At 36.3% G+C, this 144179-nt stretch overlaps 2 protein-coding genes across 3 annotated transcripts; one reads left to right on the top strand and one right to left on the bottom strand.

The window, feature by feature from the left end:
* Nucleotides 1-1737: 1737 nt before the first annotated feature.
* Nucleotides 1738-13775, bottom strand: RBM11 (RNA binding motif protein 11; the record flags this gene model as incomplete). 2 transcript variants are annotated; one of them, XM_082840256.1, is made up of 5 exons in its annotated part: nucleotides 1738-2022; nucleotides 4634-4730; nucleotides 8707-8779; nucleotides 10076-10238; nucleotides 13680-13775. In XM_082840256.1, the coding sequence occupies 5 exons, from the start codon at nucleotides 13773-13775 to the stop codon at nucleotides 1738-1740; spliced, it is 714 nt and encodes a 237-aa protein (XP_082696382.1). The 2 variants fall into 2 exon arrangements, with proteins under 2 accessions (XP_082696382.1, XP_082696381.1); XM_082840255.1 differs by having other exon boundaries at nucleotides 1738-2049.
* Nucleotides 13776-18922: 5147 nt separating this feature from the next.
* On the top strand, nucleotides 18923-66913 carry LIPI (lipase I; the record flags this gene model as incomplete). Its single annotated transcript, XM_082840254.1, has 9 exons — nucleotides 18923-18968; nucleotides 32005-32390; nucleotides 34612-34720; nucleotides 36565-36666; nucleotides 47242-47331; nucleotides 48288-48455; nucleotides 50138-50242; nucleotides 56238-56349; nucleotides 66733-66913. 9 exons carry the CDS (start codon nucleotides 18923-18925, stop codon nucleotides 66911-66913), a joined length of 1299 nt encoding a protein of 432 aa, XP_082696380.1.
* Between the last annotated feature and the right edge of the window lie 77266 nt (nucleotides 66914-144179).

Here is a 144179-nt window from a genome sequence, read left to right on the forward strand (position 1 = left end):
ATGCTATCAATTTACTTTTCTTGATGGTAAGTAAATTAATGAGAGACAAACTCAATTCTGATTTAACTAGCTTTACTGGGATGTACAGAAACAGAAAACAGTGGTAGGATATGGACACTCTAAAGCTCCTGAGCTTTCAACACAGACCAGAGTGGCTGCAGTTCATGTGCCATCGGTTCTTTAGGATGATATTATAGGAGCCAACTCTACTCCTCCAGCCTTCCGCCCCTTCCTAGAGAGAGGGAAGGCTGGGAACCAAACAGCCAAGTCATCCTTGGGGAATAGCTACTGAAATCACATCTGCCACAGGCCACATCTACCCTAAGGGGGAATACACCCAGCTCTTAAATATATTTAAATTGAGATGAAGCTGAAAAACCAGTGTCACATCTATCTTTTCATTTTGTTCACTATCCTGATAAATGGGCCTATTTTCATTTCTCTAAGTGCCCGACATCAAGAGTGCTTCCTTACCACTGAAGCATGCAAGTGGGCTAAGACGGACTGAACAGCTCTCTGTTAAGTCATTGAAACGAGGTCAACAATTGTCAAAACTCTCCAGCAACTGGTCCATAGTAGAATATTGGCCCAAGCTGGTCAAAGAAGAAAATATCTGGAGAGAAAAAAATTAGGGTAAAATTGAAAGTGTTGAATTGCAGTGTTAATGAGACACCCAGGTGGGTATGCTCTGTAGGCACAGGAGAAAATGGTCTGGGGATGCCGCTTTGGATGTTCTGGCAAGAGGGAGAGATCTCACTCTCTAATCACCCATCAGTTATTATTTTAGCAATACAAAGGAAGGGGTTGACTACACATCAGTGTACAATGCCCCAGCACGTGGACGGTGCTAAAGGAACAGTAATAATTCTTAACGCCGTTTCTTTCATTAAACTGTTACCAAAAACATTTTTACATCAGAATTTTATAATAATCATGTAACAATAAATTAGTTATTATCTTATTATAGCTGCATTCAATGCTAATATTTCAAAGGTGATATACTTGTTTTAACAGCAATACATTTGAAACCATACCTCAGGACGTGTCATTTCAGCAAAGATTTCAGGGTGTGTTCTGCATTCATCTTTTTGACCAAGTTTAAATGTAATTTCCGTCTTGTTCTTCAACTGCCTTGTTTTTCAGTATTACAGAAACTCATTTACAAAATAAAGTAGTGAATGTGAGAATAAAAAGATGATTGTTCACAAATTCCAAGCTTCTAGCATTTGAAGCAGAATGTGTACACATATACTTAAATAAATAGATTTTGAGAGTGGAGAATTAAAATTGGAAAGATAATTTAAACACTGAAGGAAAATAATTTAAATAATTTTTAACTCAAAGATATAACATTGGGAAAATTGATAATTTAAAATAATATAGGATTGTAGATGATATTAACCTTTTTAAGGAAAGTTTTATATTTTCTAATAACAAAATACAAAAGTGCTCAGTGACTTTTGATTAATATTTTAGTGCAAGTTCATTATAATACTAAAATATAACAACTCAAAGAGCATTTCTTGTTAACAACACCATTACAAATACAAAAAGCACACTATATTATTTTTAAGTTTTTGTCATTCAAGACAAAAATTGAATAGCAAATCAGAGGTCATATTATTATATATTTCAAAGAAGACAAGAAAGCCATGGAATTGGTCATTTAGTGGAATACAGAGTTTTCTTTTAAGAGAATGAAGACCAGTGTAGATACATTTCATTAGAATGTAAATACTAGTGCCTTTTTTTCTTACACTTTCGGAAATTTTGGCTATATTCATTTCCTCTATTGTTTTCTGTGCTACTATCACTATCACTGGTTTGTTTTTGCCTCTTGCGTTTATTCATCTGATAAAGGTCAGAGTCACTTGGTTGTTGGTGTGCCCATTCATAAGAGCTGGGTCCAGCCTCTAGATCTGGAACACAATTCAGTGAGGAAGACACAGAAGTGCTATTAGGAAGTGGTGCTGTCATCTCATAGTAAGGAAGCTGCAGTGCTGGATTATATGCATGCCACTGCTGTGGAAAAAACCCACAAACATTCATCTACCAAAACAAGCCCACAAAGTTAGGAAAAAAAAAAAAGAGTTAACAGTTTACATTCATTACACAAATAACTACAGGCAAACCAAACCATGTGTTGCTATAAGAAGGACAGTGACTTTTCATACTAGGGATATGGTAGTTTCCTTAAATGGTTAACATAAAGATTCAAGGTAGTGTATAGCTTACTACAATACAGATTAGTGCTGTCCTATCGAAATATAATGTAAGCCACGTATGTAGTTTTAAGTCTTCTAGTAGCCACAATATGAAAATAAAAATGAAACAGGGGTTTCCCTGGTGGCACAGTGGTTGACAGTCTGCGTGCCGATGCAGGGGACACGGGTTCGTGCCCCGGTCCGGGAGGATCCCACATGCCGCGGAGCGGCTGGGCCCGTGGGCCATGGCCGCTGAGCCTGCGTGACCGGAGCCTGTGCTCCACAACGGCAGAGGCCACAAAAACAAACAAACAAAAAAAGAAACAGGTGCAATTAAATAATGTAATTTATTTATCCCCAAATATCCAAAATATTATCATTTCAACAAGTAAGCAATATAAAAATTGTTAATGATATATTTTACTTTTTTTATACTAAGTCTTTGAAATTTGGTGTGCCTTTTATAGCGTATTTAATTTGGATGGTAAATTTTCATTGAAAATACTTCATCTGAATTTAGATTACATAAAATTTAGTTGAAAAAGTAGATATACTACCCAAGTTCTTTCAAACATACTTAAAAGTTTTACAATAACTGAATCAAGTCTCTGTTTTTAAATTTAAATTAATTAAAATTAAAAAAAAATTAAAACTCAGCTCCTTATGGATGGCTGATGGCCACCATATTATACAGCAGTTTTCAATTGTTAAGATAGACATTTCCTTGTTTTTAAAATAGTTTTTAACTCAAAGAAGATTAAAGATTAATAGAGATAACATGATCTTGTGTGTGTGTGTGTGTGTGTGTGTGTGTGTGTGTATTTCTCATCTCATCAAAGATTAAAAAAATGCCAGAAAGAAGATATTGACAGTTTTAGACAAGAACTGGCAGTTTATTAATATCTCACTATAACTAAGAAAAGATTTTTCTAAAGGTTAAATTATCAATTTTCCTTATGGTTGCAAAGTGAAAATGGCTATTTGAAAAATCTGAAGCTCACAGGTATGTGGGATGTTTGCAAGAAATCACATCCTGTGAATCAGAATACCTGTGTTATAGTCCCACATCTTTTATTAACAAGTTGTATAATCTTGGGCTTGTTGATTAATACCTCTGAACCTCAATTTTATTATGTATAAAATGAGGAGTCAGAAAAAAAAAATTTCATAAGTTCCCCTTTAACAATATAGACCATCATTATGATTTCTAGGCCAGAACCATATTTTTGAGAGTCTTCGTAAATAATGTAGTTTACTCTATCAGTTGAGAATCTTTGCCTTTAGTTAAAAGAAGAAATTTATTTTTAAAAATATCCATGTCCAAAAGTAATATATTTGTAATTGATGATTACATTTTACCAAAATGTTTCACTAAATGAAATTATTCGATTCTAAAAACATATCTTCTAAAATAGTCATTTTTTTCCACTTTTTTTATTGGAGTATAATTGCTTTACAATGCTGTGTTAGTTTCTGCCGTACAGTGAAGTGAATCAGCTATATGTATACATACACCCCCTACCTCTTGGACCTTCCTTCCCCTCCATCCCACCCATCTAGGTCATCACAGAGCACCAAGCTGAGCTCCCTGTGCTATACAGAAGGTTCCCACTAGCTATCTATTTTACACATGGTACTGTATTTATGTCAAACCTACTCTCCCAGTTGATCCCACCCTCTCCTTCCCGCTCTATGTCCATGTGTCCATTCTCTACGTTTGCATTTCTATTCCTGCCCTGCAAATAGGTTTATCTGTACCATTTTTCTAGATTCCACATATATGCGTTAATATACGACATTTGTTTTTCTCTTTCTGACTTACTTCACTCTGTATGACAGACTCTAGGTCCATCCACATATCTACAAATGACCCAATTTCATTTCCTTTTATGGCTGAGTAATATTCCATTGTATATATGTGCCACATCTTCTTTACCCATTCATCTGTCGATGCACATTTAGGTTGTTTCTATGTCCTGGCTATTGTAAATAGCGCTGCAATGAACACTGGGGTACATGGGTTATGGGTGTATGCCCAGTAGTGGGATTTCTGGGTCATATTCTATTTTTAGTTCTATTTTTAGTTTATTTTAGTTCTATTTTTTAGTTTTTTAAGGAATCTCCATACTGTTTTATACAGTGGCTTTACAATTTAAATGAGAACTCTATAGTCAAATTTTACTTGTACCACAGTGAATCATCACTAGCACCTGCTCCTTTTCTGTTGACACACTGGCTGTTTGCTTACGTACGATGTGTAGGATTTCAGATGATTGCATTAGAGCAGACTGCCATTGGGGCACAGAACTCAGGGCAGCTGCTGCCTTCATTCTAGGTTTAGATTTGAGCAGCTTAAGTTCCAAGTAGTTTTCATGTTCTTTATAGTTTGTATCATGCTATATATTGAACCAAAGGCATATCAAACTTACCATCTTCGGAAAGAAAAGATATTCCTGAGGTAAAGCTGCATTATTAATTGGAGAGAACTGCATGGGAAAGGAAGTTCTGCCCACGACTTCTTCATTTCTTGGGGGACGTAAAAGAAGTAACACAAAGTTACAATTCCTATGCATAAATGTCCTTTATTCTTATAATAAGATAGGTCTTCATAATTTTTTACAAAAAGAGCTTTTCTAAAAGAACTCAATTAAGATAACTTTAAACACACGATCATTATTACACTGATAATGTAGTGACACTGCAGTACCACAAGTCTTACTAATTACTACATATTGAAAGCTCAATATTTAGAGTCACATTTGGCTTTCTGATAGGAAAATGTTAATCAATGTTATAGTTGTATAAAGACAAAGAACACTTAGATATGAAGAAAGCAAAGCAAGTCCTTAATAATCACCAAGGGTACATTCAGTCTTCTACAAAAAAAAAAAGTGAAAGAAAGGTAGAAATTTTCTCAATTTATTTTTGAAGGAATGTTCACTGTATAACTACAAAAATTATGTTCTTTCCTAAATGGTCTGCTGATGTTAACATGAACACATAATATCTGCTGATTTCTTCCACACACTATTAAAACAATACCAATCCCTAATTTAAAAGCAGTAGTGTCCTAAAGTTTTATTTATACATGTAATATTTGCTTCTATGGAGATGTCTAATAAATTCCAATGGTATGCATAGTGACTAGACTCTACAGCTAGTCATTAGCCTACTTGCTCCACAGTATTCCACAATTTTAATGCTAATACTACTAATCTTAGGACAGGAAGTTTACTGTGGGGAAGGGTGAAATTAATACAGGCAGGTGGAGGCAAAGGCAAAGGCAGAACAAAGGGAAGCAGTCAGATTGATAGGCATTGGTAAGTAGTGAGAGTAGTATCACAGAAGCCAGTGGAAGATGCATTTCATTAAGGAAATAGTGTCGGGTGTTACAGAACAGTAAACTGGGTAAGCACCAAAGCTACTCAATTGTTGATCAGAAGGTTCCTGATAACCTTTAAAAGAACAACTTCCACATAACAATGGGGTTAAGAAGTGAATAGGAGGTAAGGATGTGAAAGACAATTTTTCCGTGAGACGAAGGGGAAAAATAAAACAGCATGATTTGGAGGTAGAGTTCAAGGAGTTTGGAACATGTGTGTGGGGTAAGTGATGGAAAAGAAACAAGATAAAAAGTGCAATGAAGTTATAGAGTGGGGAAGATACAACCCAGTAACAGAGGTGGTGAGATTAGCACCGTTATGAAAACAGCTGCCGACTTTCTAAAACCATTACCTTTCCCATGTGAATCTCAGGGCATGCATAGTTGTCTCCACAGAGGAATCACATGTAAATTGGGAAGAGCTGTGAGTTGAACCATGTCAACTCAAAATTTATATGTTGAAGTCCTAACTCCCAATACTTCAGAATGTGACCTTATTTGGAAATAGCATTGTTGCAGATGTAATTAGCTAAGAGGAGGGCATACTGGAGTAGGATGGGTTAAACAGGTACCCTTATTATAATCAAAAGGGGAAATTTGGAGACGGATGCACACAGGGAGAACACCATATGAAGATGAAGATGGAGAGCCGGGTGATGCTTGTACAAGCCAAGGAATATCAAAGATTGCCAACAAACCGGGACAAGCTATGAGGCCCAGAACAGACTCCTTCTCACAGCCCTCACAAAGAAATCTAGCAGACACCTTGATCTTGGACTTTGAGGCTTCAGAACTGTGAGACAATTCATTTCTGTGTTTAAGCACTCTGTTTGCAGTACTTTTTATGGTAGCCTTAGCACGCTAATACAGGAACTATTAAAAACAGAACTATTTATTGCCTAAAAGTCAATAACAAATAAAAACCCATTTCCAAGAAAGACTATAGGGTATAACAAGTGCACCATTTTTCTCTGCACAACACTTCTAGAACATGATAACCTTTTCCCATTCTTCCTTTATAATGTAGCACATACTAGAAGAATAAGGTACAACCAGTGAAGTGGAGTATTATGGAATATACACATATTTCTGATCTTCTACCCTAGAATTTGTGATGATTAAAAGTACATCAATCATAAGTAGAGAATGCGAGTTACTGCCATCTTCTAGCTGTTTATCTAGTCTTTCTTCTTCTGCCCCAAACCTAGCAATAGCTTGTTTTTTCCAAAATCCTGAGAAAAAAGAGGTATCTTTTCCCACTAGAAGAAGAGGGGAAGCTTTTATATTACATAAACGCCTCAATTCATGAGTCCATAGTTCCTCTCATATGAAGGAAGTGAATCACTACCCCTTTTTGCTAACATTTGCTGAAAGTATTTACTGGATGCTTGCTATGTGCTCAGTATTTTAAATACCTTGAATTTATTATAAAATTTGATTCTCACAATAACCTTCTGAAGTACTATCCTCATTTTAGAGATGGGCTACAGGGTGATAATCTGTCCAAGGTTAATAAAGTGGCAGAGGCAGGATCAAATTCAGGCAGTCTGGTTTCAGTACCTATTTTGTCTTTATTTCACTGATACAGAAATGTTGGGGAGAATAAAGACATGGAGAACACCGTGTTATACTTGGAGTGCAGTACTTCTCCTAAAGATAAGACTGGGAAATTGTCAGTTCTAAGAGGCCACTCTTCCATGCCTAGGAGGGCTGATATAATTAGCAGGCATGGGAGGTTCAGCTGTTGTCAGCCTACTGGAGAATACTCAGTTCTGCTACAGAAAACAAGAAAAAAACAGGGATGGATGAAACTCACAAGAAATGCTTAGGGTAGCCTTTAAGTAAGCTACACTGATGCAGCTGATGCAGCAGAGAGAGAAACAGGGTCTACAAATATTAGAGTAGCCAGAACTCAGCTAATACGAGTTTATGAGATAGCAATGAAACCGTGTTAGAAACAGAATAAGCACGTGGCTTGGGAGACACAGGCAGAATTCATAATATATATTAAATACGCATAATAAATAAGTTAGTGTGTTTTAAGAGATGCCACAGATAGATCCCATAGAAAATATGATGGAACAAATAGGAAATACCTAGTACTTATCATGGCACCTATGGGCTAACAGTTTTGCTGCTCTTGTTTTTGTTCTGCCTAAGAAACTCAGATAGAACCTGTGAGCATCTAGCTCCTTCTGTAGCCAGGTGTATTGCCCCTATGTCTTTTTGAGAGAGCAAGTGAGTGAAACTAGCTCCGGGAACTTTCTATCTGAATGGAATTCGTTACTCAAACCTCAACTCTAGGGTTCATGACCACACTATCAGTGGGAAAGGTTGATGCAGCAGAGAGAGAAACAGGGCATATGAATATTAGTGTAATCAGAACTCAGCTAGTATGCTCCTTTTGCCCATTTATGCTAACTATCCACTATCTTTCCTTTTGCTTTTCACTATCCAGTATCTTTCCTTTTGCTTTTGACTGTATCTTTTAAATTGTTTTACTAAATGCTGTTATTTGAGCATCTTATTTGGTTTGGGAGACTTTCTGTTCCACGACCTTTGGGATAGCTGCACTGAGAGTGTCCTTGCAGGCTACCATTGCATCGAGAAATCAGCCTACACAAAACTTGAGAATATTTTGAAAATTACCATAGAGAAGTTTTTAAAAATAGTAACATAAACGGTAGAGTGGCTTAATGTCAGAAGGCTTAATTTTAAGCCTAGCAACTATCACTTTTTCATCTTTGTGCCCTTGGCAATTAGTTAACTTTTGCATCTCTATGTTTATTCAAGTATAAAATATGGATAATAGTGTCTCTGTGATCCATCGCAATGAGACTTTGGATGCTTAAGTGATTTAACAGTTATGAAAAGTACGCAGTAACCTATAAAGAATGCCACAAATATATATCTCTCCCACCTACTGCAGAAAATATTGACTGAACTTTAAATGAAAATATTTTCTGTCGCTTTTCATGTTTTCAGGAAAAATGAATTCCTTAATATTATCCTATGTCTAAACAGTAAGGTTTTACAGTAGTCCAGAATATATAAAAACCTTTCCTGGCGTGAGACCATATTTATTTGCTTTACCTTTATGAAAAAAATATTTTTAATTACCTGTAGCTGTGTGAATTTATCTTAACACAGCTCTCAAAACTTTGGTTAGCTGGATCACAAGAGCGAGAGCTCCCTTTAAAAGAAACAGAATAACAGATTACTTCATGGTACAAGTTTCTGGAGTTCTCACATTAAACCATTTAAAAAAATTCCATATAAGATACATGAATATATCTTTGATCTCCCAATATTCATAGGTTGTTTACATCACTATAAATGACTGAATTATAACCAAGCTTTGTCCAAAGCAATGGGTGTAGAAAAGAATTATGTTGACATGGGGCCATATAAGACAGGTGATGCTATTTGGTTCTACACACCTGGAAACTAAAAATGGCAAATAATCAGTGTTATTTGCCTCCTGTTTTGAAGGCATGAGTTCTCTAAACTGTACTGACAAAAGTGAATGCAACCTGACAGGATAATGAGCAGCTGGCTGGGGATGTGTCAGAACACGATATGGCCTGGCCCGTTTTACCAGTCAGTATGAGTTAACGGGACAGTACGTGAGAGCATGATGCAACCAATTAATTTTCTTTGCAAAGACAAAATAAAACAAAACGAAATGCAAACTTATGCTTTTCCTTTGCAAAAAGGCATTGTTTCCTTATTCTTATTTATTTTTTTTAGTACAGCAAGAAGAATAAAAACCAAACAAACAGGAGATACATCAATAAACCTGAATCATTAGGGGAGGTAGGCAACACAAGCATTGCAAACATTGCAGCAAAAGCATAAGCATTGCTTCTATCAGTACCTCAAACTATGAAAGGGCTAGAGCAATAGTACAATGTTCTCTGGGCATCTAATCAAAGATGATCAGTTCTTGACATGTAGCAGGAGAAGGCGTTTGAGGCTGTTCATGTCAGGAAGCTTTCTTCCATTAAGGGTCAGCCTTTGGCCAGCTGCTTTTACGGGGACTCAGATCCAGGGTGATATGTATGGCATGATAACACCAGGAGAAGAACTAGGCACCCACCTTATCTTCCAAATAGTAGATATTTGACACCATTGACAAGAAGATCAGCAAATAGCATTGCTATATAGAAGCTAGAGTTGTGTGTCCCCAGTTCATTTAGGTTTGTTTAATTCTTAACAGCCAATAGCAACTATCATAGCTATTTGCTGGCTGACATTAAAATAGAACATTTAAAATTTTAATACACAAAAGATGCTATAGAGTTGGCAACCTAATTGGTAATATTAACTAATTGCATAACATTATGAATGTGTTCTGAGAAATTTTAAGAGACTACAGAGGCACTGTTTTGGTCTTAGGCTATAATATAAAAAACAAAAATGTTTACACCTCTGGGAACAGCACCACCAACAAAACACACTTGGAAGATTCATCAGTGACAAAACCTACCAAATCGATACTGCACATTAATTGGTCTTCCATATAAACGAATTCCATTCAGCAAAGCTATGGCATAAGACACTGATTCTGGGTGTTTAAAGCAGACAAACCCAAAAGACTTCGGCTTTCCTTCTCTGTCTTTGCAGATAGTCACTTTGGTTAATGGCCCAGCCTGTAAGAAACTTAAAAATTATTTTCTCATAAATCTAAAGATTTTTTTTACACTGAGAAAATCAAGTATACTCAACTTTAGACTAAAAAAAATCTGTTAGCAATAACAGCTCTGTTAATAATGTATTTTCCTAACAATAAATATCATACTTACACTTTCTTGGCATTTTTCTGGCTCATCAAAAAATATTTATGGTGTTAAGATCAGGAAATTTTAGGTAATAGTTCCAAATCTTAAAAGGAAAGATATGTTACCCTTATGTTAGGCCTAACAAAACAATTTAGAGTGCATTTAAATCTAAGGTTAAAATACTACTTTGTCTCCACACATATTAACAGTGTATAACTCAAAAATAATTGAAATGACAAACCCAATATTCTTTGACTTATCATAAAGAAACTGGTAACATTACATCAAAGCCTAATTTTTTCTGACAAGATTAAACATTTTCACAGAAGAAACTAAATTTTTGATCTATATAGAAACTATTTTGATCTGGTAATCCCATTTGGTAAATATTCCCAAAGGGAAAAATATTTTAATATGTTTAACACTTTTAGGTAGGTGCATTATTTATAAGAATGAAAAATGAGGAAGGCTCTAAGTCCAACAACAGGAGAATATTACTCCATGGTGTATCATTAAAATAGAATAAAATAAAATAAATTGAAAATATTCAGATTTTATTGATAATAAAACCTATAATTAGCAATACAGAGTAAAAAAGCATAGCCAACTATTGTAAAATGTGTTAATTACAACCAAAAGAATGTTACCTCTCCACCATGATAGTGATTTGAGGAAGTGCTCACCAAGACTCACAATAGCTAAGAGTTAATGGTGAACGGCTCATAGTTTTCCATTGTACTTTAATGATTGATTACTGATCTCTGTTGAGTTGGATAAGTGCATTAAGAAATTGTTTCTAGTCTAAAGAAAAATGTTAATTATCGTCTTCAAAATGATGCTGTATTTTAAGATTCAATCTTTCTTTTTTTATTCTCTACTTTCCCAGAGAGTAGCTCATCCTCCCTTCTGTCTTCAAGAGCCACTGCATCAACAAATCTATTTTTCCCACTCATGCCTCATTCATGGAGACAGTCTCCTAGAGACCTCCATGTGATTGTGTTTCAAACTCAACATATTTGAAACTGAATTCATTATCTTTCCCCTTGAAATCTCTACTTCAGTATTTCTTGGTTAAAAGTACAAAGATATTGAAACTGATGTCCACTCTTCCAAGGATAAGCAGAAATTTGAAAGAAACCAGTAAAAAGGATAACTATATATAGTAATAAAATAAATCAATTTTAATCAGTACTTTTCCACTGCTGATATTAAATATATAAAATCGCGAATGGACAGAATGTGCTTACATGCTTTGAGTTTCACAAATTCAAAACTATGCCCGTGCATTTTTAAAGTCCAACAAGAAGGCTTGCCAGTAGCAACAATCACATCAAAACTTTTTAGTCTCTTTAAAACAGAATGAAACACATAAACAGTGTGGCCAGTTGTCAAGATCTGCTAACTTCTGCTGGGTTGAAGCCTTCCTAAAAGATACCTCACTTTAGCAAATTCTTCTAGAATACAGAAGGGCTTAGGCAAAAATACAAACGTATGCTTGGTTGTCTGAACTGTTAAAAGAGATGAATATTTTGTTTAGGGAGAAATTATAAGCAATGAGATCTACCTATCTATCTTGTAGATCCACATACAACTGATATAGATCCAGTCCCTACTGACTAGAAATAATATATGTGCATGGGGGCCTCCATGCCTATCCCATTCCCCTCATCAGTCCCCTCTGCTCCTTTTTTGTTGGCTCAACATGAAAGAAGCCTCCTGGAGAAAAAGAACTAGTTTTCTTTCTCTCTCTCTCCCCCTCCTCCCCTCCCTTCCTCCCTCTCTCCCTCCCTTCCTTCCCCCCCCCCCTTTTTTTAAGTTAAAATGATAAGTTTCAAGTAATACGGGGAGAAAAACATAACCATAGGAAAAGACAAGTATTAGAGTAGATTAAAAAGGGCGAGTTTAAAAAAGACAGCAAGTTAGAAGAATAAAAGCCTTAAAATCAACAATATTTTTCAAATAATAAAAATGTTTTATGTCCAGGAAAGGTAACTGAGTTCCCGGAGGAAATTCTATCAAATTGTGTGTATCTGTAATTAACAGAAGGGTGCTTTAGTTCAGAGAAAGGTAGAGCCTTTCAGAAACTATATAAAGAACGCCTTTCACCTCTGGTACTCATACTTAGCCTTTGATATTTAGTTTTGCTATTGCTCCCTTTGAACTTGCCCTTATTCTGATAGAAGGAAGTCACTCTTGATTTCTCTTGATGTTAGTATCAGTAGTATTATTGATAGTAATAGTAGTGATATGAGTAGTGGCAGCAGCAGCAAACACTTAGTAAGGGCCAGGTTCAGTTTTGTTTTATCTGGATTAGTTTCTTCAATCTTCACACCACATCATATTGTGGATACTATTACTCCCATTGACATTTGAGGAAACTGGGCACTGAGCTATTCATTTAGTTGGCCAAAGTCACATTGTTGACATCAGAATTCACACTCTAAACAACTTTTCTGTACTATGTGTCCCTCTTTTTTGCAGATTATCTTAAATCATGGTAATTAATTTGAAATTTCTCCTTTTAGGAAGACCAAGGGCTGTCTCTTAAATTTGTATGTCCAGCACCTTACTTACTGTTTGTCACATAATTGTGGATCATTAAATGGTTAAATGAATGGCTGAATGAAGACATCTCTTTAGCAAGTGAGACCTATGTGTATACAGTAGGTGAGTGTTTACAGGAGACAGGAGTTTTAATCCTGGAGGTACCAGGTCTGGAAAAGTTTTCATAAGATCCTCTTGGTATGAAATAAAGGGAAACTGGCCAGGGAATCAATTGGTCACAGTCACGATTTGGCTGCCCAAATCATTTCAAATCTCATTTATCATTCTGGAGTAAAAATACTTGCCGTGTAAAAGGGCTTGGGGGGAATAAGTAATGTATATGGAAACATGTTAAAATGTATTCCTCTCATTTCGCGGGATGTAAGACGTGAGGTGCTTATTACCTGAAGCAAGACAGCGACAGGGCTGTTTTGTTTTGCCTAAACACACCCAAGGCCCAGGCAGCGCCTCTGAAAAGCCCTTACTCAGGGCTGGGGGTTGAAGGGGGCCCAGTCACTGCTCACCCCAGGACTCTGCAGTGGGGATGGGATGCGGAAGGGATGGGGAAGGGGCGCACTCTGTCACTTCACTACCCAGTTGCTCACCTGGTGACAGGTGCGCCAAAGCGGAACTAAATTAAAACCAAGGCACAGGATGGGGCGGGAAGTGGGCCGGGCTCCGGATGGTTCAGGTGCGGCCCGCCCCTCTGGCTGCGTTTCCGGCTCGACGCGCCCTGCCCCTCAGCCACCCCTTCCCCGCCGACAGTACCTGAAGGAACAGCTCGTAAAGAATCTCTTCCCGCACTCGGGCCTCTAAATTTCCCACAAACACCGTTCTGTCGGCTTCCTCCTGAGCAGGGAACATGCCTTCGCCTCGGCCCAAGAACGGAGGAGGCCTCGAGACTACGACCCCTCGTCTCGAGACCACGACCCTTCTCCTCAGCCGCCGAGCCGGCTACGAGAATAAGCGCGCAAGGGGCGGAGCGAGGCTGCGGCGCCACGCCCCCAGCACCCCGTGGTAACCGCCCAGCGCGCCTTCGCCACGCCCCGGATCCGGCTGGGACCTTGGGAGAGTGAGTGACAATAAGTAAGATTAGTGTGCAAGGGGCGTTGACCTCTTGCTTATGGAGGTTCCTTCATTTAACAGGGCACGACATTATGAATTGATTTTGGATTTATTCAACAAACATTTTAAATAAAATGAGGTGATGTAAAACATACTAACTTCATTACAGAAGCTCCCAGGCTAAGGGGGAAGACTAATTTCTTTGCTTCCAAAGAGTAAATGAATAAATCATTGGGATTTGAAATTTGTATTCTTCATAAAATACTTTTTGAAAGAGTGAGTACATGCATGCATGCATGGATGTGGATACAGTAGAGTACTAGAATTAGTTTATATACCTAGGAAGCGCTCCCTAGTGAAGTCTTTGAAAATGGACACAGGTTTTAAGTGGACTGCAGAAGGCATTTGAACTTGAGAAAACAGACTATACCAAGGAATACTGGAAAGAATATAGCAAGTTTTGTTACTGAAGCCAGAATTCTTGAGGATGGCTGCTGGGTGATTGTGGTAGGATCCAATGTTTGTATTTTGTATCAGGGCTGTACTTTGTAAGCTGTGGGACCAGGGTGAAGAATTAATTCTTACTTGAAGATTGAAAAAAAAATCCTAAAAACAATAAAGATAATTAAAAGAAAGGAGGAAGAAAACTTACTCAGAATCTCAGTGCTTTGATAAATTAACTGTCAACTGTTAACTTGGCTTCCTTTCTGACATGATATGTCTACATAGGACCCTGAAATCATCCTGTAAATATCATGCAAGTAATCACTATTTGACCTTTACTTAGGTGTGGTGATCATTCATTTTTAATTGAAAAGGTATTCTTTTACATGGTTACTGGACCAAAGAAATCATCTTTTCTAATGAAAAGGGACACATCTTTAAAATCCTGATTTCTAACTGAACTCTGACAATACTTAATTTTATGACTTTAAGCAAGTAATGTCACTTTTTGAAATTCAAGTTCTGTTTCTTAAGGAACAGATTGGACTAATATAATTACCTCATTTAATAGATATTTTCTGAGTGCTTATTATGTGCCAGGCACTGTTTTTAATCCTTGGGAAACAAAGGTGAGTATAAAGATCTGCCCTCCTAAACCGTACAGTGTAATGGGAGAAACAGACTTCTTGAACATATAAATATAAAATCATGTGTCAGTAACTTTCACTAGTTACCTTTGGTTGATATATTATGAATCTATAAGTCCTGTCTTCATTTCTTCTTTCTTTCTTCTATCATCAATATTGTTGTAGTAGGGTAGGAGGGGGTTGAGAAAACTTGCATGTTGTAGGCATGTAACAAATATATGTTGATCAAATGAGTGGATACTTACAGGTCTGTATTATGTGTAGGCCTATTTATTTTTAAAATTCATTTACCCCATAAATTTTATCCAGACCAAGATATTTTCTCTTTAACTTCCCCTCAGACACTACTTATCTGGGAGCTATAACTTCAGGTTTCATTGTAAAATATGTAGTGCATATAAGTCATGATCATATTTTCTTGCTGGATTGAAATTTGCATCATTCTTTGTCTACAGTGTGTATGATTTTGGTGTTCTTATCACATCCTCTTTTCTTTTGGCAGTACATAAGTTTATGGCCCATGTACTTCTAGAGTAATTATTTAATGTTTTAAGCTCTGAAGGTCAGCTCAATGCAGTTAGCTGTTTGCTTAGAATTTGACCTCTCTCTCTCTCTCTCTCTCTCTCTCCCCATATATATATATGTGTATATATATGTATATGTATATATATATATATGTATATATATGTATATGTATATGTATATATATATATATGTATATATATGTATATGTATATATATGTATATGGGGGGGAGAGAGAGAGAGAGAGAGAGAGAGAGAGAGAGAGAGAGAGAGAGTTTTTCTAATGTAAGCTTACTGTATTTCCTAATTGAAATTGAGTGAATGCTAGTGGTAGGTAAAAAAGAATCCACTTTATTCTCAGAATTTCCTGGGCCATTAGTCACATATAAGGTTTAATGGGTTAAATGAATGAATAAAGAATTAGCCTTTCTTCACTCATATCAAGATGTCTTATACCCCTAACTGCATGAAGACATCAAAAATGAAAATGTATGTGTGTGTGTGTATACATAGTTATAGATGATATAGATATAGATATAGAGCTCGAGAGTTCCTTTCTCTCCTTTTTTGCCCAGGTGACTTATTCTCTTTTGTAGTTCAGCTCTTTTGTCTCTTTTGTAGACAGCATTTCCTGCAAGGCTTCCCATTCTGCACTGTAGATTAGCTGGCTGTTCCACCTGTGTGGTTCCATAGTTTCCTAGATATACCTTTTCCCAGCCCTCCTCACTGTGAAGTACTGTAGGATAAATATATTTTGGTACCTAGAACAATCCCTGACACCTCTGTAGATGTATCATAAATAGTTGTTGAAATAATACAGTTTGACTAAATGAATGTCTCTACATTGTACGTCCAGCAACTAAGTTAAGCCTGGAAATTAATAGATACTTAATAAAAGTTGCATAAATGAGTGAACACATGAATGAATGAATGGAGAAACTTGGGAAATTAATGTTAAGTGAGTGTAGTGGATGCCTTTTAAAAATTGACCTCAATTTTGTCTTCATTTTTTTCTTCTTACTGTCTTTTTGTCTTTATTCTGATTTTCTTAACCATATTTGTCCCAAGTAAATATAACTTTGTGTTGCTTTACTTACATAAGATGTTTATTGTAAAGACATGTTCATAATATTTAAAGAGATAACTAAGAGAGTGAAAATCATCGCGTCTACCATGCAGATATAAACATTTTGGAGGAAAATCCTCCTAACTTTGATCTATACATATATACATGAAGCATATTTTAGGAAAATAAACCTTACTATACATACTGTTTTTTAGCTTACCTTTTATAACCCCAAAACCATGTAATGAAGGCTTTCTACACCAATAAATACTGATTTCTCTACATCATTAATTTTAATTCACAGTATGTATATAATTAGACTAATCCCCCACTGTTAGACGTTTATATTGTTTCCATTTTTTGGCTATTATACAAATGTTGAGATGAACTTCCTTGCTCATATAGCTTTGTGCACATATGTTAGTATTTCTGTGGGAAAATATCTTGGATATTTAATTACGGAACCAAATGGTAAGCTCATTAAGCATTTTGACACATGTTGCTAAATTATTCAACTTTTTGTGCCACAATATATTCTGACAAAAAATGACTTCCTCATCTCAATAAATACGAGTCAACTACCTACTGTAATTAGCTATAGAGTGCCTAGAAGCTTGCCTGATGCATAGGGCTCCATCAATTTTATATCTTCATCATCATCATTCTCATTTTCAGTCTTATAGTATGATTTATATTGTATGCATGTCTGCAAGATTCTTAAAATAATTTTTTTATATCCAAGGAGACTAAATAGTACATATATATTGTCTTACTAAACTATAGGCCTTTTATATAATATTGCATCATTCCTCAATATTTTGCTATTTAATGCAATGGCCATGAACAATCCCAACTTTCTCAGTATTGACAGTAAGTGAAAACTATGAAAATGAAATATAATTTTATATTTTGAAACTCTGCCGTGTATTGTCTTAAATGCCAACTTGATATTTTCAATGAGCACTTTAGAATGGCTATGATGAAAATAATTTGCAAGATTCATATTACAGTGTCACATCAAAGGCACAGAGCAAAAGAAAAATGATATGTTAAATAGGAAAGGCTTATCTGTTAATTTGATTATAAACTTATTAAGAATTTCTCTAAAGATGAATGACATATTATCTTTCTTCCCACATTCTGAAAAGATGTAGTTTACTTATATCTTTGTTAGAAAAGTATACTTGTTACAGCTAAATGGTGTGGAAGGACCTAGGTTATTTGTTGGTCTCCAGTCAAATTATCGTGGTGGCACCCTTTTAAAACTGAAGTCTCACATAAAATTCCAAGAGATCAAACAGGCCAAAATAATGATGACATCTCATCAGCGGTTACATTTTTCATGATTTTTAAATGAATACCTCATTTTGTTTGTGGTTCCTCTGAAACACCTCCCCAGACCTCAGCATAGTTTCTACGGATTGATGTAAATTAAACAGGTCTGTTCTTAAAATATCTTTGGAAATTTACAGAGATTTGAATTTCCAAAATGCAAGTTTAATTTTTGAACTTATAAGGCATGTACATAGAGAATAGCAATTCTGTATTTTCCTTGCCTACTAAAGTCCATTTCTAAGAAGGAAAATAAGGGAAAAATTAAGTAAACCTGTGAAAAGAAATCCTGTAATAATTTTTAAATGTTTTTTATATTGAAAACAGAAATTTTTTTAAAAAATTTCAAATAGTAGATCTCAAGAGACAGGCTAGCATTTTGAATTTTAAAATAGCCACTGAGTTTGGGTTGCAAAATGACACAAATATCAAAGGGCCATATTTTATACTTGGCAGCTTGGTGGATATGGATTTTATTATTGATTTTATGGTGGATAAAGACAACTTAGTTTGTAATCAAAATGAACATAAACCACAACTTTTTCTGACTCTTTTCATTTCTAGCATTTTCTAACATTACATTTGCTTTAGGCTTTCAAGAAACATATTCTTCCCAACCACTTCTGAAATCCTGAGGCTTAGAGGAATAAAGAAAGATATTTTTAGCTTTTTCTTTCCCTTAAATTCAACTTGTGTAGCTGAATGTTTGTGACTTATTACAGTCTTTAACTTAAAAATCCTTCTCACAAGTACAAGCTAAATTGGAGAAAACAAACTGCCTCACCTTTTCAACAAACAGGGAGGAGCAAAAGCCAGGGGTATTTTACATTAAAACCTACCAGACTGTGACAGTCCTACCAGAGAAACCTTAATGAATTTCAGAATTTCTTTTTCGGTGAACCTGAGTGCTTCTTTTACTTTTATCAGATTCCAAATGAGAGTATACATTTTTCTCTGTTTGATGTGCTGGGCAAGATCTGGTAAGAACTAATGCTTTGATTTATCTTTAAAAATTATGTATAAAATAATCAGTATGGTCTGTATTCTGGAATAAAGAATGATATGACATTATGGTATAAAAATATACTATGATTATGGGTACTAATTATATCAAACAGATTATTATGAAGAAAGTTCGTGTGTGTGTGTGTGTGTGTGTGTGCGCATGTATGTGTGCTTGGTAAATTGTATGTTCTGTATTTTATTTTACTTTCTAGATAATTAGTAACTAGAAAATCTTTTACAAGGAGCTATAAATAGAGAACAAATACAAGTATTCAAGAGAAATTTAGAATAATTTAGTAATAGAGAAATTAATTCAGTATTTGGAAATCATGACTTAATAAACATCTTGTTTCAATTTCATTTGTTCAAATAACCCTAACTTTGAGGAAAATTTTTACATGGGTAAATTGTCAATTATAAAAGAAACAGTATAAACATACTCTACATCTTTTTTTTTGTCCTATTACACTAAACCAAAACAAGTTTACAGTAATCAAGTAGAACTTTATTGTCCTGGTTTACTGGCTTATGGTAATAAAGGTTACTAATTTTAGTAGTATCATTTACTACTTTATGGTAATAAAGTAGAACTACTTGTTCTACTTTATGATAATAAGAAAAGTAGCAAATTTACAATTCACAATGAATAGTTTTTTCGTAGAGATTTTGCAAAAGCAGGCCATTTCCTTCATTTTAAATTTCTTTTAAAAAAATTCTTGAATGCATACTAGAATAACCTTAAAATGTCAGCTAGAAATTCAAATTATTCCTTATTTCTTTTCAATTAAATTGTAATTTTCAATTGTATATTGAGCTAGAAGTACATTCTGGAAATATTTCAGTTTTACATTCAAATACAGAATCTAAATAGTAATAATATACAGTTTATTATTTATATTTTACTCACTTGGAATTCTCCTGATAGGCATTTTATGTTTTTGTAATGAATAGTAGTGGTGGCTAGTTCTGGTGGCTTGTACTCCTAGGCCAAATCACTTAACCTCCTTGAACATCAGTTCACTCATTTTTAAATGTAAGTAAAATTTATAATACTATCTCAGTGCATTGTAAAGCTCGAAAGAGATAACATAAATGAGTGATTTGGTCAATTGTAAAGCAATATAAATTAGGTTAGAATAATCCACTGTGTTTTCTTCCACATGCATTTTCTCTGTATTTCTCTCAGAGTAATTTCCAGGTGTAGGGCTTCACACTGTATCTACCTGTGTACAGTTATGTTAGACCTGTATGTATATCAGAATTCCCTGAGTTATGCATTTAAAAGTGTAGGTGTACCTACCAGATCAGAATCTCTGGGGATGGCCTGGAAAACTAACAATACATTTGAATAAACTTTCCTGGTCAGTTTTTACACCCATTTTTAAACCCATGCTTGGGAATTTCTGGTCTAAAGACTTATCAGTCACCTACTTTATTTTGCTTGTGTAGTCAGCTGCATTTTCAACAGCTTTCCAAACATTTGCATAGTTGAAAAAGTTACTGATTGAATATCTTGATTTCTTGTGACATGTTAAATAAATGTATGTTTTCAAAATGTGCTTTGATTGCTTCAGAATCAGAAAATTAAACGTACTGTATCACTTTCTGTCACAAGCTTTGAGGGATTTTAAACTTCTACCTACAGTTTTTTGTCTCAACTGGCTCTATGGCCATGCAAACCTCTGTCTTCAATTCAGTTAATTGTCTTATAGTATCAAATCGGTCAGCCGTTTGTTATCTGGAATTCTGCTGGCCCCAGAAGGTCTTCATTCTTCTTATTACACATGAATAAATAATCGAGTTAGTGAACTTCTGATAGAGTCTTATTTATGTTGCTCAACTGTTTGCATAATAACTTGTGCCATAAATAAACTCATGCTTTTCAGATCTCACCCACAAATGTTCTGTTGCTTCTGTGTGACCTTCCACAGGTCATTTAACTTTATCTATTTATTTAATTTATTTATTTTTGGCTGCATTGGGTGTTTGTTACTGCGCGTGGGCTTTCTCTAGCTGTGCTGAGCGGGAGCTACTCTTCATTGTGGTGCGTGGGCTTCTCATTGTGGTGGCTTCTCTTATTGCGGAGCCCGGGCTCTAGGCACGTGGGCTTCAGTAGTTGTGGCTTGTGGGCTCTAGAGCACAGGCTCAGTAGTTGTGGCACACGGGCTTAGTTGCTCCGCGGCATCTGGGATCTTCCCAGAACCAGGGCTTGAACCCGTGTCCCAAGCATTATCAGGCGGATTCTTAACCACTGCGCCACCAGGGAAACCCCATTTAATCTTTTTAAATTTCACTTTCTTCATACATAAAATGAGGGAAAGGATAGCAAATATAAAACAGTACAGTTCCTACATGGAGTGATTCCTAAATAAACATAAGCAATTATTAACATTATTGATGTTATTGTTATTGCTGTTAACAAATACATTTCGTTTTCAGAAATGGAGAAAGAGAAGGAAGGAGGTTTTCATGCAGGCTTTTGGGGATAAATGTGGATTTCAGAGGATTTTCAGAGGAAGGAAGAAGGGTTAAATCTTTCCAGGATGTGTTAGGATTGGTAAATTTTTATGACTGGGTTTTGAGGCCCCTCTGTTATTCATTTGGTCAATGCTGAAAGTTGCAAGACAGACTAACTTGTCTCAGCAGCTAACCGAGTGTACAAATGGGTTTGAAATCAAAGAATATTAGAATAACACAAGTCATAGGGGACCATTTGTTTCAACTCCTTCCATTTAAAGAAACTGAGGCTCAGAAGTGAGAGGAGAAAAAAATTTGCTCAGAGTCACAAGGGAGGTTTGAGAGAAGCTAGAGTCACCTGGGTCTCAGCTGTCCACGTCCAAGGTGCTGTCCACACCTCTGGCCTCTGTCCATTTGATCACCTTGTCTTCCTCTTCACAGCCATTGCAACTATAATGGAAATATATTTCAGAGATAGAGCTGAACAACCTAGAATCATTGTTCCTAACTTCATATGTCTTTGATATTGTAAAAAATTTTACTGCTTCTATAATTTGAAACCTAAGAAGATTTTCAGAATTCTTTCTGTGTACTGCTCTGTTGAGATTACTGCTAGAGTCATCATCTTTCTACATATTTGGCAATGAAATCCAATACTGTGCCCCTGCTACTAAATTTCTAATCACAGTAGCATTACTTAATCTAGTCCCCAGAACCTCAATTTGTTCAAGTTTAAACAAAATCAGTGCTTATTTTTCTGTTCTAAGTACCTTTATCTTTTTGCTGGTAACATTACTTGTTATCAGTTTTTAATTAACTGAAGTCTATTTAAACCATATTTCCTCATAACACTAACAAAGAGTATGTCAGATCTAGAATACTCAGAAAAGATTAAAATACAGGAGAGAGAAAACACACAGAAAAATATAGAAAAACACATAAAAAATTACCATCATCACAAACTACAATTAAGGTATTGGTTTATTTCCTACCAGTTCTATTACAATAAATATGTTTGTACGTGCACAAATGTGCATTTAGAGTGCCCTGTATATACACTATGTATTACAGCTAAAATTAGGACTATATGTGTGTATTTATGGACTATATAGATTTCTTAATTCCTGCATTATCATGGATACATCATAATTTATTTTTATAGACTTGCATTGCCATATATTTAGTTGTTTTCCTAAATAACTACTTTTTTTTTTTTTGGATGTTGGGGGTAGGAGTTTTTATTAATTAATTAATTTATTTTTGCTGTGTTGGGTCTTCGTTTCCGTGCGAGGGCTTTCTCTAGTTGTGGCAAGTGGGGGCCACTCTTCACCGCGGTGCACGGGCTTCTCACTATCGTGGCCTCTCTTGTTGCAGAGCACAGGCTCCAGACACGCGGGCTCAGTAGTTGTGGCTCACGGGCCTAGTTGCCCCGCGGCATGTGGGATCCTCCCAGACCAGGGCTCGAACTCGTGTCCCCTGCCTTAGCAGGCAGATTCTCAGCCACTGCGCCACCAGGGAAGCCCCCTAAATAACTAGTTTTAAAAATTCTGTGATATACATTGGTGTTAATGGTCATGGGTATAATGGTAAAAATGATATGTCATTATTTTAATTAATTTTTATTAGATTTTAAGAAGATTGAACACATTTTGATACATTTATGAGCTGCTTGAATATTTAATTTTGTAAAATGTATGTTTATATTCTTCACTTGGTGTTCAATTGGGGTGTTCTTTTTCTTCATTAATAGCTCTTTATATATATAAATTCCTTTTCTACTTTACACTGAAAATACTTCCCTAAGTTTTTTTTTTTTGTCATTCAGCTAGTTTATAGTGTTTATGTTACAGAAGTTTTAAATTCATGTGCTGTGAAATCTATTGGTCATACTTTATGGTTGGTTTCTTCCTTGGTTTTTATGCTAAAAAGTCATTCCTCAATCTGAGATCATGTACATATTAACTGTATTCTTCTTCTAGTTCACATAATTTTACTTTTACATGGAATGCTTTTTATATAACTAGAATCAAATAATTATCACAGCCATTATTTATTTTAAAATAGGTATCCTTAGGTATCATGGATAATAGAGTGTATTTCTGGGTGTTCCATTCTTTTTCATTAATCTATCTGTCACTTCTTGATTCAGTTTCATAGGCCTCTTTTTACTTGACTTATAATATAAATATAATTTTAATCATGCCATCTTATTATCTGTAAAGTTCATTCATTTTTCTTGTGCAATTTTCCCCTTCCCCAAGACATCTCATCAATCAAGATACAAAACATTTCTTGCGTCCAAAAATGTAGCTTCTAGCAGTTAATCTGCTCCCTACCTCTGGCTCCGTACAACCCTGATCTGCTTTCTGACACTCTAGATTAGATATTATCCCTTTTCTAGAATTTTGTATACATGGAATTAAACAACACGTCCTTTTTCTGTTGTTATTTTATTATTTATTTATTTAATTTCTTTTTTTTATTGGGGTATAGTTGTTTTACAATGTTGTGTTAGTTTCTACTGTACAGTGAAGTGGAGTTCCCTGTGCTATACAGCAGGTTCTTATTATTTATCTATTTTATACATATTAATGTATATATATCAATCCCAATCTCCCAATTCATCCCACCCCCCGCCGCCCGCTTTCCCCCCTTGGTGTCCATTTGTTTGTTCTCTACATCTGTGTCTCTATTTCTGCCCTGCAAACCGGTTCATTTTTCTAGGTTCCACATATATGCGTTAATATACGATATTTGTTTTTCTCTTTCTGACTTATTTCACTCTGTATGACAGTCTCTAGATTCACTTCACTCTGTATGACAGTCTCTAGATTCATCCATGTCTCTACCAATGACCCAATTTCGTTCTTTTTTATGGCTGAGTAATATTCCATTGTATATACGTACCACATCATCTTTATCCATTCATCTGTTGATGGGCATTTAGGTTGCTTCCATGTCCTGGCTATTGTAAATAGTGCTGCAATGAACACTGGGGTGCATGTGTCTTTTTGAATTATGGTTTTCTCTGGGTATATGCCCAGTAGTGGGATTGCTGGGTCATGTGGTAATTCTATTTTTAGTTTTTTAAGGAACCTCCATGCTGTTCTCCATAGTGGCTGTATCAATTTACATTCCCACCAACAGTGCAAGAGGGAATATGTCCTTTTCTGTTTCTGGAGTCTTTTGCTCAGGGTGATGTTTTTGAGATTCATCAAAGTTTTTGCATGTGTAATCAGCTTATTCCTTTTTATTGCTGGGTAGTATTACATCATGTAGATAATCCATAATTTGTTTATCCGGATTCCTCTTGATTGACATAAAGCTTTTTTCCAATTTGGGGTTTTTATGAAAAAAACTGCTATGAACTTGTTATACACGTTGTGGAAAATGTTTTCATTTCTTATGTGTAAACACCTAGAAGTGAATGTTTGGGGTCATGTAAGTGTATATTTAACATTAGAAAAAATCTACCAACTGTTTTCCAAAGTATTGTATCATTTTGTCATTTTCCTCAGCACTGTAGGATGCTTCAAGTTGCTCTGTATCCTTCCAAATAGTTGGTTTTGTCAGTCTTTAAATTGTAGCCATTCTAGTGATTGTGTAGCAGTACATTGTTTTGGTTTAATTTACATTTTCTTGATAACTGATCATGTTGAACATTTTTGAGCCTAGTGGCCATTAGACCATCTCTTGTGAAGTATCTTCAATTCTTTTGTCATTTTTTAAAAATCACGTTTTCCTATTTTACACATATGTGTGTGTATACACACACATACAACATAACACACATATATTCTGGGTACAGGTACTTTTTCAGGTGTATATTTTGCAAGCCTGCATATTCACATTCTTAACAGTGTCCTTTTAGGAGCAGACATCCTTCACTATGACAATTTCCAATTTATCACTTTTATGTTGCGTGCTTACTCTATCGTATCTGAAAAATCTTTGCTTACGTCAAGATTGTTAATATTTTCTGTCAGTATTTCATACACAAGGCCTGTTGCCTGCCAGAGAATGAAGCCAAATCAAAGCAAGCAGAGCTGAGAGATGAGAAGGAGAGAGACTGGGTCTAAGTTCCCTTTTACTCTAGAACTAGTTTAGCTCCATTGTAAATAAGTCTGACCCTTCTGGGGTCCCCACTGAATGTCCCTGATGTTCATTAAGGTTTTTCTACTCTGGCTGGTCAGAACTTCAGTGTCTCCTAGCCTGATGTGACCTTTGGAATTGTTGAGCTTACAGCTCTTTGTGGAGTTTCACCTTATGCAGGCATAGGTTTGTCTCCAGCAACAGATTCAAGAGGACTCCTCTGCAGGGTTTAGAGCTCTGCGTCTGCATGGCTCCCTCCTTTGTGGCACACTGTGATACAAATCCTAGTTGCTTCAACTTCTTCAAACTCCCGTCTTTCTCCTCAACTTGGCAAAACCGCCATGCTTTGTTGGGTTCAACCTTCCTGCACTGACGTCTGGAAACTGCCTCCAGGTAGAAAGGTATTAGGTATATGGTTTAAATCATTTGTTTACCTTTTTTTAGATATTATAGTCCTGTGGTTCTTGTTGTCCAGTGTCTAAACTTTTTTTTTTCATATATTTTATCGAGTGTTCTAGTTGTTTACAGAAGTAAAGCATGTCTGGAATAGTATCTATAATGATAGGAATTGGATTCTGTAAGATTTTTTGTTTGTTTGTTTTGTTTTAATTGTGGTAAAACATATATTAAAAATGACCATTTTCACCGTTTTTAAGTGTACAGTTCAGTGGCATTAAGTACATTCACACTGTTGTGCAACCATCCCCACCCTCCATCTCCAGAACATCCTCAGCTTCCCAAACTGAAAATCTGTACCCCTTGAACTCCCCATTCTCCACTTTTCCCCAGCCCTTGGCAACCGCTGTTCTACATTATGTTTTTATAAATTTGACTTCTTTAGGTACCTCATTTCAGTGGAATCATACAGCATTTGTATTTTTGTGACTGACATTTCGCTTAATATAACATATTCAAAGTTATTCCACGTTGTAACATGTGTAAGAATTTCCTTCCTTTTAAAGGCTGAATAATATTCCATTGGGTGTATATACCAGGTGTTATTTATCCATCCATCCTTTGACGGATATTTGGGTTGCTTCTACCTTTTGGCTATTGTGAATAATGTTGCTATGAACATGCGTGTATAAAAATCTCTTTGAATCTCTACTTTCAATTCTTTTGGATATATACCCAGAAGTTGAGTTTCTGGATTATGTAGTAATTCTATTTTTAATTGTTTGAGGCACCACCATAACATTTCCACAGTAGCTGCAACCTTTCAGCAATGTACAAGGGTTCTATTTCTCCACATTCTTGCCAAGAGTTGTTTCCTGGTTTTTTGTTTGTTTGTTTTTAATAGTAGCCATCCTAATGTGTTTGAAGTGAGTGTTATCTCTTTTCTTCATTGTTTTTAATTGATTTTTTGTTCTGACACATTTTGATCTCCATCTCATTTTCTTTTGTGTATATTCTATAGATTATTTTGTTTGTGTTTATCATGGGGATTACATATAACATCTAAAGTTATGACAATTTATCTTAAATTGATACTAACTTAACTCCAATTAAGACAATACAGACTTCAGTAAAAACTTAACTTTCACATAAAATATTTGTTTTGCCGAAAGCCTGCTTTCGGTTTTAAGGTTCGTTGGATTCACTGGCAAAATAACCACTCGTTTCACACAAATAAACAGCTTTAATCAACGATTTAATGAAAGGTGATTTAACTTAATTTTTTTTTTTTTTTTTTTTTTTGCGGTATGTGGGCCTCTCACTGTTGTGGCCTCTCCTGTTGCAGAGCACAGGCTCCAGACGCGCAGGCTCAGCGGCCATGGCTTACGGGCCCAGCCGCTCCGCGGCATGTGGGATCTTCCCGGACTGGGGCACGAACCCGTGTCCCCTACATCGGCAGGCGGACTCTCAACCACTGCGCCACCAGGGAAGCCCTCTCTCTCATATTTGAAGAACAGTTTTGCTGGATATAGAATTCTAGGTTGAAAGTTCTCCTCTTTAACCACTCTAAATATATTATCTTACTGCTTCTGGCTTGCAAACTTTCTGCTGAGAAATCCACTGATAATCTTATTGGGGATTCCTGTAAGTGTCTGATGCCTAGAACTTTATTTTTCTTTCTGTTCCTATAATCTACCTGAATTGAGTCAGTTCGATGTTCTTTAAGAGTTTTACAGTACACTAGTTTAACTTTTTTGTATCATTGGAAAAGTTTTGTTTTTATTTTCTTTACCTAATATTAATATTGCTGATGAAATTGATTATATGATGTCACAATAAAGCTAAACAAAACAAAACAAAATAAAAACCCAGATCCTCAGTGGCATTTGAGGTAATGCAGTTATTACTCACATTTATCACATTTATGGAGTCAGGTGGGAATTGGGTCGGCACTGCTTTTCTTTGTTGGGTTTGCTGGCAGGTTTGGCTGTTGACTCGCCGTCAATCAGCTGGGGAGACTAACACAACTTAGCTCTTTTACACCTGTCCTTACTTTTCTAGCAGGCCAGACCTGGGGTATTTTCATGGTGATGGCAGAAGTGTGGGAGGCCCAGCCCTAACGTGCAAGCCCAGTTCAGCGTCTGCTTGCATTACGTCTACCAACGTCCTATTTTCCAGGGCAAGCTCTACTATTTGCACCCACATCAGGAAGCGGGGCAAATCACCCCGCTTATCATGGGAATACCTCAAAGTTACAAGACAAATGGCATGGACTCAGGAAAGAGTGATGAATTGGAGCCATCACTGCAATCTAGTATATCAACCTAGTTTCCTTTTATTTTATTTGTGTAGAATATACCTACCTCTCCATTAAAATTTCCCATGTACTTCTTTAAATAATTTATAGATGTTTCTTTTTTTATGAAAGCTGATTTTATTTTGGTTTTTAATAGGAAGGCTTTATTACAGTTACATAACTTTATATATCATATATATCTTTTTCTCTTGTGTAATTTTATCATTTTGTTTTATGCTTTCTACTTTCTATATTTTTCATTTTGTCTCTTGTATATATACACTGTTGCTATACTTATATATTATTTAGTGTGTAGAAATTTATGTGTACTGTTTTATATAGTGTAATGGTTAACAGTTAAGTTTTCAATATGTTTTAAAACCCACACTTATCTATTTATTAAATTTTTTTTAATTGACATATTTTGAATCCCCCAGTTAAGGAATTTTTGTACCACACTTACTTTCCCTATACCCCTTTTAACCTACATTCCCATTTTATTAGCATATTGACTTATACTAAATATTCTTATTAAACATTTGAACAAGAATAACTTCTGATATTGCATATTTTTTTACTCAGTTTTATGCTGTTTACACTTATATTAGTGTCTAACTTGTTTCCATGCTCACTTTCATTCTTTTTATACTGTGAGTTTTTATTGATCTTGTCTTCAATAAATCTATCATTTATTTAACAGTGATGTCAGGAACTGTACTTAGTCAATTATGGGTGGTATACTTTAGGAAGAATATAAAATTATTAGGCCACAAACTTTTGCACTTATAATCTTCATTTATTATACTTTTATCTGTCTGATGTGTTGTTTTGGAAGACAAATCTGAAGTCACCATAACTTCATTCTTCTATTTGTACCTGGATTTTCTGCTTTGATATTTTTAGAATACTTTTTCTTTCACTGAAACCAAAACTGGGTTCTAGGAGGTCTCTTGGTGAGTCTGATGAACTGATTTTCTCTAGGTCATGCTGAGGCTTTTTCAGTTTGCACACCCTGGTATGCGATTATTTCCTTAGTTGTTTTAACCGCTACCCTCTCTCTCCCCAATTCCTCCCCCACCTGCCAGGGGAACATTGATGATTTTTAACTTGATTCATTATTTCCTATCCCATATCTGTGTTTACCTTCATAATTTAAATGTCTTTCTTCCTTCATTTTCTTACTATAAGGTGAGATTTCCAGGTTTTAGCATTTATAAAGTGAATTTTTATTCTGCAGTTGCATTTTTACTTTTCCTGAAGTGGAGTATCTTGTTATCCCATTTTGTCAATTTTTTTTTGGCTGCACCACACACGGGATTTTAGTTCCCTGACCAGGGATCAAACCTGTGACCCCTGCAGCGGAACACAGAGTCCTAACCACTGGACTGCCAGGGAATTTCCTCATTATTCCATTTTAAACTTAACCTATTGTTTTTCGCCTCCGTAAATTTTCTCTTAGTGGCCTCCTGTTTTTGAGATGTGGTTTTTCTTGCATTCTAATGAGGGTGCTAAAGAGTTTTCTGCTATTACTTCTGGATCCTGGTAATAGGCCATAGACGTTTCTGTTGACTGTTCTAAGTGATTTCTTTCCCTTATTTTATCACAGAGATTCCATTGTTTATTCCTCATTACTCATTCCAGGACCAGGTAAAATCTACCTTGGCTTGGAGTGGACCAGCAGTTTGGATGTATCAATTGCATTTAGACTTCTCAGAGTTCCAGCTGGTACAAAGGTGGATAAGCACAATTCCCTACACAATTTGTACTGTGTAGTAAGCACTGATATTGCACTGAGGTTTATTTCTCCTCTCCACTTCCTCATTCCTTTGTATTTAGAACAAATGAAGTATCAAAGTTTTTCACTTGTCCAAGTATCTCTCAGCTGTTAATCTGAGAATTGAATGCAGGTCTTGCTTCTTCTTCACTGTCTTCGTCCTTTATTTTCTTCTAAATGATTGTGACAATGTCACATATATAATTTCCAAACTAGATTGATGGCAACTAGTGCATATTATTATGGATTTACCAAATATATCTACATATAAAATATATATGTGTAGTTTTAAATATATATTTATATATGTTAAAATAAACATTTAAATGTATATATGTAGTGGCTTAAGCACATCATTATTTCTGGGCATTTAAATCACTTCTATTTCTCCAGTATTAAAATAATGTATATTCATTTTTTACATGTGTTCAGACTATTTTCTTGGGATAAATTCTTAGAAGTGTAATTACTGGCATAAACATTACTAATATTTTTGTGCATTTTTTGCATATATTGACAAATTGTTTTCCCAAATCTTCTTACCAAGTTACCAATTTAACTTCTTACCAAGTTAAATTTCCAGAAGCAGTACGAGCATATGTTCTCATTAAAATTTTTTTTGAGATTATATGCTTATTTTGGAAAAAAAAATACAATTCTTAAAAACTATGAAAAGAAAATAAAAAGCAGCCATGTTTCGCTGCCTAGTAATGACTATTGCTGTTGGTTTGGCTTAGTTATTTCATATTCTGCTCTACTTTCTAGGATGGATGGATGGATAGATACGTAGGTATGTAGGTAGATAGACAAATAGGATGCACACATTGATGAAATTCTATATGACGATAATTAAGGCGTTTTAAATTTTTGTGTGATTATGCATAACCCTCTGATTAATGTCTTTATATTTTTTAGAAGTTTTTTTTGTATTGGAGATAGTTGATTTAATGTCTTTATATTTAATACAAATTATTTATTTCATTAATGTGAATCCTAGGAAGAAATCAGGAAGAGTAAATATTTTTAAGATTATGTCTGTGTAGTATACACTTAGACACATATAAAATTTCAAAAGGATGTGTCAACTTATGCTCTCAGCATCCATGTATATGAATATTTGTTACAAATTTACCCTTGTAAGTATTATGTATTTAAAGGATTTTTTCATTTTGTTTAATTTGATAGGAAGAAAATGATACATTTTTTGTTTTGATTTGTGTTTATTTGATTACTAGGCAGGTAAAATATATTTTTTCTAATGGTTATTATCCATACCTAAATATTCTTCTGTAAATTTATTAATTTTTTTAAATTTTTGGCTGCAATGGGTCTTCATTGCTGTGCATGAGCTTTCTCTAGTTGCAGCAAGCAGGGGCTACTCTACGTTGCGGTGCGTGCCTTTCTCATTGCAGTGCCTTCTTTTGCTGTGGAGCACGGGCTCTACACACGTGAGCTTCAGTAGTTGTGGCTCGAGGGCTCTAGAGCGCAGGCTCAGTAATTGTGGTGCATGGGCTCAGCTGCTCCCTGACATGTGGGATCTTCCCAGACCAGGGCTCGAACCCATGTCCCCTGCATTGGCGGGTGGATTCTTAACCACTGCGCCACCAGGGAAGTCCCTGTAAAATTTCTGTTAAAGTTCATAGTCAATTTATGGACTTTTATTGGTGTGTATAACAATTTCCTTATTAATGTTAACGATTTTAATCACACGGTTGCTATTTTGTACAGATAAAAATTAATTCTTAATTTTTAGCCAACCACATTTATTTCTATATTTCGTTGTAAATTTTGAATACATCTAGTTCAAAAAGTCTATTTAAGTAATCAGCGAATTACTTAAAACATTGCAGTTGCTCAGAAAATTATGTTAAAAGGCTAATAAAGTGAAAACCTCCCCACCCTCCAAGTTCAATTTTTTTTCTTTGCAACAGCAACAGGAATCGAATCAAATACTATCCCAATACTCAGCTTGACTGACTTCTTTTTTTTATTTCAGAGAGTAAAGGACCATGCCTTACATTCTCTCACCTAAGTTTAAAGGATTCCTTCAGAGATCTGTTTAATCCCAAAATGGAGATATTTTTGATATTGTATACAAGGAACAACCCGAGCTGTGCTGAGTCACTGTTTGAGCAGGATAACTCACTTAATGTTAATTTCAACACAAGAAAGAAAACAGTCTGGCTTATTCATGGATACAGACCAACGGGCTCCACTCCACCATGGCTTCAGAACTTTGTGAGAATTTTGTTGGACCAAGACGATATAAATATAATTGTAGTAGACTGGAACCGAGGTGCTACAACTTTTCTTTACAGTAGAGCGGTTAAAAATACCAGAAAAGTTGCTGTGAGTCTGAGTAGGTACATTCAGAATCTTTTGGTAAGTCTGGAATTTTATGTGTTATATATGTTATACAATATACAGTATGTTATGTAATACTGCAAAGTGGTAATAAAATACCATTTTCCTGTAGCATTTAGAATTACTGCATTGATATGCTAATGTATGCAGCCATCTTTTCTTTGTGTAAGGATAATTCTATACCTAGACGTGACCTTAGTATTTAAAAATTATCTTAAAGACTCAATTATTGTGTTTTATCTTAAAATCTTTTAAGATTTTTGTTTTTTTAACTCTACCTATACTTCAGGATAATGTAGTGATTCTATGTATACAGAGGGGATAAACTATACAATCATTAGATTTTTTAGATATATTTTCTAAGGTACGTCTAAAATGTTTCAAATTAATCAAGTGTGCGTTGGTAAAAGTGAGGGGAAAACAGCTTGAAAAGTAGCATACTTTTGCCAACTGTGGAGGCAGGTCTCAGTTCCATTTACGTTTCTCCAGCGTTTAGGTCCAGGGTTGGGATGAGTCAAATAAATTCAGGCCAGTTCTAGATCATCTATAGTTTGATTGATCTTTGACTGCTAAGTCAATACATATGAAGATCCATGTCTGTTCTAGAGGGAGGTGGTAGTGATGGCACTCGAGAGAAGGAAGGGTGATATATGATTTGGGGACATTCTTGAGCTTGAAATCGCCTTTGAGTTGTGTTGTGCTGAACTTCCAAGCCTCTGCTGAAATCGAGCAAGCGCCATAGATCCAAGAAGCAGTTGCACACAGTGGTTAGGAGTCAGACTGGAGGGGTTCAAAGACCACCAACTCCATATCATCTGTGTGAGTTGGAGCAATTGCTTAACTATTCTGCCTCATTTCCTTGTCTATACATTTGGGATAACAAAACTTTCTAACAATATTTTATTTAAGTATTAAATGAAATTAATTCTTAACCAGCACTTGGCATATAATAACCATTGAATAAAATCAGCTATCATTATTATTTTTACATCCTCAAATTTGGACAAAACCAAACTATGCCTCTGGAGACAGAAGAAGTAATTGATTCACCTGTTCTTACTGATAGTCTATAAATTGCATAATTGATTTTTCCTTTTAGCGGTGGTCTTTGCTCTAATTCATAAATATGTACCTCAAAGTGTGGAACATGTGAATGTTAAGTAGAGAAATTTAGGAAAATTGTAGTATTAGATTTCTAACAGTGCTTCTGCTTGCAAAGTCTCCGTATTAAGGAGAAGGAATGAAAAGTTCAGTAGCACTGAAGTTGAGAGTGATACTCCCTGGAGGTTCCAGTCATTGGTCTGAGAAATTTGTTGAAGAAAATTATCATTCTGTGCCTGGAAAACCTGAATCTAGTTTCTCATTAGAGTAAATTTTCCACATCTTTCTGTAAGCCATTGGATGTGTCACTGTGTAGAATGGACCATGACCTGCTTCCTGAGAGTGTGGTAGAAGAAATTCTTCCTCATTTAAGTTCCTAATGCCCCCCTCCCCCTCCCCTGGGCTGAGACTCTAGAAGGTGTTCAAAACTTGGGCTTGGAAGATCAGACTCCATTACTCTCCAGATTGTGCTGGGGGAAATCACTTAAAATCTCTGAGTCTCATTTTATCATCTCCAAAGTAAGGATGATTTTTCACACGATTCGGTCTTCCTAAAGTTTTTGACACAATCTACAGATAAAAAAGGGAGGTAGATTAGTTTATATTTTGGAGTTGAACAGACCTGGATTTCAAGTCTTTTTCCCTTATAGTAATAAGTATATGAGACTTTGGGCAACTCATTATCAAACGGTATTTATTCAGCATTTAATAGATGCTGGGGAAAGTTTTAGGCAATAGGATAAAAATATGTAACTCATAGGACTATTGTGAATATTACATATGAGATTTAAAAAACACATACCAAGGTAGCTAGCACAAAGTTAGTTTTGTTATTATTTTTACAAAATGCTTTATTAATTAAATGTATTATTTTGCATATGCTATTCTAGATAAAAATGACAACGTTTTCTAAATTTTTAAATAAAAATTTAATGGTATTAAAACTGTACAGAAAAATCAGATATTTTATGGAAAAAGTTGAACAAAGATATAGTTATTTGAAATTATAAAATCCCATTCCCTGTCTCCCAGAAATGGATTAAACCAGAAAAAATAATGAATTTTAGAATATTGATGCAACAGGCATAATTTGTGATTTTCTGAAATGAAAATTGTAACATTGTATTTTGAATTGCAGGGGCATGGAGCATCTCTTGATAATTTTCATTTCATAGGTGTGAGCTTAGGGGCTCATATTAGTGGATTTGTTGGAAAGATATTTCATGGTCAAGTTGGAAGAATAACAGGTAAAATATTTTTGACAAAATTAATATTTAATATACTTTTAGCATCAGAAGTTATTACTTTATTTAACATTTAACAGGGGCAATATTTAAGGAAAGGAAATGATGCACAAACTTTTTTTTTCTATATCATATTCAGATGCTGGTCTTTGTTTGGTTAGACTCTTAAGTCTTACTTATTTCTTCACCAAACTTAAATTACCCATATAGAAATGAGAGGAAAATGATTAATTTCTGCAGTCCCATATGAATTTTAAGGACACATTATTGTATCAATCCTAAGGAAAGTTTGGCCCATTAAATGTAAAACTTTTTTCATGTATTGACTAAGAAGATAACCTATTACCATGTACTTAAATTTTAGAAACTTTAATTTATTTTAATTCTTTTAACAATTTTACTTGAACACTAGAAGGGAGGATCAGGAGTTGATATCCATGCCTGAGGGATTCTGGACCCCAGTTCTCCTTGTATTTCCTTAACAAGGTTACTGCATCCACAAAGCTTAGTAACCAAATAATGCTGACATGGACGTTCAGGCTTCCCTTTAGGAATGGTGGTGATTTAAAAACTATCCTTCCCCAGTTAATTTAGCTTCTTAGAATTATTGAGATCTATTCCCATAGATGATTTGTAATAATTTCAAATGTTAATACTAGAGTCTTAAGTTAACAAAGAGGGAGGGTAGAGGTGAATAACTTGTTTAGATATTTAGGATCTTTACAAACCTTAAGTATACCTTACTTACTTTGATCAGTTTTAACTTGATTCTCATTATATGGATGTGAAAGTTGAGGTTAACTGAATGAATGCAGGAGCGTCAAAAAGTTAGTAACAGCTAAGCCAGGATTTATACAAAGGCCTCTAGCATCCAAAGTCCATTCTCTTTCAACCACCATACTAGCTCAATTTGATCTGCTGGTAATCCTACTTTATTTTAAGGTGTGTTGATTCACATATTAGTCTAGTTTGAATGGTTCCACATGCCAAGCAATCATCAGGGTTTAAAAAGCCAGCAAATGCAGTGATTCTACATCAGAATAATTTATAGGAAGAGAGAAGTTTCTGTCTCATTCAGTCATGTGGGCCAAATAAACTAGGGCTAACAGAAGGTACTGAGATAAAGCAATATTATATTTTACTTTTTAAGATGATTGTTGCCCTATTGCATAGATGTTCTCAAGGCATTGCATTTCATGTCCTCCCCACCTTTTTTGACACACTGCAGTAGGTCATGAGCTTCAAATTTTTATTGAGAATTTCAAGTATACCAGAAATAATATCTGTATTTTATGAAACTTTTAATATATTTTTCTTATGTGTATGCAGGAAACTTTTGTGAGAAATGAATGATAAGCTAATAATAAATATGTTTTATTCCAAGCTCAAATTGCACTTAACATTTTAGACCTATAGAGAGATCCAGGATGAGCTGGTGCAGAATGAGGCTCAAGACAGGACCAGGATAGTATTTATTATTTCCCCTCCTCAGCAGTAGTAGTAGTTACTTTCTATTACATAGAGATTTACTATCAGTGTATTCCTAATTACTTCTTAAGTAAAAATGCTAAAAAAAACCCCACAATATTTTGTCTAGGCATCTGTAGTGTGGCTTAACACTACATCATTGATGAACTCTGAACACTGGAAAAAAGATTATTCAAATAAAGAAGATACTTGCTATTCATCTAATTTCATTTATTGTTAGATTTGTTTTTGGACAGGTTTAAGCTAAAACTATATAGGCTCATTATGTTTATAATGTAATAATAATGCAAGCATATGACCTACTGAACTCTGTAGTATGACTTGATTAATAGATGAATAGCTTCTTTCTTGAATTTCAGGTCTTGACCCTGCTGGACCACAATTCTCTGGAAAACCATCAAATGGCAAATTAGATTACACTGATGCACATATTGTGGACGTCATACACACTGATACCAATGGTAACAATGTAGGATTTATTGCTTAATTATTTGAAAATAGAAAAGGAGATGTAGACACTGGGGAACAGGAAAACTTAATAAGAGAGAGTAGTGGATGAAGTGATAAGACTGTAATTATATAGTGATTATATTTCCCACAAGCAACATTTCTTGGAGTTAGCGAAAACCTGTGGTGTCCAATGGAACTCTTTGCCTTCAGCTTTCCTCCTTCAGGTTTCAAGAAATGTCATGTCATCCTAAAAAAACTGAAATTTGATAAAAAAATATATACTTCATCCTTTTCATGTTATTAACATTTTATTGATTTGATTACAACTTCCCTCATGCTTTATGTTCCTGATGCATTTAGATTACCATTCTCTCTTATCATTTTATCACTTTGTTGTATGTCAACTCAAACTCAGCACAGATCTTCAGGCACAGAGACAGTACTTTTCCCTAAAGATTTTTAATTATTTTCCTCAAAATGTCTAACTGACTATTGATCGTTTTAACCAGAGTGCGTTGGACAGACACTTTCAGGTAATATTTTAGATGGCCCAGATCCCCTTCCTGAGTTGAAACTGATGGTACTAATATTTATTGAGTACTTCCTATATACGAGGCACTTCAAGTTCTTTATGTGAATTAATTATGGAATTCTCCTAAGTCCCCATGAGTAAGTAAACGTTATCATCCCCCTTTTACAAATGGAGAAGAGGCTCAGGTCAAGGTGACAAGGCCAGTAGGAGGCAGAGTCAGAATTTGAAATAGAATTTTCTGATTCCAAAATCTGCACTTCACCAGTATGCTGCTCAAATTAACTGGAAATTTACATGTGTTTGGTTGGGGTGCATGGGGAGGATATAGTGCTAAGGCAGAGACAGGAGGAAGTGACCCAAAGACTGCTCCCAACTCCCTGTTTCCTCAGGTTTATTTTCTCTTTGGTCCAGGTAATTTATTTTCTCCCATATTATTCTGAATTTACCCTGTGGTGATCCATACCAATGATTCTGTGAGATATATAAATACCATTAATGCCACAGATGACAATTTTTCAAATTCTATGTCTATATGCCTATGGGCTGAGTCTATAATCAGAACAATTATGCTATTTGGAATCTAAGTTCATCTACATCATACAGAGAGTCAGTGCCTAAAGTCTCATAGTTCTGATACCCTCAACCTTTCACATTTTCTTTCTCTAGCCCTGTATATCAGCTTAACATTCCCACACACAGCACACCTAGTGCCAATTACTCTGCAATTTTGAACTCTTCTTTTTGAAATTCCAACTTCAATTCTGCTTATGGCCTTTTGAATTGGCTCTTCATACTTTTTATTGTTTTTGTTTGCATTTTTGACTTTTCCTAATAAACTGTTTGGATTGTCTTATATTCTTAATATCTTTTGATGACTCAGCTTATCAAATCTAACTTTCCACTAGATGCCACATAGTTGGCACCTTTAACTGATCTTTTTATGACTATCACAAATGAGGAACACAGATTTTTGATACTGCATATTCACCTGTCTCAAGGAATCTCTGAATGAGATACTGCCCTTTCCTTAAATACTAACCTATGAGTGCATTTTCTACTTGCCAGTAATTCTTGTCCTTTTTCAGTTGTATATGTTAAGGAACCTATGTTGCCTTTCATAATTGTTGATTAGGTAATTTGAACAAACATTCCTGCTGGGATATCAGGAAAAAATTACCAGTCTAATATCCAGAAGACAGAAAAATTCCAGGGAGGTGAACTGGTAATTTGGAGTCACTTTTCTCTGGTGTAGAGAATATGGGAAGTGTTTTTGAAACCCTCATATGAAGCTTGTAAAACATCTTATACTACTTTTTGGGACCCCAAAGGGTAGCGCTATAGGAATAAAGGTAAACTTGAAATAAACCAGCCTTTTTATAATCTCTAGAAAAGCTTTTAATAATCTGAAGTTGCCAGAAAAATCTCATTTATTGTGTTTTGTTTAAGGAGCTCTTGGATTGTTGGACCTGCTAGGTACCTGATAGAAGCCAATAATAGTCCTTTTTTGTAGGAAGATCACATCATCCTTGGTTTCAAATTATTTTTATAAATATATATATACATATATATATATATTTATTATTTTTTTTTTTTTGCGGTACGCGGGCCTCTCACTGTTGTGGCCCCTCCCATTGCGGAGCACAGCCTCCGGACGCGCAGGCTCAGCGGCCACGGCTCATGGGCCCAGCCGCTCTGCGGCATGTAGGATCTTCCTGTACCGGGGCATGAACCCGTGTCCCCTGCATTGGCAGGCAGACTCTCAACCACTGCGCCACCAGGGAAGCCCTATAAATATATTTTTAAATGTCCAGCATCCAAATAAAGATAGCCAGGTACACGTGAAGCAAGAAACGTGCATGAGAACCAACAGAAACAATAATCAGCAGAAACAGACCCATAGGCCTGCAACTATTGGAATTATTATACACTAGCTAAAACGTGCTTAATATTTTCAAAGAGATAAGACCACAAATATCAGCAGAGAATGACATTTAAATATAAATATGACCTATTATATTTGATAAAAAGAATAAAAAGTTTTTAACTTAAAAAATAAAATCATTGACAATTATTGAATGGGTTGAACAGAAATTTTGAATCAGGTAAAAAGAGAAAGCGAGTGACTTGGAAAATAGGTGAGAAGTCTGTTTCTAGAATAAAGTAAAAGGGTACAATACGGAGCAAAAATCAGAGAGCAGACAATACAGAGAGGTAAGAGGTACATAGGATAAATAGTGAGAAGGTCAATCATGTTTCATTCAAATTCAAAATCAAAGGAGAGAAAAATGGGACAGAAATGATATCTAAAGATAATATCTCAGAATTTCTAAAAACTGAGGAATTATAATCAATAAAAAAATTGGAATGCAGTTAATTCCAATGTGAATAAATAGATGTCCTCATTGAGACACATGATAGTAAAGTTACAGAAAAGACCACAACAAAGCATACAGCATAAAATTAAATGAATAAAAAATGACCCAAATTATAACTAGTTTCTCAACAGAAACAGTGGAAGCTAGGAAAGAATAGAGTTATATTTCTAATATGGTGAAAGAAAAATAGCTGCCTAGTATCCCAATCTGTTTCAGGAAAAAAAAAAAGGAAACTATATAGTTTCAGACAAGTATACACTGAGAGCAACTGTCATCAAAAGAAGGAAAATTATCCTTTGATGGCTATTCAGGAAGGAAGAGTATTGAAAATGGTAAAATACAGTTCAATCTAAATGGATGTTGATGGCATAAAACACATTGTTTTATGGAATTTGGAATATATAGAGAGAATTAAAATATATTACAAAAATAGCATATTTTGGGGGCTGTTAACTGAAGTTCAAGCATTTTTTGTTCCTTTAATTGTATGGAAGAAAGGTTAAAAGTAATTGTCAACAGTTGGTATTTATAAATCAAGGCTTTCTGTTAAATCTCTAGGTATCCAAAAAGAAAAGAGTAAAAGAGTATATAACTTCCAAAACAACGGAGGACAAAAGGGAATAATTTTTTTTAAGTCCAAAAGAAGGCAGGAAAGGAGAGAAAGAATCATAAAGATCAGACAAAGTAAATAGAAGTAAATAATATGATGGTAAAATTAAACCCAGCTATACCATTAAATGTAAATAGCCTAAATGAAATTTAGCCTATTAGATTCAATTAAAATATGGTGTCACACTTAGCTAAAAAGACAAAAATTCAATTATGTGTTATTTATTAAAGACATATATAACAGGAAGGAAGCAGAATATGTAAAAGTAGAACACTGATATGCAAATATTATCCACCAAAAGGTGGTGAATCTACATACATTAACTTAGACTAAAATAATTTTATCTCAAAATTAGTAGAAACATAGAAAGGCTTAAAATTATAAAACTTTCAACTCATCAGGAAGATAGTTTGTATATACCTAATAACATGGCTTAAAATTACATAAAGCAAACTTTACACTATCCCATTGCAGAAAGAAAAGCAACTGCGCAATCATAGTGGGAGATTTTAATTAGAAAAATTGATCTAATGGACATTTATAAAATATTATCCCCAACAACTGGAGAATATACATTCTTCTAAAGCACCATGGATATTTTAGAGAAACATTATACACTGGGCCTTAAAAATATTCTCAAAATTTTCATAGAGGGGGAAGCATAAAAGGTAGTATTCTCTATATTCAAAACAATTAAACTATAAATAAATAAGAAAAATATAAGTAGAAAATCCATATATTTTTAGAAGAAACATATTTTTAGATAACTAATGAGGGAAGAATAAATAATAATGGAAATATAAAATATTTTGATTCAATAGTATTAAAGTTACTACATATTAAAATTTGTTGGAGTCAGCAAAAGCCATGACTAGAAATAAATGTCCACTTACAGATATCTTAAAAGGCTGAAAATCAATAATCTAAGCATCTATCTTGGGAAATTAAGAATTAAACATAAAACATACCCATAGATATTAAGAAGTTGATGATAAACATACAAAAATGGAATAAAAATATCAATTAGAAGTGATATAAAAAGCCAAAAATTTGCACTTTAAAAAGACAACATTAATTATTTAAAACTATGTCATTTTTACCTTCTTTCAATAAAATGAAAGGAACATAGAATGCTTGAACTTTATATATCACCCTCCAGAGTAATGAGTCCTTGGACAGAAGAAAACAGAAAGGACAAGGAGAGAAAACAAAACTAATATCAATAATAATAAAGGAGATAGTGTTACAGATACTACAGGTATTAAAATCATCACAAAGCAATGTAATGAACAATATTTTGCAAATAAATATGAAAATATATGACCATATGGTATGATATATGAAATATAAAAATTCTTATGAAAAGCAAAAGCATTTACCAAACTGACAAATGAAAAGGGAAAGTTTGAAGAGTTTTTTAACTATTGATAAAATAGAAACTGTAATTTAAAGCCTTCCATCAGAGTAAATTCCCAGGCAAGTTTTTGTTCTCTACCAAACAATTAAGTGATAAATAAGACCACTGTTTCACAAACACCTTCAGATAATAACAAATAAATAGGAAATGGTTTGCAACCTTTTTAGAAAGCCATCACAAACTTAACGTCAAAAGTTGAGAAAGACATTGCAGAAAAAACAGTTTGCTGGACATTCTCTGTAATAAACATAGATGCAAAAATTCTGCATAAAATACAAAATTAGTAAGCCAGCAGCATATAAAATTGGTACTGAATCACATCCATTTGGATTTATTATCAAAAAGCAAATTTAGTTTAACATTCAAAAATCAGTTTCTAAATTCATCTTAGCAAAAGAATAAGGGAGAAAATTCATTTAATAATCTCAATCAAATGAAGAAAAAGCTTTAGGGAGAATTTATGTATGGCAAAAACTGGAAAATTGGGAAAAGAAGTAAAATTCCACAATCTGTTAAAATATATCTATTCAAAAATCTGTAGAAAATGTCACGTTGATGATGGAATTTGGAAGACTTTCTTTTTGAGACTGGGAACTGGAAAAGGATGCCTAGTCTAGTCATTCTGAAGCAACATTTTACTGGATGTCTTAAGTGCAGTAAGGGGAGAAAAGTATTAAAAGATATAAAAATATAAAATCATTTTCAGATGATATGTTTGCATACGTAGATAACCCCAAAGAATCTCCAGGTAATTAGAATTCACAGGAAAATTTAGCAAGGTTGTTGAATATAAGCTATATATACAAAATTCAATTCTTTCTAGAAACCAGCAATAAGAGTTAGCAAATAAAACTTTAGAATTATACCATTTTAATAAGATAAAATCTAGAAATAACTCTTAAGAAAATTGTGCAAGTGCTCTATGCAGAAAACCACAAAACATTGCAGACCAAAATAAAAAGGAACTAAACGACACATATGAATGTGAGTGTTGTATACATGTCAATTTTTGCAAGTTGACCTACAGATTCAATGCAATCTTTGTCAAAAGCCAATATTTTTTAAATAACCTCACAAGCTAATTATAAAATTAATATGTAAATGCAAAGGGTCAAGTATTGTTATTCTTTTTTTTTAAATTAATTTATTTGTTCATTTTTGGCTGTGTTGGGTCTTTGTTGCTGCGTGCGGGCTTCCTCTACTTGTGGCAACTGGGGGCTTCTCTTGTTGCGGAGCACGGGCTCTAGGCACACAGGCTTCAGTCGTTGTGGCTAGCGGGCTCTAGAGCACAGGCTCAGTAGTTCTGGTGCACGGGCTTAGCTGCTCTGCAGCATGTGGGATCTTCGCGGACCAGGGTTCGAACCCATGTCCCCTGCATTGGCAGGTGTATTCTTAACCACCACTGCGCCACCAGGGAAGCCCCTGTTAAAGTGTTCTTGAAGAAGAAAAAAGTGCAAAGACATGTGCTTCCGGATATCAAGTCTTATGAAATGGTAATAGTGAAGACAGTGTGATTAGTGTAAGGGTGACAAAAAAGTCAGTAAAAAAAAACAAACCCAAAAACAGGGCTTCCCTGGTGGCGCAGTGGTTGAGAGTCCGCCTGCCGATGCAGGGGATGCGGGTTTGTGCCCCGGTCTGGGAGGATCCCACATGCCGCGGAGCGGCTGGGCCCGTGAGCTATGGCCGCCGGGCCTGTGTGTCCGGAGCCTGTGCTCCGCAATGGGAGAGGCCACAGCAGTGAGAGGCCAGCGTACCACACACAAAAAAACAAAAAAACAGAGTTATGGAACTTATTACATTTATTATGAGTTTGGTACTGCTGGACGGTGTGAAAATGATTCTTTTTTTTTCTGGGTTTCATTTTTTTAATTGAAGAATAGTTGATTTACAATACTGTGTTAGTTTCAGGTATACAGGATAGTGTTTCTTTTTTTTTTTTTTTTTTTTTTTTACAGATTATATTCCACTATAAGTTATTACAAGATATTGGGTATAATTCCCTGTGCTGTACAGTAAACCCTGTTGCTTATCTGTTTGATGTATTAATCCCATACTCCTAATTTGTCCCTCCTCCTGCTCTCTCCCCTTTGGTAACCATAAATTTGTTTTCTATGTCTGTTTCTGTTTTGTATATACATTTATTTGTATTATATTTTAGATTCCACTTATAAGTAATATCGTATTTGTTTTTCTTTGTCTGACTTATTTCACTATGCATAATATTCTTTAGATCAATCCATGTTGCTGCAAATGTCAATATTTCATTTTTTATGGCTAAATAATATTCCATTCACATCTTCTTAATCCAGTTGTTGATGGGCACTTGGGTTGCTTCCATGTCATGGCTGTTGTACATAGTGCTGTTTTGAACATTGGGGAGCATGTAACTTTTCAAATTGGTGTTTTCATTTATTCCAGATATACACCCAGGAGTGGAATTGCTGGATCATATGGTAGTTCTATTTTTAGTTTTTTAAGGAACCTCCATACTGTTTTCCATAGTGTCTGCACAAATTTACATTCCCGCCAACAGTGTACGAGGGTTCCCTTTTCTTAACATTTGTTATTTGTAGACTTTCTGATAAGTGGTTCTGTGTCAGTCAACTGAAAACTCAAAACGAAATAAAAAGGTGTCTAACTCCCATAAAACACAAAAATTCTTTTCCTATGGTGTGTATAAATGTGAAAGGAAAAGCAATAAACATATTACAAGATATTATTTAAAAAATCTTCAAAACATAACATTTTTCTTCAGTGTGCATGAAAAAGCATAAGCCAAATTCAAACATTAAGATGTCTGATTATATTAAAATTGAGAACTTCATTAAAGAACACTTTATGAAAGCTAACAGCAAGGCAAAACAGGAAAAGAGATAAGTAAGCACTATACATCAGTAATAAAGAAAAATACAACTTAATTAAAAAAAATCAAGACTTGAACAGACATTTTACAAAAGAGAAATTCCAACTAGGCAATGGAAAGTTCTTAAAACCTTCAGTGAGCAGAAACATGTAAATTAAAACCCCAGTGAAACAGCACATGCCTACCAGAATGACTAAAATTAGAAAGCCTTACAAGACCATTTATTGGAGAGGATGTAGAATAACAGAAATGTTCACATGTTGGTGGTAGGGCGTAAATTGGTACAACCTCTTTGGCAAATTATTTAGGATTATTTATTAAAATTGAAGATATTCATATTCTATAACACAGCAATTCTACTCCTAGGTATAAAACCAACAGATATTCCTTCACATATGCATTGATGTGTGTGTTCAAGAATGTTCATAGTATTAACACATATTAACCCCAAATTTGAAACAACATATGTCCACCAACAGGAGAATGGATAAATAAGTTGTATTATGTTCATTCAATAAAATACTATATAGCAATGAATGATTACAAATGAATGACTAAATTTACACCTGACAATGTGGTTTAATATCACAAATATACTGATAATTGAAAGAAGCCAGATACAAATATGAATACAATTATATTTCCAAAATGAGCTAATCTAAAATATATTGTTTTAGAGGCATCCGTGGAAGGTAAATAATAGCAATAGCAAAAAAGAAAAAAAAATTAAAAGTAAACATGGTTCTTAGTTTTATAGAAAAGTAAGAAGCTAGTTACTGGGTTAAGGTCATACTGGGAGTTTCTAGGTTCTATTTCCTGACATGGGTGTGGTAGCTAAGTGGCTATTTGCTTTATATTCATTAATTAGTCTTTAGTTTTATGTTCTTTTCTGCATGTAGGTTTTATATTTTACAATAAAAAGAAAATTAGAAAGCCATATCTGCTCTCCCCACCCTTCTTGAAATCAAAAGAATGAATGGCCTAAGCAGACCAAGCTGCCCTGCCCCTTCCATCTGATAAAAGGGAAATGACATGAATGAATGAATGAATGAATGAATGAATCAAGGGCTGCTTGTAATAATAAATATCTTTTGCTTCTTCCTGATTCCTGAGCAGTCTTGGTTTGATTTTACTTCAGAAGCAGATTGGAGAAAATGATGGATCTAAACCTGAAACACCCTAGTCTTAGAACTCTATGTTGAGTTCAGATAGGAGGAAATTGTAAAGATCTCCAAAATTATTGGACTTTTTTTGGGTTATATTTAGAAGACTGTCCTTCCTTACTAAAATTCCACAAGCTAAGTGGATAATGGAATGTAGAGGAATTGGTTAGCATACCCTCACCACTGTCACAATCAAATCATACATATGCTTCCCTGGATTCCAGGGAGTTCTAAGGAAGTCATGTAAGGTGTCCTTTGTCTTTCCTTATATGCTGTATCCCCTCCCCCATAATGTACCTGCCCAGTGTCCTCATGCCCTGCTAACACCTCACTAGCTGTTGTCGTGTTCCGATACATACTAGAACTAAATCAACTAACTGCAACTTAATCCATACCGTCAGACCCAAGTATTTATCTTCATTGTACTGAATCTATTGCTGATCTCTCTCAAGAGTTCATTATGTTGTAGGAAATTTCTTGTACCCCAACCCAAAGCATTGCAATCTTACTTGGCAGCAAGATTTTATATCTAACCGCAGTCCTGAATATTCTGAGCTTGCTAACCTCTTTCCTTCCTATGGCTCCCCTGGGTTATAGACCCCATAGTGGTAATGCACCCAGAACTTGCATCTTCCCTGGTGCCCCAAGGCTCTACAGATACAGTTGGCTGTCCGTATCTGCGGATGTGGAACTCTTGGGCACAGAGGGACGACTGTGCTGCGCCATTTTATATATGGGACTTGAGCATCCTCAGATTTTGGTGTCCGTGTGGGAGGGCGGGAGATTGGTGGGGGGGGAGTCTTGGAACCAATATCCCATGGATATCAATGGACAAGTGTAGACAGAAACTCTTAAATCATAGCTACATGTTTCGTGTCACTCTGACACAACTTGTTCCAGCAGAAGCAGCGTTCGATTTTTCCAGTTAGTGAGTCTAGCACCAAATCCTACACATTATTATCCAGAATGAGAGCGAATGATCACACTCACCTAAAAGATCCTAAATGACTTGGCTTCATTTCCTCCAATGCTCTTTCTCACGCAATACACCAGCTAACCTGGATTCTTTGAATACTCCATGTGCACACAGATACCTTCTTGACTCACTGCGTTGCTCACATCCTTCACATCTCTGCTCAATTCTCACCTCCTCAGTGGGAAATTCCCCAACCAAACTAATTAAAAGTGCAACCTGACACACTCACTAGGCATTCACTGTTCCTTATTCTACTTAATTTTTCTCTACAGCACTTATTAGTATCTGACATACTGTATTTTTACTTGTTTATTATGTCTTTCTCCCATTAGGATGTAATTTCCACTATGATAAGGATTTTTGCTCTATTTTCTTTTTTCACTTATATATTCATAGCACAAAGAACTGTGATGGACCCATAATAAACTGATCACATGTAAATGTGTTAAGTTAATGAAACATAATTTGCATGAGGAATTAATTGAGGAATTAATACCAGAAAAACTCATCTTTTAAAAAATAGCATTTATCTTATTTTCAATTCAAATTTTGAGTCACTTTCAAAGGATTTTATAGGAGATTTTGTTTTACATAAGTGTTGCTGACCTGATTATATTTACTTTGTGATTCTTGGGTGCTTTTCTTCTCAGGTTTAGGCATTAAAGAACCCTTGGGACATATAGATTTCTATCCAAATGGAGGGAAAAAGCAACCTGGCTGTCCTAAATCAATTTTTTCAGGTATACCAATAGTATTTTAGAATAAATTGTGCATGAGTCAAAATAATGAAAGAAAATCAGTTTACTTTTTTCCCTTATTAATCTGGGGGCAAGATTTTTTTTTATCACCATTGCTCATGATTCAGGAGTTATTGGTGGAAAATGGTTTAATGTGATCCTTCTCGGTTCATAAATGTTACCAGTAGACATCCCATTTGGTTATGGGTGAAACCTATTACATTATAGTCTCAACAGTTTTAGTTTATCATTTTAAACATTAGGAGAAGTTATAAGTCAATGAAGAAGCATGCATAGCAAAGTTATATAACACAAGTTTGGCTTCAGGATTTAATTTTTACCATTACCATAGTATTGTACAAACACAGATTTATGAACTTCTGCACTTGGTTATTCTGTACATAAATAGCTGAGCAACATCTCCAGGTGTGGAATTTGGCTCACTTCAGAGCTATGGCAAAAAAATGTTCTGAGGTCTACAGTGGCAACCAGTCACGTACCACATCATTAAAGGCCACTGCAACTAGAGAAGTTTGGTTAAAGGGATAGGGATGTGAGAAGTTAGGAAAGGAAAGAGACATGATAAAGTTTTAATGTCACCTTGTTTCACATTCATCTCCGACACTGAATAGAAATGTTAAGCGTGAGAGTTTAGAAGGGAGATATGTGTACACTAGTTATTAAATATGGTAGCACTGTGTGTAGAGTTTGTTGAATAATTGAAATTAAACATTTTTGCTGTGTTACTTTAGAAAAATTTCTAATAAATCTCATGTAAAAGGCATATTACATTTAAGTTTAAATGGTAACATTTGTTTAGGTGCCTGAGATAAAACTGCATTGTAGTCAGCCCTTTGATATTCATACAGTGCACAGCATTAGGTAGAACTTAATATTTTTTTTTAAACTTACTTGAACTTGGCTTAATACATCTAACTGCTTGACTTTGAACACTTAAGGACTTGAATTTATTAAATGCGACCATCAGAGAGCAGTTTACTTATTCATGGCAGCTTTGGAAACAAGCTGCAATTTTATTTCATTTCCTTGTCATTCATACAAAGATTACAAGACTGGTTCATGTGTGGATTGTGCCGACTTTAAGGAAAAATCGTGTCCTAAACTAGGTAAGAGAGATTATCATACTTACTATACTTCTTTGTGGAAAATGAACAATGTAATTTTGTTAGTATTTTCTGCTGGAAGCTTTCATACTTACTTGTGAATATGCTATTAACATTTTATGGAAAAATTTTCTGTGGAACAGAGAAAATAGTTATTTCCTACTAAATATTTTTCAGATTCTTAGTGAGAGGAACTTGGTCAACCTCCTTTCTGTGTTACATGTTGTGGGCGCATTTGGTCGTCTCATGATGATACTTGATCTTGATTCACAAAAGGATCTCACTATTTAGCATCCATCTATATTTCCACTAAAGAAAGAAACTTGTGCATTCTTAGTGGTACTGAGGGTTTTGTTTGTTTGTTTGTATTTTTAAGGGAATTCTTAACAAGTGAAGAGGTGTGAACCATGGTTAGCTTTTCATTTGCTATTAGCAAGTAGATATGAATCACGCATGGTTCACACCATCTAAATCAATAAACTTAAGAGCAGTTAAGTGTTGCAACTTTTGATAACTAAAGCCTGCCAGTGGGAAATTATAGAGAAAAAAAGAATCCATATAAAAAATAGAATGTTAGAGCTGGAAAGAATCTCAGAGGCTGTTTGTTCAGGGTTTGCCAAAGACAATACCAGACCCCAAGCGTGTCATGGGCATGTAGACATCTGATCAGTATCATGATAGGCTCCACCAGAAATGTTTCCAAAGCCAAGTAACCTCAATGAAATGGGTAGCAATTACAAAGGCTGAATTAAACAGCCTCCTGTGGTTTTCTTTCACAGGAGGTTTATACTAATATACTAGAGAATTGCTAGAAGAGGCAGGCAATATGCAGGCTTTGCATGACTTATTTCCTCATAGACCCCTTCTGTCCACAAAATATCTTGTGGGATTAGTTTTCTTCAGTCCTCATGTTGGGGGTTGCTTTTCTGGTCCCGTTGCTTTTCCATATAAATGAGGAAATTGTGACCCAGTGTGAACATATGGATTGCTGAAGGGCACAAGTGAAAACGGAAGTTAAATCTCTGAATTTTCAATTCAGTATTCTTTCTACTGCATTCAAATTTCAAATTCGGAGGTAGCAGTGTGGAAACAGACACATACATGAAGTAGGAAGCATATTAAATATGTGTGTATGTATATGTTATATATTCTGTATGTACAAATATTGTTTGTATCTGAAATATATATTATACATACAATATATAGTGTACATAGATGCTATCTATAATATATACATTGTATATATAATGTATACATATGCGTACTGTATCTGTATGAATGTGTATATAGGATAATTGAAGGCTGTGCTCATGGAGCTAAATTCTGTGTTCAAGTTTTATCTAATCAATTTATTCTGCTGAATTAACTGAAAAGAGTTTCAAGTAAAATTCTGCATTTGTAATAGTAAAAACTTATACAAATGGACTTTAACTATATGGCATGTGCAAAGCTCTGATAAGGTTTCCAGGGAGTAGATTTATTTGTGAATCTTGAATTTAAGAGTTGTTATTGTAGTTGAAATAAATAGAATGTGAAATTATTTGAAAAATGATTTTTTAATTATAAAAATTCATAAATTATAATTATCATAATACATTGATCCTTTAGTTCTTTTAGTGATTTGATATTTTTGTATGCTATTTGATAAAAGTCCAATTACTAATATTCTATTTCTCAAATCTCAGGTTATCAAACTGAGCTATGGAAAGATGTTTTAAAAGAAAGAATAGAGAACAGAACTCTCAGGACCACTGTGTTTTTGGATACTGTTGGCACAAATCCATTCTGTAGTAAGTTAACATTTTTAACAAATGAACAATTGATTAGTTTTATATAGTAATTCATATTTTTATTCAAAATTCAAATCTCAAAATGTACTTTCAAGGAACTTTAAATTTTGTTAGAGCCAGTTATACAAATTCAAATAAGGACTTAATTTTTGAATAAAATGAGCATATGCTTTGGGTAATAGTCTTCCAAAAAAATCAAGGTATTTTTTTTTTATCCCCAATTTCCATGATTCTTCTTCCCACGTTTAGAGTTATAGCAGCATATAACAGCTTACAGAGTTTAAGACATCTGTCTACACTATTACCACCCTTTCAGAAACTGAAACTAAATTATATAAATACAAAAATACGCAAGTAAATAATAATCTTCCCAATATATTTAGACAAGAGGAAAAAATTTGAAGAACAGAAGAGAATCTCAGAAATGTAATAACTAATTAGATTTATGAGGAGCTATTTAAAAAAGTAAAATTATTCTGTTTGGAGAGCAAGATCTTAAAGTGCTTTATAAATAAAAGCAAATCCTATGATATGAAGAATCTTATGAAATAAGTTTCCAGTCACTGCCATTGATCTTGGTTACTGGGGAATAAATATTTAAAATAGACTCTTATTATTTTAAAATATTTTAGGTCAGTTATTGCAGATGTTTTGCAGTCAAAGTTATTATCAATTTTTAAGATACTCTTTAAACATTTGTGATGTGCCCTGTCATTCAGAATTGGGCTCATCCATTTTTTAATTTAAAAGTTTTATTGAATTAAAATTTAGATTCACATGCAGATTATAAGAAATAATGCAGAGGGATCCTGTGTAAAATGTATTCAGTTTTCTTCAGTGGTAAAATTTTGTAACACTATAGAATAAATGTAATATCATTACCACATGATACTGATATTGCTAGAATCCATCCATTTTATTTATATTTCCTCACTGGTGTGTGTGTGTGTGTGTGTGTGTGTGTGTGTGTGTGTGTGTGTGTGTGTGTGTGTGTGTGTTTAGCTCTGTACAACTTAATCATCATATAGGGCTCTGTATCTATCACCACAGTGAAGATATTGGACAGTTCCATCACTACCAGACCCGTTGGGTGGCACTTTTATAGGCATATATACCAGCTTCTTGTCCTGCTGTTTCTAATCCCTGACATCCATTAATACACTCCTAAAATTTTGTCATTTTGAAAATGTTATATAAAGGGAATTGTTCACTATGTGACCTTTTAATTGGCCTTTTTAAAGTCAGCATGATTCTCTGGAGGTTCATCCAGCATGTATCAATAATTCATTCCGTTTTATTGCTGAGTAGTATTCCACAGTACGTACGTACTGAAGTTTGTTTAATCACTCATCTCTTGTAGGACATTAGGCATGTGTTTAGATTTGGCTATTATGATTAAAGTTGCTGTGGATATTTGTATAAAAGTTTTTGTGTGAATTTAGGTTATCATTTCTCTGTTAGAAAGGCCCAGGAATACAAATGCTGGGTCAGAAGTTAATTGTACATTTAACCTTATAAGAAATTGAGAAAGTGTTTTTCAGTGTGGCTGAGCATTTTACATTACCTGCAGCAAAGTATGAGTGATATAATGAGTGACTTCTTACTAGCATTTGGTGTTGTCATTATTTAACAAAATTATCCTTCCTGATAGGTATATAGTGATGCCTTGTTGAGGTATTAATCTTTGTTGCCTTAATGGTTTATGAGATTGTGTATCTTCTCACTATATCCTCTTTGGTGAAGTGTGTCTTTTGCTCATTTTCCAACTGGAGTTTTTTTAACTATTGAGTTTTGAGGATTCTTTATATATTTTTGATAGTAGTCCTTGTTTCCTTGTTGAAGATTTGGTTTGCAATTATTTTTTCCCAGTCTGAAACTTGACTGTCTTTTCATCTTCTTCACAAGGGCTTTCACAAGGGCAAAAGTGTTTACTTTTGATGAGGTCTAATTTATCATGTTTTCCTCTCATGGACTATGCTTTCGGTATCTAAGAATTCTTTGCTGAGCCCTAGGTCCAGAAGATTTTCACCCCCAATTTTTTTCTAACAGTTTTATAGTTCTGTTTGTTCCTTTAAACATAGACAACCTTGTTTTAAATTTATATTGAAAAGTACATACCCTAGAATATCTAAAATAATCATTGCCAAGAAGAATAAAGAAGAAATAATCAATTTGACCTTTCTTCTGTATCACATCTCTTTTTCTGATTCTCTTCTTCTGTCTTCCTCTTCTACCTTTAAGGGTTTGTGATTACAATCTTTGGGACTGCATTGGGCCCACTTGGATAATTCAAGATAATCTCTCTATTTTAAGGGCAGCTGATTAGCAATCTTAATTCCATTTGAGATCTTAATTATCCTTTGCCATTTCAGGTAACATATTCACAGGTTCCAGAGATTAGGGCACGGACATATTTGGGGAGGTCTACCACAATTATAATATGCATATGTGATTTTTCACAGTTTACTGGTATCAACATTTACCACGTCAAGTGAAATGTGGGAACTTCACTTCCATTTAGGTTATTTTACATTCTCCGCTTTTATATATCATTGTCTTGAGTATCGGATCATGTGATAATTTTTACTTCAAGTATCAAATATGATGTATAAATTCACAAGGATAAGGATAATTTATTGTACGTACCCATATTTCTTCTCTTCCCATTATTACCTTTTTGTTTCTGATACTCCAAGATTATTTATTTCATCAATTCCTCTGTGTTCCTTCTTACAATATTTAAGAATGGGTCTGTTAAAGAGAAATCCTTTAAGTTTTTCTTTGTCTGAGAATGTCTTTATTTCTCCTTTATTCTCAAAGGATAGTTTTCCTGGGTATAAGATTTAGAGTTGAGTTCCTTCTTTTAGCACTTGAAAAATGCCGTGTCTCTTCCTTTTGGCTTCTGTGGTTTCACATGAGAAATCCATTGTAACTCAATTTGGTGTTCTCCTGTAGATAACACATCATTTCTCTTTGGCTGCTTTCAAGAGATTTTTCTTTGTTTCTAGTTTTCTGAAGCTTAATTATAATTCTTTTGTTATACTCCCACAGGTCCCTGAGATTCTGTCCATTTTTTTTCTCAGTCTGTTTTCAGGTGGAGTTTCAGGCAGATCGATCTGTTCTCCAGTTCACTGATTTCTATCCTCTTTCATTTCCACTCTGCTATTGAGGCTGTCCAGTGAGTTCTGTATCCATTATGGTATTTGTCATTTATGTAATGTCTACTTTTATTTTCTTTTATAGCTTCTATTTCTTGGCTGAGATTTTGCTATTCCTTCATTTTTTTTCAAGAGACTCTGACTTGGAAGGATTTTTATGACAGTTCCTTTAAAATCCTTGTCAGATAATCCCAGCCTCTGATTCATTTCAGTGCTGGCATTAGTCGATTGTCTTTTCTCACCAGAGTTGTGATTTTCTTTGTTCTTGGTATAATGGGTAATTTTCAGTCACATCTTGGACATTTTCTCTATGTGACAATTTGAGTCCTGTTTAAATCTTCCATTTTAGCAGGAGTTATATTGTTTAGGTTTTGGCTTTATGTACTCTGAGACTGTGAGTTTTAGCTACATAAAGCTTCAGGATTATCATATTCTCCTGGTGATTTGCTTTACTTTGCTCTTTTTTTGTGCTTCATAAATAAAAATGCATTTTTTTTTGCCTCACAGACTATTTTATCAGATTTTATCACAACAACAATTTGTCTCATAGAGCCTTTGAACCTTGTGTCTTCTTTTCTATCCTCAGTATTATATTCAGTAGTATTTTATTTCACTTATTTAACAATAAATAATTATTATGAATATTATCATTAATCAAATGCTCACTTATATTTACCAATTTCAGTTTTCTACATTTTATCTTGTCCTTTCCTCCCTTCCCAACTCCTTCCTTTGGGACTTAATTTCTATCTTGCTAAAATAGATCCTTAATGACTTTTCACTAAGTAATGTTTCTCAGTTTGTTTGTTTCCTTGAAAATGTCCTTATCTTTTTCTTACTCTGGAATGTAAATTTAGTCCGGAATAGAATTCTACATTGAGAGTTTTTTCATTGAGTACTTTGAAGATATTAATTCTCTCATTTTAAGATAATTTTCTTATCATTTATTAGCAGTCTAATTGTCCCCTGCAGATAATCTATATTTTTCTTCTGGTTAAACTTATGTATGTATATATGTATTTATTTATCCATCTATTAATTTATGCATGATTTGTTGTTATTTTCTAGTCTCAGTGGTCAGTTCAAATCTCTATTAAAGAAAAAAATATTTGTGTTATTTCAAAATAAAGATTCATGTCACATTTTAACAGAAAACTCTCATCAGTCTGCTCTTCTTCAAAATTCTCCCTTCAGGAACAAGTTGGATTTTGTTTTTTCCAGAATTTAGTTACCATAATACTAGAGGATTTTTCATGTAAATTTTTGGAGGTCCTTAACCAATGGGGACTTGTAAATTTAAATTCTGTGTTACCTGGAGTTTTATTTAGTCTTAAGGAATTTATTTTTCCACTTAAGACCCATACACAACCAGTAGGAAGAATTTTTCAAGTTTCTCTTTCAATGACAAAGCAGAGAGCTAAGGTCCCTGACTGTGCAATGTTTTTCACTGTAGCTCCATCACTTAGTGTTGTCTCCTGCTGTACCATGGAAATTGACACTTCATCCTTTGTCTCCATGCTACACCCAGTTCTCAAGTCCCATGCAGATCCAGGGCTTCAGTTCTTCTTAAGCCTTGCCTTTAATTTCTCTTCATTGCTGTCTCCTGATATTTTCTCTTCCTTCATCTGAGCTTTGTCGTGTTTTCAATTTACACCCAGAATGTCTATACACTTGTAGCAGGAGGCAGGCTTATTATGTAACATCTCAATATATCATACTGCCAGGAATCATCTGAGCAAGTATGAGCACCCACTTTTTTGGGTGAGGGAACCAAAGTATTTTATCTAAAGCTGGGCAGTCACTTCAAAGTAAGAAGTGTTCCTTTATGTCTTTTGTGTTAGCAATTGATGAGGGTCAATTATAAATCCATTACCTTCTTTGAGGTAGTACTAAGCATCTGGCATAGGCAAGAAGTTACTCTGGGCTGTTGAGTAGCAACATTTAATGGCTAGCATGCACAATTTTAGTACATATGTATTTCACAAGAAAAGTTCATCTATCCCATGTTCTGTATATATACATTGTCTTCCAAGAGTTTTGCACAATACTGGGAAAATTCACGGAGAGTAAGAAATTTCTGTGTACACCAGACAATATCAGGTATAGGGATGAGTTCAGCATCTTTGCCTCTGAAAGATATATCAATTTTTTTGTACGAGAATTTTGAAAATGAACTACTATGAGCTCACTCTGTATAGGACTGTCTAATTTTACAGTCATTCCAAAACAACCAGTGAAATTGGGAATTACATTTGTCAAGCAAATTTAGCTAGGACTATTAATCAGATAATTAAGGAACCTTATCATATTTACCTTAGATGTGCTATTGATAGAGAAAAATTGTTTAATTGACCTAAATTCTGATATTTTTCGATTTGCAGACAAGTTAGTATTTACTAATTATTTGACCAACTTTTCACCATACCCATGACTGTCTGGCAAGCTTTTATTCCTCATTTTTAAGACCAGTTAAAAATTAACAAGAGGGAATTTCCCTGGTAGTCCAGTGGCTAAGACTACGTGCTCCCAATGCAGGGGGCCTGGTTTGATCCCTGGTCAAGGAACTAAGAGTTCTCAACTAAGAGTTCGCATACCACAACTAAAGATCCTGCAGGCCACATGCCACAACCAAGACCCAGCACTGCCGAATAAATAAATGTTAAAAAAAGATTAACAATAGGTAAAATATATTACATATGTACCAAATAAGTGCCTCTCAATATTATTTGCAGATATTATATATGCCTAGATTACATAAATATATATTTACATGCATATCTCCACCAAACCAAAGTTAAAAAGTAATATGAATTGCATTCCATATTTTTGTTTTGTAGCCTATTATTTTGTTCTCAGTATAATTGTTCTGGATAAAACAATGAAGGATGGCTGTATTACATTTAAATTATTAAACCAACTTGGAATGGTTGAAGAGCCAAGGCTCTATGAGTAAGTAGAATTTAGTATCTTTCTGTTTTGTAAAATATGTTTTCTTGAGCTTTTGGAGGATAATCTAAATAGTATAAATTTTCTATGCAGTGAGTCTTAAACTGTTAAATATTAAATGGATCTCTGGTGTCATATTCTAATTCATTCATTCTATGGAAGGAGATGCCAAATATGAAAGAAACTAAATAACTTGTTCATGTGATACATCTAGCTACTACAAGAGTTAGAAGAAGAGAAGAAACTTTCCACCTAATTTTGAACACTGATAGAATGCCTTGTAATAACTAATAATATCACCCCATAATATTTTATTACTTTAAATTGCTTAGAATTGTGTATATATGTATATACCCATGCACACATATACGTTTGATTCATCACTTATTCTTATCAGACACATGGTGATCAGACACATGGTGATCCAAACTGAAATAGCAATGTTACCGTGCTCAAGGAGGTCACAGAATCCTGGAGGAGACTAATGCATAATTACAGCTCTGAGTAATAAGTTTTATAGTAGCAGAACACTTATGTGCTATGGGAGTACAGAGGAAGAAGCAAGGAAGCATTTGAAAGGGTGGTATTGCAGTCAGGGAATGGGAGATGGTGCTTTCAAAGGTATGGATAGGTAAGTACGTGAGTTCATTAATAGCACAGATTGCAGTCCTAGAGCAGTTGTTTCAAACTTGTTCAGAAGGCAAACTGTGAGTCTTGCTTTCCTTTACAAGAATCATGTTCTATGCAGAACACCATGAAATACTGATGCATTTTTATTCAAACACTTGATTAGTGCATTTTTCATGAACAATGTAAAATATAAAACCCATACGCATGGTAAATCTACCCATCTAAGCCTGGCCAATGGCTTCTTGTTTTTCTATTAATAATTCTTTGCTAATAAATTTATACATGCTTTAGGATTTTAACCCTTTTAGATGCCAGGGAAGTCAGAGACTTTTTTTTTTTTCTGGTATGCGGGCCTCTCACCACCGCGGCCTCTCCTGTTGCGGAGCACAGGCTCCGGACCCACAGACTCAGCAGCCATGGCTCACGGGCCCAGCTGCTCCACGGCATGTGGGATCCTCCCGACTGGGGCATGAACCCGTGTCCCCTGCATCGGCAGGCGGACTCCCAACCACTGTGCCACCAGGGAAGCCCAATCAGAGACTTTTAAATGATCTTTTACTTCCCTTTTCAAAATTAGAAAAGGAATTTTTTTTTTGCTGTAGAAAATGTGTTATACAGTAGAAAGTGAGAATAATCTATAATTACATTGTCCAGGGATATTCATATTTACTATTTGGTTTATAAACATTCCTCTTTTTCTTCCTCCCCCTCCTCTTCCTTCTCCTTCTCCTCCACCTTCATCTCTTCCTTTTCCTCCTCTTTCTTCTTCTTCTACATGCCCCTGAACATGCATACGTTATTTTTTTACTTAGCAAAATTAGGATCATTTTGCAAATGTGTTCTGCATTCTGATTTTTATACTGACTGCTATAGTGTGATCATTTTTTCTGTGTCACTAAAAATCACTTACACATCATAATAGGATGCCAAATATATTAATATGCCAATATAGGATTTTAAACAGAGAGTGTCAATATTGTGTATTCAGGGTAGAATGACTCCCCAGATGGATGAGTAATGGGGAGATTAGTGTGGAACAAGTGCAGAGTGGTTGCTATTGTAATAATTTATAGGAAAGATAATGGAGGCTTGGATAGAGTCAGTGGAAGTGGGTTTTTAGGATTTAGAGTGATTTGTTTTTGTGATTAATTAAACATGTGAAAGTGAAGGGGAAAAACCCAATCTGGAGTGACTTTGAGTTTTAAGCTTGGTGACTATTTGAATTATGGTGCCATTTACTGAGCTAGGAGATACATGGAGAGGAGCCAATTTAATCATTCAATAAAATTTCTTGAACTGTACTAGAAATTAAGGACAAAATTTAGGGAAAATTATAGATTTCTGTCCTTTCATAATTTTTGTCTAGTAAGCAGTTTGCAAATACATAATACAAATAAAATGATGATGTTCATCATTCCTGTTTTCAAACAATTTTTTTTTTTTTTTTTTTTTTTGCAGTACATGGGCCTCCCACTGCTGTGGCCTCTCCCACTGTGGAGCACAGGCTCCGGAGGCGCAGGCTCAGTGGCTCACGGGCCTAGCTGCTCCGCGGCATGTGAGATCTTCCCGGACCGGGGCACGAACCCATGTCCCCTGCATCGGCAGGTGGACTCTCAACCACTGTGCCACGAGGGAAACCCTCAAACAATTTTTAATGAATATCTATACTGAGCTAGGCACTGTACTAGGTGCTGAATATACTATGATGAGAAAAACAGACATGATCCTACCCTCATTAAATTTACAGTCTAATGAGGGATATAAAATAAATAATTATAAAAATATGTAAATAAAAATCTGTCTGTGAAAAATGTCTTGAGGCAAATTATAGTATGTACAGGAACACAGAATAGGGAATGTGAAATAGTTAGTGGGGTCACTAAAACTTTCTCTAACGCCTTTTTATATCAGTTGAGACCAAAAGGAGGAGCAGGAGTTAGTCGCTCTGCTGCATTCTGGGCAGAGGGGCCAACAAAGGCAAAACTCCTGAAGCAGGAGAAAGTAGAGTCCATTTTGGGAGCTGAAGGAAGTTTATTATGTCTGAGAACAGAGGCAGGGAAAGGAAGAGAATGATGAGAGAGGTAGAAAACACTTATATTTTGTAGGAATTAGAACCTGTAGGACATGTTCAAGGATTTCTATTTTATTCACTTGGCAAGTGAAAACCAATGAAGTGTTTGCGCTGGGGCAGTCTGGTTGGAGCCAGGACTGGATTATTATTTTGGAAAAACATTTAACCACAGTGGATTGGAGAGGGAAAAGACAGGATGCTGTTGCAAGAATAAAGACCAGGAACAATGGTGCCCTGAGATAAAGTGTTTACAGTGGAAATGGAAAAATGAGAATGAGGATGGATTCAAAGCAGATTCAGGATATTTCATAGACAGTCAGCAGGCACATGGGATAGATTAGATGTAGGAGTTAAAGAGAGGATGGGGGAACCTTCAAGATGGCAGAGGAGTAAGACGTGGAGATCACCTTCCTCCCCACAAATACATCTACATGTGGAACAACTCCTACAGAACACCTACTGAACACTGGCAGAAGACCTCAGACTTCCCCAAAGGCAAGAAAATCCCCACGTACCTGACCATGTGGCTGACAGGGTCCACGTGCCTGGCCATGTGGCTGACAGGGTCTTGGTGCTCCAGCCTGGTGTCAGACCTGAGCCTCTGAGGTGGGAGAGCCGAGTTCAGGACATTGGGCCACCAGAGACCTCCTGGCCCCACGTAATATCAACTGGTGAGAACTCTCCCAGAGATCTCCGACTCAATGCTAAGATCCAGCTCCACCCAACGACCAGCAAGCTGCAGTGCTGAAGGCCCCATGCCAAACAACTAGCAAGGCAAGAACACAACCCCACCCATTAGCAGAGAGCCTGCATAAAATCATAATAAGTTCACAGACACCCCAAAACACACTAACAGACATGGCCCTGCTCACTAGAAAGACAAGATCCAGCCTCACCCACCAGAACACAAGCTGTCCCCTCTACCAGGAAGCCTACAAAAGCCACTGAACCAACCTCACCCACTGGGGGCAAACACCAAAAACAACGGGAACTACAAACATGCAGCCTGCAAAAAGGAGACCTCGAAAACAGTAAGTTAAACAAAATGGGAAGACAGAGAAATATGCAGCAGATGAAGGAGCAAGGTAAAAACCCATGAGACCAAACAAATGAAGAGGAAAGAGGCAGTCTACCTGAAAAAGAATTCAGAGTAATGATAGGAAACATGATCCAAAATCTTGGAAACAGAATGGAGAAAATACAAAAAACGTTTAACAAGGACCTAGAAGAACGAAAGAGCAAACAAACAATGATAAACAGCACAATAAATGAAATTAAAAATTCTCTAGAAGGAATCAATAGCAGAATAACTGAGGCAGAAGAACGGATAAGTGACCTAGAAGATAAAATAGTCGAAATAACTACTGCAGAGCAGAATAAAGAAAAAAAGAATGAAAAGAATTGAGGACAGTCTCAGAGACCTCTGGGACAACATTAAACTCACCAACATTCTAATTGCAGGGGTCCCAGAAAAGAAGAGAAAAAGAAAGGGTCTGAGAAAATATTTGAAGGATTATAGTTAAAAATTTCCCTAACATGGGAAAGGAAATAGTCAATCAAGTCCAGGAAGTGCAGAGAGTCCCATACAGGATAAATCCAAGGAGAAACACGCCAAGGCACATATTAATCAAACTATGAAAATTTAAATACAAAGAAAATATTTAAAATCAGCAAGGGGAAAGCAACAAATAACGTACTAGGGAATCCCCATAAGGTTAACACCTGATCTTTCAGCAGACAGAAGGGAGTGGCAGGACATATTTAAAGTGATGAAAGGGAAAACCCTATAACCAAGATTACTCTACCCAACAAGGATCTCATTCAGATTCGATGGAGAAATTAAAACCTTTACAGACAAGCAAAAGCTAAGAGAATTCAAACCAGCTTTACAACAAATGCTAAAGGAACTTCTCTAGGCAGGAAACACAAGAGAAGGAAAAGACCTACAATAACAAACCCAAAACAATTAAGAAAATGGTAATAGGAACATACATATCGATAATTACCTTAAATGGAAATGGATTAAATGCTCCAACCAAAAGACATACACTGGCTGAATAGATACAAAAACAAGACCCATATATATGCTGTGTACAAGAGACCCACTTCAGACCTAGGGACACATACAGACAGAAAGTGAGGGGATGTAAAAAGATATTCCATGCAAATGGAAATCAGAAGAAAGGTGGAGTAGCAATTCTCATATCAGACAAAACAGACTTTAAAATAAACACTGTTACAAGAGACAAAGAAGGACACTACATAACGATCAAGGGATCAATCCAAGAAGAAGATATAACAATTGTAAATATTTATGCACCCAACATAGGAGGACCTCAATACATAAGGCAAATGCTAACAGCCATAAAAGGAGAAATGGATGGTAACACAATAATAGTATGGGACTTTAACACCCCACTTTCATCAATGGACAGATCATGCAAGATGAAAATAAATAAGGAAACACAAGCTTTAAATGACACATTAGACAAGATGCACTTAATTGATATTTATAGGATATTCCATCCAAAAACAACAGAATACACATTCTTCTCAAGTGCTCATGGAACATTCTCCAGAATAGATCATATCTTGGATCACAAATCAAGCCTTGGCAAATTTAAGAAAATTGAAACCGTATCAAGTATCTTTTCCAACCACAATGCTATGAGACTAGATATCAATTACAGGGAAAAAAATGTAAAAAATTGAAACACATGGAGGTTAAACAATATGCTATACTAAACAACCAAGAGATCACGGAAGAAATCAAAGAGGAAATCAAAATATACCTAGAAACAAATAACAAAACATGACGACCCAAAACCTATGGGATGCAGCAAAAGCAGTTGTAAGAGGGAAGTTTATAGCAATGTAATCCTACCTCAAGAAACAAAAAACATCTCAAATAAACAACCTAAACTTACACCTAAAGCAATTAGAGAAGCAAGAACCAAAACCCCCAAAGTTAGCACAAGGAAAGAAATCATAAAGATCAGATCAGAAATAAATGAAAAAGAAATGAAGGAAAGAATACCAAAGATAAATAAACCTAAAAGCTGGTTCTTTGAGAAGATAAACAAAATTGATCAACCATTAGCCAGACTCATCAAGAAAAAAAGGGAGAAGACTCAAATCCACACAATTAGAAATGAAAAAGGAGAAGTAACAACTGACACTGCAAAAATACAAAGGATCATGAGAGATTACTACAAGCAACTGTATGCCAATAAAATGGACAACCTGGAAGAAATGGACAAATTCTTAGAAAAGCACAACCTTCCGAGACTGAACCAGGAAGAAATAGAAAATATAAACAGACCAATCACAAGCACTGAAATAGAAACTGTGATTAAAAACCTTCCAAAAAACAAAAGCCCAGGACCAGCTGGCTTCACAGGCGAATTCTATCAAACATTTAGATACGAGCTAACACCTATCCTTCTCAAACTCTTCTAAAGTAGAGCAGAGGGAGGAACACTCCCAAACTCGTTCTACGAGGCCACCATCACCCTGATACCAAAACCAGACAAAGATGTCATTAAAAAAGAAAAGCACAGGCCAATATCACTGATGAACATAGATGCAAAAATCCTCAACAAAATACTAGCAAACAGAATCCAACAGCACATTAAAAGGATCATACACCATGATAAAGTAGGATTTACACCAGGAATGCAAGGATTCTTCAATATACGCAAATCAATCATTTTGATATACCATATTAATGAATTGAAGGATAAAAACCATATGATCATCTCAATAGACGCAGAAAAAGCTGACAAAAGTTAACACTCATTTATGATAAAAACTCTCCAGAAAGTAGACAGAGAGGGAACCGACTTCAACATAAGAAAGGCCATATATGACAAACTCACAGTCAACATCATTCTCGATGAAAAACTGAAACCATTTCCACTAAGATCAGGAACAAGATACGTTGCCCATTCTCACCACTGTTATTCAACATAGTTTTGGAAGTTTTAGCTACAGCAATCAGAGAAGAAAAAGAAATAAAAGGTATCCAAATCAGAAAAGAAGAAGTAAAACTGTCACTGTTTGCAAATTACATGATACTATACATAGAGAATCGTAAAGATGCTACCAGAAAACTACTAGAGCTAATCAATAAATTTGGTAAAGTAGCATGATACAAAATTAATGCACAGAAATCACATTCCTTACACTAATGACAAAAAATCTGAAAGAGAAGTTAAGGAAACACTCCCATTTACCACTGCAACAAAAAGAATAAAATACCTAGAGATAAACCTATCTAAGGTGACAAAAGACCTGTATGCAGAAAACTATAAGACACTGATGAAATAAATTAAAGACGATACAAATAGATGGAGAGATATACCACGTTCTTGGATTAGAAGAATCAACATTGTGAAAATGACTATACTACCCATAGCAATCTACAGATTCAATGCAATCCCTATCAAACTACCAATGGCATTTTTCACAGAACTAGAAAAAAAAATCTTAAAATCTGTATGGAGACACAAAAGACCCCGAATAGCCAAAGCAATCTTGAGAAAGAAAAATGGAGCTGGAGCAAGCAGGCTCCCTGACTTCAGGCTAAACTACAAAGCTACAGTAAACAAGTCAGTATGGTACTGACACAGAAACAGAAATATAGATCAATGGAACAGGATAGAAAGCTCAGAGATAAGCCCACACACTTATGGTCACCTTATCTTTGATGAAGGAGGAAAGAATATACAATGGAGAAAAGACAGCCTCTTCAATGGGTGGTGCTGGGAAAACTGGACAGCTTAAAAGGGTGAAATTAGAACACTCCCTAACACCATACACAAAAATAAACTCAGAATGGATTAAAGACCTAAATGTAAGGCCAGACACTATAAAACTCTTAGAGGAAATCATAGGCAGAACACTCTATGACATAAATCACAGCAAGATCCTTTTTGACCCACCTCCTAGAGAAATGGGAAATAAAAATAAACAAATGGGACCTAATGAAACTTCAAAGCTTTTGCACAGCAAAGGAAACCATAAACAGGATGAAAATAGTACCCTCAGAATGGGAGAAAATATTTGCAAATGAAGCAACTGACAAAAAATTCATGTCCAAAATATACAAGCAGCTCATTCAGCTCAGTATCAAAAAACCAAATAACCCAATCCAAAAATGGGCAGGAGACCTAAATGGGCATTTCTCCAAAGAAGATATACAGATTGCCAAAAAACACATGAAAGGATGCTCATAATCATTAGAGAAATGCAAATCAAAACTCCAATGAGGTATCACCTCACACCAGTCAGAATAGCCATTATAAAAAACTCTACAAATAAGAAATGCTGGAGAGGGTGTGAGAAAAGGGAACCCTCTTGCATTGTTGGTGGGAATGTAAATTGATACAGCCACTATGGAAAACAGTATGGAGGTTCCTTTAAAAACTATAAATAGAACCACCATATGACCCAGCAATCCCACTACTGGGCATATACCCTGAATAAACCATAAGTCAAAAAGAGTCATGTACCACAATATTCGTTGCAGCACTATTTACAACAGCCAGGACATGGAAGCAACCTAAATGTCCATTGACAGATGAATGGGTAAAGAAGATGTGGCACATATATACAATGGAATATTACTCAGCCATAATAAGAAACAAAATTGAGTTATTTGTAGTGAGGTGGATGGACCTAGAGTCTGTCATACAGAGTGAAGTAAGTCAGAAAGAGAGAAACAAATACCGTATGCTAACACATATATATGGAATCTAAAAAAAGAAGGTTCTGATGAACCTAGGAGCAGGACAGGAATAAATACACAGACATAGAGAATGGACTTGAGGACACGGGGTGGGGGAAGGGTAAGCTGGGATGAAGTGAGAGAGTAGCATTGACAATATATACACTACCAAATGTAAAATAGATAGCTAGTGGGAAGCACCCGCATAGCACAGGAAGATCAGCTCGGTGCTTTGTGACGACCTAGAGGGGTGGGATAGGGAGGGTGGGAGGGAGACGCAAGAGGGAGGGGATATGGAGATATATGTATGCATATGGCTGATTCACTTAGTTACACAGCAGAAACTAACACAACATTGTAAAGCAATTATACTACAATAAAGATGCTAAAAAAATTTTTTTAATTAAAAAATAAAAAATAAAGAGAGGATGATCTCAAGGGCAAAGCCTAGTTGTCCGGCTTGGGCAATAGATAGTGGTGCCATTTAAAATTATAAGAAAATTTCTAAGTTTTAGGGCAGCAGTGTCCAACCTTTTGGGCACCAGGGACCGGTTTTGTGGAAAACACATTTTCCAAGGACTGCGGGGGCACGGGGGGAGTTCAGCTGGTAATGCTAGCGATGGTTCAGGTGGTAATGCGAGCGATGGGGAGCGGCAGATGAAGCTTCACTCGCTCGGCTGCCACTCATCTTCTGCAGTGTGGCCCAGTTCCTAACAGGTCATGGACCAGTACTGGTCGGCAGCCCGGCGGTTGGGGACCCCTGTTTTAGTGTTTTTGTTTTTCTTTTTTGGTGAGAGTTGAGTGTTGGGGAAGATGTCATTAAATTTGAACTTAGTGAGCTTTAGGCATCCTTGAGATATCCAAGTAGACGTGGTGAATAACAGCGGGTATATGTGTCTGGGTCTCATCAGACAGGGCTCAGCTGGGGGCAGAGGCTTGGTGGAGCACACAGTTGGTATTTGGAACTGGTGGAGCAGATGTGAGTTTTGGGGGGAAGACAACATGTTTCCATCTGGATATGTTGACTCTGAAGTATCTCTGAGAAATCTAGATAAGCTCTTGGACAGAAATTAGAGATATGACCAATGACATTATATTCTGTGAAAGAGGAGGTAGTCACTCTGCCACAGGGTGCAGGGATGGGTTTTGAGGGGAGTGATAACAACCTTTTCTGGATCTAGAGGTGTGGGAGAATCAAAAGTAGAAGAGAGCAGGGACAAATATAAGATGGCAGAAGTGCTGGGTGTCCCGCTGGTTGCTTTTCAGCTATTCTATGTGTGATAGTTGCCTTTGCTCAAGTCAGTCATTGTTGCCTCAAAGGAAGAAATTATTTCAACAGATTTTTTTTTCAGTTTCCTTTCCTCTTCTTTTTCTTTCCCTTTCCTTCTCTTCTCTCCTTCCTTCATCCCCTTCCTTCCTTCTTTCCTTTGTATCTTCCACCCATCCTCCATCCCTTCCCCCTTCCCTTTCTTTCCTCCTCCTCCTCTTTCTTACCTTTCTCCTCCTCATACTCCTTTTCTGTTTCCTTTGGAGTCAGGCAGACCCATGAAGTGAAAGTGGCACAGAACAACAAAGCAACACTATCTGAGGGCTCCGTCTATTCAAAGAACGGCGATAGTTGTTCAGGGGCCTATAAAAAGAAGTAAAATGTGACTTCTCTAATCTTAGTAATATGTACAATCTAGATACCAAGTCGGAAAGACAAGATGTCCCACTTTTTCTCAGAAAAGTTTTCCCAAATTATTTGAGTGTGGGGATATATATATTATTATTATTTTATTTTGTTTTTAATTACTGTTTAAATTATTTTAATTAATACTTTACCACATATTTTATTGTTTGGCCTTTTCCCTATAATATCGGTATTTCTATCTAATGTTTATAAGATTGTATTGATTTTGAAGTTGTATTACATTTTGAATTACTAATATGATGAGATATGAAATTTTCTGTTTAGGAAGAACAGATTATTTTATAAACTTCAAGAATTCAAGATTCTTGCTCAGTTTTTAAATGATGTTGTAAATATTTCAGCCATTAGTTTGGCATATTTTCAGAGCTCAAATCAGCAATGTTCCACATGCAGATACACTATTCAGCGTCTCAAGTTAAAATCACTTACATATCCAGAAAGGTAAGAAAACTAAATTTTGATTTCAATGTTCTTTTAAACTTGAAAATATTGCTTTGCTAAGGAGTGGTTTAAAAATTCATGTATTTGAATATCTGTTTATTGTATTTTAGATTGTATTTTATATAAATGTTGGAATATCTAAAAGATACAAAAAATTTTTTTGGCTCAGATGAGATTTATTTTGGAATCACATTACCCAAGCAAAGAAAAAACACAATAATTTCACGAGACATAATAAACATGAAAAAAGTGAGACAAGTGTCTGCCTTAGAACTTTATCAGTCATTTCAATGGGTTTCTGGATTGCTAGAAATCTCTCTTCTTTGGTTGACTGCAACACTTTATCTCTGTTTATGTTCCTGTATTTATATACTTGATTTCCCAATTACCTTTTTGTGAATGTCGAACACAGTAAATAAGAATTTCTGGAGAATAAAAATAATAAGTGGTAAGCATTTGCATTTAGATGAGGTCTACTTCAACAAAGGAGAACTGGGAAAATTTTTTGAAGTATGTTATTTTGTAAACTTTTGGTATGAGAATATTTAGTCATTCAAAAGTCAATGAGTGGGGACTTCCCTGGTGGCACAGTGGTTAAGAGTCTGCCTGCCAATGCAGGGGACACAGGGTTCGAGCCCAGTCCGGGAGGATCCCACATACCACGGAGCAACTAAGCCCATGCACCACAGCTACTGAGCCCGAGCACCGCAGCTACCGAAGCCCGTGGGCCTAGAGCCCGTGCTCCGTAACAAGAGAAGCCACCACAATGAGAAGCCTGCACACCACAACGAAGAGTAGACCCAGCTCGCCACAACCTAGAGAAAGCTCGCACACAGCAACGAAGATCCAGCACAGCCAAAAAATAAAAAAATAAATTTATTTAAGAAAAACAGTCAATGAGTGAAATGTCATTGTAACGGAGAGATAACTTGCACTATCATATTCCCCTAGTCTCCTCCATTAATACCTGTCTGAGCCTCAGGATGCTGAGTATGAATAAAGAAGTGTAGTTGTTATAGTTTTACATGCTCTGTTTCTGGCACTTAAATGTAAAGAATTTATATTGTTCTGGAATATAGTCTTCTCCCTGTATATCATAACTGGAAAGAGAAACAAAAGAGTTTCTTCCTCAGTCTAGAAGAAGCATATGCTGTAAGTCTTGGCCAGGCATTAGCTAGAATCTTTGTATATAAAACAGCACATGAGCTCACTATGAGAAAGAGAAATTTAGTTCCATACATCTGTACAGTAAAAGGAACCAAGGATAATATATATATGGGCAAGTGCCAGAGCTGGATACTCATCTCTCATTGTTCAAGCAGGGGTGAACAGGAAAAACACAACAACAAAATGGTGCCTAATTCAGCATCAGCAACATGAGAAAGATCCAGCCATCAAGATTTAGAAATAAGGTTGACTTTTTAAAAGATTTATTACAGGAAATTTCACAAAGAATTGCTTGGTGTTCTCAATAATATTTAAGGAAACAGTAATCCGTGAAGGAACAAGTGAAGAGCAAGATGATCAAGCAACTGACCGTGATTAAATGGAACTGAGACTTAAGAAACTAAGGTCAACATCAAATTTAGTGTCAACATTAAAAACAAGAAAGAGTAGAATTATAATGTAGAAAACTCATTTTTAATAACCTACAGAATAAGGTAATATAATAGAGAAGACTGAGGAATAATTTTTTGGGAAAATAATTAAAATGAAAAAATGTAGATACCTAGTATTGCTGAAGAGGAGACACAACAGAAGAAGTAACTACAGATCTGATGAAAGGAATCTCTCCTCAACTGAAGAAGATACAGATCTCTAATTGATAGAATGAACTAAGAACCAGGAAACTAAAAGAGAGCAACATTTAGAGCCACTCATATATTTTATTTTTAAGATTGAGTGATAAGTATAGAATTCTGCAAGTATTCAAAGACTTCTTCATGGAATGGAAGATTTAATGCTGTAGCAATGGCAATTCTTATTAAACTCACCTGTATTAACAGGACTCCCATCAAAATCTCCAGAAGAGATGGCTTAGCTCTTCCTATTTAACTTGGAATAACAAATTACTGAGATGAGCCAAGAAAATTTGAATAATGAGAGTCGTGTTTATAACTTTAACTATGAAACAGAAAAGCAAATTCCAAAACAGCAATAATTTAAAAAATTTGATACTGGCAGAAGAATATATATGCATTTAAGGGAGTAAAAGGAAAACTCCAAAACGTAATTTTGTAGATGATGTGAATAACCTTTCAAGTAATGACACAACAATAAATGACAACTGAAAAAGAGTTTAATGTCTTGATTATAACATATTCAAAATTAGTTATATAGTAACATATTAAATATAAAACAGTAAGGAGAAAACATAGGCAAATGTTTATGTATGCAGAATAATGACAGCCAAGACAGAGAAACTAAATGGAAAATATTAATCAATTTGCCTCCATACAAATTAAAAAAATAAAATCTGTACGTCACAAACATTAACAAAAACAAAATAAGAAAACTTATAATGTGTGGGATACAGAATGGCTTTAAATTATCTATATATTAATACATTTTATAAAAACACAGAAAGACACATCTCAGTTAAAACATAGAGAAACATCCTTTTAGTTGCCTTAGTCAAAAAACCTGGGTTCAGCATAGACGTCTTTTTCTGTCACACTCCACATCCAATCATAAAATCTTTTGCTCCTACCTTCTAAACATATCCAGTATTCAACCACAGTCTCAATAAAAGCCAAAGCCCTCACGATGGTTTACAAATCCCACCTGACTTGGGGGCTACACATCCACTATCCCATACCTCTTTGACCTCAGCTCTTCCTTCACTGAACTGGCTCTTTAGATCCAGCATTGCAGGCCTCCTTGCTGTTCCTTGAACAGACCAGGCAGGATCTTTCTTAGAACCTTTGCACTGGCTGTTTCCTCTGCCTGAAAATTTCCTTCCCTAGAAGCCTAACTTTCTCTTCAAGATTTTGCTCAGATGTCATTTTTTCAATATAGCAATCCTACCACTCCTGATCTCCCTGACCTTGCTCAAGTTCTGTTTGTTTTGTTTTTCCTCATGGGACTTATAGGTAGTATACTACATACTTATTTATTATGTTTGTTGTTTATTGGTTGTCTCTCCCCATGTAGAATTTAAGTTCCTTGAGGACACTGATTTTATCCATTTTGTTCACACAAGTACTTCAACTGTGTCTGGTACAAAATAGACACTAAGTGAATAGTTGAATGAAGAACCACAGAAATAAATTGACAAAGAGCAGTTTAAAAAATTAAAGGAATAAATGGCTAACAGTCATATTTTAAAATTTGTAACCCCAATAGTATTCAAATAAATTAAAATTAAGGCAATGAGATATATCTCTTCCCAAGTTGGAAAAAGAAAAATATCTGTTGTTGCTGAAGTTATACAGAAATTTCCACTGTGTTTCACTGCCGGTAGGTGTGTAAGCTTATAAGCACATTCTGGAAAGAATTTAGCAAAATATGTCAAGAATCCTCAAATGTTAATACTTCTAGCCTGTTATTTCTTCTTCTAGAACTTATACTTCAGAGACCAGGTAGCATAGGGTAATGTTCAGAGTGCCTGAGTTTTCACTTTAGTTCAGTTCCTTGCTAGTTCTGTGACCTTGTCAAATTGATTCATCTTTCTGTGTCTCAGTTTTTTAATCTGTAAAATGAGCGTAGTGATAATCAACTTCACTACTAAGGTTAAATACTGTAACATTTATAAAGGATATAAAATATTGTCTGACATAGAATAAGGGTTACACAAATGTTTGTGAAATAGATACAATATCAGAAATACACATAAATATTTGTATAGAAGAGAACTCTTTTCACAGTCTGATTTATAATGCTGAAAATTAGAAATAAATTAACTGCTCAACAATGAGGCACTTGATAAATTTATTATGGAGTATCCACAATATGAAATGTTAGGCAATCATTAAAATGGCAAAATTACCATAACATAATGGTTAATGACTCATTTTAATATAATAAAAATATATGTATGCCATAATTAGAATAAACTTAATGAAATTATTTCCTCTTATAAAGAGACCTTGATAAATTAAATTTATACTGATACTAAATGAAGGACTTTCTTAAGAAGTTGTAATTTGCTGTATACTTTAACAATTATTGCTCTTCTTGGTTACTATGTAGAAAAATTAGCATATACTAAAAACTGTAGTGTTTACAAAAAGTGAAATTGTTGAATATTTTAATATTTAAATAAGAAATTGTTTTTGGATTTTGAAGCTGATGATGTGATTTTAAAATTATTTCCATATCTACCTCTTGAATTTTTAAAACTTATAGACTCCTTAAAAACAAAGAGGCAAATAATAGTTTGTGGTAATTATTAGAATTGAGATCTTTGGTTCCTCCAAAAAATCACTGAGGATTTTATATTTTATCTTCAATAAGTAGTTATCTGATTTATAGCTCAAAAAAGAATAGATAGTGACTTCCCTGGTGGCACAGTAGTTAAGAATCCGCCTGCCAATGCAGGGGACATAGGTTCAATCCTTGGTCCAGGAAGATCCCACATGACATGGAGCAACTAAGCCCGTGTACCACAACTACTGAGCCTGTGCTCTACAGCCCAAAAACCGCAACTACTGAGCCCATGTGCCACAACTACTGAAGCCTGCATGCCTAGATCCCATGCTCCGCAACAAGAGAAGCCAGCACAATGAGAAGCCCGCACACTGCAATGAAAGCATTGCTGCAACTAGAGAAAGCCTGCGTGCAGCAACGAAGATGCAACACAGCCAAAAAAATAAATAAAAATAAATTAATAAAACAGTAGATAGATTAAATATTGCCATTTGGGTTTTCTTCATTGTATGCCAGTTTAGGAATAAAATAGATATCAGTAATCACTAGAGGAATGTAAGTCAAAACCACTTCACACCTATTAGAATGGCTATCATCAAAGAGACAAGAGATAAGTGTTGGCTAGGAAGTGGAGGAAAGGAAACACTTGTGAACCGTTGGTAGGAATGTAAATTGTTGCAGCCACTATGGAAAACAGTATGGAGGTTCCTCAAAAAATTAAAAATAGAACTACCATATGATTCAGCAATTCTACCTTCTGGGTATATATCCAAAGGAAATGAGAACAGGATATTGAAGATTGAAGAGATATCTGTACTCCCATGTTTATTGCAGCATTATTCACAATAGCCAGGATATGGAAACCACCTAAGTATCCATCAAAGGATGAATGGATCAAGAAGATGTGGAGGAGCTTCAAGATGGCGGAAGAGTAAGACGCGGAGATCACCTTCCTCCCCACAAATACATCAGAAATACATCTACACGTGGAACAACTCCTACAGAACACCTACTGAATGCTGGTAGAAGACCTCAGACCTCCCAAAAGGCAAGAAAGGCCCCAAGTACCTGGGTAGGGCAAAAGAAAAAAGAAAAAACAGAGACAAAAGAACAGGGACGGGTCCTGCACCAGTGGGAGGGAGCTGTGAAGGAGGAAAGGTTTCCACACACTAGGAAGCCCCTTCGCGGGTGGAGACTGCGGGTGGCGGAGAGGGGAAGATTCGGAGCCGCGGAGGAGAGCACAGCAACAGGGGTGCGGAGGGCAAAGCAGAGAGATTCCCACATGGAGGATCAGGGCCGACTGGCACACACCAGCCCGAGAGGCTTGTCTGCTCACCCGCCGGGGCGCGCGGGGCTGGGAGCTTAGGCTTGGGCTTCAGTCAGAGGCAGAGAGAGGACTGGGGTTGGCCGCGTGAACATAGCCTGAAGGGGCTAGTGCGCCACAGCTAGCCGGGAGGGAGCCCTGAAGAAAGTCTGGACCTGCCTAAGAGGCAAGAGACCATTGCTTTGGGGTGCGCCAGGAGAGGGGATTCAGAGCATCACATAAACGAGCTCCAGAGACGGGCGCAAGCTGCAGCTATCACCGCGGACCCCAAAGACAGGCATGAGACACTAAGGCTGCTGCTGCTGCCACCAAGAAGCCTGTGTGCAAGCACAGGTCACTCTCCACACCTCCCCTCCCAGGAGCCTGTGCAGACCGCCACTGCCAGGTTCCCATGATCCAGGGACAACTTCTCCGGGAGAACACACAGTGCGCCTCAGACTGTTTTAATGTCAAGTTGGCCTCTGCCGCCGCAGGCTCGCCCCGCACTCCGTACCCCTCACTCCCCCTGGCCTGAGTGAGCCAAAGACCCTAATCAGCTGCTCCTTCAATCCCATCCTGTCTGGGTAGGGAACAGACGCCTTCAGGCAACCTACACACAAAGGCGGGGCCAAATCCAAACCTGAACCCCAGGATCTGTGCGAACAAAGAAGAGAAAGGGAAATCTCTCCCATCAGCCTCAGAAGCAGCGGATTAAATCTCCACTATCAACATACATAACCCTGCATCTGTGGAATACCTGAATAGACAACGAATCATCCCAAATTGAGGCAGTGGACTTTGGGAGCAACGATATATATATATATATATTTCCATTTCCTCTTTTTGTGAGTGTGTATGTGTATGCTTCTGTGTGTGCTTTTGTCGTTATAGCTTTGCTTTTACCATTTGTCCTAGGGTTCTGTCTGTCCGTTTTTTTTTTTTTTAGAATAGTTTTTAGTGCTTGTTATCATTGGTGGATTTGTTTTTTGGTTTGGTTGCTCTCTTCCTTCTTTCCGTTTTTTATTTTTAATAATTATATTTTATTATAATAACTTTATTTTATTTTTAAATTTTTTTCTTATTTTCTTTTTTCTCCCTTTTATTCTGAGCCATGGGGATGACAGGGTCTTGGTGCTCTGGCCGGGCTAGAGGCCTGTGCCTCTGAGGTGGGAGAGCTGAGTTCAGGACAATGGTCCACAAGAGACCTCCCAGCTCCACATAATATCAAATGGTGAAAAATCTCCCAGAGATCTCCATCTCAACACCAAGACCCAGCTCCACTCAATGACCAGCAAGCTACAATGCTGGACACCCTATGCCAAACAACTAGCAAGACAGAAACACAACCCCATCCATTAGCAGAGAGGCTGCCGAAAATCATAATAAGGTCACAGACACCCCAAAACACACCACCAGATGCGGACCTGCCCACCAGAAAGACAAGATCCAGCCTCATCCACCAGAACACAGGCACTAGTCCTCTCCACCAGGAAGCCTACACAACCCGCTGAACAAACCTTAGCCACTGGGGGCAGACACCAAAAACAACAGGAACTAGTAACTAGCAGCCTGCGAAAAGGAGACCCTAAACACAGTAAGTTAAGCAAAATGAGAAGACAGAGAAACACACAGCAGATGAAGGAGCAAGGTAAAAACCCAAAAGACCAAACAAATGAAGAGGAAACACGCAGTCTACCTGAAAAAGAATTCAGAATAATGATAGTAAACGTGATCCAAAATCTTGGAAATAAAATGGAGAAAATACAAGAAACGTTTAACAAGGACGCAGAAGTAATAAAGAGCAAACAAACAGTGATGAACAACACAATAAATGAAATTTAAAATTCTCTAGAAGAAATCAGTAGCAGAATAACTGAGGCAGAAGAACGGATAAGTGACCTGGAAGATAACATAGTGGAAATAACTACTGCAGAGCAGAATAAAGAAAAAAGAATGAAAAGAATTGAGGACAGTCTCAGAGACCTCTGGGACAACATTAAACTCACCAACATTCGAACTATACGGGTCCCAGAAGAAGAAGAGAAAAAGAAAGGGTCTGAGAAAATATTTGAGAGATTATAGTTGAAAACTTACCTCATATGGGAAAGGAAATAGTCAATCAAGTCCAGGAAGCGCAGAGTCCCATACAGGATAAATCTAAAGAGAAACACACCAAGACACATATTAATCAAACTACCAAAAATTAAACACAAAGAACAAACATTAAAAGCAGCAAGGGAAAAGCAACAAATAACATACAAGGAAATCCCCATAAGGTTAACAGCTGATCTTTCAGCAGAAACTTTGAAAGCCAGAAGGGAGTGGCAGGACATATTTAAAGTGATGAAAGGGAGAAACCTACAACCAAGATTACTCTACCCAGCAAGGATCTCATTCAGATTCGACGGAGCAATTAAAACCTTTACAGATAAGCAAAAGCTAAGAGAATTCAGCACAACCAAACCAGCTTTACAACAAATGCTAAAGGAACTTCTCTAGGCAGGAAACACAAGAGAAGGAAAAGACCTACAATAACAAACCCCAAACAATTAAGAAAATGGTAATAGGAACATACATATCGATAATTACCTTAAATGCAAATGGATTAAATGCTCCAACCAAAAGACATACACGGGCTGAATGGATACAAAAACAAGACCCGTATATATGCTGTGTACAAGAGACCCACTTCAGACCTAGGGACACATACAGACTGAAAGTGAGGGTATGGAAAAAGATATTCCATGCAAATGGAAATCAGAAGAAAGGTGGAGTAGCAATTCTCATATCAGACAAAACAGACTTTAAAATAAAGACTATTACAAGAGACAAAGAAGGACACTACATAACGATCAAGGGATCAATCCAAGAAGAAGATATAATAATTGTAAATATTTATGCACCCAACATAGGAGGACCTCAATACATAAGGCAAATGCTAACAGCCATAAAAGGAGAAATGGATGGTAACACAATAATAGTATGGGACTTTAACACCCCACTTTCATCAATGGACAGATCATGCAAGATGAAAATAAATAAGGAAACACAAGCTTTAAATGACACATTAGACAAGATGCACTTAATTGATATTTATAGGACATTCCATCCAAAAACAACAGAATACACATTTTTCTCAAGTGCTCATGGAACATTCTCCAGAATAGATCATATCTTGGATCACAAATTAAGCCTTGGCAAATTTAAGAAAACTGAAATCGTATCAAGTATCTTTTCCAACCACAATGCTATGAGACTAGATATCAATTACAGGAACAATCTGTTAAACATACAAACACATGGAGGCTAAACAATACACGACTTAATAACCAAGAGGTCACTGAAGAAATCAAAGAGGAAATCAAAGTATACCTAGAAACAAATACCAATGAAAACACGACGACCCAAAACCTATGGGATGCAGCAAAAGCAGTTGTAAGAGGGAAGTTTATAGCAATACAATCCTACCTTAAGAAACAAGAAACATCTCAAATAAACAACCTAACCTTACACCTAAAGGAATTAGAGAAACAAGAACCAAAAAACCCCAAAGTTAGCAGAAGGAAAGAAATCATAAAGATCAGATCAGAAATAAATGAAAAAGAAATGAAGGAAAAAATATCAAAGCTCAATTAAAATAAAAGCTGTTTTTTTTGAGAAGATAAACAAAATTGATAAAACATTAGCGAGACTCATCAAGAAAAAAAGGGAGAAGACACAAATCCACAGAATTAGAAATGAAAAAGAAGTAACAACTGACACTGCAAAAATACAAAGGATCATGAGAGATTACTACAAGCAAAGATATGCCAATAAAATGGACAACCTGGAAGAAATGGACAAATTCTTAGAAAAGCACAACCTTCCGAGACTGAACCAGGAAGAAATAGAAAATATAAACCGACCAATTACAAGCACTGAAATGGAAACTGTGATTAAAAATCTTCCAACAAACAAAAGCCCAGGACCAGATGGCTTCACAGGCGAATTCTTTCAAACATTTAGATACGAGCTAACACCTATCCTTCTCAAACTCTTCCAGAATATAGCAGAGGGAGGAACACTCCCAAACGCATTGTACGAGGCCACCATCACCCTGATACCAAAACCATACAAAGATGTCACAAAGAACGAAAACTACAGGCCAATATCACTGATGAACATAGATGCAAAAATCCTCAACAAAATACTAGCAAACAGATTCTAACAGCACATTAAAAGGATCATACACCATGATCAAGTAGGATTTACCCCAGGAATGCAAGGATTCTTCAGTATATGCAAATCAATCACTGTGATATACCACATTAATGAACTGAAGGATAAAAACCATATGATATTCTCAATGGACGCAGAAAAAGCTAACAAAATTCAACACCCATTTATGATAAAAACTCTCCAGAAAGTAGGCATAGAGGGAACCAACCTCAACATAAGAAAAGCCATATATGACAAACCCACAGCCAACATCGTCCTCAATGGTGAAAAACTGAAACCATTTCCACTGAGATCAGGAACAAGACAAGGTTGCCCACTCTCACCACTATTATTCAGCTTTGTTTTGGAAGTTTTAGCCACAGCAATCAGAGAAGAAAAGGAAATAAAAGGAATTCAATCGGAAAAGAGGAAGTAAAGCCGTCATTCTTTGCAGATGACATGATACTATATGTAGAGAATCGTAAAAATGCTACCAGAAAACTACTAGAGCTAATCAATGAATTTGGTAAAGTAGCAGGATACAAAATTAATGCACAGAAATCTCTTGCATTCCTATACACTAATGATGAAAAATCTGAAAGTGAAATTAAGGAAACACTCCCATTTACCACTGCAACAAAAAGAATAAAATACCTAGGAATAAACCTACCTAAGGAGACAAAAGACCTGTATGCAGAAAACTATAAGACACTGATGAAAGTAATTAAAGACGATACAAATAGATGGAGAGATATGCCATGTTCTTGGATTGGAAGAATCAACATTGTGAAAATGACTATACTACCCAAAGCAATCTACAGATTCAATGCAATCCCTATCAAACTACCACTGGCATTTTTCACAGAACTAGTACAAAAAATTTCTCAATTTGTATGGAAACAGAAGAGACCCCGAATAGCCAAAGCAATCTTGAGAAAGAGAAATGGAGCTAGAGGAATCAGGCTCCCTGACTTCAGACAATACTACACAGTTATAGTAATCAAGACAGTATGGTACTGGCACAGAAACAGAAAGATAGATCAATGGAACAGGATAGAAAGCCCAGAGATAAACCCACGCACAGATGGTCACCTTGTTTTTGATAAAGAAGGCAAGATTATACAATGGAGAAAAGACAGCGTCTTCAATAAGGTGTGCTGAGAAAACTGGAGAGCTATATATAAAAGAATGAAATTAGAACACTCCCTAACACCATATACAAAAATAAACTCCAAATGGATTAAAGACCTAAATGTAAGGCCAGACACTATAAAACTCCTAGAGGAAAACATAGGCAGAACACTGTATAACATAAATCACAGCAAGATCCTTTTTGACCCATCTCCTAGAGAAATGAAATCAAAACAGAAATAAACAAATGGGACCTAATGAAACTTAAAAGCTTTTGCACAGCAAAGGAAACCACAAACAAGACGAAAAGACAACCCTCAGAATGGGAGAAAACATTTGCAAATGAAGCAACTGACAAAGGATTCATGTCCAAAATTTACAAGCAGCTCATGCAGCTCAATATGAAAAAAACAACCCAATCCCCAAATGCGCAGAAGACCTAAATTTCTCCAAAGACATTTCTCCAAAGAAGGTATACAGATTGCCAGCAAACACATGAAAGAATGCTCAACATCACTAATCATTAGAGAAATGCAAATCAAAACTACAATGAGATATCATCTCACACCAGTCAGAATGGCCATCATCAAAAAAATCTACAAGCAATAAATGCTGGAGAGGGTGTGGAGAAAAGGGAACCCTCTTGCACTGTTGGTGGGAATGTAAATTGATACAGCCACTATGGAGAACACTATGGAGGTTCCTTAAAAAACTAAAAATAGAACTACCATACAACCCAGCAATTCCACTACTGGGCATATACCCTGAGAAAACCATAATTCAAAGAGTCATGTACCACATCGTGCATTGCAGCTCCATTTACATTAGCCAGGACATGGAGGCAACCTAAGTGTCCATTGACAGATGAATGGATAAAGAAGATGTGGCACATATATATATATAATGGAATACTCAGCCATAAAACGAAACAAAATTGAGTTATTTGTAGTGACGTGGATGGACCTAGAGTCTGTCATACTGAGTGAAGTAAGTCAGAAAGAGAACAAATACCGTAGGCTAACACATATATATGGAATCTAAAAGAAAAAAAATGGTCATGAAGAACCTAGGGGCATGACGGGAATAAAGACGCAGACCTACTAGAGAATGGACTTGAGGAGGGGGGGGACCTACTAGAGAATGGACTTGAGGAGGGAGGGGGAAGGGTAAGCTAGGATGAAGTGAGAGAGTGGCATGGACATATATACACTACCAAATGTAAAACCAATAACTAGTGGGAAGCAGCCACATAGCATAGGGAGATCAGCTCGGTGCTTTGTGACCACCTAGATTGGTGGGATAGGGAGGGTTGGAGGGAGGGAGATGCAAGAGGGAAGAGATATGGGGATATATGTATATGTATAGCTGATTCACTTTGTTATAAAGCAGAAACTAACAACACCATTGTAAAGCAATTATACGCCAGTAAAGATGTTAAAAAAAAAAAAGATGTGGAAGGGGTGTGTGTGTGTGTGTGTGTGTGTGTGTGTGTGTGTGTTTGTGTGATGGAATATTATTCAGCCACAGGGAAGAAGACATCCAGCAGTTTGTGACAACATGGATGAATCTTGGGCACACTATGCTAAGTGATATGTCAGACAGAGAAAGAGAAATACTGTATGATATCACATGTGGAAGCTAAAAAAGCTGAAATTATAGACACAGAAACTAGAATGGTGGTTAACTAGAGCCTGGGAGGTGGAGGAAAAGAGATGTTGGTCAAAGAGTACAAGCTTCCAGTTATAAGATGAATAAGTTCTGGGGAACTAATGTACAGCTGAGTGATTATAGTTAACAGATATTGTATTATATACTTGAAAGTTGCTAATACAGTAGATCTTAAATGCTCTCACCACAAACTAAATGGTAATTATGTGATGTGATGTGATGTGATGCATGTGTTGGCTAACACTATGATGGTAATAGGTACTATGATAGGTAACTATCATACCTACCTGATTCCAAGTTCACACCCCTCAGGGGGGAAAAAAAAAGTTTTAAGGTCCCTCTGCATCTCACCGATTTTGATTGGGCAAGTACATATCTTTGAACCTCACACTGTGCTTGGGGAATTATATTCTTCTCCTTGGCCAGGGAAATAAGTTCTTTCAGTATTTTATGCTTAACTCTGAGACAAGATGGGATCAAGTTCATCCAAAGTTTATAGATTGAGAGTGGGGTAAAGAATGATGAGGGTAATATTACCCGAAAGGGATAGATGCTTGGTGGCAAAAATAACAGACCACTACAGAGAGACTGAAAATATTTTGATAAGTCAGCAAAACATTAATTAAACATTGATTGTCTGGCTTGTAATATATCTTACTAAAGTTAAATATTGATTTAACTAAAAAATATAATTCTGACTGGCCGACACAATTAACTTGTGAATGAAAGCAATAAATGAATAGCTAAGCTAGAGCACTCAAATTCAGATCTTTCAGGGTCTGGATACTTCAAACAATTTGGGGGTAAGTTAGGTTTTTTAAACAGCTATGTTTATAGTTCTGCATGACTATAATGTAATATTTTGACTGACAAGACAATGTGAGATTAAACATTGAAGTAACTCCTCAAATAATTTACTCAGTATCATGAGGGTTTATGTATAAATTTAGACGTTTGTCCTTTTTCAAATTAATTAAACATTTAAATCTATGATTTTGTAGCTTTGGCCTCTATGCTTTACTTACTTCATGGTAACTTCTTTTGTTAATTTAGTATTTCATTTCATTAAATAGTTTCAATATTCTTTTGAAAATATTATACATGAAGCTTAGATTTAATGAGGGTAAGTATTTGGTTAAGAACAGCCAAAGAACTGTCTTTAGAGAGTAACCTCAGAGAACCAATTTACAGTTATACTATTTGTGCTGAAGTCATTAACACTTCATTTTTTGTCTTTTAAACTGCCTGCTTAAAAGGCCAAGGGTACTTTGGGAGAATGTGGGATTGGAACGCTAGAATTGTGAAGGGCGTTTAAAGGTAACAATTTTGGCAAAACTGTTTTACATTTTTACAAAGTTTGTTCACTCATTCTGAAGCCTGTCCCCCATCTTCACTCTCCACAGCCCATTTTCTCGAGGGTCCTCAAATGGTGCTCTAGGTCTGTGTAATGTTGAGAGGTGACACAGATAAAGAATTCCAAAAAATGTCAACAGTGTGAATAGCCACTGTGTGTTTCTATATGTAATGTAAACTATGCCTCATATAAGAATAAGGTTTTAGGATGACTGGAAATGAGCTTCTTTTGTATACCATTAGAGTATTGAACAAAGAGGTTACTATACCTAAATATTTTTAGAAATTCAATATTTTATTTACCATATATAGGGACAAGATACTTTATTCATATTCTACTTCTAAAATTATTTATCTTAGATTAAAATTTTGTTGCAGTTATATAAATTTTTAAAAAATATTTGATAATTAAGATAAGTGATTATCTTTTTTTTTTTTTTTTTTGCGGTACGCGGACCTCTCACTGTTGTGACCTCTCCCGTTGCGGAGCACAGGCTCCAGATGCGCAGGCTCAGCGGCCATGGCTCACGGGCCCAGCCGCTCTGCGGCATGTGGGATCTTCCCCGACCGGGGCACGAACCCGTGTCCCCTGCATCGTCAGGCGGACTCTCAACCATTGCGCCACCAGGGAAGCCCAGTGATTATCTTTTTAATTTGCCTAAAGTTATGACATAATTTTAAATGGTAATTGTATAACTGGACATTGTAAGCAAGAAATTTCAGGTTATAATCCTAAAAACTACAGCACATATATTTTCACTAACTATGCTGTAAGATACAATTATAGTTATTATATAAATACCCAATAATTGATACAAATCTTAATAAAATTTGATTAAAAGTACATTACATAAATAAATATATAAATATAAATGCATTTTACAATCAACCTGCGTTCACAAAATAGTTGCTTTTCTTTCTATATTTGCCTTGCAATATGTTCCATATGTTTTCAGTGACATTATATATGTGAAGTATACATTCGGCTCAAAGCAGATACTCAGTTAGACTTCTTTTTTTTTTTTTTTTTTTTGCGGTACGTGGGCCTCTCACTGTTGTGGCCTCTCGCGTTGCGGAGCGCAGGCTCCGGATGCGCAGGCTCAGCGGCCATGGCTCACAGGCCCAGCCGCTCTGCGGCATGTGGGATCTTCCCGGACCGGAGCACAAACCCGTGTCCCCTGCATCGGCAGGAGGACTCTCAACCACTGCACCACCAGGGAAGCCCCCAGATGCTCAGCCAGTAGCAATCCTTTCGTTTCATTTTTATTCCCTTCTTTTGTTTGTCCCCAATTTAACTCTTATTATACCTCCTTTTATCTATAAATACACAGCTCAAGCAATAGACTGGCCCAGCCCATAATTATGTGAAAAATATCGGCCTGTTTTGCTGAGGTAATTCATCAATAAAAAGCTTTATTCCCAATAAGTCTGTGAAACTGTGTCACATTCTCCAACCATAAAAACACTTCTACCTTTTTGTAAAAGTTCCATTCATTAATACTTTGTAAACTTCTTATCCAAACTCTCTATTCACTTCTACCACACTTCCCACTCTTATCATGTAGTGATCAGAATCCTCACCCATCAGAGTTTTGGGGGTATAGGAAGACTCTCAGCAGAGTTAAGAACTTCAGAAAAAGAAATCTGCATTGATTGCAAATTTATCTCATAAAATGGAATTTATCTTGTGAGATATTTGCCCTAAACTCAATTTAACCTTCTCCTTTAGGGAACTAATATATAAGTAGGAGGATTTTTAGTTTTTTTCCAAGATGCATGTTTTGGATGATGCATGTGTGATTTAAGGAAACATTATTGTGTACAAAGGATTGATTACTTCTTTGAAAGGATATCCCAGAGAAGTTTGTTTTAATATTAGTGAACTTCTTTCAAGATGAATTATAGTGGTTAAATTTATTTAGCATCTACTACATCCCAAATGCTATTTTTACAATTTTTGCAACAACTCCATGAGTTAAGTATTTTCTTTGTTTTACTAGTAAGGGAACAGAAACTCAGAGGCTTTATAACATGTCTAAGGTTTCTCAGCTGAGAAGTGCCTTTGCAATGACTCGAAGCCAAACTTTTCTTGGCTTTTTTCGTTTGTTGTTTTCTTTGCTTTTAGTTGCTGCTCTTTTTATAGGAATAACGGTTTTTCACTAATTAATATAGTCAATTATTCCCACTGTGGAACATTTGGGAAATGTAATTCATATATAATCCTACAACTAAGAGATAACACTTAATATTTTGTCATACTTACTTATAGTCACACATGCTACAGTTGAATCATGACTTTAACTATTTACATTGAATTATAAGCAGGCTTTTTGTGTAGAATCATGCAGCTTATTCACTACAATAATCGCTTCAAGGGTCACTGTTCACACAGATAATAATGTGACCACATTGGACTTGGAGCTGTGCAACATCATGTACCTGGTTATAAGCAATTTTTCTCTTTTTAACTGTAAGTTAATGACTCAATATGTTTCATCGTTTGTAGAATATTCAACTTAGATTTTCCTTTATGTTGAACACTTTTTCCCCAATTTTTGTTTTTCATAAACACTATCCATGTATAGACAACTATCTGCACTTCAAACAAGTGCCTTTTTTATATTCATAGAAAAAACATTTTCAAATCTTTTACGTCACCACATGATGTTCACACCTTGACACAGAATGTCGGTGACCCAACAGTCATAGGTTGCTCCATTTATTTCTCTTTTTCAAGTCACTTGTAAGAGCAAAAGAAAGTGTAAAGGCAGACAGGTATGTCCACTATTATATTTGATTCACTGTCTCCTTAATCGTCTTTTACACAGACAAATGTTATATACAACTCCTTCATTGGTTAAGTAAGAAACGCGGTAAAGTCATTGGGATAGGCCACAGAGAAAAAAAAATAAGCATGCATGTCATTTTAATTTTTATGTAAAATCTAAACAGTGGATAGACTATGAAAATTTACTAAATTTACAAAATTTAGATGCAATTACTTCTACTCAGGGGAAAAAAACCCTAAAATACATTCTGTGGGTGGTTAACAAAACTCTTAACATTCCCTGTTGGCTGTGGGTGCTAACAGATGCTTGGATGAAATATGTGCTTTAAAGTTTAATTACCTAGATAATTGCAGTAACCATTTAGTTGCTTTTCCCATTTAGATCTGTCCATACAGATAATGTGCAATTAATGAGAATTAGCACTGCCAAATCATTGGGAATGTGAGTTATAAAAATATGATGCCTTATGGTCCAGACTAAACTGTATATCTACTCAATCAGTAATTAGCTATCTGTAACAAACTATGATAGAGACTACACAAACAACATAGTTCTTCTGAGCTTTTCCAGTGGACTAGGCTTTCAAACTTAGGGACTGAGAGGAATATTCAAGTGGAGGTACCTGGATGACTTCCTGAGAAAAGGTGAACTAAATCTACTTTTTAAAACTTTACTTAATAAGTAAAATGTACTCTTTTTGGTATACAGTTCTGAGTTTTAATAAGCGTATAGAGTCATATAACCACCACCACAATTAAGATACAGAACATTTCCATCAATCATAAAAACTGCCTTGTGCTGCCCCTTTATTTTCAACTCCCCATGCCCACTCTCTGACAACCTCTGCACCTAGATTTGCCCTTTCCAGAACATTATATAAATGGAATCATATAGTATGTTGCCCTATAAGTATGGCTTCTTTCACTTAGCTTTAGACATTTAAAATTCATCCATGTTGTTGCCTATATCAGTGGAATGTTATTGATGAATAGTATTTTATTGTATGGATATACCACAGTTCCTTTATCCATTTACCAGTTGGAGGAAATATAATTTGTTCATAATTTTTGGTATCTGTCCATGACCAAAGCCAACATAAATATTTGCCTGCAGGTTTTTATGTGAACATACGTTTTCGTTTCTCTTAGATAAACACCTAGAAGAGAGATTGTGGGGTCATATTGTGAGTGTATGTTTAACTTTATAAGAAACTGACAGACTTTTCCAAGGTGACTGTACATTTTGTATTCCCACTGGCACTTATCAGAGTTCTACTGCTCTCTTACACCAAAAACTGCACCTTCAACAGTTTTTTTGTTGTTTTTTATTTTTGCTCTTCTAATACTTGTGTAGAGGTAGCTCACTGTGTTTTTAATTTGCATTTCTCAAATGACAAATGATGTTGATGACCTCTGCCATTTAATTGAGGGTATCTGCATCTTTAAATTTAATGTAATTGTAGATATATTTGGGTTTAAATCTATCATCTTGTTATTTTGTTTTCTGTTTGTCCCATCTGTTCTTGTTCCTAATTTCTCATTGTCTGCTTTCTTTTGGTAAATTGAGGAGTCTTATGATTACATTTGATCTTCTTTGTGGGTTTATTATCTATAACTGTTTGATTACTTTAGTGGTTTCTTTGGGGTTTATATTATAATCTTTATTTTATCATAGTGTACCTTCAAGTGAATTTTACTACTTTACATATAACATGAGCACCTTACAGTAGTATACTTCCATTTCTCTCTTGTGCTGTTATTGGCATACATTTTAATTATACATATGCTAAGATTTCTATAATACAGTGCATCACTTTTCTTCAAAGAGTTATGTCCATTAAAGATACATAAATCATTAGGAAAAGTCTTATATATTTTTTCCATATTGTTACCATTCCTGGTGCACTTCTAACCCTTATGTAGATGCGTATTTCCATCTGGTATAATTTATCTTATAACAAAAGGAGTTCCTTTAAGATTTTTTTGTAGGATCTGATAGTTGTGAATTCTTTCAACTTTTGTGTGTCTGAAAAAGTCTTTATGACATCTTTATTTTGAAAGATAATTTCTGTGTATAGAATTCTAGTTTCATGGTTGTTGTTGTTGTTTTACTTTCAGTACGTTAAGAATGTTGCTGTACACTCTTAGACCATGCATTGATCTTAATGAGAAATATATTACTATCCTTCCTTTGTTCCTATGAGGAAAATAAGCCTCTTTTCCCTGGCTGGTTTTAAGATTTTCTCCTTATCACTGATTTTAAGCAGTTTGATTCGATGTGGCTTTTTGAAATTTTTTTTCATATCTCTTGTGTTTACTGTTTGACCTTATTGGATCCATGGGTTTACAGATTTCATCAGATTTTATGTAAATTTTTAACTCTTTTTGAAATATCTTTTTCTATGCCCCTACTCTCTCCTCTCCCCCTTTGGGGACTCTAATTTCAAGTTTATTAGGCTGCTTGAAGTTGTCCCACAGTTCACTGATACTCTGTGAAGTTCTAAATTTCATTTACTCCCTACATTTCATTTTGAATAGTTTCTGTTGTTGTGTCTTCAAGTTCACTATTCTTTTCTTCTGCAATGTCTAAGTTGATATTTATCCTATCCGGGGTATTTTTCAACTCAGATATAGTTTTCACCTATGGAAGTTTGATTTGACTCTCTTAATATCTCTTATGTCTCTACCTAGCTATTTGAACATATGAAATACAGTTATAATAACTCTTTGAATACCTTTGTCTGCTGATTCTCACATCTATGCTAGTTCTCGGGTGGTTTCAATTGGTTGACCCTCATATGGTTCCATTTTCCTGCTTCTTTGCATGTTTGGTAATTCTTGATGAGACACCAGACATTGTGTATTTCATCATGTTAGGTGCTCCATATTTTTGTATTCTTATAAATATTCTTCAGGTTAATTCTCAAGATGCTGTTAAGTTACTTTTAAACAGGTTGATTCTTTCAGGTCCTGCCTTCAAGGTGTTTTAGGCAGGACTGGAGTAGTGCTAAGTTTAGGGTTAATTACCCCCACTACTGAGGCAAGACCATTCTATTCTTTTTACCTGATCATCTGGCAGGTAGGAACAGACACCTTTGTTAATTATGGGAACCTTATCCTAAGTAAGTTTTAAAAATACTGGATGCATAGATGTGGTGATATGTTGTACAAAAGCCCTAGGGAGCTTTTTTAAATAAAGAAGCATGTCTATTCCCTGTAATTTGGTAGAATATATATGGATTAAAATTAAAAGCTAATTGTATTTGAATTTTAGAGAGATTTTTTAACACTTGGATTTCTTCTATTATTTTTTATTAAAGTTTATACTTTATCAATGTACTGTGCTCATTTCTGCTAATTTGTGGTAAACAAAGCATTAGAAATGCAATATTCAGTGCTCTTTTTTTAAATTAAAAAAATCCACTAAATAGTCTTCTTCCTATGATAGTTCAACATATATCACATAGTTTTTTCTAAATTATAGAGATTAAAAATTTTGATTCGGGGAGAAGGAACTATTAATAACATAGGATAAATGATCTCAAAATCAGAGTCCTGGCAGTAGAACCAGATAGGCTTTTCACAATGTAAAAACAAAGAAAATTAATTTTTCTCATATGTTTTGGTAAAATTTCACTTTGGTAGGCATAATGAACCTAACTAAACTGTTTTGTAATGCTTGCAGAAGCTTTGTAAAATGTGGAATATTTAATAAAAATATACATTTACTATATTGAACATATTTCAATGGTAACAGGGTTATGAGCTTTTATTTTTCTGTAGAAAATAAGAGCACACTTGCCATAATATTGTATTATGAATATGTGAATAGAACAATTACTTAATGACGGAGGTAATTTATTAATCAGTCTAATAACACCCTTGTCCTATGATGACAACTTAAAAATTAGGTGGATCAGGGATATCCATAACATTGAAGGCTCACTCACTGAATAAAGGCTGTAGCAGGCTAGATTAAAAATTGACATAAGTATATATGTATTTGTTAGGGGAAGTGGTAAAGTCATTCTTCCACTTATTTCTTAATAATGGAGAAAGGATTATATCTGATTTTTCGATTATGTTCTGAACTCCCGACAGTTTAACAAAAAGCTACTTTTGCTAATATCTAAGAATCAGAATCTTATCAAATTGAGGTACTGTCATTTCATATTTACTTCTATACTATTAAAATTAAAATTCCTAGATGCATTTATTATTTCAAGTGGAAAATATTGTAGTGTTCTATATCAGCTTTTAGAATTAAAGATGAATATGTTCATATTTTACTACTTTTCAAATATTAGCAGATATAGGAAATTGATTTAAAATGGAAGAATTTAACCTAACAACACTGTTGATATTTTTAAAACATGTTCAACGATGTCTTAATCAAGCTAGAAGGAGACAGACAGCAATATATCTCTTGAACTAGAGCAGTGCATATGTCAAATAAAGGCGAACTACCAGCACCTGTGCAGTTGAATTGCTCCCGTTTCCTTGACTAAGTTAGTATGGCTGATACAGGAAATTTCCATTTATTACACCACTTTTTCCTTTAGCTCCTTTCCTGAATTTTGACCAATCTTTGCTTATTCTAGTTGATTGCTTTTTTGAAGTTTTCAAGACATTAAAAGTAAGATAAATCACGAGACAAGATGCCTGATTCACCACAGTGACGTGACTTCTCAGAAACCTTCAAATACTAAATACACAATTTCTCCAAGATATAGAATACTTTAAATGTTATTATTTCCATTTTAGCAGGTGGCAGAGGATTGATTAAAATATTTGGCAAAATTGTCTGTGCAATTCAGCCCAACTCTTCCATGGTGGCTTTCATGGTAGAAGAAGTGGCCCAGCCACTAAGAGTTGAGTTCAGTTTTCAGCTATTTCAGTATCCAAAAATATTTCCCATTCAATGTAAGTTTTCCATCAAAGAGAGAAGATGTTGAAGCACAGAGAATTTTTTCTTTCTCACAAATACTGTGTCTATTCATCCCTATGTAGACAAATTAGATGGAGTAGAAATGATCCCAGAGGTTTATCTCAACTCCCTGCATTTAGAGAACTAGTTAGTCACAGGCATAGGGTATTCCAATATTTATGAGAAGAAAATAAATTTGCTGTTTTACTAACAGTTATTTTTTCTCTCTGTTTTTCTCTTTCACAGACCACCACTATGCACTTATAATTTTGTACTTACAGAAAGTGAGGAAATATTTCTCAGTCCAAATACATGCACACCAGATGAAATATAAAATGCCTTCTTCTATCAAATGTAACAACTTGTTTGTGAATTAAAGAACTTGTAAATGGAAACAACACAATTAGTTTTTCTTTCAGAATGCATTGTTCAATCTGAAATTCAGATATTTCTACTTCTTGAATAAATTTTTAAGAATCAAAAATATAGAATATTTTTAAATGCATATGCTAAAGCATTCTGAATATATTTTAAAAGCTATTTATTTCTGTTTACCTTAATCAAATGTTTCTCATTGAATGTTTCCCTTAATTACTTAGTATTAATAGATAATATGTCTTTAGAAAAAGAGAGAAGCTTATTGCTTCAACACACTGTCTAAATAGTATCATTCTCTGCTCAGAATGCAGTAATAAATGAATTTTTAAAAAATTTGTAAATTTATCATTTTGAGAAGTCACTTGGATTAATGTAAATCTTGTAAACATAAATACACCTTCTGTTTAGTGAGCTATTTGGCATTTTGTAATGCTTTGTAAATAAAGGCTTTGTTTCTGTGGAGCACAATAATCTATGGGCCTGAAATCCTTAATGTCAGATCTGGGGTCTACCATTTACTAATGGTGTGATCTTGAGTAACAAAGTTTACCTCACCATGTTGCAGTTACCTAAGAATCTTTGCGAAGATTGAGTCAACACTTTGACTAGTGTCTGCCCATAGTGATAATAATAATAAAAATAATAACAGCTAACGCTTACATACATCACTGTATTCTTGGCATAATTTGATACTTTATATACATCAATTCATTTAATCCCTACAAAAGCCCTATGAGATTGGCCTTGTTATCTCCACTGATGAAGAAATAGAGGCACAGAAATGTTAACTAATTTACCCAGGATTGGGTAGTTGTGTCCTTATAGGATTATGGCCCACTCTAACGGACTCATTTTAATTTAATCACCTCTTTAAAGACCCTGTCTCTAAATATATTCACATTCTGAGGTACTGGGAGTTAGGGATTTAACATATGAATTTTGGGGGTAAAAAGTTCATCTCATAATACCTTCTATCACTCATTAGCTCCACAATGATGACCTTTGTGTAATGACATTTGAAGGTGAATTGGGACCATTATTGGTGCCTACCTGGAAAACACTGATGTGTAAGACCCTTGATGTATTATATGTGTGTTCCAGGCAGAAACAAGTAGAAGGCTCTTCACATTTTGCTTAGGGATTTAAGCAGTGCTGCCTGCACCTCTACTGTCTGTCAGTCCTTCTTGAAAATAGCTCCTTCAGGTTCTGCCTCAGCCCTTCACTCTACAGGCCTCTGACTCCAAGCAATAGATACCTTCTCTCTCCTCTCTGTCACTTGGGCATTTGCTCACAAACTTCCCACATTCTTAAACAAAACGATGGACGCTTATGTAATTTCACTTTTCTAATCCCCCTCAAATAGTTTGTCAGATATCCCCAGAAATTTTGAATCTCAGTTTGTGACATTTAAAATTAAATAAAATGCATTAGAGATACGTTCCTAGGGGCAGAAATCCTGCTCCAGTATTTGTGACTGCTTAGGACCTCTGGGTAGCAGAGAAACAGTACCCGACTTGTCCCACAGCACATTAAATTAGGGCCCTGTAATCATCGTAAGAAAACTTCCTTGTCATAAGTGATGGAATCTTTCACGGATAAGTTGAAGATATAAACTTATGAAATGTTTATAGGTTTTCCTATTGCATTACCTTCACCAGTGTCCTAATACCCTTTACTTTTTTTAAGATGAACAATGAAAGGAAACCTTTGGAGCCTGTCTTCAGGGTGAGGGAAGTAAACTCCTCTGATCCACAAGTCTTCAAGCAATACTTTTAATCATCTTTGTTTTTTTCCAAATTTGTAGAAATCATAGATCAAAAATAGTAGTAAGAGGAAAAAAATTAACTGTTTGAACGACTGTGATGAAGCACAGGTATTTTTATAGCAATTATCTAGGACAACAGAAGGAACAGATAGCCATTACGCACAAAATGCGTTACACCAGGCTGCTTTGAAGACATGCTGCTCTGGGTCAGATACAGAAAGCTACAGAGAGAGGAGTTGTTTAAGTTCTTTATCCTTCAGGATGCCTACTTGGCATGCGTCATAGTCTCGAACTCAACATTGTTGTTCAAAGTCCTCTCAACAACATATAGTGTATTTTTAAGTTAATTTGAGGATTTATCTAATTAAATAACATGTTCCATATTTTACTGATGTGCCCTCTTTGTGTTTCCATTGAATAATAAACATTTTATTAAAAAAATAAATCCCCAACAAAGCAACAAATCATACTTTGCTACACACAATAGTTGACTGAAATTTTAAGTGGACATAATCAAAGGGCAACTAGATTTTGTTTGTTTTAACAAACTACAATTTAAAACAATTGCACCATTCAGATAAGTTGCAATACCAATCTAATTTGCTGGATAATTGTTTAATTGTGTGTGTGTGCCCATTATTGACAAGGCACAATTATGTAAGCTTACAATCAGCCGTAATCATAAAAGTGTTGTCGCGAGTCATAACATTTATGGTCTAGGCATTAATCCTGTTTTTTCTAATGATAATAATAGCAAGTACATAATGAGTAATTACTATATGCCAGTCTGTGTTTTAAGTCTTTCATTTGCAATATTTCATTTAGTCCTTACAAATGCCCTATCAGGTATGTTATTTTATCACCTTCAGTGACTAAGGGGAGAAATAGAAAAAAAAAAAATCCTTCAGACTATTACTTTCAATACTTGAAAGATACATTTGTTGTGTTTTGATAGTTATCTATTGGGTATTTATTAGGCATCCTGTAAATGTTTGTGAATGGGTGAACAGGAAGTCAAATGCTCTCAATAAAAAGCACAGGACAAAGGGGGAAGCCCGGCCCTGAGAAACTGTGATGTGGCCAGTGAGTACCTGCCAACAGCCATGAAGCTTGCTGCACGGGAACATCCCAGCAAGTCATAAGACACATGTGCTGGTTTTCTGGTCTGTGCTTTCAGGATCTTAGGATGAAGACGCTGCTAAAAGTTACCAAATACCTGAATCCTTCCCCAAGATAGTATAACCTGCCTCTCCAAGTGGCATAAACAGAATTGTCAGAGGACATTAGGGGATGACACTGGAGTTATGAAATGTAGGACTTCAGTGCACAGAGAGCATTTTCATTCATAATTTCTTTTATCCTATGAACATGTGGTACATGAAAAAAGAAGGATATATGGGAGGTTGAACAGCTGGTTATGCAGATGGTGTTGATGAGTTGAATTTGGATTTCTGTACCATGGCTTGAGTTTCTGGAATGTGAGGCTCTTGGCTGGGGGTAGGATTACATATCTCACAGGGACATGGAAGAATGTGTTTGCATGTAGGCTAGCAGTCATGATTAAAGTGCTTTAAATGGAACATAATATTGCAGAAAGTGTTTGAAGATTCAAAGCAACAGATCATTCACCCAGATTCACTAGGACCCTTTGAAAACTCTTCCAGATTTCCTATTGATCCCCATCAGCACCTTCCAGCTCTTTAACTCAGGTTTACCCTCGCACCTTCCTTCACGCTTGGGCCCTTTCTTGGCCTTTTCCAGGTTAACTTGTTAGCTCTCCCAAACTCACTCCTTCCTTTGCTTTTGCCTCCTCCTCTGTTCCCCAAAGATGCTATTTCATGTCTCTGTTACAGCATAGGGTATTATAACTCTTTGCTTACTTGTTCATATCCATCACTAGAATGTGATCTTCCTGAGAGTAAGGAATTTTGTGTTATATATACATTTTTGTATTTTCAGGGTCTAGGTGAATGCCTGGTTTGTTTCAGGGGCTCCATAAACATCTGTTGGATGATAAATGCAAAATTAAATATATGAAGCAGTAAGTTTCTTTTTGGCTTAGCTGGGTAGGAGTGGGCAGACACCAATGATTGCTGGCTACTTAGAAGAACAAAATGTTTCAAGTGGTTCTGGTTAGAGATCAGAGAGCCCTCACGAAGATAATTTAAGATTATTTTTGTCTTACATTCTTTTCTAAGAATGTAGTAAAACCAGATTTGATTTTAATATTAGACAATGTTAGTCAAGACAATTATAGTATTTAAGAATAATTTGCATTTAGAATTAAAAAGTTCTTTTATATATATTGTTAAAGTATTAAAATATTAACATTCTAAACACAGATGAATTATAAATTTTAGGTTTTTCCTTAATAACTCTCTGGGAAAAGAAACAATTTGAAGGTTAGAAAAAAAAGTCTACTGCAGGCATAGATCCTGAAATCATTGGAACTTTGTCAGTGGAAGCTGTCCTAAGTTTTCAAAGGAGTTTTTACTCTCTAATATTTATTAGTATTGTGTTTCTTCTTAACACTTGGTAGGAGAGATGTTTAATTAGGAAAATGTCTATGGAAAAAGCTTTTTCAAGATAAGAGTTGTCAAAATTAATGAAGAGTGAAGAACTAGAAAGTGGGTTTACTCCTAGCAGAATACTCTTTAAATGGGGGATATGGGATGAGAAAGAGAGAGAGTGACAAAGAGAATCAGAATTTATTAAGAGTACATATTATTTTAATGTTTAAAGTAAATGTATTCTCAGAACCATGTGACCTGGGTCACTTCCCACAAGAAACTTTCCATCTAAATGCCAAGATACGGTTTCTGTTAAATAATGAGTTACTGAACATAGGGACTATCTTATTTCAACCTTATTTTCCCATAGCCTGTACCAAAAAACACTTGATCAATATTTATAGATTTGAATATAGGCACAGTCTTTCACATATGGTAAATGAAAATTATTTGAAAGACACCCCAGTGTTAGGGTGCTGGCAACCAACAGTGCTGGATTCACCCTTATCTCCCTTCCCATTGAACGAGTCAAGGAAATACACAGAATCTAGGTTTGAAAATCTCTGCAATCTAGGAAAACTGTTCACAATCTTCCAAACTTCAGGAGGAAACTATAATAATCAAAGTCAAATAGGACACTGAGGCAGCCAGTTGAGCTGAGAATAAGGAGGAAGAGGTTGACCCACTGCTCTGTGATTCCATTTCACTTTCCAACTAGAGGTATATGGTCATTTATCTACTGGGAAGTAATTACTTTCTGAGAGCAAGAAAATTTTCACACTCTCCTCCATTATTTCACTTTCCAGTCATCAGGAGTCCCCAAGTCCAGGAAAATTATGCTGTTGGAAACAAATACAGACAGGCAATGATGGTCTGCCACCTGTGGTAAATTTTTTTTTTCAGTAATGGCCCGCAATTTGTTCAAATCTCCCTGTAACCATTCCTGTAGATAAGCCCCTCAAACCCTTCCTGTAGGCTTGAACATATGTCTTAATTTGGACACTGGTACAATAACGAAATGTGATGCAAGCTGAGTCCTGGAAAGTACCTGATACCATTGGATCCCAGAGACCTCAGTGGAAATGCCCAAGCTCATCTCCTGGAAGGATGAGACACCAAATGGAGGAGAACTGAAACACCCCAGCCAACAAATGCCATCGAAAGGACTGACCACAGACACAGAGACTGGCAGAGCTGGCCCAGACCTGAAGAAACACACAACCAACCCATGAAGTCATGAACTCTAAATAAAGCGGTGGTTGTTTTAAGACACTGTTTTGGGACAGTTTGTTATACAGCAAAAGTTAAGCAATATACTTTCTGAAACTTGAAATAGGCAGAGCATGGATGACAGCAAGAAAAACTGTGTATTTTATATATATAATTGTTAGACAACAAACAAAATATAATATGTATCTTATAGAAGAATGTTATATAGGATACTTTAGTATAACATATTACAATAAAATATATTACCACCATCTGCAAACAATGTCGTGAGTTCTCCTTTCCAAAGTTATTAGATGATAATGCTGTCTACAAACAAAACACAATAGAGTAAACTACCCTCATAACGTAAGAATGTACTAGAGTGGTAGAATATAAAAGAATACACAGAAATTAATAACTTCCCTATATTATTAGCTAGAAAACATTGAAAATACAATTATAAAAGAGATCTACTTCACATTTGCAATGAAGTATAGTATACCTAGTTTGTTATTTTTTATAAAACATTAATTTTTATGTTTATAAACCTATCAATTATAGAAAAATGGAAAAATAAGTAAAATTTACAATCATAAAATCTTATCCCTGTGAGCATTTTTCTTAATTTCTCTCTCCCCACTTCACTGATTCACTCCAAACATGTATCTCTGTATAAAAAGGTACATTGAAAGATTTTTTAGATCATATTTGCCAGTAACTTAGAAATTCCTGAGACATTTCCTTACTTGCAAGCTAACAAATTTCTCTGCTATAGTTTCATGGATGCTGGCTGAAGATATATGATTTCTGACTCAGAGAAAAAAATAACCTCACAATAGCATAGGCAGAGAATCCAACTCTGACAGCTCCAGCTCTCACAGGGCAACACAAAGTGGGCCAAGTGATGCGTGAACACTGCAGTGCAGGAGAGCAACCCAAGCTTAGGGACGCTGATGCACTTCACTCGCAGAACTTTTCCCCAGAGGGAGGCATTATCTGTATTATACTGTATAGTAAACAAATCTTTTCTTTGCTCCAGAAGGAGACATGGTTTATATTCTACGGCTGTTTTCTTTATAGACATTCTCAAAGACAGTCAAGAACTAGGAGGTCAGTGCCTGCAACCTGTGCAGAAATGAAAGAGACCCCAAAATTGTATCTACATTCCTCCCACCACCGCCTACAAAATCCTGTTTTTCAAAAAAAGAAAAACAACAAGTTTTTAAAATACATAACACTATGCCTTTAATGTGCTATCATATTCTGAAATGGTATTAAAAATTAATTTCTGAGTCTAGAAGCTTAATATAAATTTGATTTTATTTAGTACCACTCTAAATAGTAACAATTATAATAACTATGAGATATGAACTTTATCGTATTAAGAAAAAAATAACAATATATTGTGAGGTGACGTACAAATAACGCCAGTCATTTCTAGTTGTAATAGTGTAGCGATTATTTTCTGCTGTAAAATTGATAGACGAAAATGAAAAAGAGATTAGAATAAATGAACTCAATGGTAAATTTTCAAATGTAGGTGGGGCAAGAGGAATTGGTTTCTGACTGAAAAAAAAGAGAATCTCAACAGAAATGCCCATGAAGCACCATCCCTTCATGGTGAGAACTGCCGGAATATCAGAACATCTAAATCAGTGAGAACTCTGTAGAGTCCTGTATGTACCAACTGTTATGGTTTAGGAGCAATCAAAGTTAAACTCAACATGGAACACCCACATTCAAGGCTACCAAGCTAAAGCTAAGGAATCCAGTCCATGGGTGGCTGTGCACCTGATCCTAAAGAACCTGGGAATGGGGTTATTTTTGAAACATTTTATCAAGATTGTAAATATACTCTGCCCACTTTCTCTGGGTTTTACCAGATTGAGTGCATCTATTTTTAAGTGTGGAATGAACATGCAAACTACCTGTTTAGGCATAAAACATTGTGATGAATACATGTATAGGGGAAAACAATACAATGTCGCTATCACTGTCACTATATTTTCTCCCTGAAATCTCATCTTGCAAAATAAGCTACAGAAGGAAATTGGTCATCCCACAGGACTTCATGTCTTAAGCATTTCTGAATGCATTTCACAGAATCAGAGTGTCTGGGGTTCTGACTCTGCTGGAGGATGTGGTGCTGGAGAGTGGTTTCCAATCCAAGCCTGGGTGATAGCTTCCTGAGTTCAAATCCTGGATCTGCCACTTCGCATCTGGGTGCTTTTCACCTAACTACTTAAGCACCCTGTGTCTCCATTTCCTTAGCTGAGAAGTGGTAGTATTAATTATACTTTCTTCACAGGGTTGGTGTGTGGATTAAATAATTACAATGTCTAGAACATAATGACAGAATTCACAGAGACATAGTAATTATTATAACTGTTATCTTTATGTATGGTAGAGACCAGAAGCAGGACATTGGTCATTGGTGTCAGCTACTTCAGAAGTTACAGAGCGGCCATGCTGCATGGGCAATATATGTCAGGGTAAGATTGTGCTCTGACATCACTGGAAGCTGCTCATTTGGCTTGCTTGTGAGCCAGAGGGTCTCAATTTGAATATTGCTGGAAAATTTTATTTTACTAAGACTTTTTAAAAGAGCAGTTTAAGCTTCACAGCAAAGTTGAGAGGAAGGTACAGAGATTTCCCATATGCCCCCTGCTCACATACTAACAGAGCCGCCCACATTATCAACATTCCCCACAGAGTGGAAAATGTGCTGAATCTACATTGTAGTTGATGAATCTACATTGACACATCATAATCACCCAAAGCCTGTAGCTTACATTATGGTTCATTCTTAGCGTTGTATATTCTATGGGTTTGGATAAATTCCATAGCTGTACTTTTACAGAATGCCATATAGTTGGAATCATACAGTATGTAGCCTTTTCAGATTGGCTTTTTCACTTAGTAATATGCATTTAAGTTTCCTCCATGTGTTTTCATAGCTTGGTAATTCATTTCTTTTTAGTGCTGAAAAAATATTCCATTGTCTGGATAGATCACAGTTTATTTATCCATTCACCTACTGAAGGACATCTTGGTTGCTTCCAAGTTTTGTCGATTATGAATAAAACTGTTATAAACATCCACGTGTAGGTTTTTGTGTAGACATAAGTTTTCAGTTCCTTTGAGTAAATATCAAGGAGCACAATTGTCAGATCATATGGTAAGAGTGTGTTTAGCTTTATAAGAAACCATCAAACTGTCTTCCAAAGTGCTGTACCAATTTGCATTGCTACCAGCAATGAATGAGAGTTCCTGGTGCTACACATCCTCACCAGCATTTGGTGCTATCAGTGTCCTGGATGTGGGCCATTCTAATAGATGTATAGTAGAATCTAACTTTTGTTTTGATTTACATTTCCCTGATGACATATGAGGTTGAGCATTTTTTAACATGCTTATTCATCATCCTTATATCTTCTTTGGTGAGGTGTCTGTTAAGGTTTGTGTTTTTTTCCCATTTTTTAATAGGGTTATTTTCTTATTGTTGAGTTTTAAGAGTTCTTTGTATATTTTGTATAAGACCTTTATCAGATGTGTTTCTCCCAGTCTGTGGTTTATTTTCTCATTCTCTTGGCATTGTCTGTTGAAGGGCAGAGTTTTTAATTTTAATGAGGTCCAGCTTATCAATTACTCTTTTCATGGATCATTCCTTTGGAGTTGTCTTATCTAAAAAGCAATGGCCATGATAAAGGTCATCTAGGTTTTCTTCTATATTATCTTCTAGGAGTTTAATAGCTTTGCATTTTATATTTAGGTCCACGATCCATTTTGAGTTAATTTTTGTGAAGGGTAGGGCCTTTGTCTAAATTCATTCTTTTGTATATTGATGTCCAATTGTTCCAGCACTGTTGTTGAAAAGTGACCTTTGCTCCCTGTACTGCCTTTGCTCCTTTGTCCTATATTTATGTGGGTCTGTTTCTGGGCTGTCTGTTCTGTTCCATCAATCTAGTTGGCTATCCTTTTGCTGCACCATCTTGATTACTGTAGCTTTATAGTAAGTCTTACAGTTGGGTAATGTCAGTCCTCCAACTTTGTTCATCTCCTTCAATTTTGTGCTAGCTATCTCCTGAAACATTTTTTAGAGAGTGTACCTCTGAAGACTTACTTTTGCAGCTTTAAAATATTTGTAAACATTCAAGAGTTCCTCATGCATCTCCTTGAAAGGAGTGAGGTTACTGTGTATTTAACAACGAGCCTTGCTCAAGTATGCTAGGTATTTGGAATATAAAAACGGAGAAATTTGAATTCCTAGACTCAAGGAAGTTATATTCTATTAGAAAAGCGACCTGGTTAAACATATGTTGTCATACCCTGTGATTATTGCAGAAATAATGATTACTCCGAGGGCTGGTGTGGAGCAGAGGCTGAGTATCAGCTGCAGTGGAGGTTAGGGAAAGCTTGACTGATAATAGAGATGATTAAATTGGTTCCTGGTGGATGTTCAGCGATTAGCTCATGCAAAGAGAGGCCTATAGAGGAGAATGTAGCTTGGTACAGTTGTAGAGTATGAGGCAAGAAGAGAGAACAGATGTTATACAGCTGGGTCAGATTATATGAAGTTTTGTATGTCATAGAAAAGGAGTTATTCTACTCAGGAGTTATGTCAGATTATCAGGTAACAATAAGGCATGAGCATACTTGTGTTATTAAGAAGACATATCTCTCATATGCCTTATTGGAGAGGACATTACCAACCCCTCTGCTGGAGCCCTGAACATATTGAGGTAGGATAATAAAAGGAGATGTTAGGTAAGCAAGGGAAATAAAAGATGGAGGGATTCAGCACAGTGACACATTGGAGTTTTGTCACAACAGCCTGGAAAGAGCAAAGGAAAAGTTCATGTGTTGTGTAGATGTGGCCCTCTAACATGACATAAGTTTCTTCATCCCTTCTCTAATACATGCTGCGACCCCTTTTGAGTTCCAAAGGGAAAACCCAGTGGGAGTTCTGTTAAATGTCCTCAAATGGGCTTCCCTGGTGGCGCAGTGGTTGAGAGTCCGCCTGCCGATGCAGGGGACACGGGTTCGTGCCCCGATCCGGGAAGATCCCACATGCCGCAGAGCTGCTGGGCCCGTGAGCCGTGGCCGCTGAGCCTGTGTGTCCGGAGCCCGTGCTCCGCAACGGGAGAGGCCACAACAGTGAGAGGCCTGCGTACCGCAAAAAAAAAAAAAAAAAAAAAAAAAAAGTCCTCAAATGGAGTGAGTAAAAACATAAGAGAAACCATTAAGGATTGCTATATACCATCCACCTGAAAACTGTATGCGTTTTATTTTGAAAGACCGTATCATAGTCTTTCTTTCTGGCAATAGCAGGGACTTGAAGAACACGGCAGATTTAGTTGATCTACATAATAGAGATAAAATCTGAATGGGACCTGCTATTTGAAGTACTACTAGTAGTGATGGTTTGAAAATCCATGCCTGCCAAACACAGAGGTCCCAAATGAGTTAGATCAATACTGTCTAGGCCCAAATTGCATCACATCTCGGCAATTCCTTCTCCAGAATAAGGGTATTTTTTGTTTGTTCAGTTTTTTGTTTTTTAAGAGATCATGATAAGCGTCTTACATGTTATTTTTATTTTCTCTTTCTTCCTAGGGAAAAAATCACTGACTAATAACTATATATATCTACTTATGTCCCTGGGTGGGGAAAGGGAGGGTATTAGAGATCTCCCAAATTTTCCCATTGAGAAGATCCAGTTTTTCATGTGAGCAAACTCGAATGTATAAATTGAATACAGAAGTTATGCTGTGGATAAAAGTCAAACATCTACTTATAAAATGTATTAATTATACATATTATATAAGATGATATGCCGATATAGAAATTCTCACTTTTCATGAAACAATTTACCCAAACTCTTCACGTGCATTTTTTTTACATAAATATGTTTTTTTTTAATCAATTAAGCCCTCTTTAAAGTTATCTTACAGGGTTTTGTAGGCCATAGTTTTCCTGTCTAAGTTGTCTGAGTTACAGAACTCTTGGAATCTGTATATAGTGTTACAGGGAATTTCCTATTGCTTGTGTAGGGGTTTCTCTCTCAATATGATACAGAATAAAAATGCACTAAAAGGACATAGATCCAGAGTTCCCTGCTCTAGAGACAAAACTATTACCAATTTCTTGTATAACCCAGATATCTCGTACCTGGAGTTAAACTATTCATTTTAAGTCATCATGAAGTACCGTGTTTAACTGCAATTTTGATGTTACACTCTTGGGATTGCTTATTAAGTCTTTGATAAAATTATTTTACTCCTCTTTTGACTCTGAGAGGGTCTAAAAATTCTTCTAAATCAGGGTAAGGAAGCCACACCTTTTATGTCCACACGACCAGTCTTTGGATAGGGACTGTCCCTGAAAAGGGGCTGTGAACTTGGATGAGATCATTTTATTCATCTGCATATTCATCTGCATTATTGCAAGGAGTCAGCTGTCAACACTCCCAGGAGCTAGAAGAATGATGCCATAGTCCTGAAGATGGCATCGGGGTGTCAGAGCATAGCCTTGGTGAGCAGAGCCAGAGCATGGGGGATGGAGGTGGGGTTAGGCATTTAGTGTTTGGCCATCTGTCCACACAGTCTGCTGCTGGCCTCTCCTTCGTCCATTCCTGCATGACACATTGAGGACAGCAAGCTCACTGCTGCTGCTTTATCGTACTTGGAGTGCACAATTCCTCCATGGGTCTCCCCTTGGCCCCTTCCGCCTAGACACCCTTGTTGCTGTTTTTTTTTCTGGGACCTTTACATCTCCTGGGATATTTCTAGAGAACTGCTCCTAGATCTCTACTGTTCATCAAGGGGCCCCTCCTTCCCCCTCATCTCAACCACGGGGAGAGAGTGTAGAGGTATCGATAGTGGATTTTTTCCTAATCTGGGGACAAGCTTTCTCCTTTCACATGTGTACAAGTCTTTCTCACTCAGCAAAATACTGCTCTCCACCAGTTCCATGATGCTTCTAAACTGTCCCTAAGGCTCAGGCTTCTAGAAGTCAAAAGACAGAAAGAATTGCAGGTTTTTATGCCTTTCCATGAAATTCTTCCTTCTTCTTTGCCATTTCTCTAAATCAGTGAGACCAGAATAGCTTTGCTCCTAGAACTGGGGAAGAAGACCTCAGAAAATACTGGAAATAAAAAAGAACCCCCAAAATTGATATCACAAAACATTACAGTCTTTCTTTGCAATTGTTTATTTATATCATCTCTCTCCTACATTAGGCCAAGAGCATTTGAAAGCCAGAAGATATGTACTAGTCATCATTCCATTACTGATGTTTACTGATTAACTGATTCTTCAATCTGGAGGTGATAGTCATAGTTACAGGAACATAGATGACAACTTAAGCTGTTAAGTTCTATGATATGTGTCACTGACACCTTGATCTATAGTGAAATTTAACTAATTTTTTTAAAAGAAACAGAAAAGTGGTTTATAAATCTTAGAAACATATCCATTAAGTAAATTAAATAATGAGAGAAGTTTAAACCTTCATCTCCCTGGAACATCTATCTAATCAGAACTATCCATTATCCAAAATTTCCATATATGCAAAGTATTATTAAAATATCTCAAAATATGTTCAGGTTTTATTTCTTGTTAATACTATTATGAGTTGGATTCTAAAGGGTATAAGGTCGTTTTACCAGTAAAACACACAACACATTGTCACAAGAGGGCAGCCTTTTAACATGAATTGTTCCTCAATCTATAGTCAATCCTTGAAATTTTAAGGTGACTTTGATCCACATAACTAAATAATGATAAAACAATACAAAGCATTCAAGCAGCTTTCTGCGTTATACGTGTTGTTTTGCATTACTACTATGAAAAATATTTAAATCCACAAGGAAAACAAGAGCTGAATTGTCTCATGTAGAAAGATGGGTTTATATAGGTGTATCTTTTAAATGTCAACAGTAGGTCAGTGGCTGAGTTGAATCCATTAAAATTTCATGTGATCAAATGTGAAATTCTCCTCTGAGCTACCCAAAATTCTAACCAAGCAAGGGCAAGCTGGAAGCATCCAGACTGATATATTACCCAAGGGCAAATGAATGTCATTGGATGTATGTTTCTAATTTTTAACCTCTTAAAGCATCTAAAGACACAATGCCATTTGGATGTATTGATAAAGAGTAAATTGTAAGATGTCTTGGTGTATGGCTCAGATCATCACTGTCAGCACCTCTCCCTGTCCGTCTTCCCCTGTCCTAAGCTGAACAGTTACCTCTCTCAAAGTCAATGTTCTTTCCAGGAGCAGCCCACAGTGTCATAAATGTCCAGCTTACCCCCATCTGGCTCCAATTTGGGTTTCTTACAGAACTGGAAACTCTCCCAGCCAACTGTGGTTTCACAAGCCCTCCAGGAGATTATGATTGAGAACTACTGGGAGCTGCTGGCAGGGAACAACAAAGGTCAAATCCCTCCATGTAGTTTAAAGACTGCATCCAGTTTTCAGCCTTAACATTGGGTTGGCCAAAAAGTTCATTTGGTGTGAAGTAAAGATAAAAGACACATTTTTCATTTTCACCAAGAACTTTATTGAACAGCATATTCGTTAACCAAACGAACGTTTTGGTCAACCCAATACCTCTCTCCCATCCACAGTCTCATCCCCTGCTACTAACACACACTTATCTGTAGGCTATATCCCTCTCCCTGTCTCTAGAACCAATCCTGGGGATTAAAAGAGCTCACAGTTAAAGTTTTATTTCTGCAACACCTCTGACAGTTATGGAGTTTTCCAATTAAGATCTTAGGTTACCTCATTTATTTCCAGACTCATGCTCTTTCTCTCTACCACTGTCTACCTCATAATTACCTCAATAATCTGGCAAGTAAGTTTCTGTCCCCTAAGAATCCATATTCCTGAGCTCCAGTTTTGGTAATTGGCTTAGTGGTCCAATCATTCTCACTGCCTGAAAGCCCCGGCAGACAGCCTTCTGCTTTGGCTTCTTCTAAATTTTTCAATTATAAACCTTCCTAGGGCCTAATTTTATTCTAAAACTGGATCTCCGCTTTTCTTGCAAGTTTCACTCAATCTAAAGGCCTAATCTCTTTCTGAATTTCAAGTACTAACTATTCGAAATGTCCTTTTGTGGGTAATATACTCTTTCATCTTAGACACCATTGCCAATCCATTTACCTTGAATGTAACTGAAATAGTTGAATCTGTATTATCTCCCAGTAGCAAGGACCTTCTTTACCAAAGCCTGAAGGGGGCTGGGGGTGTCTGTCTAATAGCATGTGACCCACTCCTTGTGTGGACTTTATGTCAGAGCTAGGCCTTTCCCTCTTTACCTAGCTTGGTTCCCAGTAACTAGATTTGCCTCACAAATTTCCAAGATAACACTCATGAGTCAGCACAGTTCCTGGGATTAATACAAACTGTGAAATAAGCCTGGCTTACATATAGAATTAAAGTGTAAAGGGGCAGGAAAGAATTGTTTTTTCTCTCCTGATAGATCTTTAATTGTTCAACTATACTCACTGGTTTGTGAGTTTTGAAAGTTTCTTTTGTTTTTCTAATTAATTTTTATTGGAGTATAGTTGTTTTACAGTGTTGTGTTAGTTTGTACTGTACAGCAAAGTGAATCAGATTTATGCATACATATATGAAAATTTCTTTTTTAATTAGTGAAGAACTATTCTTCCCCTTAATTTGCCTTTTTTTGGGTTGCAAGTGGACACTGTAGATGGTCTTAAGAATTTAATACCAGGGGCTTTCCTGGTGGCACAGTGGTTAGGAATCTGCCTGCCAATGCAGGGGACATGGGTTCGAGCCCTGGTCCGGGAAGATCCCACATGCTGCGGAGCAACTAAGCCCGTGTGCCACAACTACTGAGCCCGTGCGCTTCAACTACTGAAGCCCATGCTCTCTAGGGCCTGCGCGCCACAACTACTGAAGCCTGTGTGCCTAGATACTGTGCTCTACAACAAGAGAAGTCACCACAATGAGAAGCCTGCGCACCGCAATGAAGAGTAGCCCCCACTCGCCACAACTAGAGAAACCCAGCACGTAGCAATAAAGACCCAACACAAGCCAAAAACAAAATAGATTAAAAAATTAATTAATGAATTAATTAAAAAATTTTGATACCAACTAAGCACTCTTGAAACAGTCTGGGTATTGCTCTAGGACTCCAGATAAAACATCCATTCAGGGCTTCCCTGGTGACACAGTGGTTGAGGGTCCGCCTGCCGATGCAGGGGACATGGGTTCGTGCCCCGGTCCAGGAAGATCCCACATGCCGCACAGCGGCTGGGCCTGTGAGCCATGGCCGCTGAGCCTGCGCGTCCGGCGCCTGTGCTCCGCAACAGGAGAGGCCACAACAGTGAGAGGCCCGCGTATGGCAAAAAAAAAAAAAAAAAAAAAAAATCCATTCGTTGAGAGGAAACTAAATTATGTCACTGTTTATACCCTTTTAAAATTTGTTTATGTATTTTAAAAAAATCATAAGAGACAGAATAAACTACAAAGACCAGTTGTCGGGTGATGTGGTATAATTATAAATTTATATGTTTTTTATTTGAATATGGATGACACTGCATAGGGCAAAAAACCAAACCAGTCAACTTTTTGTCAGGCTCTTGGGTTTTAAAGCCTAGGTCAGGACCCAAACATTTTGGGATCACAGATGTAGAGAAGTTGTCTTCCCCTTGATCCCCTAGGTTAGGCTGTGGGTAGGGAAGAGAAAAGACAGAGGAGAAGCAGCGCAGATAGCAATTTCTAAGATAGCTTAGAAATTGATGGTGAGAACCTCTCCTCACTTCAGATTGAAACTGGTATTGGGGAGTGACTGTTGGAAATGGATTTGGAGAATCCAAGAAGAGTGGTTAAAAACAAGATCCTAAAGTTCCCCTGTACCAGCTCCTGTAGGAGCAGGAGAAATGTCTGCAATGTGGTGGAATCAGATCGGCCTGAGAAGCCTCTCTGTGACCCTATCCTGGACATTGCTCTCAAGAAAAAAGTGAGATGCTTAGTCAAATTAGTGCACTTTGTGCAGCAGGTAGAATGACAAGGGAGCTTCATCATGAGCCTGTGGACCTGATATCAGAAATATGTGTTCCACAGACCTGGCAGATCTGAAGAGGTCTTATGGTTGTCCTTAGAACAAAGTGGACACAGCAGTGATCTTCATGGACTAATGACTAAAGACCCAATATGAGTAAGTCTATCTTGATGGTTAACTTTGGTGCTACTTCCCACCCACTGCAAAATCTCAACAATACAGAAAACCCTGCCGTGGTCCTTGGAATCTAGATGCAATTCTGGGGAGATGAAGGGGAATGTGAACTGACAATTAAATTTTGCTGTCCAGTGGCTGTGCACGTGACGTGCACGTGACGTGTACATGCATCAGCCACTGTCATCCATTTGGTGGCAATTTACAGCAATTCTCAGCCTTGTCACCAGCAGAAAATAACTTTCTAGTATAAAGTGACACTTGCCTTCATAAATTTAAAAAATGATGGGAAACATTACACACCTGTCAAGCCAGATGTAAACACAGAGCAACTATGTTCTTTACCCCTAAATATTGATATCATATACACAGCTAATCTTTATGTGAGATAGAGTGGAATTTATTTAAACTAGTAAGATTTTAAAATTTACCTTTTACCTCCTGATGATAAAAATCATAGTAACTCATCAATTTTCAATCTAAAATATAAATATTTCAATGCATTTTGAGCTTCATTAAACTTACTTTATATCAGGGAAGAAACTCATTAAATTCTTTGGAAAAACTAAAAGCGAAACCTTAAACTATAAATTATGTGGGAACTTGGATATTATATCAGCAAAATATCATGTAAAATTGCATTGAAACATTTTCATCTGTACGTAATAAAGCATTTAATCTAATCACTACCGTCCACTTTAGTCTCAAACTATTAGAACAAATCTGATTAAAGATGAAGAGAATTATTAATGACAATAATTTAAAATATATATATTATGTATGTTATGAACTTGGTTAGCTTTTAAAAATTTACCTCTATTTTATAATTCAAAGCCTTGTGCCCCATTAATCAGCATTTTATGAATTGAATGTAATTAGATAAACTTATTTATCAATTTATGACTGAAGGATTTTTAGACAAGCAAATTCCAAGAGAAGTACTTATAAATTAAATATTTTAAAAAGGCATTGATAGTACATTTTTAACAGTTGAAGATTATTAACCTAAAAATTAAACCATTTCTATATGACATGGTATAGTAATTTCCTGTGTATTAGCAGAATTTCAACCTAAATTATAAAAGCAGTTGGGAATTTCATAGAATAATGTAGTTCTGTTGTTGGAACTTTACATTCTTTTTTTTTTTTTTTTTTTGCAGTACGTGGGCCTCACTGTTGTGGCCTCTCCCGTGGCGGAGCACAAGCTCCAGATGCGCAGGCTCAGCAGCCATGGCTCATGGGCCCAGCCGCTCCGTGGCATGTGGGATCTTGCCGGGCCGGGGCACGAACCCGCGTCCCCTGCATCGGCAGGCGGACTCTCAACCATTGCGCCACCAGGGAAGCCCCCACATTCATTTTTGATTCTAGACTGAGTGTACTTCTCTGTCTTCAAACAAACAGCAAAATTACCTGGGTAATTTTCAGCTACATTCCTGAGTCTAGCATGCAACTGAAAATATAGTCAGTTGTCAATAAATATTGGTTAAATAAATGGATATACTGTAGTTGCAAAGAAACTAAGTGGTCATGTTTATAGTTAAAACTGGCTTTCACATACAAAAGAAAATTGAGTTTGGAGAAAATTAATGAAGTACACGTGGTTGAATAAGGCAGAGCCAGACTGCACAGTGGAATCACTGGGGAGTTGACAACAAAAAAAATTAGAAGCCTGGGTGTTACTCCTTAAGACACTAATTCAGCTCTTAAAGATATTTTTTAAATTTTAAGCAAATCTACTGTGGTCTGAAAATCACTGGATTAAAGTGATGAAAAAGGCATATGATGTGACAATGAACATTCCAGTCAATTTAGAGAAATTACATTCCATTGCAGAATTTAATTGGTATTTTTTCCTCTGTATTCTTCATATTGGAAAATTTCTCTTGACCTGTCTTCAAGTTTACTCATATTTTCTTCTGCCATTCTGGTAAGCCTATCAAGTAAAATTTTCATATCAGATATTGTATTTCTCAGTTTTAGAATTTCTATTTCCTCATTTCTCCATTTTTATTTCTCACCTGAAATTCCCCATATATTCATATGTATGACCACCTGTTCCTTTAATCTTGAACATACTTATGTCCTTGTCTTCAAATTCCAACATGTACTCCATCTCAACGTCTCTTTCCATTGCCTGCTTTTTTTAATGTGACATATTTTCCTGTTTCTTTTTATGTCTAGCTATTTTTAATTATATACTAGATTTTGTGGTTGATACATTGTAGAGACTCTGGGTTCTGTTATTTTCCTTTGAAGAGTGACCTTCTTCTAGTATTATGCATCTATCTGTACTCAAACATCAAATTTTCATTCCTTTGTGGTGGGTAGTAATTGAAATCTCTGCTCTAATTCCCCAGCTATTGCTTTCTGCTGGGGTCTAATGGAGTTTCCCCTATGGGTGTGTAATTTAGGGGTCACCCATAATCTGAATGGTGTTTATATGCATAGTTCAGATCTTTACTATCTGTGACATTCCCCTCTGTGGCTTTCAATTGTATGGGATTCTCTCCCACCCCACTCAATTTCCCAGACCTCCTTTTCTTTTAGCCTGGAACTCGGTACTTATTACTTATTCCTCAAGTTAGAAAAACTTTACTGCTTCATATAGTCATCCAGTTCTTCAGAGACTGCAGAGTGTCATCAGATATAAAACTGAATTAATGCGAACTTAACTAATGCTGTCATCTTCTTTCATACTCTGATATCTCTACCTATTTACTTTTTCATTCTATGATATCAAATGTCTTTCAAATGTTTTGATCTGAGTTTATATTTCTTCCTCTGCATTTGAGTTAGTCAGATATGAGCTACTACCACATCATTGTAATTTAAACTTTTGTACATCATATTTTGAAAAGACCTCTCTGTATTTAAAGAAATTTCCAAGTTGTAAATCCCTCTGTAAACAGAATCAAGGCTTGAAGTTCCAATATCCCATGTAGGCAGATGTGCATATAAAATTTAGCCTCAGCTAATCAGATATACCCATACATTTGAAAGTAAGAACAGTGATAAAAGGTATTATTTGCAGGTATCATTTTAGCTGATGCAGGCAAGGACAACAATAATCAACTTTCACCAAAAAAATCTGCCTTCAGTGATTGTTTTTCTGTGGATAAGTGGTTAACTTCATGGTATAGAAGTGGAACTGGTGTTGTGGTAATGATTGATTCTGATAATATTCTGGTTTTGTCTTTGTTTCTGGCCCTGCTACTTATTATACAATCAATCCCTCATATACGATTTGATTCTAGCCTTCTGTTTTCCAGTTTAAACTGGATTTTTTCGGTACGCGGGCCTCTCACTGCTGTGGCCTCTCCCATTGCGGAGCACAGGCTCTGGACGCATAGGCCCAGTGGCCATGGCCCACGGGCCCAGCCGATCCGCGGCACACGGGATCCTCCCAGACCGGGGCACGAACCCGCGTCCCCTGCATCGGCAGGCGGACTGTCAACAACTGCGCCACCAGGGAAGCCCTAAACTGGATTTTTATGGGTAAAATTCTCATCTTTGAATGAAAGGAATAGTTTTGGTCAACATTAGAAATGACAAAGGAAAGTAAGGAAATATCGCATCTTATAACATTATGTTAATGAAACGTTGAAAATTCAACAATTCTTTTTTCTAAAAAATAGGAAGTTTCTACTGTTTCTCAACATCTTCAAATCCATATCATTAAATGAAATTTGTACTTCATGAAGAATTGCCAGAAATGTGTGATACTTAATTGCATCCAGATAATTGTGGGGGGGGGGGTGGGGAATGGAATGAATAGAAGTTTGAAAGAGGTAGCACTGTGCAGTAATCTAGTTGGGACACAGGTGTGTGCATGGAGCTCTAATACTTTCTATTATGGCATTTATAAAATAAAAGTTAGGTTCTTGTGAACTTGCTAATTAGTAGACATTTCATTAACCTAAACAGTTTAGGTTTCCTATAGATAGACTGCATGTATTCTCATCTTTAACCTTTCCTTAATGTTCCCTAATTATAGATTTCACTGATTCTTAATAGCAAAGGAACAGTAGTGGTGTTTTTTGTCTTTCATTCTACCTCTAGAGCTAATTATGCATTTTAGGTTAACGAAAATTCCTGATCACGCTATCACTGATTTAAACTTTACAATGACCTCATTATTTCCGTGTATTACTAGCCTGTATTATGGTGATATGTGGCTAATGAGTTCTCAAAATGTTGTCTGAAAGGTTAAAGAGTACCTCAAGTAAATGCCAGCATTAGTTTGTGTGAATTTTCAAAGAAAGATTTCTTTTTAAAGCCAAAGGACACTAATGAAGTTAGGATATAAGCACTCTCTGGTTAATATAATTTAAAAAGTTAAAGTAGATTATTTCATTTTTTCCCTCATACTCTGATGGTTATATAACTTTTTAAAACAGTGAAAATGTTTAATTTGTAAAGGCTGTCTAGTGTCTGTTTAATTCAAAGGGTTAACCTACTTAGTTTGGCTGGTTGTTGAAATTTGAGCAATATTTCTTTCTTTTGTTTAATATAATTATTGACCAGTCCAGGTCTCCAGTTACTGGTATATACAAAATCATATAAACAGTCATTAGACACATATATAAGGCAGACAGCTTTCTGTAGCAACCTTTGTTCTTGTATTATAAATCCTATGCACCTGGACATTGATTCCTTCAATTTCTAAATTTTGAAATACAAGTGGAAGCACTGTATAGTTACAATAGCACATAATTTTAATTATGTAAAACTTTTGATTTTGAAGAAAATTCTTCTAAACTGCATATAAATAGCATATGGAACCTATAAATAGTTATCTATAGCTGAGTAGGTAAAGATATCCATGAATAAAACAAAGTTTGGTAAAGTACTTTTCTTTCTATATCTAATAACTTCATGTTGAAGCATTTCCAGAAATATTTAATGCTACAGGGCACTGATCATGAGGTACAGGCAGGAGATAAAAGATGGGCTGGAGGTGAAAATGAGAAAAAATAGAAATAGGCCTTTAAGTGGACCTATTTTTATAAGAAAAATATCACATGGAAGGTAACTTCCAAACTTGACTTTACCAGGTAGAACTTTCTGAATGTACCACAGAATATGGATCCTCTGTTTATGTATATCATGCCAGTGCAATGAGCAATAAAGACTACTTACTGGACTGTTGAAAGTGGTTGATAGTGGATAAATTATTTATATTTATGTTAAAAGCAATAACCTTGATGTTTAGGGGGTGTGATGACTTCCTGAAAACTCCCCCCCCCAGATTTTCTAGGGGTGTCTAGTTGGCAAAAGCTCAACTCCAAACAGCTACCTCCGTCAAAGTGTATAGGACGTTTATAGTTGGATTTTTAGCAAGTTTCAAGTTCTACTATTCTTACATGTTTATAAGAGGAATGCCTGCTAGGTTAAAATATTAAATGGTAAAATTAATTGGATTTTACAAGTGAAAAGCTAGGCTACCACAGTTCTTCCTTTGTAATGACTGATTTTCATTAAGTCTCTTCATTCATGCCCTTGTAGGTGAAATAACACTCTTAGGACCTTCTTGTGAGACCCATGGCCACCAATATAATTGTGATGTATAACTAATTAGCCCACCCGCAGGGGCTGGTTAAATTAAATTGAAAGTAATCTCCTAATTGGCATATCCTAATATGCCATAAAAATCTAATAACAGCATTTGTAAGAGTATAAGCTTAAAAATATTTTTATCAAATTTTACAGAACACAAAATATACAATTTGGTCTCTTGTTTTGAAGTTTGATAGTGTGAATGTGCTGACGTACAACAGTTGCTTAATAAGAAAATTTATGCAAAAGCTCTGGGACAGGTCCAGCTCTATGTAAATTTGATGCTTGTGTTCAGTTTTTCTCCCTTAGAGGTAACCCACATATCAAAAGATATATGGGCTGTGGGTAAAGCTTCCCAAAACTGCTGATGGGAAATATGCCTTACATAAGTAAACCTCAGTAGCCTGCCTTTCCCATTGGTTTCACAGGCAACAAATGCAGCATTGCAGGTCATCTATCTCCACACACTTTTGTACATAGCACGACCAAGGAACATGCCTGGTTAAGATGCGTCCAGGTTACAGAATGTATTTATTTGTTATTCTCACTGTTGAATTCAGTAAATCAAGTGTTGATATAATAAGAATCAAGAAATAAGCAGAATCTTAACAACTTTACCTTATCAAGGCAAGTAAAGTTTAGGGTCTAAACCCAAGTTAGATCACTGAAACACACAACTATAGATAAGGGCGCTCAAAGGGCACAAAACAAGGTTCTCAATATTCAGTAGTATTTTCTATACATTTAGTAATTTTAGCAGTGGAAGGTGTAGCCCAGAAAAATCAATAGATTTGGAACTGTTGAAGAGGCATGAATAGCACCAGCATTTTGAATCTATTCAGATTTGGATTAAGCAGGAGTCTAGGTAGCCTTTTTATCCTGCACTAACCCTTTATTATTGCCTTTTGATCTATGGACTCTCCCATTTCAGTGTTCTCTAGATGGTTGTAGGTATGGCTGCCCTTGGTGTTGGTAGAAAAGGGTGCCATATATAAGCAAGACCGCACAGGCCAGAGTCTACGTCACCTCATTGAGTGAGCCCTATATTTTGTTGCTCAAGATGGCAAGGCAACATTATACGAAACAGTAGTTGGGAAGTTAATGTAAGTTGCTTCTGTAACAACTGATAGAATGATGGAATCAAATGTGAACAAGTGAAGATACAGGAAAGCTGATCAGACAATTCATGATCTGTAGAGGTAATAAGTAAATTATCTAGGAGTTGTGATCTTGCAACTGTGCTTTTATGGGGATGCTTCTCATAAAAAAGACCTTGTTTCGATTTGTGATGGAGCTATAGTGCCTATTTCCCGTGAAGTTCCATAGTATTATCTAATAATGAAAGAATTAATGATAGCATTGAAGTGCCCATTGCGACTTCAACAAAGGAAGGATATTTGCTAAATTCTGATTACCTGAAATGAGGGTTGACTTTCTTCCTTCCCTTATGCTTCCTCTTGAAATGTCAGCTTCCTGAGAAACTGGAATCTCATAAATTCTAGAATTCTCTATTGCTGCAAAATGAAGATCACCTGTTATCAAATGAGATAAAATTTTACATTATAACATGTAATTTCTTGTTAATCTCTCAACACAGGAGGCATTGGTATGCCTTGAATGCTTCTGCAGTTATTATGGACTAAGCTTGGGTCATGATTTTCTGGCTAATTTTCATGAAAGACAATATTTAGTTTGGGAAATATTATTTTAATATGTGATGTGAATAATAAGAACCATTTATGAGTCATTTTAATGATCAAATCTGGTGTAACCATGAGGCATTGTTAGAAGCCTTTACTGACAACACTATAACATAGAGATATCTATCTATGATTGGGCAGGATTTTAGCCTTTCTCCTACATTTCTGGGTTGGGGAGTTGTGGATGTGTATTACTTTTGCATGTCCTTCCAAATAACCCTAACGTATGCTTTCCATGGGCTGCATTTGGAAACAGTTGATGAAGGAAATTATTAGAATTTCTACACTCGGGAAGATTTCTCCATTTTTTCATATATGCAATGGTAATTTTCCTAGACCAATGCCTTATTTTTGAAATTATAAATTTTGGATATTGACTAAAAAGTGTAATTCCCTAAAGCAATAATGTTTGACTCAGGTGAACTGTGTTTTATGCTAAAGTTGTACAGACTCTGGATCACCATTCATTCCTCTGATGGTCCTTTGTTTTCTAAGTTTCAGGGCAATATTAAAGTCTCTCCCCTATAGACAATCATGAATCAGATAGTTTGTTTAATTATTCTGTTTATTAGAAACACATACTGCAAACTCAGCATCTAAGATGTGACAGCCATTGAAGAAGCATCCATTTAATCTTCACAGTATTTATAACTAAATTTATATTGTTATTGATGCTCATAATATTTAAATAATCTTGTACATACAATGATAAAATACGGTATATATGGTAGAGAACAGGTTAGGCACCCTTGGTAAACCTATACCTCAGCTAGTGTTAGCAAAAATACCTGGGTATAATAGATAACCTTCCAGCCAAAAGTGCTGAGCAGTTTTTCAGACTGAAATGTATGTTAATTCAGGAGCAATATAAGTAGAGATCAGTTAAAAGATCAAGTATTTGATTATACGTTTTACTTAGGTTTCTACCAAGAAGGAAATATAACACTCCAATAATTTTCTCCTTACTTCTCTGGTTATTACTTCTCAATCTTTTGTGAAAGCCGCCACCAGCCACTGGGTCATCTACCTCTAGCCATGGGTCATACTCAGCATCTTTTCCTCTACTCCAATGCACACTTGTCCCCCATAGCCAATCTATTCCAACTCTTTAACCTCTATAACCCTTTCCTTCTATCTCCACTGATGGTACCTGATTTCACAATCTCATGTCGTTGGAAGTTTTGTCTCCTCTCTAAGTCTTCCACGCTGCTGTATGAGTGCTCTAAGACACACATCTAAGCATGCCATTCTTTTCCATCAAGTTCTTCTAGGTCTTCCTGTAGCCATAAGGAAGAAGTCCAAATAGCTTAGCATTTTATATAGACCCTATTGTGATAAAATTCTCTTTATAGCTTTCTCTCCTGCTTTTCCTTTCATACTGTTTTCTCCAACCATATTGAGCTAATGAACTTTCCTATATGTTCTCATGCCTCCTCTCATCTCCAAGCTTCCTTGGCCTACAGGGATGTCCTTTCTCTACACTCATATCCATATAATCCTCTATTTCTTTCTAAATTTTTTGTTTGTTCTTCTGGTCACAGCACGTTATCAGCACTTTCGAGAAGTCTTCCTTGATCTTCCCAATCTGAATTGGGTACGTGCTCATCAGCTTCTGGAGACCTATCATTCTGCATTTTACTTTCTTGTCAGTATTTTAGGCTGGAAACTAGCTTCTTATAGGCAGAGGCCAGGATTTATTATTTTTATAGTACCTAACATAGGGTCTACTGTCATAAATACACCATGGGGCCATAATTCCTGAGGAAATATACAGATTGCAGGGACACATAAGGGCTTGGAATAAGCAAAAAATGTGATAAATTGCAGGGATCAATGAATTTGGCATCTGTGTAGATGAAAAGCAAGAGTAGAAGAGGTCATAGGGGATACTTGGAGCACTGGGAAAGTATAGTTGGAAAGCAAGAAATTGATCCTAGGTGCTTAGAGGTGAAGTTCAGAGAGAAATACTGGAAGATGTAGCTCGGGGAATGGAGTAGGTTACAGAGCCAAGTAACCACAGTCAGTGCTAAGAATACAGTCAAGAAACTGCACTGGGGGAGAGGGCATGTGACGTAGGATAAACAGAATTCAGGATTAAATGGAAGACTAAGCAAGAGGCTGACAGTCTATGGATGACAGACATAAAAGGCGTAGAGATGCCACAGTCTTCAAAGAAGATGTTTTCAGGAGGAAGAAGGAATGTCTGGATTGTGATAAAAGAGAGTTACATTGTAATATGATCTGAGAACCCACTAGAGGTAAAGGTGTTGATGGTAATCCCCACTTTACTCATTGACAATAGATTTTTAAATCTTAAAAGTTGCATTTAAAGACAATCAATTTCACCCAAGCTGTAAGGGTCTGCTCAGCTGTGGACAGACATTACTGATACCTGATAACATTATTACTTATTAAATAACGTTATGTTGTTTCCCTGTACTGCATTTGTCTTTCTTGTTATTGAACTGTCATATCTGCTGGCTTCAGAAATGTCTTTTCCCAACACTATTCAATCATCTCTTCTCCTTTATCAAAACTTTTAAGTCTCAGGGTCTCCAAGAGAATGATCTAGACAAGCCTCATCAGTTTCCAGTCACTGATTCCCCATTATGAGCTCATCCTTAGAGGCCTTCCCTTCCCCTTCTCAATTTAACATAGATTTCAAATATGCTTTCCAGTAAAATGGAGTTGTTTATATGGTTTTATATTTCTTCCTGTTGCCTGTATAAGCATTTATCCATATTGACATTGATTTCTATGAGGCCATGAACTATTCAAGGTAAAGAAAATGGTACAAGATGGCTAATCTTTATCAAGAGCCAGGCACTAAGTGTTCTATAAGCATCAATTAGCATAATACTCACCAGCTCACAAAAGAGGCACAAATTGATGCATAGGTAAAACTAATAAGACGCAGAGAGGTAAGGGAACTTTCTCCCAAATCACACAGCTGCTAAGGGGGATGAGCTAGAATTTGAATCCAGAGCCCATGCTTTTAACCATCATTTGTACTTCTTTCATAAATTAAACTCTACTAGTTGATGACTTCAGGTCTCAACTATGCCACTGATTATAAGGATGTCATTACAACTTACTCTGTACAATTCAATTCCCTTCTCTGTAAAATGATAAAGTCAGTGTATACCTCATAGATTTATTGTAATTATTGCATGAAATAACACATAAAGGCTTTAGTAGGAACTGGAAGATGGTAAGCTTTTATTTTCTCAATAGTATATCAATGCTGTGTGTGGTTGATGTTAAGCATGTTTTGGCTCAAAGAATGAAATGCTAATGCTTAATAATGTTCAACATATTATTAATACAAAGGTAATAAATGTAATTTGTTGTTTGACTAATAATCATTTTGCTTTTTATTTATTTATTTATTGGCCATTGTATGCACTTCTTAATTTGGTAGACAAATTCTTTTTTTTTTCCACATTTTTATAGGAGTATAATTGCTTTACAATGGTGTGTTAGTTTCTGCTCTATAACAGAATGAATCAGCTATACATATATCCCCATATCCCCTCCCTCTTGTGTCTCCCTCCCACCCTCCCTATCCCACCCCTCTAGGGGGTCACAAAGTACAGAGCTGATCTCCCTGTGCTATGCAGCTGCTTCCCACTAGCTACCTATTTTACATTTGATAGTGTATATATGTCCATGCCACTCTCTCACTTCATTCCAGCTTACCCTTCCCCCTCCCCGCGTCCTCAAGTCCATTCTCTACGTCTGAGTCTTTATTCCTGTCCTGCCCCTAGGTTCTTCAGAACCATTTCTTTTTTTTTTTTTAATAGATTCCATATATATGTGTTAGCATACAATATTTGTTTTTCTCTTTCCGACTTACTTCACTCTGTATGACAGACTCTAGGTCCATCCACCTCACTACAAATAACTCAATTTCGTTTCTTTTTATGGCTAAGTAATATTCCATTGTATATATGTGCCACATCTTCTTTATCCATTCATCTGTTGATGGACACTTAGGTTGCTTTCATATCCTGGCTATTGTCAATAGAGCTGCAGTGAACATTGTGGTACATGACTCTTTTTTGAATTATGATTTTCTCAGGGTATAAGCCCAGTAGTGGGATTGCTGGGTCATATGGTAGTTCTAGTTTTAGTTTTTTAAGGAACCTCCATACTGTTCTCCATAGTAGCTGTATCAATTTACATTCCCACCAACAGTGCAAGAGGGTTCCCTTTTCTCCACACTGTCTCTGGTAGACGAATTCTTAAAGGCATCTTATTTTATACTTTCCTCAGTAAATACTAAATTCCATCATGCAAGAGAAAGTTTTGTTATTGTTGGTACAATCATTTAATATTCACTTTTATTCCCTGTGTGGCGGTTCTGACTTAACTGGTGTTTAAAATAAAGCTTGCTACTCATTATATGCTTTCATAATTGCAAATTTGTGTTTTAATACCATCTATACATATATTGTTCTTTCTTTTATTTCCTGAAATCTTTTCCTGCTTCATAATCTTAGCATTTGAAATCTCATAAAATGTTATTTGGAGGCTTGCTGGAAATGTCATCTACATAGTAATGGTTCAAGTTTGTAGCATCCTTTTTTGTTTTTTGCGGTACGTGGGCCTCTCACTGCTGTGGCCTCCCCCGCCGCGGAGCACAGGCTCCGGACGCGCAGGCTCAGCGGCCATGGCTCACAGGCCCAGCCACTCCACGGCATGTGGGATCCTCCCGGACCGGGGCGCGAACCCGCGTCCCCTGCATCGGCAGGCAGACTCTCAACCACTGCGACACCAGGGAAGCCCTGTAGCATCCTTAAAGCATAATAGGAGATGGAATTCATAGCAGAGTAATAGACATCTCTCTTTAAGGTATGTATTTCTGGTTGGTATGACTTTGCTTCCAGAGGGCAGTCAGCAAGACAGCATTATGACTGTGTGCAGAAGGATAAAACAAATAAGAAAAAAATCCTTTGAACTGCACGGTTATTAATTTTTGTCAGAGTCTGAAGTCTGTGAATGCTACACTTGTGACCTCTTAGTTTAGCTTTATAAATGGCATAAACAGATAGGATTTTCAGGGCATACTTGGGTGAATAATATGAATCCAGAAGAACACTGTTTAGACACACCTTTAGAAGCTGCTCTAGCTTGGCTGTATCAAGCAAAGAATCCCTGTTGGGTGTGGTGCTCTCCATCCTTTCCTATGGAAGTAGCTCTTGTACTGCTAGAAAGTTTATTACATATGACCAGCAAAAGGGGAGAGTTTAAAAAGAAAGTGCTAAATTTAATCCAGAGGAATGCCAAATCAAAAAACAATTAGTTTTCCATATGTTCTTTTCCCCATGGGTGCTACTCTGGAGATGGCTTAAATGTATTAGAATTCTATGAATAGCAATAAAAGTTTTCATTTGTGACATCCAAGCAAGCTAAACTTCTTGCTCTGTGAGCCCAAACACATGGATACATAGTTTCCTTTGAATAGCACGGAGTTTACATAGTAATAGTTGATTTTCCCCTTCATGTTTACATGCCCATGTTATAATTTAGAAATTAGAACTACCCACAGCAAACTTGTGTCAAGTTTCTTAGAATCTCAGAGCCTGAATGCTTGAGTTTGCCTATATTTTGGCATGAAAAATCAGGATCTTTGCCTAGTTAGGAGAAAAAAAAAAACCCTTCCTATTCCCATCAGAAAATTGGGCAGGTTTTAGTCTTCAATATATTATGTAATTCTCTTAATAGCAGAATACAAGTAAAGAATGTTGGTTAAATTTATAGAGAAGTTAGAAATTATTTCCAAGACTAAAATTTATAAAAGAAGAGATCTCTGGTATTAAGGATAAGGTCCTCAACGATGATACAAGACGTGTAATTGTGAGTTTAGGTTCGGGAAAGATAATGTTATATTCTCCTTGCTATAAAATAATTTACGTGTCAGAAAAATACACTATTAAGAAGTCTTCTAGGAATCCTAGTGGAAAAAAATGTTGGTGATTTTGAGAAACTCGAGGAGAGTGTTTGGGATATTAGAACCCTGAAGATAGGTAAGTATTCCAGGTTTAATAAAGAAGCAAATGGTGAATTCCAAAAATACTATATCAGTGAGCTTCATATTGATTGTGAGCACAATTTCAGGAAGGTCCATTAAATAGGTGTTTTGAGAGCACTTAGGATAAAAAGCTGGTGGCAGAGATTCACTAAGAGCGAGTCATGCCAAGCTTACCTCAATTACATCGTTACCTGACTGATAGAAAAAAGTAGGCTTTAGACACTGACAGCCTGGAGATTTCCAGAGTAAAGTTATTGTGGGGCTACAATTGCCCTTTGCCTTTGCCCACAGCTTCTCCTAGGGCTGATTCCTGAGGAAAGGATGGCTGATTTTTGATCTAGAAAGTTGTTGGTTGGCAAATAAATAAAATGATAAACTATCCTTTAGGGTGCTCTATGCTCAGTTATTAAATCATGAATGTGCCCTTAACAGGAAGCAAAAAAAAGCTCACACTGCAGACACATAGAGATGTTCTTACATTCTCTTCCATTTAATGTTCTTCAAAAGACCTGTTATTTTGCTTCAGCAATCAGACTACTTGAAAACAGGGACCATATTTTTGTTTCAAAGTACTTATCAAATGTCTTTCACATTATGAGGCTTTAACTTTTAATTATTTGATTATTAGACAGTGCATAGGTTATAAGCCATAGAGGATATACTTTTTACTTTCATAAGAAACATTCTTTATTCCTCTGGTTAATAGAACCCCTATTTTATGTAGGAATTGGACACTATGAGCTTCAGTGGGCCCTCCTTGGCCCTAGAATGAATACTGATAAATCTAAGTCAAGGGTTCTCAGCTCTATCTGATCCAATATCTCCACTTCATAACAAGTTCTTAAATGGCCTCTTCACTACTCTAAAATGTTACTGAAGACATAACATATGTATTCAAGTCATTAAAAAATGTGATGTCCCAATTAATATAAAGAAGTAATTTGAAATCAATTTATAATAAAACATTTTATATGATAAATTGTATGTAGTTGTGCCAAAGCCTTTGCATACTTAATTAAGCACAATGAAGGTAATAAAAGTTTCATGTCTGCACCCATATCTGGAATCACCGTAAATGCAAAATAATACAGCGATGCATGTAAGTTTCATTGGAGAACTCAAATACTGAAAATCCCCATTGTTGACATGATTGATCTAGACTGGCACATGTGAAATATTCTGTTTGCTCCTTATTCCGAGTTGTACTCCACACTTTACCCCGCTTCTATCCAAGAAGAATGACCTGTATTGAATATAACAGTGGGCTCCCTTACTCTTTGGCTTCTGTCTGTGTTCAAGAGATTAGTGGGGAGGAAGAGAGGGGTCAGGGGTTATTCCACAAGGTCCCTCCCTACTAGGTCTCCTTGGCCAATCTGTGTCTCTTAAGAAGGTCATGTTCCTTTCTTGTCTCAAGGTGGCTTCTTCCCCAGGATTCTCTGCCACTACTAAGACAGAGTTTCTGTACTACTTACTGTGGTGCCTCTACTCCTATCACCCCACACCTTTGTAAGTAGCCTCTTTTTAAATCAAGATTTAAGTTATCTTAATTTGAGAATGCTCTTTTTTTTGTACTCATGGGATATAGATATTTCTTTGAGGTAATTATTTTGTTAAGAATCATGTAGTTCAGACTTTCCTGGGGGTCCCGTGGTTAAGACTGCGTTTCCACTGCAGGGGGCGAGGGTTCGATCCCTGATTGGGGATCCCACATACTGCATGGCCAAAAAAATAAAGAATCATGTAATTTGAACAGAGACATTTTGCCATAACCCACAATGCCATTTACCTCCAAAATTACCACGATAATCGCTTTAACGATCAATTTCCATGGTTAAAAAGCATTTTGAACAATGTTACATTACACATCCAATATTAGACTATATTATTTTAACCATGTATATATTGTTTAAATCTGTAATGTTCTTAAGTATTGATTGTGAAGCAAAGCACATTTATCTGTAATAGGCTCCTACTGATTTTTAATTTTACAAAGATTATATATATATTCACCTCCTCTGAATTTTCAGCTTTTGATACTAAGATTATGGAATCTCAAGAGAAAAATTAATCAGTGTCTGATTCTATTCTGGGAATCACGATTTGATCACCCACCCAGCAATGTGTGTGAACTCTTCTCCACATTGCACACATATATAACACCATGCTGACAAATGCTGGAAAAGGGACACCTTCTGTAACATCTTCATGAAACTGTCAATCTCAATACACCTTGGTATTTTCTTTTTAAACCCTTCTTTCTTATCTGCTATCAATATTGTCTTCTAAGAGAGGAACAAACAATAAAAACTAGAACAGAACCTTAATCTAAGTAACTAGCTCCCTTATCTCAAGAACTTTTGTTTCAAATAACTAATTTTCCTTCCTTTTCAAGCTTTATTCTTCTTTATCCTTTCCAACACCAGACTTTCTCGTTTGTTTTGTACACCTTTTGAAAAAGACACCTAAAGAAAAAAATAAATTGACATTTCTAAGGCAGCTGCAAATTTTACATTGCTATGGAAAAGTATTATCTGCTTATAAAGGAAAAAAAACCCCAAACAATAAAAACATGAACCAAGAAAGCACAGAAGGTAGTGATCACATTTAGTTGTTTACTATGGAATCCTCTTTCTAATCCATCTGTTTTGATTCCACAGAGCAAAGTGTGAGTAATTAGGAAGTTACTCCTCATTTTATAGATTTGGGCTCAGAAGCCAGTAAGGCCAGGAAAACACAAATTTTATTTACCTTTTTTGGTATTTGAATTTCGACTTGTGTAAACGGCCACCAGGTGGATGATGGGGACTTATGGAATATATACACAGCCTTCCTACAGCTTTGATAATGTAAACATTATAGTATATTTTCCACTCCCTTTTTATTTAAAAAAGGACACCTCATTAAAAAAGATAGCATCATATTAGCAACTCACAAAATTTAAGACACAAGTGTTACCTGAACCAGGGTTCCTTCTGCCTGACTCACAGGAACACAAGATGTTGAGCCGCCGAAGTCTGCAGCAAAGATAGTGATTATTCGCAAAGCAGCCAAGCGAGGAACCAGGAAAACAAATTTCAAATCTGCCTCTCTGAAGGTAAGAGGTTCTAAGTATTCAGGGTATAACACTAACGAAGCAGGGCACCCTGACCCTTCAGAAGCGCAGAAAACGTGAATGGAATAAGGTGCGGTAATCGCTCTCTGCGCATGCGTAACCACGCTACAGGCCTCCGCACTTTCCAATCATCAAGTTTTCGGCCCTCTGACGTCAAAAGGTCAATGAGCGGACAGCCGCGCATGCTCAGTAGAAGGGTTGGTGGTCCTATCTGGTTTTAACCAGCTCCGCTGGAACTAGACGCAGCTGACTCCAAGTTCCTGAAAAGTAACTCGGGCGAGCATCTTATTGTTTAAGCTATCTGCGTGCAGCTCGGAGTACTTGCAAGTCGTAAAATGACCTTGATTAGTGAAGGCAGGTGAAATGGTTTTAACCCACGGTTTCACAAGGAGAGCAGCGTGTTAAAAAGAAAGTGCCTGTGTAAAATTAGTTACCATTGTCGTCAAAAAATTTTAGCCTCTTTAAATGTAAGCCTGGTTTTATCCCAGGTGTGTGGACCTGATGATATTATACATTTGAAACTTAAAAAGGAATGGTCTCCATTGGGCTTTGCCTACATATCAGCTTTTCTCGATGCCAAATTCTTATTTTTAGCCCTCCTGATGGCAGCAAATCAGGTAGTCAGGAACTCCAGCTTCTGGTACAGTCTTGATTGGTCATAATTAAAGTTGGCTGTTCATCTGGGCTTTAAACTGACCGGCTGAGGGGTTGCCTGGAGGTGTAACTGGACAAGGTGAGAAGGTTCGGCAAAATTACCAACGCTTTTGAGCTACGGGTTGTTATCAGTCAAGTTTCCGACACCAGGAGGCACCGCCATGCGATGGAGAAAAAAGGACGTGAGTTGAGCATTTACTTTTTTCATCTTGGTAGTTAGGTTAGGGAAGTTTGGGTAAATAATTTCCCAGTCTTTATTCCTCTGTGTAACTCGGGGCCAATTTGGGATTGGGCTCCATGGAAAACAGCATTGAGATCCAGTAGAAATATTTGTTGGAGCTTAGGAGACAGTCATGGTGGCCCAAATGATGCTTCTCTTCCCTTTGACATCTAGAGGGTGATTTCTTCTTGCTCCCCGCACCCCACTCCCCCAGTGAATGTTGGGTAGAAGCGAAGGTGGCTACATTGGAGAATGGAAGGAGGTTCTAGCAGAAGTGCAAATGAACTGAGATCCACAAAACTGCCCCTTCGTGGACCAGGGGAGAGGGCTGTGGAACGCAGAGGAAGAGGGCCAAGAGAACCTCACTGCTTTCTCTACCATGTGAGAGTGAAATGGTCAGTAATATATATCAATAATTAATTAGAGTCTTTTTAGAAAGTAAGACTTCTAATAGATCCTTTAATAGCTGAAGTCTTTCCTCAGAACTACACATGACCTGTGGACAGATTTTAGTTATCATTAATCATTCACTTATTCAACAAATAGATATTAAGTTCACAGTCCTAAACCATGCAGGGAATTAAATTTTTAAACAAGGAAGGGCACACTGTCTGCCTCATAGGGTAATAAAATCCTAGCTGCTGAGAGAAATAGGGATCCCATGTCATATACCTGGGTTCTAATTATAACTGGGACTCTGCTGCTCATCTCTCCCCTTGTTCTTGTAACCTACTATCATTTGGCTCACTCCCTACCCCTGGCATGGCCAGCCCACTTGTAGATGGACCTCCCTCACCATAACTATCTATCTAAATATTTGTTCATTTTAAAATGTCTGGTTAACTTAAAGTTGCAATGGTATGTAGTTTGGAACGTGACACTTGAGGATAAGTAATGGCTAAAGTTGTCTTGATTCAAAGACCTTTGGGAGGAGGAAGTTAGTAGCCAAACTCCTTTGAAAATTGTCTCTGTCTTTCACACATCTGGAGCTGAAAAATTATTTAATTTCTACATCAGTGATATTTTAATAGGCATTCATGTAAGTCAGTTCTGGTGGGAGTTTATTCTCCTCCTCCAGTAACAAGTGGTACATTTCTTACTTAAATTCAGTGTAAGGATAAATTCCAGATGGTATATAAAGCTATCTTTTTAAATTACAGCTATAGAATATACCAGGCTGTGTAGGTTTTAGGATATACCAGCTAATTTTCATGCATTTTAACATTTTCAGGAAAATGTTCCTTTTATTTCAGTTTATATGACTTTAAAACATGTAAGTTACCATCTACCAGTTGGATTACTAACTTAATTCAGCATGCCTAAATTTATTTTCATATTTATCAAATTATCTAGATGCTTTCTCAGAGTCCTCTTAAGGCTTTTTGAAAATAAAAGAGAAGTAATAATTTAAAAATTGTGTTTAAAACCAGAATCATATAGTGAGAGGTTGTATATTTTTTTCAGGTGTTCATAATGGTTACATTACTTTTTCAGTGTAATAGTTTGTCATTAAAAAAGTCACTCAGCTCTGACTTTTATTTAACAGTGTTTTATAAGGTGAATCTAGGCAGTGAGAGGGCATATGCCATCATCTATAGTTTACTAGAAAGTGCCAGTCATCAACCTTGAATGCATATCCCTAACCACAGAACGTTTCTTCAGCTGCCAGGAGTTATCCCAGATTTTGAGGTTGGAACAAGAGCTTATTTGGTATGTGTGCATCTGTAATGATAAACTACTTGGCATTTGAATGTATTAATACAAAACCTAGAATAGTTCAAGGATAGTTGGATAATTTATCCTCTCTCAAGAATGTGTATCATTTCCAAGAGATTTAAGAGTGAACTACCTTAAAACCCCAAATAGTAAATTGAGTCTCCAGGGTGGACTTAGAACTGCCTGTCTCAATGGAAGTTTTTCCAGAAGAAGGACAAATATTCCACTCTCTAGATGGTGTCTTCTAAGTTGGCTTTAAGGGCTAAGTGGTAAATCTCTGGTTTAAATACACATGGCATCCCATATCAGTCTCTATCTCTACTACCTGCCTGTGTGAATAAAACATGATGGCAGCAATGATGGCCGTCATGGGGCAAGTGGCTAATTAGACTTTTTAGTATCAAAGATCCTTTTGTTGTTAGATGATCGGGGTAGTCTTATAATAGTACCCATAACTTGCTGCACACTTGTCTATTTTGATTCCTTTTTTTTTTAACATCTTTATTGGAGTATAATTGCTTTACAATGGTGTGTTAGTTTCTGCTTTATAACAAAGTGAATCAGTTATACATATATTCCCATATCTCTTCACTCTTGCGTCTCCCTCCCTCGCTCCCACCCTCCCCATCCCACCCATCCAGGCGGTCACAAAGCACCGAGCCGATATCCCTGTGCCATGTGGCTGCTTCCCACTAGCTATCTACCTTACGTTTGTTAGTGTATATATGTCCATGCCTCTCTCTCGCCCTGTCACAGCTCACCCTTCCCCCTCCCCGTATCCTCAAGTCCGTTCTCCAGTAGGTCTGTGTCTTTATTCCTGTCTTATCCCTAGGTTCTTCATGACATTTTTTTTTCTTAAATTCCATATATATGTGTTAGCATACGGTATTTCTCTTTCTCTTTCTGACTTACTTCACTCTGTATGACAGACTCTAGGTCTATCCACCTCATTACAAATAGCTCAATTTCGTTTCTTTTTATGGCTGAGTAATATTCCATTGTATATATGTGCCACATCTTCTTTATGCATTCATCCGATGATGGGCACTTAGGTTGTTTCCATCTCCGGGCTATTGTAAATAGAGCTGCAATGAACATTTTGGTACGTGACTCTTTTTGAATTATGGTTTTCTCAGGGTATATGCCCAGTAGTGGGATTGCTGGGTCATATGGTAGTTCTATTTGTAGTTTTTTAAGGAACCTCCATACTGTTCTCCATAGTGGCTGAACCAATTCACATTCCCACCAGCAGTGCAAGAGTGTTCCCTTTTCTCCACACCCTCTCCAGCATTTATTGTTTCTAGATTTTTTGATGATGGCCATTTTGACTGGTGTGAGATGATATCTCATTGTAGTTTTGATTTGCATTTCTCTAATGATTAATGATGTTGAGGATTCTTTCATGTGTTTGTTGGCAGTCTGTATATCTTCTTTAGAGAAATGTCTATTTAGGTCTTCTGCCCATTTTTGGATTGGGTTGTTTGTTTTTTTGTTATTGAGCTGCATGAGCTGCTTGTAAATTTTGGAAATTAATCCTTTGTCAGTTGCTTCATTTGAAAATATTTTCTCCCATTCTGAGGGTTGTCTTTTTGTCTTGTTTATGGTTTCCTTTGCTGTGCAAAAGCTTTGAAGTTTCATTAGGTCCCATTTGTTTATTTTTGTTTTTATTTCCATTACTCTAGGAGGTGGGTCAAAAAGGATCTTGCTGTGATTTATGTCATAGAGTGTTCTGCCTATGTTTTCCTCTAAGAGTTGGATAGTTTCTGGCCTTACATTTAGGTCTTTAATCCATTTTGAGCTTATTTTTGTGTATGGTGTTAGGGAGTGATCTAATCTCATACTTTTACATGTACCTGTCCAGTTTTCCCAGCACCACTTATTGAAGAGGCTGTCCTTACTCCACTGTACATTCCTGCCTCCTTTATCAAAGATAAGGAAACCATATGTGCGTGGGTTTATCTCTGGGCTTTCTATCCTGTTCCATTGATCTATCTTTCTGTTTCTGTGCCAGTACCATACTGTCTTGATTACTGTAGCTTTGTAGTATAGTCTGAAGTCAGGGAACCTGATTCCTCCAGCTCCGTTTTTCATTCTCAAGATTGCTTTTGCTATTCAGGGTCTTTTGTGTTTCCATACAAATTGTGAAATTTTTTGTTCTAGTCCTGTGAAAAATGCCAGTGGTAGTTTGATAGGGATTGCATTGAATCTATAGATTGCTTTGGGTAGTAGAGTCATTTTCACAATGTTGATTCTTCCAATCCAAGAACATGGTATATCTCTCCATTTATTTGTATCATCTTTAATGTCTTTCATCAGTGTCTTATAATTTTATGCATACAGGTCTTTTGTCTCCTTAGGTAGGTTTATTCCTAGATATTTTATTCTTTTTGTTGCAATGGTAAATGGGAGTGTTTCCTTAATTTCTCTTTTGGATATTTCATCATTAGTGTATAGGAATGCCAGAGATTTCTGTGCATTAATTTTGTATCCTGCTACTTTACCAAATTCATTGATTAGCTCTAGTAGTTTTCTGGTAGCATCTTTAGGATTCTCTATGTACAGTATCATGTCATCTGCAAACAGTGACAGCTTTACTTCTTCTTTTCCGATTTGGATTCCTTTTATTTCCTTTTCTTCTCTGATTGCTGTGGCTAAAACTTCCAAAACTATGTTGAATAAGAGTGGTGAGAGTGGGCAACCTTGTCTTGTTCCTGATCTTAGTGGAAATGCTTTCAGTTTTTCACCATTGAGGATGATGTTGGCTGTGGGCTTGTCATATATGGCCTTTATTATGTTGAGAAAAGTTCCCTCTATGCCTACTTTCTGAAGAATTTTTATCATAAATGGTGTTGAATTTTGTCAAAAGTTTTCTCTGCATCTATTGAGATGATCATATAGTTTTTCTCCTTCAATTTGTTAATATGGTTTATCACATTGATAGATTTGCGTATATTGAAGAATCCTTGCATTCCTGGAATAAACCCCACTTGATCATGGTGTATGATCCTTTTAATGTGCTGTTGGATTCTGTTTGCTAGTATTTTGTTGAGGATTTTTGCATCTATGTTCATCAGTGATATTGGCCTGTAGTTTTCTTTGTGACATCCTTGTCTGGTTTTGGTATCAAGGTGATGTTGGCCTCATTGAAGGAATTTGGGAGTGTTCCTCCCTCTGCTATATTTTGGAAGAGCTTGAGAAGGATAGGTCTTAGCTCTTCTCTAAATGTTTGATAGAATTCGCCTGTGAAGCCATCTTGTCCTGGGCTTTTGTTTGTTGGAAGATTTTTAATCACAGTTTCCATTTCAGTGCTTGTGATTGGTCTGCTCATATTTTCTATTTCTTCCTGATTCAGTCTTGGCAGGTTGTGCATTTCTAAGAATTTGTCCATTTCTTCCAGGTTGTCCATTTTATTGGCATAGAGTTGCTTGTAGTAATCTCTCATGATCTTTTTTATTTCTGCAGTGTCAGTTATTACTTCTCCTTTTTCATTTTTAATTCTATTGATTTGAGTCTTCTCCCTTTTTTTCTTGATGAGTCTGGCTAATGGTTTATCTATTTTGTTTATCTTCTCAAAGAACCAGCTTTTGTTTTAATTGAGCTTTGATATTGTTTCCTTCATTTCTTTTTCATTTCTTTTTGCTCTGATTTTTATGATTTCTTTCCTTCTGCTAACTTTGGGGTTTTTTTGTTCTTCTTTCTCTAATTGATTTAGGTGCAAGGTTAGGTTGTTTATTCGAGATGTTTCCTGCTTCTTAAGGTGGGCTTGTATTGCTATAAACTTCCCTCTTAGAACTGCTTTTGCTGCATCCCATAGGTTTTGGGTCGTCGTGTCTCCATTGTCATTTGTTTCTAGGTATTTTTTTATTTCCTCTTTGATTTCTTCAGTGATCACTTCGTTATTAAGTAGTGTATTGTTTAGCCTCCATGTGTTTGTATGTTTTACAGATCTTTTCCTGTAATTGATATCTAGTCTCATGGCGTTGTGGTGAGAAAAGATACTTGATACAATTTCAATTTTCTTAAATTTACCAAGGCTTGATTTGTGACCCAAGATATGATCTATCCTGGAGAATGTTCCATGAGCACTTGAGAAAAATGTGTATTCTGTTGTTTTTGAATGGAGTGTCCTATAAATATTAATTAAGTCCATCTTGTTTAATGTATCATTTAAAGCTTGTGTTTCCTTATTTATTTTCATTTTGGATGATCTGTCCATTGGTGAAAGTGGATTGTTAAAGTCCCCTACTGTGAATGTGTTACTGTCGATTTCCCCTTTATGGCTGTTAGTATTTGCCTTATGTATTGAGGTGCTCCTATGTTGGGTGCATAAATATTTACAATTGTTATATCTTCTTCTTGGATCGATCCCTTGATCATTACGTAGTGTTTTTCTTTGTCTCCTGTAATAGTCTTTATTTTAAAGTCTATTTTGTCTGATATGAGAATTGCTACTTCAGCTTTCTTTTGGTTTCCATTTGCATGGAATATCTTTTTCCATACCCTTACTTTCAGTCTGTATGTGTCTCTAGGTCTGAGGTGGGTCTCTTGTAGACAGCATATATACGGGTCTTGTTTTTGTATCCATTCAGCCAATCTGTGTCTTTTGGTGGGAGCATTTAGTCCATTTACATTTAAGGTAATTATCGATATGTATGTTCCTATTCCCATTTTCTAAATTGTTTTGAGTTCGTTATTATAGGTCTTTTCCTTCTCTTGTGTTTCCTGCCTAGAGAAGTTCCTTTAGCATTTGTTGTAAAGCTGGTTTGGTGGTGCTGAACTCTGTCAGCTTTTGCTCGTCTGTAAAGGTTTTAATTTCTCCATCAAATCTGAATGAGATCCTTGCTGGGTAGAGTAATCTTGGTTGTAGGTTTTTCTCCTTCATCACTTTAAACATGTCCTGCCCCTCCCTTCTGGCTTGCAGAATTTCTGCTGAGAGATCAGCTGTTAACCTTATGGAGATTCCCTTGTGTGTTATTTGTTGTTTTTTCCTTGCTGCTTTTAATATGTTTTCTTTGTATTTAATTTTTTTTTTTTTTTTTTTTTTTTTTTTTGCGGTACGCGGGCCTCTCACTGTTGTGGCCTCTCCCGTTGCAGAGCACAGGCTCCGGACGCGCAGGCTCAGCGGCCATGGCTCACGGGCCCAGCCGCTCTGCGGCATGTGGGATCCTCCCGGACCGGGGCACGAACCCGTGTCCCCTGCATCGGCAGGCGGACTCTCAACCACTGCGCCACCAGGGAAGCCCCCTGTATTTAATTTTTGACAGTTTGATTAATATGTGTCTTGGCGTATTTCTCCTTGGATTTATCCTGTATGGGACTCTCTGTGCTTCCTGGACTTGATTGACTATTTCTTTTCCCATATCATGGAAGTTTTCAACTATAATCTCTTCAAATATTCTCCCAGTCTCTTTCTTTTTCTCTTCTTCTTCTGGAACCCCTATAATTCGAATGTTGGTGTGTTTAATGTTGTCCCAGAGGTCTCTGAGACTGTCCTCAATGCTTTTCATTCTTTTTTCTTTATTCTGCTCTGCAGTAGTTATTTCCACTATGTTATCTTCCAGGTCACTTATCCGTTCTTCTGCCTCAGTTATTCTGCTATTGATCCCATCTAGAGTATTTTTAATTTCATTTATTGTGTTGTTCATCATTGTTTGTTTCATCTTTAGTTCTTCTAGGTCCTTGTTAAATGTTTCTTGCATTTTGTTCATTCTATTTCCAAGAATTTGGATCATCTTTACTATCATTATTCTGAATTCTTTTTCATGTAGACTGCCTATTTCCTCTTCATTTGTTAGGTGTGGTGCATTTTTATCTTGCTCCTTCATCTGCTGTGTGTTTTTCTGTCTTCTCATTTTGCTTATCTTACTGTGTTTGGGGTCTCCTTTTTGCAGGCTGCAGGTTTGTAGTTCCTGTTGTTTTTGATGTCTGTCCCCAGTGGCTAAGGTTGGTTCAGTGGGTTGTGTAGTCTTCCTGGTGGAGGGGACTAGTGCCTGTGTTCTGGTGGATGAGGCTGGATCTTGTCTCTCTAGTGGGCAGGTCCACGTCTGGTGGTGTGTTTTGGGGTGTCTGTGGACTTATTATGATTTTAGGCAGCCTCTCTGCTAATGGGTGGGGTTGTGTTCCTGTTTTGCTAGTTGGTTGGCATAGGTTGTCCAGCACTGTAGCTTGCTGGTAGTTGAGTGAAGCTGGGTGTTGGTGTTGAGATGGAGATCTCTGGGAGATTTTCGCCGTTTGATATTATGTGGAGCTGGGAGGTCTCTTGTTGACCAGTGTCCTGAACTTGGCTCTCCCACCTTAGAGGCACAGCACTGACTCCTGGCTGCAGCACCAAGAGCCTTTCATCCACACGGCTCAGAATAAAAGGGAGAAAAAGTAGAGAGAAAGAATTAGTAGAAGTAGGAAGAAAGAAAGAAAGAAAGAAAGGAAGAAAGGAAGGAAGGAAGGAAGAAGGAAAGAAGGAAAGAAAGGAGGGAGGGAGGGAGGCAGGAAGGAAGGAAGGAGGGAAGGAAGGAAAAAAGAAAGAAAAAAGATACAGTAAAATAAAATAAAGTATAATAAAGTTATTAAATTAAAAAATAATTATTTAGAAAAAAAAGGGACGGATAGAACCTTAGGACAAATGGTGGAAGCAAAGCTATACAAACAAAATCTTACACAGAAGCATACACATACACCCTTACAGAAAAAGGTAAATGGGAAAAAATCATAAATCTTGCTCTCGAAGTCCACCTCCTCAATTTGGGATGATACGTTGTCTAAAGGAGGGAAGGAAGGAAGGAAGGAAAGAAAGAAAGGAAGAAAGGAAGAAAGAAAGTAAAGTATAATAAAGTTATTAAAATTAATTATTAAAAAAAAATGGACAGATAGAACCCTAGGACAAATGGTGGAAGCAAAGCTATACAGACAAAATCTCACACAGAAACATACACACTCACAAAAAGAGGAAAAGGGGAAAAAATCATAAATCTTGCTCTCAAAGTCCACCTCCTCAATTTGGGATGATTCGTTGTCTAAAGGAGGGAAGGAAGGAAGGAAGGAAAGAAAGGAAGTAAAGTATAATAAAGTTATTAAAATTAATTGTTAAGAAAAAAAATTAAAAAAAAAAACAAAAACGGACGGATAGAACCGTAGGACAAATGGTGGAAGCAAAGCTATACAGACAAAGTCTCACACAGAAGCATACACATACACACTCACAAAAAGAGGAAAAGGGGAAAAAAATCATAAATCTTGCCCTCGAAGTGCACCTCCTCAATTTGGGATGACTCGTTGTCTATTCAGGTATTCCACAGATGCAGGGTACATCAGGTTCATTGTGGAGCTTTAATCCGCTGCTTCTGAGGCTGCTGGGAGAGATTTCCCTTTCTCTTTTTTGTTTTCACAGCTCACAGGGGGCTCAGCTTTGGATTTGGCCCCGTCTCTGCGTGTAGGTCGCTGGAGGGCATTTGTGTTTTGCTCAGACAGGACGGGGTTAAAGGAGCCGCTGATTTGGGGATTCTGGCTCACTCAGGCCCGGGGGAGGGAGGGGCACGGAGTGCGGGGCAGGGGGGGGAAGGGAGGGGCACTGCGTGCGGGGCGGGCCTGCAGCGGCAGAGGCCGGCGTGACGTTGCCAGCCTGAGGCGCGCCGTGCGTTGTCCCGGGGAAGTTGTCCCTGGATCCCGGGAACCTGGCAGTGGCGGGCTGCACAGGCTCCCGGGAGGGGAGGTGTGGATAGTGACCTGTGCTCGCACACAGGCTTCCTGGTGGCGGCAGCAGCAGCCTTAGCGTCTCCCGCCCATCTCTGGGGTCCGCGCTTTTAGTCGCGGCTCGCGCCCGTCTCTGGAGTTCCTTTAAGCAGCGCTCTTGAACCCCTCTCCTCGCACACCAGGAAACAAAGAGAAGAAAAAGTCTCTTGCCTTTTCGGCAGCTCCAGACCTTTTCCCGGATTCCCTCCCGGCTAGCCGTGGTGCACTAACCCCTTCAGGCTGTGTTCACGCCGCCAACCCCAGTCCTCTCCCTGATTCCTTTTTTTTTTAAAGTGAATTTTAAATGTGCAGGTTTCACGCTCTTGATTCCCACATATGCGTCATTTATTAAAATAGTCATGCTTTTGAATATCTTTTCCTTTGATAACGTAACTAGCTATCAAGCTATTCATGTTTTTTTAATTTTCAGAAAAATGATACTCAAATATATCACTAGATCAAGAAATGCTTGATATAAATTTTATTCTTGTGACCCTTGAAAGTTTTTTCAATCTACATTGTTTATTTTTGAATAATTGTACATAGTTGTAACAGCTGTTCCTACTAGTCAGACACGTGTGTGGTTAACATTTAAAAGTGCATTGTAAATGAAAATATGCTTGAGTAGAAATAGTATTCTGGAAGTATTGCTCTAATTATTCAGGACTGCTGATTTTCCACAGATTGAAGATCCTAGATCTGTCTTTATCTTGCAACTTTGGATCATAGGAACATCTCATTATAATGAGCCAAGGGCCTATATGATAATTAATGATAATGTTAATGCTTCTGAATAACCGCTTAGGACACAGCTGATTTGGAATGGGATTTTGAAAAGAAAATTACATATTTCTCTTTAATTAGTTGGACACTATTCATTTACACCCCATATACACAACCAACTTCAATTTGTCCCTGGAAGAAAGCTTTAATTTTGCACGTCCAATTCACAAAACAAGGTGTTAATAAGCTACATCTTTATTCTCACTTTTAAGTGACTTCTTTTTAATCATAGTACAACACAGCTACAGTTTGTATGGAAATAAAAACATATTTCACAGGTTCCTTAAGGGGATCATTTACTTCAGTCATATTCAGGATATATATATACTTTTACAGTAGCAACAGGAATTCATAACTATTTGTTACATTATGCAGTCCTTGAAGACGTCTCTAAATTACATTTCCCTTGTTATATAGCTAGTTTTCATGCATTCACGAATGAGGTACATTATAATTATTAATGTAAAAACATAGCATAAAGTTTAGAATATAAATAGCTTCACTTCGACAAAGAACATAATGAATTATCAGAGCAATTTTATTGGTTCTCAGATTTACCATAGATGAAATAAAACACCCTTATGAAAATTTCCCAGCACTTAAGTCCATTTAAGGTCTATTTCATATGCCCTTAAGTTCTTCGGTTGTTATTGCCAGTAAAAGGAGAGCACCTGATAATAAAACCATTCTTCTCTCATAATCTTCTCCTTATGAGTACACGGAAGAATACTGTCTCCATTCTGGTGGGAGCATTGCCTCTCTGTCTCCTTAGAGTTTGTGTGGCTGTGAGGAAAAAATGTTTGTTAATTGTGCTTCCTATAAAGTAAGGTCTCAACGGTTGAAGGTCAGTCAACAAACTTTTATCTTCATACTGTCTTGCAATTGCCAGCTGGCTTCTATTTAGATGTTGTGATATTGTGATTTATAAATATATTTTGGGTTTTGTCCATGGTTACTGGCTTACAGCTCCCCAAACCCTAGGAATTTCCTGACCAATAAGAGCATCTTTTATATTTGGTCTCTTGTCCTCAGTTCCTGAAATTGCTTCAGAGCAATAAAGGTGAAATGGGTGTCATGTTATTCATAACAAGAACCTTTCAAGCACACTTGAGTTTAGGTTAATGAAGTGACTTCTGGGAATCCCCTTAAAGATGATTGTGGTTGCCGGGGGAACTTACCAGGAACAGAGGGTTGGAACTTTCAGTCCCATATCCCGATTTCTGGGAGTTTGATTCAGTCACTAATGGCCATTAGAATGAGTATGTAATGAAGCCTCATAAAAAAATCAATAAAGGATGGGGTTCAGAGAGCTTCTGGGTTGGTGAACACATGGAGATTTGGGGAGAGTAGTGCACTTGGAGAGCGTGAAAGCTTTTTTCCATACCTTACTCTCTGCATCTCTTCATCTGGCTGTTGATTCCTATCCTTTGATATTCTTTGTAATAAACCCATAGCCTAGTGAGTAAATTGGTTTCCTGAGTTATGTGAGTTATGTGAGCTTTTCTGCCAAATTAGTCGAAACCAAGGGAGGGGGTCATGAGAACTTTGATTTATAGCCCATTGGTCAGAAACATGGGTGACAATGTGGACTTGCAATTGGCATCTGAAGTTAGGGGGCAGTTTTGTGAGACTGAGCCCTTAGCCGGTGGGATCTGATGCTATCTCTGGTAAGTAGTATCAGATTTGAGTTGAATTGTAGGATGCCTAGCTGGTGTCAGAATTGCTTGGTGTGGGCAAAAACTCACACTTTGGGATTGGGTGCAGAATCCTTAGATGTTGAAACATAAATATTAGCTTTCTTCCTTTATAAGGACTGACATATGTTCCAAAAATTGTATTGATACTATTTCTTTTAATTATCGTACTCATTTTTCCAATTAGTGTTATTGTTTCCATGCTTTGAAAGATTCACTAACTGGCTGTAGATTTCACAGACCACAGTGGAAGTCAGGTTTGCGGAACTCAGGTTTGTCAGGCTCAACAAGTCACATGCTTTCGTATCTGTGTACTGAACAGAGAACCAAAATTTTGTGCAAGCAGAGAATCAAAATTTTCAATCAGAAAAATTAATTATCTTTAAACTTTGAAGATAAAATAGCAAAGTCTCAACTCATGACTAAATTTAAAAGTAGTGACATGAGTATCTAGGACATATGTCTAGTGACACAGCAGTGTAAGATTGCTCTGAATACCTGGCCAGAAATCTCCCTCATGGTTCCCAAATCGTATGTACAGCTGCATTTAGTGAGAGTTACATGAATCATTAATTATCAGTCTCTGAAAACTGAATTATCAAAGGAAGGTTAAGATTGTCAACAACAAAGATCTTGTCTAAATAATAAGAAAAATATATTAAACAGAGAACTCTATTCTCCAGGGAGTCTGGTTAACAATTCATCTTGCTCAATGTTATCAAATATGACAACTGAAAAAATTACAAAATGTCTTTAACTGTGCACAATGTAATTGGCCATACTTCCTCTTGGGAATTAAAATGGCAGATTTTCTGTCAAAGCTTTTTGCCATTCTCTTGCAGTTTCCACTTCTGGAGAGATCTAGAATGAGGATGATTTAGATAAAATAGCAATTTTTCAATTTAAAATTTAAAGTCAAAATGGAAGTAATTTTTAAGAAACTAAAAAAAATCCAAATCCTAAAATCACTAAATCCTAATTGATAAATCCAATCATCTGTCCCTCATATATTAACAATTTTTAATCCTGGCTCAATGTAACTGTCCCACACACTCCTGTCTTAATTCTAGTTTATGTCAATATGGTATTGTCATGGATGACCCTTTGCATGTACTGAATCTCTGTCTTAGTTCCTTGAATTCCTCTACTCCAATGACAATGTTTCTACTACTCACAACACTTCTGATACCAGCTGTATGGGATTTTTTTCCTCACAACAGCCAATTCTCCACTCTCCAGAGATCAACTGGGTGTCCTACAATTCAATTCAACTTTGAAACTATTTACTTGCAGTTAGTGTCAGCCCCACAAGACTGCCCTCCATTTCAGACACCAATGGTGAGTTTAGAGCTTCTGTACTTCTGACACACCAGCTATAAATCAGGGGTTCCTGCAACTCCCTCCACAGGTTTGATAATGCCTAGTCTTGGTGTATTACCCTACCAGCACCTTGAGGTGTTCAGTAACCCAGAAGCTCTCCAAACCCCATTGTTTAGGGGGTTTTATAGTTTTCATTACATAGGTGTGATTGATTAAATCATTGTTCAAGGTAATGATGACCTCTCCAGAGTTCAGGGGGCAGGGATGAAAATTCCAACACTCTCTGATTGTGCCTTGGTCTTTCTGGTGACCAGCACTCATCCTGAAGCTGTCTAGAGGCCTCCCAGCTATACTAGTCATCTCATTAGATGTAAACTTAGAATAACCTCACCTACAGTTGAAATATTCTTCTTACCCCTATCACTCATAAAACTACAAGGTTTTAGGATCTCTATGCTAAGATCTAGGGACAGAAACAAACTGTATATTTCTTACTGTATCACAATATCACAATATCACACCACCCTATCTTGTTCACTCTCTCGTACAGGACCTACCCTAGATCTGTGGTTCTAATTACTGTGTGTGTGTGTCCCTGAAATTGTGTTAAAATAGAGACTTCTGGACCCTGTCCTTGGAGTTTCTGGGTCAGTAGATCTTGGGGGGAGCCTGAGAATATGTAGTTCTAACAAGTCCCCAGCTGATGCTGATGCTGCGTGTCCAGAGGCCACACTTTTCAGAATGACTCTCTATTGCCTCAACAGTAACTCCCCATGCTCACAATTATGTGTAACCCAGTCTCAGAGCTCTTCCTTTACTCATTTCTTTTAGTACTTACTTTACAATCTTTCAATCTCTCTGGGACCTCCAAATTACTCTCTTAACACGTCAACATGACCCTTACTCCTTTGATGTCCTCTCTTCTTTTCCTGCCTGAATTCCATATTCAGTCATTCCCTTGCATATGCCTTCAACTTCCATGTTTCTCTTTCACCTTTTTGAACCAGCTTGGAAAATAATCAGTCCTAGTTAGATCCAAATTTCCATCTAACCTTCCTTTATTCCTGAGAAAATGGATGTATGGAGTAAAGCATGCTGTAATCTTGCATGTAAATTTATAACTGAGAACCTCAGAGCTGCCTATCAGTCAATCATCGAGATATGCCCCAATCCATTGACTGTCTAATTCACCTAGGTAATAGTTTTGCATCTTTTCCTGTCTCTTACATTTTCAGCACCTCCCCAGAAACCATTCTTTTTGGTTGAATCAAGCAGAAGATTGAATCAAGCAGAAGAGAACTTTCATAGATTCCTAAAACCACTTATACCAACTTTACTATATCTGTACCCATATGGATTGCCTTCTCTCCATTGTTACACATGAACTACCTGGCCCCTACCTGTACATTGTCTCATGATCCTTATTTTACAGATGAAGGTAATGAGAATGGAGTTAAAGTTATTTTCTCATAACATAGCTTAGATTCAAACCCATGGAGTCTGTTTCTGGGGCTGAAAATCAGTGCATTTGGAAGGGGAGGACCTATGAGAAAACCAGTGCTGGAAAAATGCTGGATGAATCTGCTGACTGAGAAAACGCTTATTTCTATGAGCCCCTTGAAATAGACCTTTGGCATTCTCATCTGGACCAAATTCAGTCACTCCAGAGAGCTGACAAGAATTTGAGATTTCTAAGCTCAATGAACAAATACCCTCCCTCAGAAAGTAGAGATAAAAGGCTTAACAGGCCCATTATCTTAAGGACATTTAAATCCCTTTGACTACAGTTTATATGGAGTTATATCTGTACATTCTGATAATCTAAAATCCTTAAAAATTATTCTAATAGCCTTAAGTGACCAACTTTTTTTTAAAGCACAGATGTTATTGTCTATGTTATGGGAACATAACACATATTTTTATATAAAAATAGACTGAGTTAACATTAAAGAAAAAAAATAAAACATACTTCATTGGTCAAATGCAGTTTTAATAACTGTCTGCTACCTGATCATTTCCAGTCTATAACAGTGGGAAGGGTGGGGAAGGACCCCAGAACTTTCCCCGGTGCCTGAAGTTAGGGAAAAGTTTATATCCATGGAAGAAAAGGGCTCAGAAAGGGAAGCTTGAGGACATAGAAAATAAACCTGAAAAGTGTTATCTTTTTGAGAAAATGTTGATTCCATGCAAGAACAACTGATCGTGTGAAGATAACTGTCATTCATATCTGTCAGTGTGTTCAGCAATAATTTAATGTATATGCTCTTTTCAAACAGTAGCTTAAAGTTTTGTTTCTGAGAAATTTATCAATCAAAATCTTTAAAACACATCCTTAAAATGCAAAAACTGTCAAATATTGTCAGATAACTCTACATAAAAATAACTTTATGCAAATGTACATGCTCCATGACAACAATGCCACTGGTGGCTGGCGGTTTGGGTTTTATTTCATTGTGTCATATAATGACAAATCTAGTTAAAATGCAACTTCTGAACTGAATTTCAGAATAAGTATCTCAGATATCAATGTATACGTAGTCTAATCTTTAAAAATAAATCTTCTCTAGTTTCTTAAAATATCACATAGACTCTGACTTTGGTTATACCCTGAAAAACTATCTAGATTTATGTACAGTAATGCAAATTGGACACTCTGAATGTCTGCTCTGTTTTGGTGGCTCTTTAATTACTATAAAATACTTACAGAAATAAATTGGTTGACAAATGGAAAATTTTAACATTATGCACTAATTTTTTACTTTGTGTTTTCAACCCTTAAAATAGATGCATATAGTTGAACTGACATTCATTTTACAATATCATAATATATTTCAGGCTTTTCATCTTCAGCTGCAGAATTCCCCCATTCTTTTAATTATGTTAACAGCCTTGAGTCACCCAGCATTGCCCATCCACCTCCACTAATTCACAACTCTTATATTTCTCCAGAGGATGCATTTCCATAGTTCTGCCTTGTTATAAGGTTTATTTTTTTCCTTCCATTGTTTTGACTGTCATCCAATTTTTTTTGGCTTTATCAGGGATTTTCACTTTATTGTTTGTCACTTCCTTTTTTCCCCTAGCTTTTCATAATTTACTGCGGTTGTATCTGCCTAGGCTTTTAGTTCCCTTACAGATTTGTTTTTAAGACTTCAAACTTTTTCATTTTATTTTTAGCTCATGAAACTTGCAAAAGTCTGTACCCTTTTGATTTTCACTTGCTTCATTGACACGTTCTTGTGTTTTGTTTTCATTTTAAAATACCAGAATGTAAAATGTCTCAGCAGCTTGGTGAGTGGAATAGTTTATTTATAATTTCAAAAAACCTTTACTTTTTGTGAGATATTTGCTTATAGGTTAAAACCTTGTGTACAAATTCCTAAAAAAAAAAAAATCTCTGGGGAGTTGTCTGACATTCTTTTATTGTTCAGTGCAGCCATTGGTGCAATATTTTTATTCTCCCACTCGGGAAATAACTAACAAAGATGTGTTGTTATTAGTTGCATCTAACTGTGAATGTATTGAGTTAGATATTATTAAAATGCCATTAAACTTAAGTGGATGTGGAAAGGCATGAAACAAAAAAGTATATATTTTAACTTTATTCATATTAGACTTCTTTTTTCTTCTGAAAATGAAGAGCAATCAGTGGTGTGCTGGCAAACTGGCTAGGAGAGGAAGGAAGCCCTCATTCACAGAGCTAGCCCATTTCTATGCTGTGGATACTATCACCACGCCCAATTTCAAGCTACTGGTAGTTTAACAACCAGCTCACAAAATTGCTGAAAATTTAATTATCAGTTGACACAAGTGGGTACAGGCCAGCACAAGCCAGCTCCAGCACAAAGCAGAAAACAGTTATTAACTTTTACTAGGGCACGGATATCTTTGAACATATATTGAGTTTGGTACCCTCAAACAATAAAAAATGCTTGTAAACAGATTTTGACAGGCCTTTGCCGTTCTACTGATGAATCCCTGTATAAGAGTCCCCTTTCTGTGTGTCCTTGTAATTTAAAGGTTTTAAGCATTATGACTTACAAATGATAATTTACTACTTAATCTCAGCAGTTTGGCTTTCATATTTGGGGGGCCACATATTTAGCTGCAGCATTAACAACTGTACTTTCTCAGAGGAACTAAGGAACTGTCAAAAGAAAGGGGCCTTCATCTCCAAATACTATATTCCTCATCTTCCTGAAGCTCACCATGTAAAATATTAGTTTTCTTTCACAGATTATGTATGATTTTTGTACTTCCAGTTTTGGGACTCTTTTTGACCAGTATTTCTATCAGATAATGTGAATAAAAGAGCAACTTTTGCTTGCTGGTGTATTGAAAAAGCAAATTTTTCTTTTCATATTTTGATAATTTTGTCAAAGTACAAAATTATAAGTTAAATTAATTGAAGATTTGAAATTTTCTGCTCTACTGTTATAAAAATAAATTCTAGATGTCTTCTATGTAAAGAATAGCCAAAAAAGAATAAGGTAATTCTCAAATGCTGCTTCAGTGATTCTTTGCTTATAGTGTATCTGATTAAAAGGCAAGACTCTCCATTTCAAGTTTTATATGCATCAGTTAATTGATTAGAAAGTGAATTCTTATTAACCATATAATCTGGAGTCAAGAAACTTATAAAAAAATCACTTTAATTTTTCATTGCTGATAAGTTTGAGAATTTAGATCTCAACTTACTGTGATGAATTTATTTACTTTTCGCTGACTGGACAGTATCTTGAAATTATTTCCAAGTCATTTCTAAATCCGTAGTGTATCAAAGTCTCCTCATTATGCTTTGGATGTTACGGTAGATAAATGGTATCTTCACAAAGATACATTCATTCTCATATTGAAAATACCTACTTAAAATTCTGCATGGATAGTTTTATTGAAAAAATATGTAGGCAAGCCTTTAATTATACACAAAGACTTGGAACAAATTCTTATAAGAAGCATAGCATGCCTTCCATTAAACATATACATTTTATACAAAGTTACTGAAAGTCTTCCTGAGGTTAAACAGTAAATCTTAGAAATTTAACCACTCTCTTCCCCCAAAGGTAATTTTTTTTTCTCTATGACACACACAGGGCATACACTCAGATCTTAGCCTACTTTAAATAACTAGACAGCATTTTCAGTGCATTTTTGCTTCTTAAAAATCTAGTAGCTGAGAGTAATTTGCTCAATTATTGTCCTCAATTTCTTTTTGTTTTATTTTGTAATTATTCTATTTTGGTTCTCCTTTAGAATTACGAAATATCTCGAGTCAGAAAATGCAGAGAATATATAAATGAGTGAGAATGCATCCTGCCATAAAACTGAATCTGGAAAACGTATTTTGTTACAGACTATACCTTGAATTTTAAGCAGCATTTTATTCAAGGCACATGAAGCATTTTCCAGCTCATTTATTTCACAATTGTACAGAATTTATTGCTGTGTTTTTGGAAAAGAGATTCAGCAGATAAATTATCACTTTATTTCTTACATTTATAACTTTGAGTTATAAACTCTATTCTAAACTCATCAATTTATATGAATTTATTCTAAATATTAGTCCATATTTTGATTTTGATATTTGATATTCTAAACTCATCAATTTATATGGATTAATGAGTCTTTACATGTATAATTCACAATTCTTTTTTTTTCCAGTTTAAAAATACAAATAGTAACTATACATGGACAAAAAAGTTTAAAAAACTAAAAAAACATGGTCAATTGGTCAAAAAGAAACCCATAAACATGCCTTAAAATTCTTAATATCTTGAGGACCAGAATGGATTGAAACAAACATTTCAGGGGCGGGGGGCTGCTAAAAAGCTGAAATATGTGACAAATACATTTATTATTGTTATCATATAGAAGACTTAGCATGGCATTTTAATGAATGCTAAATTTCTCTGAAAGCATACTGGATGGTAGGATTTCAATTTCAAGAGAGCTCCTTCTACAAGAGTTATTCCTATGACTGATATGAAAGAATTGTCCTCCTCATTCACTATAGTGCGCTCAAGAAATCAGAGTTAAATCCTTACCGAGAAGTCTTAGAGCAGTTTCTTCTGTATAAAAATATGAGCCATATTGCTTATTCATATTCTAACTAGACAATTCTCTTTATTCCCTCCGCCACATGAAACATGCACAGGCACTTCACTTTCTAGGCAAGTCAGTCTTGTTATTTACTGTAACTTCAGATTCCTAAGATCAGGAATACATGATTCCCTAGCTGAAGTTTCCAAAAATGTTTCTCAGGACGGAAGAATGAGAAATAACTACTCACAGGGCTAACACTTTGGATCTATTCCTTTGGCCATTTCACTCTGCCACTGAAAAGCAGAAGTTATAGAGATGTATTAATCACTCACCATACATCAGGTGTTCTGGTGTATATTGAGGGGATAGGAAGGAAAACAGAGTAATTCAAAAATCATTGACCTTAGTTTGCTTGAAGTTGATCTTATGTGCCCTGTAGCTGAATTCCTGGTAGATCAGAAGACAGTTTCAACTGATATGAACATTGTCCCTCCCAGGATGCCTAATGCCAGCCTTGAAATGTTAGCCAAACCTGATTCCTGGCTTCATTTGTTTACAAACTCAAATTTCTGTTTTGTGAGTAAATAAATGGATGTTGGCCGCTCATTTGAATTCACTTTTAAGCTTCTGTGATGCCACTTTGGCTTGGCTTCTGTATGCCTCTAAAGCCACACATCATTCTTTCTAGTCTTTTCTTCCCTCATCTGCTCTTAAATTGTGATGCCTTGAACCTCCCCCCCCCCGCCCTCCTCCCCACGCACCACCCAGAGTTGGCCCTCCATTCTCTACTTTTATCATATGTACTCCCTTTGAGATTTTATTTACAATCATGATTCAGAGACACCTGCAATTTTAAGATCTAGAATCCGTACCTGAGTTTTCAACATCTCAGGTAGATCACCCAAGTGTGACTCGCTTCTGGATCTCTCCAGTGGGAATTCCCAGGCTGCTCTCAAACTCAACATGCCAATACTGAACTCCTCTGTCCCACTGCCACACGTCTGTTTCAGCCCACTTCCCTTCCTCCTTTCCACCTGCTGGTTATTGGGGCCACACACCTGGTCATCAGCACGAGACACTCCAGCTTCAAGATCACCTCCTTTCGTTCATCGCAAGCCCTGCCTCATTTGCATTCAGTGAGCCACCAAAGGCTCTTGGTTTTACCTCTGAGATCTTTCACCCCGTCTGTCCTCTTTTTCCCTGCTATTGGCATATCCCTCATTGCCTCTCACCTGGATCGTATCATATACCCTTTTAACTGATCTGATTCTTTTTTCCATTTTTACTCCTCTACAATCTACCTTTTTCTACAGCGTCTCTCAAATCTTGGTAATAAAACCAAGGCTCTTATTCTGAAATGCAGGCTTTTTAGGCTTTGGAGCTGTCAGCTAGCAGCCTTGGCTTTGCATCCAAAACACCGGAGAAAGTTTTTAGTCACACAGGCTCCCAGGACACTCTTCCGGAGATTCTGGTTTAATTGGTTTGGGGTAGGGTCTATGCACCAGTATTTCTAAAACACCCGAGAGATCCAAATAGGCAGAAAGAGTGGAGCACCTCTGATTCGGTCCTTTTTCACCTTTCTCACTGCCCCGCCCCCCGCTGTTACATAGGGGCCTGAATGCTCCCCCTGCACTTACTCAGGCCCCTGTGACTTCACTCTTGACTCTTGGCCAACACACCCTTTCTTCTCGGTTATCCTCCCACTTCTTGTCCCTCTTCTTCAGTAATCTGCTTTTCAGTTGTATTTAAAACAGCTGAAAAGTCAGTGTCATTAACACACCTCCACATGAGGCAATAGAATGCCCTTGACTTCTCTTTTTAAATATTGAAGTATGGGCTTCCCTGGTGGCACAGTGGTTGAGAATCCGCCTACCAATGCGGGGGACACGGGTTTGTGCCCCGGTCCGG

Source organism: Leucopleurus acutus, assembly GCF_964270905.1.
Source record: "Leucopleurus acutus genome assembly, chromosome: 5".
NCBI classification, from domain to species: domain Eukaryota; kingdom Metazoa; phylum Chordata; class Mammalia; order Artiodactyla; family Delphinidae; genus Leucopleurus; species Leucopleurus acutus.